This window comes from Adiantum capillus-veneris, chromosome 2 (genome assembly GCF_014529385.1).
Source record: "Adiantum capillus-veneris isolate H3 chromosome 2, ASM1452938v2, whole genome shotgun sequence".
Taxonomy (NCBI): domain Eukaryota; kingdom Viridiplantae; phylum Streptophyta; class Polypodiopsida; order Polypodiales; family Pteridaceae; genus Adiantum; species Adiantum capillus-veneris.
Window position 1 is genome coordinate 48,753,645 of NC_140932.1, and position 144,179 is coordinate 48,897,823.

The 144,179-nt window shown below is 45.1% G+C and overlaps 1 protein-coding gene and 3 pseudogenes across 1 annotated transcript; 2 read left to right on the forward strand and 2 right to left on the reverse strand.

Moving 5' to 3' along the window:
* Positions 1-2,115: 2,115 nt before the first annotated feature.
* LOC147462735 (telomere repeat-binding factor 1-like) lies at positions 2,116-85,750 on the reverse strand. Its single transcript, XM_086527218.1, has 6 exons — positions 85,539-85,750; positions 15,918-16,132; positions 14,916-15,000; positions 14,747-14,830; positions 2,399-2,801; positions 2,116-2,306 (listed from the first exon to the last, which is right to left on the reverse strand). The coding sequence occupies exons 1-6, from the start codon at positions 85,686-85,688 to the stop codon at positions 2,260-2,262; spliced, it is 984 nt and encodes a 327-aa protein (XP_086383344.1). The 5' UTR covers positions 85,689-85,750; the 3' UTR covers positions 2,116-2,259.
* Positions 20,834-23,553, reverse strand: LOC147462736 (uncharacterized; annotated as a pseudogene).
* Positions 85,751-96,854: 11,104 nt separating the features above from the next.
* LOC147462737 (uncharacterized) lies at positions 96,855-100,025 on the forward strand (annotated as a pseudogene).
* A 10,538-nt stretch (positions 100,026-110,563) lies between these two features.
* LOC147462738 (uncharacterized) lies at positions 110,564-128,244 on the forward strand (annotated as a pseudogene).
* Positions 128,245-144,179: the final 15,935 nt, after the last annotated feature.

The window sequence follows — 144,179 nt, forward strand, 5'->3', positions numbered from 1 at the left end:
AGTAGATCCATGAGAGGGGGAGGGGAAGGGAATTCACTTGTACTAGACCTCTACATGATATATGCTTGGTTAAATCAAGCAGACAAGAGCCTCACATTAGACTTTAATGGAAATACTTGATCCATACAACATTAGACAAGAGCCTCACATTAGAATTGAATGGAAATACTTGATCCATACCACATTGCATCTTGGAATGATTCAAGTGGCTATACAACATGTAAATAGAAGCACATGGGGACTATAAAAACTACTCAAAGATTCCTTTGAACATTATCGACTAAAACCACCTACAATTGCATCACCTTACAATAGAGTTAGCTTCAATCATAAATATCAAAGATGATACAAAAATCTTATCTCATTTGGCATGTAAATTAGCATCTTAAATCTCTCTTTTATAGGCAAGTGAGTCCTCATTTCATCTCGTGCACACTGTTGACTCTCCATATCCTTGAACAACTTTTCATCGTTCGTCCCTTCCACACTTGACTTTCCCCATCCTTAAGTCCACTCATTTCCCATATGAGATCTCACTCTCAAAGTCTTTTCCTACTAAAGTCTCTAACCTTACGTTATTCACTTTCAAAGCAATACTCAACTACAATGAATCGAGGGCACCTCTTTGGAGTTAGTTTCCAACATAGATATAAAAATCATATCTCATTCAATATAAATTGTAGTCACATGACAATATGAAGCATGTTATGTCCACTTGTATTGTACATGCTAAGGGCCAACTCCCATTTACATCTGCTATATTGAAAAGCACATGAATTTTTTTGCAAGCATTCATTAGGGAAGACCGAACTCTACAACAATCATTATAATTTCTCTGGGCAAATCCTATTGCGTAATTTTACTGTGTAATTTTAAATGCTCCAATGAGCTTGAGGCTTTCATTTTGTGGCTTGCAAGAATTGGACGTGGACACTAGGCAGCCCATTGCCGATATGCCCAGACGTGGGCCTCATAATTGGTATCATGAATATACGTTGTACCTTGCAAAAGATCACCGGATGGTTTATCCCCTTTTTGGTTGACGAGCCGTGATGCAAAGGACCTTCCAACCTGTTTGAGCCTTCTATCTATTTGATTTGACATACATTTTGAGCCTTCAAAAATCTTGGATGGAACCTTTTCATGATGGTCATGATTATGTTCATTCTAGTCTTTGTCATGACCTACTTCACCTCCTTCAACAGGAAGACAACACCTGCCGATAGAAAATAACAACTGGGAACAACTTTAGAAATTTAAACACTTCACTTTTGGGGCGGGGGGGGGGGGGGGGGGGGGGGGAGGGGAGCCTTCACTTGAGACGAGAGGAGTGGCAGAGTTCCACTTCTGGATGCACCGGCCCTAACTAGGGGCCCCTTGTGGTTTTCATCTTCAAAACAACACATGCTAGGAGGAGTCACTCACAATTTCTCTGTGTAACTAACTTTCCTAGGGCACATATTTAAAGGCACTTGACTACCTGTTTTATAAAATATTAAAAGCCTGCAAGTCAACCACTTTTAAATTGTCACCCAAAAGCCCTTCACCATCCAGATGCAACATTCAGCATATCCGTGACGCTGCCAAGGCAGCCGCCCGAAATTTTTGCCACAAATTGCACCCGCATATTCCAAGTGCATAACTCAGATTTGGGTCAGCTGTTCGGGTTCGGCTCTAATATCCTCTAGTTCTGGTATCATCATGCCACATCACCACCTTGTGGCACCTCCATCCCCTTCCACTCATCTTCAAGCTTTACACCGAAGAGATGGTGCTCCAAGATCTAGTGGCCTACTTTTCAATCTCCCCCCCTGCCCCCACCAAGTCCCCCCTTGCAACACCCTCTTGCACCTTTTGGCAGGACTGAATCCATGATCTTCTTGTTTCCAAACGAAAGAACTAACTCAAAATGGAGGGGAGGCAGACATATTTTTGATATAGAACAGTTTTTAAAATACCATTTTGAGGAACTCATCTTTTGTATGATTTGCAACCTGCAATTTGTCGAATTTTAGCTTCAAATGTTCATCCTAACTAAGTAGTTACATATGGGAATAAAGTATCTATATTTGACAGAAAATAAAAACCACTTTCTGCCAAAAGGGGGGGATCCCATTCTCCTCTGTGCTTTAGGCAGTAATTCCCCATAATTTTGGCCTTGTAATGGACAATTCACCTCCGATATGCACAAGTTAGTGAAGACGTGACCCTTCCAATGAGAACCCATGCCCATTAAAAGAAAATTTGTGTTGGGAAACACTACACTGCAATGGCCACATCCTCCACACGAAGAGGTGCTCGACAAACTGACAACCGAAAAGAAAAAAAAGCAATCACCCATTAGATCAGAGAGACATAGTTTAGAGACTCCATCTTGCAAAACGTGCACTCAAAATACCTTTTTTGGGATTCCTTGCAGCTAAGGCTGCTAACTCCACAGCAAGTTCAGCTGCTTCTGCTTCAACTTCGGCAGCTTCCGCCTCTTTGGCCGCCTTTTCAGCAGCTACAGCTGCTGCTTCAGCTTCTGCTACAGCTACAGCAGCTGCCCGAGCGGCCTCTTGAGCTGTCTTGATCTTCAACTTCGCAATATCCATATCAAACCTCGGTGGTCCACCCCTGAACTTCCTTTTTGACAAGTCTGAAGAGCTGGCATCTTGAGAGAGCCGCATTGTCGCTGAATCATAGTCATGACCCCTACCCACCCCCTGGTAGAGTTCCCTTCTATCATCGCGAACTAGCCCTGCCATCCCTTCGTTGCGGAAGAGAGGATCAATCGTATTGATCTTGTAGTTTTGCTTTACCTGCCAAGAGAAAAAAATGTGAACTCACTGTCAGCATTCTACTTTTACTCGAGAGGATGAAGATTAATGCCATTCATGGCAAGCAAAAAAACACGGAGCATAGGAATTCTAAAAGACACATGATTATCCCAACATAATGGCTGTTCAGAGAAAGAAAACATCACTGCCCCAAATACCCCTTTAACAAGACTCAGAATTTGGCCAACTTCAAGATTGACACACAGCCTTCTAACCCTTAAGAGCAGGAGGCAAAAATATAACCAGCCCACCGGAGCTCGTCACCTAACACACACACACCCCATCTCGCAGCATAACAAGAAATAAATACAAAACAGAAAAATGGATGTCCTGGTGCAATCCTGAAGTAAAGCACTGAGCTTGAAATATAGTCAGTGCTTGAAAGAGAGTTGAATGCTCTTTCACTAGAAAGGCAAACAAGGCTACTGGGTGAAAGAGTAGCATAAGCAACAGGACTATACTCAGAGACCATGATTAACCACATGCAGTGTTTATACTCCCACCTTTTAAATAGAAGCCTGGCTGTCTCTTGGTTATACGACCTACAAAAGCCATGACTAACCACACGCAGCGTTTTTAGACCACTTTTACAATAAAAGCATGGCTGCTTGAAGAAGGAAGGATTGCTGTTCAAGAGAATTTCACAAGACTTATGCAGATTACAGATGCAAACTGGAATACAACATATACACAATTAGCTGATAAACTTAACAAACAGATTACAGAATTTCGTGACCATACACAGTTGCAATGCTATAAGCTGCCGTGCTATCACAAAATGCCGCACTCAAAAATAAGAGTTCCGGGTATTATAGGGTCATTCAAAAATTTAAATTGGTCCTTTTAAACTTGGCCTTTGGCCGCTATCCGTGCAGTTATCCATCTCTCCACTACTCCTTCCTTTTCTTCTATAAAGAAACAAACAACTCTCAATATAGTCTGAACTCCTCAGATCAGAGGTTAGCCGTCTAACTCCATCAGTGTACCATTGACTAAATCCTTCAGATGCTTTCTCCAGACAAAGCCTCCAAGAAATCACTGAGCCACCATGTCAGCTGCATAAACAATTGCATTTCCACAACTGAAGCATCACCATGTCTACCGCACATGTACAGAGATATAACTGCTGACACCATGGACGGCATCAGATCGTTTAGTACCAGAATATCTGAATGAAACTGGACCTCCAATAGTCTGGAACCTTATTCATACTATGAAGCATTTTTTATGATCTTGAATAGCCAACTGGGAAAACACTGTAGATAATATCCAAATGTACTTCCCGATATGAATTTCTTCTGAATTCACTATGCCAGAACCACAAACAGAATAATTCAGATGACTAAACAAATGCAGAAGAACGAAAGCATCCTGTTCATTAGGATCACAATCCAGAAATGGATGTTCATCAAAAAACAAATGCAGAAGAACGAAAGCATCCTGTTCACCAGGATCACAATCCAGAAATGGATAGTCATCAAAAAACAAATGCAGAATAACGAAAGCATCCTGTTCACCAGGATCACAATCCAGAAATGGATAGTCATCAAAATCCACAGATAAAGCAACTCAATGACTAGGTATAACCTCCAGATATACCATCAAAGCATGAAAACTGAGTTGAACCTTGTTAGGTTTCTCATTCAAATGATCATCATCATAACCCTGAGTAATCCATTCAGACAATACACTACAGAGCTAAAGAACACCGCATCCAGACTCCTTGGTCACAAACCATAACCAAGTGAAAGGGTTGTTCTGTTTGTAGCCAACTGGCTCACCATTCTGATACTCAGTAAAGAGGTATTTGAAGGAATGAAGAGAGGGGAGCAGATAGAGGAGACAATCAAAGAGAGAGAGAGAGAGAGAGAGAGAGAGAGAGAGAGAGAGAGAGTATTTTAACGTCATAGGAAACTATCCACAAGAGACCTTATAAAGATCTATCCGACGGGGAGAGTTGAACTCAAGACTTGTTATTCAAGAGGGAAATGGCATAACCAATCTACCACACTTGGGTGATAGAAATGTTATACCATTTTCCTCTTTTTATTAGCACAAACACACACCCACACACAAAACAATGAGGATTGGCATGCAAAATCTAATAAATGAGCAATCTCATCTAAAATATGCCACATCAGCTAAGCAGCTAATAAATAGGAAAATGGGCTAAAAATGTGTAAGCGTGCCAATCTAGCCATACAACAACGACAAGCAACCTAGGATGCCATATCTCCAACACCTCCTCTTCAGCGCCAGAAGGATGGTCCAACTCCACATCGCTATCGAGTGATGACATATCTCCAATACCTCCTCTTCAGTGCCAGAAGGATGGTCCAACTCCGCATCGCTGAAGATGATAATCCAATCCAGGTCAAGGTAGAGGCTTGGTGAGAAGATCTGATTGTCAATGATGGGATAATACTCAAAGCTGATATGACCAACCTCGATGTGATCCCGAGCAAAGGGTAATAATGAACATCAATATGCCTAGTCAATCCACAAAAAATCGGATTATGTGCTAAATCAATAGCACTCTGAGAATATGAATAAATAATGGTAGGAGATGCAGGTGCTATGGCGAGATGGTCCAAAAACCGATGGGTTTGGTCCACTTGTAGATCCTAAATATTCAAGTGATAGATCCTCTACCCTCATGCCAATGAGAGTGGGACATAGCCTCCTCTACAAAAAGTGTGGCTCAACAACTTGTGACATCAAAGCATAACCCACTTGTAGATCCTAAATATTCAAGTGATAGATCCTCCAAAGTATATTGAGGGGTACTGAGGTGCTGAGGTACTGAGGTACTGCGAGGTTCTATGCCGACGATGATGTCGACGACAAGGTGCTGATGGGTCTATGTCGACGATGATGATGATGTCGACAACAAGGTACTGATGGGTCTTTGTTGGCGACAGTGATGTCGACGACAAGGTACTAATGGGTCTTTGTCGACGACGATGATGTCGACGACGGCGACAATGACGACGTCGAGGCTTAGGGCTGAATCTGCTGAAAACTGAAAACGCTAGGGATGCTGATGGGATCTGGATGAGGCGGCGAAGCTAATGGGCTGATCTGTCACCAGTGACGACAGACGATGGCTGAATGCCGGAACCTGCTAGCGATGTCGACGGCTAAGGGACTGCAACTTATGACAAGGCTAGGGCTGAAATCTGCCGGGTCTTCAAAGCTGAAACACGGCTGTTCTGGCTGAAAAATGCTGACCATTAAGGGCTGAAAACGCTGATGGACTGCCTGAGGAAACGCTTGTGGACTGCCTGAGGAAACGCTGGCTGATCTGGGATGGAAACGCCAGGGAGATGAGGCTGAAACGCTGGTTGCCTTTTGCTGACTCTTCTGCTAATCCTAGCGCCCAATGGGCTGCCTATATAGGTGCTGGAATCTGGGACGAGCAGTCATCAAAGAGGCCCCACGACAAATTAAATCCTAGGCTGAAAATCACTTAAAATATCAAGTGCCATGTTAAGAGGTGTTTCACATGCAGCACATGCCTAAGTGCTAAAATGTTGTCCAGTGCAAGAGAGGTATACAACTATGACCGGCCTGGACATGCACGTCCTGCTAGAGGCTCACAAAGGTGCCAGGCTCAATCCTAAGCTAATGACTCATGCTAGACTAAAGCAGAACATGTCCACGTAGCACGTGACATGAAGATGCGATGAAGACAAGAATTGGCTCATGATCTGGTGGGCACCTCGACTCCGATCTTGAACACCTGCAATGCCAAACACATGAACAAGGCACACACGTGGAGAAGAGAGATCACTGAGGTAGAAAGAGACAGGACACCTGAGAATGAGAGAGAGAGAGAGAGAGAGAGAGAGAGAGAGAGAGGTGGGAAAGGCTCTCCAAGCTAATAACAATCTGCTCGTACAAGTGACCAAGGGTGGTCAGGCATAGAACTGACATGCCCAATGGATAGACCTGAGGCACACAACTACGATTGCTACTGACACTGCCAACTGGTCCTGCACATGAGGTCACTGACACGGCCACAACATGGGCTAGGCTCCCCAACACTGATCCATCTTCTGGCAAAGGAAGAACTGGAGAGAGAGAGAGAGAGAGAGAGAGAGAGAGAGAGAGAGAGAGAGAGAGAGAGAGAGAGAGAGAGAGAGAGAGAGAGAGAAATGAAATGAAATGTTATATTAACGTCTTCAAAAGGCCAAAATGACCTATGAGACCAATCACTTACAAAATAGTGAATCTAATACCATGTCTGGGTACAAAAGAACTAGAAAAGAACTAGAAGTGGAACAAAATACTACTACTACTACTGCAATCTAAAACTACGTGGGTGTAGCAGCTGATACAATAGGTACCCGGTAAACTGGATGTAACAGTGTGTGAAACAAAGATGGAAGAAATGGTGAGGATCCATCCTCATCTGCACTCTGGATGTCGAGAGAGTATGGCTTGAATCTTCTGTTGTAGTCTCCGTCGATGCTGTGTAGCTCCTCTCCTCAGTCGCGGTCGTCTGTATCTCTGTAGCTCCAATGCTCGGTCGATGAGAGTGCCAGTAGTGGTCGAATGAGTGTGGGACGAGCTCTGCAGTGGTGGCTGCTCCTCTGGCTGTCCCATATCTAGTGAAAAGAAATCTGTAATGTGTCTCTGGGACTGCCTCTCTCTAGCTCTCCCCAGTAAACTGTCTCTATACCTGTGTAACTCAAGTAGATATAGTCCAAGACATCTCTGATCCTCATAACTCATGACCCTAGATAGAGGACCAAAACCCTCTCTGAATAAGCAGTGGAAACGCCCCCGTATCTCATAGAACACTGTGCAATGACATATGTAGTGCAACTCTGTCTCTGGCTCTCTCTGGCATAATCGGCATATCCTGCTGTCTGCTGGTATCCCTCTGAATCTACCAGTCTCAATCTCGAGCTGATGTGAGGATGTGCGTATCTGACCAATGGCACAACGCAAACCATGAGACATATGTGTGTCCATGTAGCTGGGTCGAATCACAAACCCATCTCCTGTGAGGTGGAGAAGATGCTCTCTATAGAAAGCCATCTTCGTGCTCAACTCCTGAGGCGGCTCTATCCATGTCCTCCTGGTGTCGAGCTGGATCAGGTCCTGACGAATGAGTCTAGTGATCTCCACCCGTGTAAGAGACAGCGAGGGTGCCTGAAGAGAATACTGGAAAGGGGGCAACCTGTCCATGGTGAAGCCATGCGTCTGAAACCATGAAGTCATCTGTGCATACCAGCATGAAGTGTCCCCCTGTAGAGCTAACTGTCTCGAAGACTCAAGGGCCAGTCTAGCATATCTGTCTCTAGTAGTATCCCATAGGCTGTGCACAAAGGACACTGATCTGGTAAGCGCCTCAATCTCCATGGGGGGGGCAGCTAGCTCTGCTCGAATGATCGCGTGAGGTACGGAGGCCTTGGCTCTAATCAATCGGGAGATCATAGATACCAAGGGAGAGAGAACTGAATCTCAGCTATCCTAGGCCGGCACAAGAGGATAGTGCTATGCCTTTGACTAAGATGCCCACGCGATGGGCTGCCTTGAGAGGATCACAATAAGTGGAAGATCTGTTGCCCATGTCTGTCCTAGCAAGAGATCGCCTCCAGAAGAAGCGTGGCATCCTCTGCAAACCTCCCCGTGGCTGCCCACCAAAAACATTGGGGGCTGCCAGGAAAAAACGTTGGGGCTGTTGATGAAAAACGCTAGGCATGCTGGTGGAAAAACGCTAGGGCCTGCCTGCTGGTGGTCTCCACATGTTGCCCCCTGGGGTGCCCATGAGAGGGCGCCCCTAAACTGGGGCTGAATGCATGCATCTGATAGGCACGCGCCCCCCCCCCCCCCCCCCACCTGTATATAGCCTGCCTCAGCCTGCCCTATGTCTCCACGACCTGGTAAATAGGGAGGAAAAAGGGAGAGAGGCACCAGATGCCTAGGAAAAATAGGGGGATCTTGGGATAAAATATCCTAGGACTCCAAGAGCCTATCTGACCATGGAGGAAGCTAAAACCCAAGCTAAACATGGCTAGACACAACCCAACATGAGAGACCTACCTCACACTGGCCGAGCACAACCACAAAACAACCCTAACTCCCTAGCACCTGCCCTTGGGAGAAATTGGGACCGAATGGATGAACCAAGAGAGATGCCTGAACTCTAACAAAGAGCACGCTTTGGCGAGCGTTCGACAAAAATTTCGAGTGAGCTCGAAGAGCTTAGTCTTCTCAGATTTCTAATTCGGGCTCATTTCGGCCTCCCGTCTCCACTACAGGCAAAACTGCACAGGCTATTTCGTCTGTGCAGAATTTTTGTCATTGTTGTTTTCTGCATAACATGTCCCTTACAACCTTCTACGGTTTGTGCTATATAGCACGTGTTGTTCCCGCTTCGTTTCTCCTTTTTTCAGACAGTTTTCACATCAGGTGCATCATTTCCCATGGCTGACAATAACACAGATGTATTCAAGATGTTTGCTGCTGAGGACACATTGGATGGGAACAATTACCCTATGTGGGCTTATATGATGCAACATGTTCTTGTGTCGAAGGGCGTCTGGAATATTGTGCAAGGCATTGATGTACGTCGTGGTTCTGAGGATGTTGCGGATCTTGCTGCAAGGATTGTTGTTATTAGAGTTGTTTTGCCTACAGCCGAGCAAGCTCGTTGGGATGTAAAAGATGCGCAGGCTCATGCATTGATTGCGTTGACTGTGAAGCGCACTATTACTCCCCACATTCGTTCAGTGAAATCTGCCAAACAGGCTTGGGATATTCTGGCTGGTATTTAAGCAAGTCGTAATGAGGCTAAAATTGCAGTGCTGCGTAAAGAGCTGGAATCGAAGATTATGCATGAGGAAGATGATATGGACACTTTCCTTGATGGTGTCAAGGATATCAATGAGCAACTTATTTCTGCAAGTGAGGTCATTTCAGACAGTTCCCTAATGTAGACTGTTCTTGATGCCTTGCCAGATTCTTACCAGACTTTTGCTAGTACTTGGAGACTTATGACCCAAGGAAATCCTGAAGTTGTCAAGTTGATGCATTATGCAAAGAGTCACTTTCCAGAAAAAACAGGACTAGTCAGCGTGCAGTTGAACAGGCTTTTATTGCTGCTCAAAGAAAGGGTGGTAATAGCAATGCAGCCACTTCTTATGGTTCTTCTGCGAGTGGAAAATCACCTGTTCCTAATGCTTCTCCTGGTAGCAGTTCGTCTGGAAATTCTGGTGATAAGGGCAAAAAGAAGATGCGTTGCCATTATTGTAAAGCTAACGGTCACTTCATCAAGCAGTGTCCTAAGTTGAAGGCCAAAGAGGATAAGAAGAACGAGGGTGGTTCCATTGCAAATGCTGAATCCACTACAAATGCAGCTATTGTTGAGTCTTCTGTGAAAGGAGACTGTGATGCTGATGTTAATGCAGAATGGGCTTTTAGTAAAGAGTGTACCTATAATCCCGTTGTCCATGATGCATGCATGTCAGTTGCTGCAGATTCACATGTGTGGTATTTTGACAGTGGTGCTACAAAGCACATTACCTCACATCGTGATTTGTTCACCTCTCTTGAGTCTGTCCCTCACGGGAATTCAGTTACTTGTGCCAACAATGCCTCTTATCCGGTTCAGTGAGTTGGAAAGATTGTGCTTACTGCTGCAAATGGCAGTTCTTTCATACTTGTTGATGCACTTTATGTACCTTGGATCAAGAAGAATCTTTTATCTATATCTACACTTACTAGACTTGGTCTTGTAGTAAAATTTGTGGATGACAGATGTACAGTACATAATCTCAGTTTCGGTGATTTAATTGTTGCATCTAGCATTTTATGTCGTGGGCTATATAAGCTCACTTCGTATGACAAGTGTGGGCAGAATTTTGCAAATGCAATTGTCGATTCAAAGGCTATTTCAGATACAAAACTTTGGCATGCACGTTTTGGTCATCTGAATTTTGTCAGTTTGCTGCGTTTGCAGTAATCTGATATGGTTGCTTCTTTGCCGCCTCTTGAAGCACCTGTCAAACATGTTTGTGAAGGCTGTATTTTGGGTAAAATGCATCGTTCTAAGTTTCCAAAGGATGGTTCAATTAGGGCCACATGTAGGTTGCTACTTGTGCATAGTGATGTTTCTGGGTCCATGCAAACTCCGTGCTTGGAAAATTACCTTTACTTCGTGACTTTCATTGATGATTACTACAGGCATGCATGGGTATTTCCGCTTAAAGCTAAGTCCGAAGTTTTTATGTGCTTCAAACAATTTCTGGCTATGGCTGAAAATGTCTCAAAATGTACTATAAGCACCCTCCAATCCGATTGAGGGGGGGAGTATATGTCTCATGAATTTAATGCATTTCTGGCTAGTCGTGGGATAAAACACCAATGTACAATGCTTTATACGCCTCAGCAAAATGGTGTTGCTAAGAGGAAAAACAAGTCACTTATGGAAATGGCAAGATGTATGGTCAAAAGTAAAGCTTTGCCGCATTCGTTTTGGCTTGAGTCCATCATCTGTGCCACTTATGTGCAAGCGTATCTTAGTCTCACGGGATGTTGTGTTTGTGGAAGATTATGTTGAGCCCTTGCTGTCATGTACTAGAGACAGTAATATAAGCTCACAGGACATTTATGACACTTTGTTGCCTCTTTTCAATGGTAGAAGTTCAAATGTAAATTCCAATGAGGCAAATGCACAGCCTATGGGGGTTTCTGAAAATGTTATAGATCAACCTATTACTGATGTAGATGTACATGATGTACTTGATGAGGAAAGGGCTGAAAATGAGTAAGCTAGAGGTATGTCAAAATGCCTCGTGCATACATTGTGTGACAGTAAATTGGATGCACCTTTGTCTTGCATCTTATGCATCAGATTCTTATGCTTTGGCTGTGTCTAGCTTACATGATGTTGAGGAACCTCTGTCTTTTGATGAAGCACAAAATTCAAAAAATTGGATGGCTGCCATGCAATCAGAATATGATGCACTTATACAAAATGACACGTGGACTTTATGTGATTTGCCTTCTAGCAAAAAGGCCATTGGTACGAAGTGAATTTACAAGTTGAAACGCAAGCCGGATGGTGAGATTGATCACTATAAGGCTCGACTTGTTGCAAAGGGTTATGCACAACAAAAAGGCATAGATTATGAAGAGACTTTTGCTCCCACTTGTCGTATGACTACTATTCATTTTCTATGTGCATTGGCAACTCATTTTCGTTGGGATGTACATCAATCAGACATTGTTATTGCTTTCTTGAATGGTGACATATTTGAGGAAGTTTATGTAACGCAGCCTCGCGGTGTTTTCAAGGAAGGACAAGAGGATAAGGTGTGATAATGTAACAAAGCTTTGTATGGGTTGAAGCAATCTTCTCGTGCTTGGTGCGAGAAGGCTGACACTCATTTGGTCAAACGAGGCTTTCGTAACAATCCAACAGAAAGCACATTGTATGTAAAGCGTGAGGGTGATGTACTTCTCATTGTGGTTCTTTATGTAGATGATTTGCTGATCACTCGACCAAATGAGAGATATATTGCTGAATTTAAGGCTGATTTGAATGCTACTTTCAAGATGAAGGATTTGGGGCTGTTGCGTCATTACTTGGGTTTACAATTTAAGCAGTGTGTGAGTTACATAGAGACATTGCTATGTAAGTTTGGACTTGAGAATTGCAAACCTATTGCCACTCCCATGGAAGCAGGTTTGAAATTGAGTCTTCATGATGCTGGTGATCCTGCAGATGTCACTCTTTACCAAACTAGTGTTGGATGCCTCATTTATGTATGCAACGCAAGGCCGGATATTCAATTTGCAGACTCACAGGTCAGCAGATTTATGCATAGCCCAGGGTCTAAGCATTGGCAGGCTGTCAAGAGGATTTTCCGCTACTTGAGTGGCACTTCACATCTTGGCTTGTTTTATCCCAAGGGAGGATCATTGCCGCCAAACTAACATGCTTTTTCGGACTCAGATTGGGCTAGTTGTTTTGACACGCGAGGGTCCACAAGTGGTTTTTGTTTCATGCTTGGCAATTCATGTATATCATGGTTGAGCAAGAAGCAACCTACTGTGGCCACTTCTAGTTGAGGCTGAGTACAGGGTACTCTTCACAGCTACAGTTGAATGTGTGTGGCGCAGATGCCTTATGGCTGATTTGGGTGTTGGACACGACACTGCCAACACTATCTACACTGACAGTCAGAGCGCATTGGCAGTTGCGAGGAACCCAGTTTTTCATGCTCGCACAAAGCACATTGAGGTGCATTACCACTATGTCAGGGAGAGGCTCTCAGCAGGAGAGTTCAGCTTGGCTTATGTGCCAACATAGGACAACCTTGCAGATCTTTTCACAAAGGCATTGTCTCATGAGAAGTTCGAAGCTTTCCGCAAAGCTTTGGGCTTAGTCCCCTTTATGGACCGATCATGTCCTCAGGGCATGGCACTTCCCTTTACTCATGTGCCAGCTCTCGTTCACCGCATCACTCCAGGGGGGGATTTGTTACCATATACATGTGGTAGTGATGTGTGTGAACACACTTAGGACCGCCGGGGCATTTTTTCCATCACTAGGAGGTTTTTTCCCCCGTGCATTGTATATACACCCATCATTCTAGGGCTATCTACCTTTCCATTGTAAACTAAGTAATACACTCTCTGTTGTGTGCCTTGAGCTTCCTTCGTCTTCTCCAAGTTGTGTGAGTTTTCCTACAACCCTAATTCCAACACACTCATTTGGAATGTCAAAGAGCATGTAAGCAAAAAATAGTTGTCCGAAGCATGGTCCATGACTTGCAAGCAAGATGTTGTAGGATTTCTGCTTCAAGGAATAACTTTGTAGCTCATCTAATAAGCCACAAAAATCCCTCCATCTATTCTTTCAAAGCGAAGAAATGTGTACCAAAACCTCTGGTTGTAGTATGTACACTGGAAGTGTGTCGCTCTGTCATCTGAGATGATTCCAAGCCGTCAAGACTTTGGCCTCGTACTTTGGTGTCAACCACAATGATGAAAATAGTTGCTTGAAACCCACACAATTGCCAGGTGCCTGGCCATGCAACAAGAGTGTCAACCACCCGGTCTTTGCACCGTCCAGGCAGCCAAAAGCGCCCTATTGAGGTCTTACGCAACCTCAAGTCCTCCCTCCCACATCCACAGACTAGAGTCAATGAGACTAACCCGAGGAATTTGAGGGTCAAGTTTTTCAACCATACTAGCTACAACTAAAACACTCTGCAAAACGTATGCAACAATATCCCCCCCAAAATGTTAGGAGAGTTTCACTAGAATTGCATGTATTTCCTACCTGCAATTAAAGGCTCCAACTGCCAGCAATCCCCTTGGCATCAACACAATCTGAGTAGCAATTTGCCGAAAAGGCTCATTCACTAGCCCTCTCCGCTAATCAAGCCTAAAACCCCACCGGAAGTGTGCCGTCGAACTCAGCATCACTCTCCATGAATAACGGACTCTCTCAGATTAGCGCATTCTGAAACAAAGAACACATGCCTCTCCAAACCCTCCAAAAACTAGGGGAAGATCCAGCATTCACAGACATCATGCCTTTCTCTCAAAACAAATGCTTTCTGGAATCTGTGATTGAGAAAAAAGCAAGGATTGTCTATGGTACTCCTCCATAGTAGCACAGTTCCTTTGCTGGGGCTGGAGATGCGCATCATAGGGGGAGAAAGACAAGAGGGCAGGCTTATGGTGGGTGAGGCTGGAGATGGGCATCATATGGGGCGAAAGACAGAAGTCATCCTTATGGTTGCTGGGGATGGTGGAGAGTTAGCACATGAAGGGTGGGGCTGATCGAGGGTGGTGGCTACAGGGTGCAGCTGGGGCCACATAGAATCATGAAGTCTAACCATTGAAAAAGTCAAAGGAAATATTTGATCAAACAAAAATAAAGGATAGGATGCTTAGAGTACCTTTAGCAGATTGCCTTGACTGACCATGTCCCTCAACTTAGAGCTGAGAAGTCTTCTGAAATTTGAAGGAACTGGATGGTGAGCCTGTAGACCAGAAAAATGTGTTTAACATCTGAAGTCTGACATGAAAAACAATCAGAGAAAAGACAAAACATCGTGGAATAATAACCTCAACGTATGATGCAATAGCAGTCGTGCCACAACCATTTGGATCTTTCAGCTCATTTATAGCATTGATAACAAGCTCTGTATACCTGAAGGGTCCAAGCAGCAAAATTAATATTTTCCAATCAAAACATAAATAGATATGAATTGTCGTTGCACAATATATAACTGGAAAAGATCTATCATGTCAGAATTGTTAAAAGGACCAACAAGTTCACCCTTTACACAAACTGAAGGAGCATACAAGGAGCTGTCATGTTTATTCAACTATGACCTACTTTAGTCACACACCACATTCTCAACTCTGATAGTCGGACAGTGACAGGTCTCAACATGCTCCTGATTCAAACCCAAGAAGACCATTATCAAGTCCCCAAGTAATTTATCTTCCCCCTCTACAGAAGATAAAGGTGCATACAACTGCTGGCATTTTCTAAAAAATATGGCTTTAGTGTATCTTTGTCAATTCTGGAACACCTCGCAGTGTGTTCCTGTATCAAACCCAACAAGCTGTGCCTTAAAACCCCCGGGTAGGCTCATCTTACCTCTATTCAACATACTGACATGCGCCAATCCCTCAAAGGCACTCAGGGGCCTAGCTATTAGTCTGAAATCTATTCGATCAAAACAAAACCACAACATTAAGTTAGAGACTTCACTGCAAGTTCCTATAGGAGCTCAGCAGTATCATTAGCAATAAGGTCTGTGTGAAAAGCCTCCAGACTGGCAACCCATTGTCATTTAGAACACCATTGTTTTGAGACATATTGTCTAGCATCTGCAAACTCTCTATTCCATAGCCAAGGTAGTTTCAGTATTGTTCTCAGTATGACACGGCATGTCACACTTGAATTTTACTTGCTAAGACACAAACTTTCCATTGAAAAGAGGCTTTTGATTTGACAGTAAAGCCTTTCTGAAACAAAGAACATGGAATAGGACTTTACATCAAGTGCATATGAATTGTGCAAAATGTGGCAAGTAATCACAAAAAATTCGCCCTTACCTATGATCCAACAGCTTTCTATCTTTAGAACTATCTGAAGAGACCAATGTATCAGCATTGCCATGAGTATCCTCTGCTGAAACATCTCCCGAAAGAACACCCATGGGAACAGGGGACATGCACTCCTCTGATCCCTTCAGCTTTGAATGTGACTTCGGAAGCTTCTCTCGTGATCCATGACCACTTAAACCTACATTCATGTTTCGCCATTTGTCCTGTACAAAGGAAGACGAACAGCCATCAGTCCAGACTCCTCGTTGAAAACTCTTCGAAGAAGCAACATACAGAAAATTATACAAATGGCATTAGAAATGGTATTTAAAGTTTGACCCTCATCGCAGCTACTTAATAGAGTCTTCCAGTCAGACTTTATGGCAATACCTTTTAGAGGTGGACCTGCTAACCCTTGTTCGCAAAACAATCATTTGTGCCAATAATCTGTAGCATTAGTTTGAATTATGCAGCATGCTCTAACATGATTGGAAAAAACTCTTGTGGTACGAGTCTGCTTGCTCGCTTTCTTACTCCACAAGTGTGTGCAGTCGTGTGTGTGTGTGTGTGTGTGTGTGTGTTCTTTTTTTTTTTGGGGTGTGGTGGAAGGAGGAGGCTTTTGGTATGATGATGTACGCATTTCCGCGTTTTTGCTGGCAGATTTCAGCAGTTTTGGCATGAGCTTTTGGAGAGCAGATGCTTTTGGGTGCAAATGCTTTTTGAACTTATACTTTTGGGCTCTGCTTTTGGGCATCCCATGTAAGGACCCTTGGGGCCTCATTCTCAAAGAGCATCTGGACGCAAAGTCTCGGAGAAGAGGACCCTCGGGACTTGTGCTTTGCGAAGCATAATGATAAAGAAACACCGAAAGGGGCACCCGTCTCTGGGGGCAGTGTCTTGGCGTGGAATTCCGTGTTGACTCTCCTCTTCTCTCTTTCTATTCAAGTTCAGTTATTTGCAGATTTTGTTCGTGTGTTGCTATTGATTTCTCGCTTGGAGTGTCCAAGCCTGTAACAATGGTATCAGAGCTCAAAACGATTCTTCTTCTACGGAGGATCGAATCCTTTCTGCAGCACACATGGGTTCTCGCGGAGAATCTGACAGAGACGACACCGGGGAGATGAAGAAAAGCTGAAGCCCAACGTGGGAACAGAAGAAACCAATGGAGATTTTACCAAATGTTTGGCAAGGAATCTTGACAGAACGGAGTACAAACGTCAACTGCAGGGTGACACGTGTATGAAAAGATTGATCAAGTACTCCAAAGATCCGAACTATGTGAATCACCTGAAGGATTACCCGCTTGATGAGATTCACTCGAGATGGCGTGAAGCCATTGATAAAATTTGAGCAAGACAGCAATAAAATAGAAAGCAAAGCCAAGTGCAGAAAAGCGAAAACTGTACTCGTAGAAAGAGTTTGACAAAGCTCTTGAAAAGAAGAGGAAATCAGCAAATTCCCCTTGTTATTTGGACCGGAAGTCGACTTTCGAGTGATAAGATCCAAGAAGTGTGTTTGTTTCGAGGATGACCCAAATTTTTCTTCGTCTTCAAATAGTTCCAACAGTTCTTCGTTCTCTAGTTCTAGAGAGGATGTCAAAAGCACAAGAAGCGAAGAAACAGCAAGAAAAGCAGATTTTTTTAAAAATCTAGAAGGCACAGGGAGCCATCTAGCAGTTCAGAGGAGGAGACTTCATTCTCTACCGACAATTCAGACAGTGAACAAAAGGATAAGAAGACCAACAAGTTCAAGGATGGGAGTCAAATAATCAGGTTTGACACGACCCATCAAGCCCCTGAATTTATACAGCAATTTGACGTCGCCTTCTCAGGAGGTAGTTTCTAAGAACGCTTCAAGGTGCGAAGGGCGACATCTTACTTGAAAGGAAATGCACAAACATGGTGGTCTACTCTGTTGTTGTGTAGAGAAGCACCTAAGAAGTGGGTGAAATTCAAGAGAGTTTTCACTTCTACCTGGATAATGGAAGAACATGAAAAAGATGTCATCACGGCTTGGTATCATTTGACAATGACTACGAAAGACACTTTGGATGACTACTGCCAAAGGTTTTGGGATACCTATTTGCCAATGTCCAGGATCACTTTGAAGGACCAGATTGAGTGGTTTTGCTGTGATTTGCCAAAAGAGATTCAACAGTATTGTCTGCAAGAGAAATTTGACTCCATTCAGAGACTTATGGGACATGCCAAGCAAGGTTTTGGTATGCATGCCGGCTCATTGACCTATCCTACGAACAAGCCAGTGTCCACCTCAGCGGGGCAAGAGTCTTCCAGGGAAAAGAAAGAACCAAGGGAACCAGATGATAGTTTATTAGAGAATTCCAAAGAAGTAAGAGAATCAGCTGATAGTGCATCCGAGGGTTCCGAAGAAGCAAGGAAATCTTTTCTGATGGTTCATCAGAGAATTTTGATGATTCAAATTGAGGTGCTAGTGGACAGGGAGGCAATGAGGCTACCAACAGGTCCCAAGGCACAAGAAAAGAACGGAAAAGTAAGTCCACTGGATAATTTGGTCAAGGGCACTTTTTGGCTCTCGATGCAAAGAGGATGGGGAAGGAGAACATCGCAAATTCTCTTCACTTTGAGTTGTACCTTGAAGCTTTTGGATTATTAGCAGTGTCTATGCCAAAAGTTACAGATGAATCAACAGGTTGAATCTAGTGCTGTGCGGACTGCACAATAAGGAGCCACTCCACTCTTTTGTCACAAATTGCCTAGATTGAATAAAGTCATTAATTTCTCCTTGAGATTTTAGGGATATTGACAGGCTGACAGTATTTTGGAATGACTTTATGAACATATGTACATTAAATTGGAAATTTCCTAGAGTTGAACATGTGCTCTTTCATGTGTGCATCATGCCGTACAAGGGATATAAAAGGAACGAGAGAGATAGAGAGAGAGAGAGAGAGAGAGAGAGAGAGAGAGGGGGGGGGGGGGGATACTACCCTCTCCCGGTCTAAGCATCACCTAGAATCCCCCTCTCAATCTTCAGTACCATCTACGAAAAGCCCTTGTGGATAGAAATGAAGAAAGGTAAAAGTAGAGTTAAAAAGATTCATTTGTCAAAGTGGAAGCAAAAAAGGTGAATCCGATGATAAATGGGGCAGCAACTCCCAGTATGGACAGCCGCTTGGACTCGTATAACTCGACATGGATCTCGCTCCAAATCAATTCCAAACCAATGAAAGCATGTATGCTGCTGGAGTCCTCGTCTCTCAAACTCTACTTCTTCCTCCTCCTCAGCATCCATGGCCTTGCCCTCCAGCAGGTTTGGATCCCCTACCTCTTGCATCGTCTCGATGGAGTCTCCTGAAGCCACTCCACCACCACCCAGACCAATGGTACCCCCCTCAGCACCAACATCGTTACAAACCCACATAGCAGCGTGATCTTGAGATTGTTGAGTGTCTTATAAATTTGCTTGCTCTTGGAAGGTCCATGGCTATGGTTCCATCCATTCTCAGAGCCCCCAACGCAGAGTGAAAAGTGGCCGCCCCCTTCTTGCTCATCCTAAATCATGACAGAGGAGTAAAAGATCTGGCAATGTGCATGTGTGTGCACGCTCTTCCGTGAGTTTTTAGATCTTTAGTTCGAAGCTTTATTTTTAGATCTTTTTTAGATTTTTTATTCTCTTTCCAATGAAATGTTGCCAAGTGGCCACTCTCAGCGTGCTTCATTGTCTAAAACGGGTCTTAGACAATCAAGGTAAAAAGTAGTTTGTTTTTGTTTTGTTTTGTTTTGTTTTCGGAGTCGGGTAGGGCACGCCCGGCCGCTCCCCTCATACACCTAAAAAGTATACAAGAAGAACGACCAGGATTATGCACCCAGAAACCGAAGGCAGACGCTTTTGTCACTAGTTTCCTTTGGACTACGAGAGGCCAGAATTATCTACTCTCTTAGGGCCATGACTAATCCCTTGAAAGACCCATTTCGCCAACTTGATTTGGGCGTGACGGCGACCAAGTACCTCTGTTCAGAGGCCCAGGTACTGCAGGACTTGCTTCGGTCTTCCCTTTGGAGTTGCCTCCTTCAGGTAACTTATCGCTCACCTCACCTAAACTGCCTTTGAAACCCGACGGTTTTCCCCAGGAAATGCCATACCCGCTTGGAAGGGCGTCGGCTCACAGGTGGCGTCCGCTGAGGTCGGTGGTGTCTCCCTTTTGCACCTCCCAACCCCTTTTAGGTGAAGTTGACCCTCCCGGGGGGGGAATGGCACTTGGGCGCTCTTGTAGCTCATCTGGCTTCGCTTGGGGAGAATTACGTCATTTCCCCCGGAAGGGACCGGATTCAAAATAACAGCATAGGAAGGGGAGCATTATCTCCCCATCCGCCTATACAGAGCACCCAAGTACCGGGGTATAACTTCACCGAGGAACTTCGCCACAGGCACGTACCCTGCGGTTCCGTCCCTCGAGTGCGGATCACGGCGTACCCAGAAGGGCATCCGCTTCCCGCGAGCCTCCCCACCAAGGAGGATAACGGTCCTTTCTTCAGGGTCCAACGAAGGGTCGATTATATTGAAGGTGGAGTTGAATCGGTCCAGCCATCTCCCCCTAGATTCATCAACCGCCGAAAAGTTCATCAGCAAATGCGAAAGCGAACGACCCTCTAACTGGGAGCACAGCGTGCAAATGCTGTGTCCGCGCATGTAACTATCCGCCAGCTTGAGCCCACCTACTCTCATGAGAGCCAGCATTCTCTCCTCCTTCCTATTCACTATAGTGCTCCTATTGAGCTGCAGCAGGTATCCACATGTTTGTTCAAAGCCGGTCTCCTTATAGGGCTCCAACGCCAGGGACGAATGCCTCTAGTCCCACTTGTCCCATGCGTGGTAGCGAACTGAGCTAAAGTCAGCCGCTGGGATATACTTATTCATCCAATTATGGGTTCTTGTCGTCCACGTCCACTTCTTGAACGATTGGTACGATTGGTTCTTAGGCTTCTTGTTTACCAAGGAGCCTATCCAAGTAGATGAAACCAAGCGGTACTTGTCAAAAGCCCTTGCTCGTTGTCCCCCACAAAAGGCAGGTACGGTGGTATGTTAAACTCGTGATGGAGAGTTGCCGTCCCTACAGAGGTTGACCTTGCTCCCTTTCCCAGTAACATTCGCATCTCGGTGGTGACGAGGCGTTGCAGAGAGTGAAGGACACACTGATCGTGGGCCCCCATAATTTCCACACCATAACAAATCACTGGATATACGCACGCCTTAAAAGCAGTCAATCGAGACCAGATAGGGATGGCTCGGTTTGCCAATAGGTGCTGACATGAGAATAGGCTCTTCCTCCCCTTGTCCGCTCGCTCCTTGACGATGCGTTCAATGGAAAAGGTCGAGTCTACGTCGATGCCAAGGTACTTGTACGTTTCACCTACTTCAACCATCTCACCACCCAGAACAAAGATCCTCATAGAGAGATCCTGCAGGTCTCCGTGGAACACCGTGACCATGCATTTATCGATTCCAAAGGTCATGCCCCAAGTCTTTGCCCATTCACTTACCTTGTCAAGGCTCGTTTGTAGGCTTTCAGGAGAGTCAGCAAGTAGAACCAGGTCGTCAGCAAAAAGGAGTCCTTTTTAATTCTCTTGAGGAGGTTAGGTACTTCCAGGCCCCATGTTTCCCCATCTGCGTCTAAAATATCGTTAATGTATATATTGAATAGACAGGGCGATCCCGGGCATCCTTGGCGGACTCCCCGCTGCACCGGAATCGAATCCGACAGTTGTTCCATGTGTCGTACTTTAACAGAGGTGGACCTGTAGAGCGCTTGAAAAAATCTAAGTGCTCGACCTTGCAGGCCAGCCGCAGCGAGCTTTAGGAACAACGCCTCGTGCGGTACTATGTCGTACGCCTTCTTGAAATCAATGTAGGCTACATAGGTTGGTTTCCCATCCTTATGACGGAGTTTCACGATCTCCTTCAGACATGCAACTTGCCCTATGCATTCCTCATTAGTATGGAATCTTGCTTGGCCGGGATTGAAGAAGTTTCTCTTTTCAAGTATCTTAGTGATCCGCCTAATCACGACTGTAGTGAGGACTTTTATGGCAACGGAGATTAACGCAATCCCGCAATAGTTATCACTGTTGGTCAAATCGCCCTTCTTGGGGATTGACACAATCACTACGTCGCTAGCATCGGCCGGGATGTCTCCGGTGTCGTAAATGCCCTCAATCATGTGCAAGTATGCCTTGCCCATCTCCAATCGTGGCTTACATGGATCCGACCTAAACCCCTTATCTTGCAGCTTAAAGAATTCGGGTGGTAAACCATCGCCACCCGCTGCCTTGTGCCTCTTCAACAGCCGACAGGCCTCCCGTACTTCATACCAGTTCAACGGGTCACATACCTCAAGTATACCAAGCCAGATGCGCACGTGTTTGTCATACCATGCAAGCGGATCCTTGCTGGTACCGTCCGTATCGGCAAATACCTTGGAGTAGTGACCCTCCCATACTTGTAATTGCCTCTCTGGTTTCATTACTAGCTCCCCATTTGCGTTCAAAGGTTGATTGGCAATAGTTCCTTGCCCCTTCCCAACTATTTTCTTGAGGTGGGTAAAGAATTTCTTCATTTGACCCTCCCTCAGGAGCTCATTCCCTTTTTCCATGAAGCGCTCGAAGGATCTTTGGTTACTGTCACGGACAGCGGCCTTCGCACAAAGTGCTATTGCCTTGTACTCCCTAACCGCTTGCCGGCCAGCCCTAGTGTTCACAGATTTGTTCCTCACCTTATTCCAAGCTTTCCGGCGCGCATTAATGAGTCTCCGAGACCGAGGTTCGAGTCGACAACCTGACCTTGGCCTCGACGGGGGCTTCGTGGTAAGAGCTCCTGCCTCCTTGGCAATTGATGTAGCAACGGAAACAAACTTGTCATAGCATTGTTGGGTCGCATGTCCGTCCTCATGCTCGAGGTGCAGCAGAGTATTCCATCGATTGTCATCAAGGAACAACCTACAATTCACATCCATCTTACATGCATCCAATTTGGGTAGGGACGGAAAAGTAGCTTTGGCTGCTACTCCCGAATCCACAGAATGTAGGTGGCACACTAGTGGCCAATGGTCTTACAAGTCTATCCCCCTCTGTACTATATTGTTGAGAAGTTGTCTCGCGGCGGACTCGTTCACGATGAAGTGATTGTTGTCCGACTTTCCCTTCCCCCACCTGGAATGGTACGTGAGGTTCAAGCCTCGAACCTTTTAGCTCTCGAATCCTCTTCCGCATCTCAGTAGCCACTTCTTCAGAGCCCCCGTCTTCATGTTGAAGTCACCTCCAACAATTACCGATAGGTTTTTGTTCGAGATGGCCCCCAACATTCGGGCGAGGGTCTTCAAAGCGACTGTCCTGGCTCCGCCCAACTGGCGCTGCGGAATGTACACATTTCCATGAATCCAAGCCCCTGAACCTTTGGAAAAAAATTGTAAGAAAATCTGATTCGGGGAAGAGAAGTTGAGCTCAAAGGGCCTGAGCTCAATTGCGACTAGAGACGCCATTCCACGTTCTCTTGGTTTTGCGTTGCCTAGGGCATTAAAGACCACGTGACCGGGGAGTCTAAGAGGCCAACATCCTTGGAACATTCGGGTTTCTTGCACCCCGACGATGTTCCATTTTCCGGTTCCCATCAACGATCCAAGCTCGCTCCTTTTATGTCTAAGTCCGTTAACGTTGAAGGTGGTTACCTTAACGTGGTTGACGGGCTGCTCCTCGACGACGGAGGTGGAACTTGGTCTACGGGCCCGGTCTCGGTACAGTCTCGACAGTCTGCATCTCCATCTGCTGAAGCGTTGTTTTGCACCTAGCTTACCTACGGGCGCTTTAGCTGCGCTAAGAGAGTGGGTATAGAGATCAAAGCGTACACTCTTACATTGCATGCTGGTAACTTTTCTAACTTTTTTTTTTTTCCGAGAAAAAGATCCTTCTATTAGTTAATGAAAACTGCCCATAGGGCTACATCCACCTCTGCAGGAGAGGGCTACAACAAGCATGATGGGGAGACTCTCCCAATGAAAAAACAGCATATATACAATGGGGCTAAATCAAGAGATGGGAGGAGGGAAAAGCCACACAGGTGGACAATAGTGCCATCTGAGCACCCCCTGGACCATGGTGTAAAAAGGCCCAGGGCGCCAGAGTCGAAGGAAAGCCTCTCGGTGCTCCCGCATGCAGTTGGAGCTGCCCTGTAGTCCCTCAAGCTGTCCTCTGAGAGTATGGATCAGCTCTAGCCAAAAGTCACGAACAGTCTCTGTTGGTGGCACAGGGCGAGCCTCAAAGATCCGGAAACAGCGGGCCCGCCAGATGAACCAGAGAGTTAAGCCGCTGATGAGCTCCCAACACTCCTCCCTCTCACTGCTCCACTCCTGTGGAGTAAGATCTGTAACAGGCTGGAGTGTAGGTCGCCCCCCCTGTATCACTATCATCCTGCTGGTGGAAGATAGCTCAAACTGAAGTGCCGGGCCCGTGAGGGTGGACCAAGCTGCTGCCCCCCAAGTGTACTGTCGAGCCGTGGAGAGGGCAGGCATCAGCCGAAGAACTCGTAACCACACCTGCTGGGCCGAGGGACAGTCCCAAAGACAGTGACGCTGACTCTCCACCAACTGGTCACAGGCTGTACATGCGGCCGAGAGACCACTATGCACAAGCCAGCTCCCAACTGCTGTGGCTCTGTGTGCAACCAACCACTGGAACAAAGTGACGCGCCTCGGCTGTCTGGAGTCCCACAGCCTCTGCCAAAAAGCTGCCAAGAACTCAACTGTGAGGCCCTCCTCCTGCCAATGACGTGCTGCAGCGGGGCGGGCCTCTCTCTGCGCTGCAAGTATATGACGTCCTAGCCGAACAGTGTACTGAAAGAAAGGGACTCCTGGGCGGTCTGCAGAAGAGAAGGGGTCCCTCCATAGCCACTCACCAGGATCCCACTGCACTCGTGCCAATGGACAACACTCCCAAGCCCATAGCCTCCAATGCCCTGTCTCAAGAGCTGCTGGGTCAGGGTCTATGACGCAAGACCTCCCACAGATGCCCACAATTCGGATCCTCTAGAAGCAGCACTCTGCTACCTGCGGGGCCTCTACTGCAAGTCGCTGTAATCATTCCCCACCCTGAAGCTCGAAGAACAGGGCTGGGACAATCTCTGAACAGGCCCTGACTGAGATGAGAACCTCCGGTCGTGTGAAGGCTCCCATCCATCGGGGTGCTACTGGCTCGAGAGGTGTGAGCCACTCAGCGGGAACTGACTCTGAGATGTCCTGACACATGCTCTGAACCCCTCTCATGCCCTGTAGCTGGACAGCCTGTACCTCCTCTGACAGAGCTGTGAACTCTAGCCAGTCACCTAGAGAGCGCGCTGGACCTGCTGCCATGGGACCCCAAGAAACATGAGGCCTACTCCCAACCAAGTGGCCTCTCTGGGTGCTAACCATGGGGTTCCAGACGAGGGGCTGCCGTAGGCGCTCCTCCGTGCATGTCGGTTGTCTCTTCTCTAGGCCACGCCGTAAGAGCTCCCAAGAACGAAGCAAACTCACAACGAATCGGTCCTCCAGTCTCCTGCTCAAACCAACTCGGCGCAACTCTGTGAAGATCCATCTGGTCGAAAGTTGCCAAGGTCCTCCTGACTGAGGCACCTTGGCACGAAGCCTCTGCAGCAAGAACTCCTTCCAAGGCTCCTCGCCTGGAAGAAGTCCTCTGACGACGAACTTCCCAAGAAGGGCTCTGCTGTGCTGTGCTGGATCAATGATCCCAAGCCCTCCCTAAGAGCAAGGGAGTGTGATGACCGACCAAGCCACCTTGGCTCGGGCAATCTGAGTGTCGCGTCCTGACCAAAGGAAGTTCCTGATCAGCCTCTCTACTTGGCTGATACAAGAACTCGAGAAGATCCAGCAAGAAGTGATGTACCACATAGTTGCCAACAACACCTGGTTGGCAACTACTACTCTACCAGCCAGCGAAAGTCGTGCTGAGCTCCAATGTAACAGCTTTCTCCTGATGGACAGGAGAAGCGGAGCAATCTGCTGCTCGGGGGACAAATCCAAACTAACCTGACAACCCAAGTATCAAACTGCAGTCCCTGGAGGAATCCACCTGAAACCCTCTCCTGGCATCCACTCTGGCACAGGAGCACTGCCAACCGAGAAAGCCACTGTCTTTCTCTAGTTGATCAATGCGCCCGATGCACAGCAGAAGGTCTCCAGAGCCTGCCCACACCTGTGTAGATTGGCCTCCTGGCCCTCTAAGTACAAGGCTGAATCGTCGGCAAACTCAGCATCCAGAAGCTCATCTCCCCGTATAGGGAGTGCTAAGCCCCTCAAACCAACCTGCTGTGACACCAAAAATCTGCTCATCGCCTCCGCATAGAACAGAAAGAGAAAGGGGGCAAGAGGACAACCCTGTCTGACCGATCGTGTGAGCATGAAGCGCTCACCTCTACCTCCTGCCAAAAGCACCTGACTGTGAGCCTATCTGTACAAAGCTGACACCCCTCTGATCCAAGCATCTGAAAAGCCCATCCTGCGAAGCGTGCCCTCTAGAAAGTCCCAGTCAACTCTGCCGTATGCCTTCTCAAAATCGAGAAGAAGAATCACAAGGTCCTCCCCACGGAGACGTGCCAGGGCAGAAGCCTCCCAGAAAGTGAAGATGTTGTCAAGGATACTACGTTCCTTGACAAAACCTGTCTGAGTCCCATGAATAAGGCTCTCCAAAAGTGGCTGAATCCTCAAACTCAGAGCCTTGGCAAGAATTTTGTAGGCTGAGTTGAGGATGGTGATAGGGCGCCACTGTCGAATCTCATCCAAGGAGCCACCCTCCTTTGGAATGAGGTAAATCAGGCCCTCACTCATGCTATCCGGCATCACTCCTGTGTGCAGAATGTACTGAAAGGCACTACAAAGATCTGGGCCAAGCAAGTCCCAGTACTCCAAGAAGAAGCTGGGAGTCAGCCCATCCTCACCGGGACAGCTACCACGAGGAAGGGCCCTAAGAGCCGTGTGCAGCTCCTCAAGCTGAAGAGGTATCTCTAGCCTCTGGCGCATCTCCTCAGTCACAAGACAAGGCATCTGCGCCCAAACCTGCTCCCTGCATGCATCCTCTCTCTCTGACTGAGGCTCAACCGACAGTAGCTCACGGTAAAAGTCAATAGCAACTGCACGCATATCCTCAGGCTCACAAACAACTGACCCATTGGGTCTCCTCAGCTGTTTGACCTTGGCATGCGAGTGCCGAGGTCCCACTGTCTCAAAAAAAGCACCTGTCACTCTGTCACCTACCTGAGTCCACTGAGATGCCTGTCGGTGAAGGGCAAACTCATGGTGCCTCTCCTCTGTGCAAGCAAGCTCCTGTCGAGCCTGCTGTAGCTGCTCCTCCAACCATGGACTGTCTGGATGCTGCTCCTGCATCCTCTGTAGTGAAGCAATGCCTCGTCTGAGACGCTGCTTCTCCTCTCTCGCTGCAGCCCGTCGAGCCAAAGACTCCTGGAGAAAGAAGTGGCTAAGCTGAGCTAGGCCTGAGGCCACTCTGTCTGCTGGTAGAGCCTGGCTGTCCATGCCCTCTGTCCAAAGAGCCTCGACCCTCTCTCTGAGTGCTGAGTCCAACAAGACCCGCTCTGGGATGCGAAGCATCGTGCTCCCACTCCTCTGCGTGTCTGCCACTGTGAGGATCACTGGTGCATGGTCCGAGAAGGATGTCCCTGCCAGGATGCCCACTGATCCCCCCATGTCACTGAAGTGGTCACTAGTGTAGAAGCAATCTATCCGCGATAGATTCACTCCTCCCACTCTGCGGTCCGATCTAGAGAAGGCAAGACTCTCTGAAGGCCTTACAAAGCCTGAATGCTGCCATGTATCCGAGACCCTCAAAATCATACACAACCTCTCCCAAGCTGCTAACTCGACTCCATGCACAGTAGCATGGCTGCCTCCGATCCTGTCAGAGGGATTCTCCAACATGTTGAAGTCCCCTCCTACACACCAATGGTCAACCTGTGGCAGAGACTCAACAATCTGTGACCAAAACTCTGCACGAGCACTCGCCACATTGGGCGCATAAATGTTCAGGAAGCCCACAAGGTCACCTTGAACCCGCAGAGTGATCCACTGAGCCCTGCCTGGCACAATAATCCCTCTGCCTACAATGGCCTGCTGTAGTGAGTCCGCAATAGTCATACATACCCCACCCTGGATGCCTCCAGGTCCAAAAGCAGCTGACCAAAAGGTATCATAACGTCCACGCAAAATCTGACCACATCGCCGAATGCGGCTCTCAGACAAATGGTGCTCCTGAAGCATAAGGAGATCAATCTCTCCTCCCACAAGGCAACGCTGCAGCTCCTGACGCAATCGGCCCCGCTGTCGCTGAAACTGGGGCCCACCTAATCCCTGCACATTCCACGAGACGATCCTCATGGGGAGCGAGAGAGAACAGATGCTGCCGCAACAGCAAGACGGGCTATCTTCGAGGCAGGCTTGGATGGGGAGTAATCCGCATCCAAGCGTCCTCTAGATAGGCGAGCCTGTAGTGAGTGTCTGGCCCAAGCCCAAGCAGAGCGAGCCATGCGTAAAGCAACCTCCTCTGTCCAGGAGTCCTCATGTATGTATACATAGCAAGGCAAACACTGCGTATCAGCAAAAAAGTATACCACAATGTGCCTACATCCTGCTGAGTCTAGGGGTGTCACTGCAAACTTGGCCAGTGGCCACAAAGTCTGCAGCAAATCTGTAGCTCCAAGTTCTCCCATGTGGTGAGAGAACTCGAGAACCTGTGTATGCAACCATCCCTCCACTGAGTCGAGGGACCACTCCGTCTCGGTCCTACCACAAAGGGGAAAGGAGAAACCAACTGCCGAGTCCAAGGCCTTTGTCCCCCTAGCGGCGAGGAACAGAGCGTGGACCCTGAAGCAGGCTGCCTCGTGGTCTGCTGCGGAATCGCCGAGAAAGCGAGTGAATCCGTAATGGAAGAAATCCCAGCGGCGTCGGAGGTCAATGCTCGTCAGACCACGAGGGATAGCTGCAAGGGAAGATGTCTGAATCTGCAGAGGGGGCCGCAAGAAGGGCTGACCCTCTCTCGCTAGGTGACTCGTGGCAAAAGCACTGCCAAGAGATCTCCTAGCCGCCGGCGAGGGACCAGTCTCCTGGGTCGACTGAGGTACTGGAGCAGGAGGAGGGGGAGCAGGAGCAAGGGGGGGCGGAGGAGAAGAGAAGCGGGGTGGGGCGACAGAGACAGAGGGGCGAGGTGGGGAGTGGGCGGGAGCAGAGGGCGGAGGAGGGGATGAGGAGGAAGAGGGGAGATCTGGAGGTGGGAAGGCTAGCGAGGGTGAAGCGGAGGTGGAGGCTGGCGTAGGGGACTCCTCCTGCTCAAGAGGACCAAAGCGGTTCCCCGTGGGAACCCACTGCTGCTGAGTAGGCACCTGAGGGCCACTTTGCGTGCCAGGCTGTCGCTGTGGCCCCTGGCGTCGACGGCCACGGGCCTGTTGCCACCCCTCCTCCGCTGGAGCCCCAGGCTCGGAGGGTGGCTCAAAATCTGTGCGCTGTGTCGCTGGCTGAGGCTGCGGCTCAGCCTTGGCAGGCTGGGGCTGAGGCTGAGGTGCAAGTCGTGGCCTCCTCCGTGGACAGGCCTTCGCTAGGTGGCCCATCTGTCTGCAAATGAAGCACTGGTTCGGGAGACCCGAGTACTCCACACTCTGTCGAAACCAACCCCCACTCACCCGAGGCAAGAGGATGACCTTCGGGAGCGTGTGGGTGTCTCTGACCAAAACTCTAACTGAAGGGATGCCAGCCGCCTTGGCAGCTACTGATGCTGTCGTACGAGGTGTCTCCAGAACAGTCCCGATGGCGGAGCCAATCCTGGAGAGAAGTGGAAGGTACTCCCTCCGTAAACCCGGAAAGCAGACTGAGATGGAGATGTCAGCCTCCTCTACTAGCACATCCGAAGTCGGGTCAAAACCATGTCGCCACTGTCGAAAGTGGGCACGTGATGCTCGGATAGCCAGTGGACTCATAGCTATGACCTTGGAGGCCATCTCAGAAGTCTAGAACTCGATCTGGTAGTACCCCCGTCCGAGGATCTGAACATCCAAAATCTTGCCCACCTCTGCGAGAAGGCGGGCCTGGAGAAGGTCTCGCAGCTCTCCTCTGCTAGGACGGGTGCCGAGAACCTTGCAGATGACAGAAGTCGCCTGCAAGCGCTCTACCTCTACGGCAAGGCTCGCTTGCTCTGTCGGCGAAAGAGCAAGTCGAATGGTGGGCTCAGCGGGGTCGGGCGAGGGGGCTTCAGGCGAGTCCCTCTGTGGCGGAGCTGAAGCCTCCATCTGTGTCTACTGCTGAGTCGAAGAGGCGGACGGAGAAGAACAATCTGCAACCGAGGACGCTGAACGCTTGTTCGAAGAACAAATGTTGCAGAGCCAGGCGCAAAGAAACCTTCGGGGATAATGCGGACAAAAGGGGGGGGGGGGGCGGCGGGCGAGCTAGGGGGCAGCTAGGAGGGGAGGGCAGCGGGCAGCAGGTGGCGGGCAAGGCTGGGAGGGGGAGACAGCGCAAGGCGGGAGGGGGTGGGGGATGCAGCGCGAGGGCGAGGGGGGGGGCAACGCGAGGGGGGCTGATGGCAGCGTGAGGGCGAGAGAGAGAAGGGGGGTGAGGGGAGGCGATGGCGCAAGAGGGGAGGGAGCGTGCAGCAGCAGCGAGCCCTTTTCGGTTTTCTGTTCATCCAACCAAGCCTTCTTGTCACCTAGATTTGCCTGATCAACTTTTCTAACTTTGATCACACTAGCTCCCACTCTCGCAATCTCCAACTGCCTCCAAAAGCTGCGGACCCTATGATTGTCTGCTCCCCAAACACATGCTAAACCGAATTCACCAAAGGCTACTCCACGTTTCAACAATACCAGTGTCAGACGTGTCATGCACACTCTTTCCATCCGTCTGATGTCACTAGCTCAGGCCTCGCGGGGTGGTCCATCCACCCCAAGCGTGGGGGTCCAATCCCCCTACTCGAGACAACCTCAACGGAGGCTAAGGTAAATTCCGCCACCCCATGCAGTGATTCGATCCCCCTACTTGAGGTGCTTCGCAAGGTAAAGTCCCCCACCCCGCGGGGTGGTCTATCCACCCCAGGCGCAGAGGGTCCAATCCCTCTGCTCGAGGTGCTTCGCAAGGTAGCAGCTAACTCACCAGATTGTTCCCAGGGTTCGTGCCTCCTGGGTACCCTACCTGATTGCCTCTGAGGTTCGTTCCTCCCAGTAGGCATTATCCATGCTTGCCGCTGGAGTTCGTTCCTCCCAGTAGAGGTGTGCAGTGTGCTCATAGCACTCACTGAACACGAGTTCGTCATCACTTTGAGAGTATAGATAGCTTTGAGAATAGTTGAGAAATCTAGAGAATTTGAGAGAATGAGCGCTAGAAGGCAAGAGCGTTTATATATATGGTTGTACTTTTCATGGGGGGTTCCCTAAATACTCTCTCCCGCGGGGGGCTGGGAGAGAGACCGCTTGCTTCCCATCCCCTCGTGGTGCAAGGGTGGGCGCCAATTATTTCCCCTCATCCCCTTGTATGGCCAGCAAAGGGGAGGTTTACACAACATACCCCACTTCCGCACTTCGAAAAGTGGAGTTTGGATCTCACCATGGAGTGAGTCCTTTTACTTTTTATGGTTTACGACACACCCCCCTTTCGCACTCGATTGGGGGGTACTACTCGAGACTCATCCCTGCGCAGCTCGAGGGGATCCGCCACTCCTTTCTCCCCCCCCCCCCCCCCCGTGGCCCTAAGGGGGAGCGCCTCTAACCCAGGTCTGGGGGGAGAGAGGCTTTTACACCTCTCCCAAGCACCCCGTGGGGTGGGCCCGAGATGTCCAAAACCCTCCCCTACAGGGCTCTTCGCCAACTTCAGGAAGGTGAGCTGCCCCACCCTCCTGAAGTCCTCAAGAGACTTACCTTTAGCCCAGACACAAGGCGTAATGCGTTCAATACCCATAGGACAAACATCGGGTGTAGTGCGTTCAAAAGCCACGAGGGATGAGTTACCTCATCCGCTTGGAAGCTAGATCTTCAAGGGTTGGGAATCACCCCATCCGATGGAAGATCCCAAAGAGACTTACCTTTAGCCCAGATACAAGGCGTAATGCGTTCAATACCCTTAGGACAACCTTTGGGTGTAGTGCATTCAAAAACCACAAGGGACGAGTTACCTCATCCTATTTGAGACATAGATCCAGACATTTAGATGTCCAAGATGCGTTGATGACGGATACGATCAGGAGAAGGCCAGAATTCCAGCATCAGCTACTTTGATAAACCCTGGAGTTTTTGCATTTAGTAATTTATTAAGAGAAAATTGGAGCTCTTGCTCAGTAAAATTTTGTTCTGGTCTATTTGCATTAGACTCCTCACTACATGGATTGATCGTGGCCAGCAGAGTATGAAAAGCATTCTACCTGTGTGAAGACATCACTTATGCCCCAGAATACCAGCATAGTACTAATGCATATAGGCAGAAATTTCCGCATGCGTGGATAATATGGTCCCTTCCTCAATATACAATTCTCCCAGAGATTCACGAGAAAGTTTAAATTTAAGCTTCTTAAAGAATCCTTTAGATACATCATTATTGTCTTTAAGAGCATGTTGCCTACATAAAAGCCTTGCTTTCTTTGCCTCTTTCAGTCCCACATTTTTAATTACATCCCTGAATTTTTTGAGTCCTGAACTGTTGAAGTTATGGCATCTCAAGTGAACTGCCCTATGTGATCCCATTTTTTTTTATTTTTTTTTTCGAGAAAAAGATTCTTCTATTTATTAGTTAATAAAACTGCCCATAGGGCTACAACCACCTCTACAAGAGAGGGCTACAACAATCAGAAGGAAAGACTCTCCCAATGAAAAAACAACATATGTACAATGAGGTCTAAATCAGGAGATGGGAGGAGGGTAAAGCCACACAGGTGGACGGTAGTGCCATCTGAGCTCACCCCGGACCATGGTGAAGAAAGGCCCAAGGTGCCAGAGTCGAAGGAACGCCTCTCTACGCTCCTGCATGCGGTCGGAGCTGCCTTGAAGTCTCTCAAATTTTCCCTTGAGACTATGGATCAACTCCAGCCAAAAATCTCGAACAGTCTCCACTGGTGGCAGAATGCGAGCCTCGAAGATGCAAAAGCAGCAGGCTCGCCAAATGAACCAGAGTGTCAGGCCACAGACGAGCTCCCAACACACCTCCCGCTCACTGCACCACTCCTATGCGGTAAGCTCCGTAGCAGGCTAGAGTGTAGGTCGGCCCCCATGTATCACTATCATCCTACTGGTGGAGGATAGCTCAAACTGTAGTACAGGGCCCGTGAGAGTGGACCAAGCGGCTGCCCCCCAAGTGTACTGTCATGCTGTGGAGAGAGTTGGCATCAGCCGAAGGACCCAAAGCCAAACCTATTGTGCCATGGGGCAATCCCACAGACAGTGACGCTGACTCTCCAAAGGATGGTCACAAGTTGCGCATGCTGCGGGAAGGCCACTATGTACTAGCACGCTCCCCACTGCGGTAGCTCTATGTGCAACTAACCACTGAAACAAAGTGACTCCCCGCGGCTATCTGGCGTCCCACAACCTCGCCCAAAAGGCTGACAAGAACTGAGTTGTGAGGCCCTCCTCCTGCCAATGAGGTGTGGTTGCAGGACGAGCCTCTCTCCGTGCTACCAGTATGTGACGTCCCAGCAGTGTACTGAAAGGAAGAGACCCCTTGTGTTAGATTTACACCACCATTGCTTCGCCATTTTGTACGGGTAGTGATTGTCCCGGGTTGGCCACCCATCGCACATCATGTAGATTGCATGGGCGGACACTTTTAGCACGTGTCCGATCGGTCATTTCTAAGCCTGGCTGGGTGCAAACATTTTTGGGTTTTTTATGTTTTTTGCACCAGTTACACATGTTTGCCCTACCTCAACCTAAGATTCTATAAATAGAATGCTTAGGGTCTTGTAGTCATACAGATTGTGTATTGAAAGCATCATTTGCAGAGCACTTGTGTTCTCTCTCTCTCTCTCTTTTTTTTTTTTTTTTTTTTGGAAAAATCAAGGCTGTATATTATTGAGTACAATATAATCCCCAGCGGATGCCAAAATAGCCTATCACGTGGGGTGTACAATCTGAATGTAAGGGTGAGAGCCACTATAGTGACAACTCGACTAGAACAATCTCATGGTGGTCTGTGTGATGAGTGGAGGAGAAACTACTGAGGGGGGGCATAATGCCATGTAATCTGGCCACCTGTAAGTGTGAAGAAGAGTGGTGATTGGGCCCAACGCCGAAGGAAGGCAAATCGACGAGCCTCAGCTGCTCTAGATGTACGTGAGGAAGAATCCCACTGCCAAATGAGGGTGTGAATGATGTCCAGCCAAATGGCTGTGAGGGTATCCTGAAGGAGCTGTGGTGCTGCACTGAGAATGTGAAGACAACGAGCTCTCCAAATATTCCATAGTGTAATGCTAGTGATGACTGAAAAAACTTCATCACGGGTCTGAGGATCTCCCTGCCAAGCGATCTGTGGTAACATAGCCAAAGTCCCTCGCCGATAACCAGTCGAGGTAAGCATAAGAGCTGGATCTGTGTCTAAGCCCTCGTAGAAAAGATGCGGCCCGGGCATCGTCATCAACCATGAGACAAATCCCCAATTGAGAAATCCATGCTGAACACTAGCTCTGCTAAGTAAAAAGCAAACTGCTAGCCACACTATATGGGAAGAGGAGCATGACCAAAGACAGTGTGCAAGGGACTCAGGTAGTCGCAGAGGACATCGAGTACATAACGGATCATGACCCATAGTAGCTAGCCAAGTCCCAACTGGAAGTCCTGCATGTGCAATCATCCACATGAAAAAAGAAATACGACGAGCCGCATGTAAATCCCAGATGGCCGACCAAAACTGCTGTAGATAGGCATGGGAGAGACCTGAATGTAACCAGAAACGCATACGAGTGGGTTGCTCTGGGTGCTGTCTCATCAATGCTAATCTTCCAATTCTAACAGTGTACCCAAAGAATGATACAGGTGGACCGGTGGGGTTAGAGTGAGGCCAATGCCACTCTCTTGGGTCCCAATGAAGCTGAGATAGTGCACGACCCTCCCACACCCAAAGCCTCCAAAGGGCGGCATCAGCGGAAGTGAAACGGGGGTTAACACAACGACGCTTCCCGCGGGAGCCAATTACTCGTATGGCCTCCCATCGAGCGTCGGGGTAGACAAGGTGCGGCGAGGTGGAAGCATATGTCAATCTAGCATGAATCCCCTGAGAGTAGTCTGTATCAACTGTGAACAGCATGGTGTCTAAACGAACTAATAAGAGAGTGCTCTCAGCAAAGAGACCTTCCCAGCCACTATGTGGAGGCATCTGAACCGTGCCTTGCATGACTGCGTCCCACTGTGACGGAACGGCAGAGTCAATCTCAAGCAATCTGTCTGTCACCCCGCGACCAATGTCATAATGTTCTGCCACAAAATCTGCATCCAGCATACGTCTCATGAAACAACCGCATAGAGGCAGCAGGGCCAGTGTCCCAAGCAGCCCAATCAATGTGAGTCCTCTCTCCAAGCTGACGGGGTGGATTAACCGAAGAATCAAGAACTGCATCATTCCAAATGAGAGGTTGGCGCTCAATCTCCTCAAGACATGAGGGAGGTGAGCGTATGATAGCCCTTCGCATGGAGACCCAAATCTGAAGGAGTGATCGGATGAAGGGTGAGAGAGTGCTGGTGAACAAGGGTGCATCCGTAAAGAGAAAATGATACCCTGTATGCCGAGTATGACCATCTCTAGTGCTGAGGCGTGGAGTTGTTGTGCAAAGAGCGGCCTGAAGAAGCATCTTCCAAGGTTCTTGGCCGGGAAAAAGACCCCGAACAATAAGCTTGGTAAGAAGGACGCGGCTCTGTAATTTTGGATCAATAATGCCAAGGCCTCCCTCTGACCTAGGACGAGTAATAGTGGACCAGCGAACTCGAGCACGAGTATCAGTAGTCCCATCTGTGCCACTCCATAAAAAGTTCCGCACTAATCTGCGGAGCTGGGCTATCACTCCAGAATGTAGCATCCAACAAGAGGCCGTATACTATACTGTAGCCAGAATGACCTGGTTGGCGACCAAAGCACGGCCAGCCAACGACAGATGACGAGAAGACCAATGACATAGCTTCCTGCGAATAGACTGTAGTACGGGTGCAAACTGCTGCTGCGAGGAAACGTCAAATCCAACCTGAAAGCCCAGATATCTGCATGTCTCGCCCGACTGCAGCCATGTGAAACCATCAGCTACTCCCCAAGTAGGTATGTCATCACTGCCAACCAGTAACCCATAGGATTTATGCCAGTTAATGCGTGCACCACTGGCAATGCAGAAAACCTCCAGGGCCTTTCGCATGGCATCAAGAGCTGCTAGCAAATAGCGCAACATCAGATGGTAGAATTCTAGGCCACATAATGTCAAAAAATGGCATTTCAACTGATCAAGAAAAGGTGAAGACAATTGCTGCACTACCAAGACCAACAAAGATAAAATAAGTGCAAGCATTTCTGGGGTATTGAGGATACTACCGGCGATTCATATATATGTGTGTTCTAATAGCCAAGCCATTGTACGCCCTCATAACTAAGTTTCAATGGATGGAGGAATGTGAGTAGGCTTTCCAAAAATTGAAGCAACATTTGATTTCAGCTCCAATTTTGCAAACCCCTGATTGGAGTTCAGCAAACTCCTGATCGATAAGGTCCGGAGCTGAAGGTACTGGCATGGTCAAGCCACGAAATGCATGACTCTGAGCACGAAGAAAATCAGACATAGTCTCTCCGACAAATAGATACAGATATGCTGCTAAATGACATCCCTGACGGACAGATCGAGAAAGCTCAAAACTGCGACTGACATGACCACCAATAGTAATAGCACTGCTGGCAGTCCTGAAGAGAGCGGAAATGCCTGTGATCCATCTCGAAGGGAAACCCATCCGGGCTAATGATCCTTCGAGAAAGTCCCACTCAACATGATCATATGCTTTCTCGAAGTCAAGGATGAAAAAAGCGAGAGGTTCAGAAGATGTTCTGGCCCACTCTACTACCTCATAAAAAGTGAAGATATTATCCAGTATGCATCGACCCATGACAAAGCCTGTCTGATAAGTATGAATAATATCTGGTAAGAACGGTCGCAAGCGATGGCTGATCAGTAACGCTAGTATCTTATAGACCGAAGGGAGTAGGGTAATAGGTCTCCACTGGCGAAGCTGAGTGGTGTCACCCCCTTTCGGAATAAGAGATATGAGACCTGAGCAAAGATCCGGATGCATATATCCTGATGCAAAGATGTCCTGACAACCGCAAAGCAATGGTATATGCAATACATCCCAATAAGTCAAAAAGAAACCTCTAGTCAGGCCATCCTCTCCTGGGCAGGAGGATGGATCGAGACTCAATAGCAGCATGAAGCTCTGCAAGTGTGAAGGGTGCCATCAAGATCTCGGCCATAGTGTCTGTACAACGGCGTCGGGTGTGATGCCAAATCTGCTCACGGGCAAGTAAAACCTCAGTAGTGCATACATCAGCAGTGTACAATGCCTCAAAATAATCTGCAGACATATCAAGAATAACATCAAGATGCATATGAAGTGTCCACTGAGCATCGCACAAAGTCCGAAGGGTGGTGCCAGGAGGGCGCTCTTTATGCGCAGCGAAGAAGGCTTTATTCATTCGATCAGCTTTAGCTATCCAATGAGATACTGAAGCATGATGAGTGAACTCAGACCTAGCCTCCTGTACGCGGCGAATTTCCTCTGTGAGCTCTGTCTGTCTAGCAGCGAGATAAGCATCCTGAGGCCACTCTTCAAGCAAGCGCTGTGTGGAACCAAGAGGAATGTGAAGATCAGACTCGCGTACTCTCAACTGACGATGAATAATAGCAGTCTGATCACGGCAGTAAATACTAGACTGAGTAATGCAATGAGCAAGGAACTCTCCAGGGGGACCACAATAAGAAGCACCCGTGGACCATAAGTCACGAATCTGTTGCTGCAAAACTTCAGTGGTGAGAACACTGTCAGGGATGCGGCAGCCTCGTCTCTGTGCAGAGGATCTAGTGAAGGAGATAAACAAGGAGATGGGTAAATGATCTGAGAGGCTGGTCCCTCTCCAAATAGTAGTAAATCCACCTAGAGCTGTTGCCCAAGGGCCAATGTAAAAACGATCAAGTCTCTCTAATAATCTCCCCTGCTGTCGCTGAAACCCCCACGAGTAATGAAGTGTAGCAGGGTGGTGACCAAAAGAGGGAATATGCCAGGCGTCAACACCTTGAATAGCTAGAAGAAATCGATCCCAAGCTGGCTGCTCATCGGGGGAAATGGATGAAAGAACTGGAGGTGTGATGGATCGCCAATCAGAATCGCTCTCGACGTTGTTGAAGTCGCCTCCAACAACCCAAGAGTCTACAGCAGGTAGAGCAGCAGCCAAGGAGGACCAAAAAGTAGCCCTCTCCTGAGGAGTAGTGGGTGCATAGACTGACATAAAACCAATGATAGAGTCTCGAATCCGAATAGAAACATAAACTGCTCTGTCAGCGACAAGGGTGCCATGCTGTTGAACTAAGGCCAAGTAACGTGGCCCCACTGAAATGCATACACCGCAACTCTGTCCATGAATGCCCAGAGCAGGCTCCCAAAAAGCGTGAGCGCCCGAGGGCATGAGATTACCAAAAGGAGTGGCAATCTTATGCTCCTGAACTAGTAATATATCCACAATGCCTACTACATGAGCGTGTAAATCTCTACGAAGTAAAAGCTTACGCGAACCTCTTACCCGAGAAGTTTGTAAACCATTAGCATTCCAAGAAACTACATGTAAATCCATAGTCTGCATGAAAGTATTGGTAAAGCATCTGACTAACTGCGCATCTTCTTGGAGGCAGCTGGGCCATCCAAGGGGTGAGCTTCGGGCGGTAGGAAAGCAACCCGCAAGCCCACTCTTCATGGCGGCTTTGCCGGTCTCGAGTGCTACACATGGCGCTCCATCACCACTTGCCTGTCGCGTGGACTGTACTGGCGACCTGTTGACACGCATTGACTCCAAAATACAACACTTAGCACAGCATGCCTTGGTTGGCCGGATGATTGGACAGTCTCCACCTCGCTCTTCTATACGTGATTGGTGTCAAACTGCATTGGGCACTACTCAAGGACGGGTTTCGGAGCTTACATTCCTTGGCAGGGGCATATTCATGGTACGTCTTTCAATCCCGCCATTACCTCAGCTCTCCTGGCTCGCTCTCCGATACTCTCTGATCGCCGGATGATATACTTGACGAGGTGGTATCCCGAGTTTATTACTGAGGAGTTTGACAGTCAACACCTTATTCCCATATTCCCTCTGACGCTCTCCTTCCCGGATATGCCTCTCCATTTTATTGATGAGCATCTCTTTCAGATGATTGCTGCTCATTTTGGCACAGTAGTTCCAGGATCCTGCATCTTCTCATCTGGTCCACCTCGCATTCAGGTCCTGGTGTTTGGGGATACTTCATTACCAGATACAATTACTGTGGCAGTGCGCGATCGAGACTACTCTTGCCGAATGGTAGTCACTGGCCGCCCAAGACAGTGCTTACGTTGTCACGAGATGGGACACTTGGCACGAGATTGCCCCACCCTGCCACGCCATCAACGACAACAACAGCCGGCTCGTGGCACTCATGCTTAGCCACGTGGTCAGCGTCAACAACCGGTTCCTCCTTCTACTACTCGAGCACCCCAGCAGCCTACAGGTGCTCCTCGAGCTTCGACACTCCATGTTCCTCCCCCCCCGCTTCAGCTCCTACTGAGACTGCTTGGCAGACAGTGGGTCGTAACCATTCCTTCCGTCCTCGTCAGTAATCTACAACGCATGCAGCCCCCAATGTTACCTCTCCTGCTCCCTCTCAAGTTTCCACCACCCCCTTACCCCCTGCTTCTCCTCGCCATTCTTCTTCTTCAGCACAGGATCACTTACCCCTGCTACCAGCCCCTCCTTCACTTGCCGTTCCCCCGCCCGCTCCTTCCCCTCTTCCCGAGGTCCCTATTCCCATGCAGATGGATCATTCCCCGCTCTTACCTCTCCCTTTTCCTCCTCTCCCTCTCGCCCTTACTCCTCCCCCTCCACCTTCTGGTCATCCACCTCCATCAGCCGCTCATACCTACTTCCCACGCAGTTTTCTCAGCTCCTGTCCTCTTTCCTGGGGCACTCATCGGGCTGAAATGTGCGGTGACTCAGAAGGACCATTGCGGGTGCAACTCTACCTTATGCATCACAAGCCAAGTTGTGTTCCCTCTTTAATAGGCAGTCGCTCCCAGCCCACCCATTCCTTTTTCCTTCCATTCCACGCAGCTCAGGAATGGTCTGAGGATTAGGTTCTACATTTTGTGCATGCCCAATCTATGGCTCAGCTTCATTTATGGTTGTCTACTTCCGCTCCGGATGTATTGTCTCCACATTTCCCTTCCTGTATTGGAGCTATGGAATGGAGTGATGTTTATGCTTGCTATTCCTCTCTCTCTCTCTCTCTCTCTCTCTCTCTCTCTCTCTCTCTCTCTCTCTCTCTCTCTCTCTCTCTCTCTCTCGTAACCCTAGCGCAGACCAACATCTTCTCCCTCAGCCCCCCCTGGGCGAAGTGCTACCCTGGGGGAGGCGTTAAGCTTTAGCCTAGCCCCTCAACAGCCAACAAAGATCTGTGCCAAGCTCTACGCCAACCCTGGGACGGCCTCAACCCTGTGAGAGAGACTCCAGCATTCCGCACCCTTGCAGGGCCGAGCACATTTGCAGCATTGCGCACCCTCGCAGGGCCGAGCTTCCACTCTACACTGCTGCTTTTCGACAGGGGAAGTGTTTGCAGGTCATGATACACTCAATAAAAAACCTTTTCAAAGGTTGTTGAAGCCTTGAGCATTACAGAGGCCTTTTTCGGCACTGGTTTTTGGCCTCGGCCATGCGAAGTAGAGCAGGTCGTGGTGCCCTCCAGAAGATACTCGACACAGTTAAATCTGCACGGAACAAATCTGCAAGTCACGACACAGTTAAAGCCTTCTCAAAGTTTTGAAGTTCATAACTTTTTCAAAGGTTGAAGCCTTGAGCATTCTCAAAGGCTTTTCCCTCTGGAATTCGCGAGTCAGTGGTTGGTTCCCTTTATCCCCTCAAGCACAGGGATGGCTACTCCAAAGACACCCACCAAAGCAAGACCGAGCTTTGCAACACTGCTGGCAGCCCCTAGCAAACTTGATCGCATCACGCAGTTGCAAGCAACTCTTGATAGAGTCTTGGAGGAAAACTTTGAACTCAAATCTCGCCTGAGCAAATTAGAAGAACAATTCAAGTCTATGGCTGACCTCACCACCGACAAGGTAAAGGAGGTTGAGGCAAAGGTTAGCCAAGTTCACTCAACAACCAATCCCCAAGTAAAGACGTGTGTAACAAAGGAAATTTCCGAACAAAAATCTCAAGAAGATAATGCCCTCAAGGTACGCATCGGTGGGCTCCCTTTGCAGTGGTGCACTGTTGAGGACACCCTTGAAGAGGCAATCATCAAACTTAATAACATTATTGAGCCAGTCAACATCAAGTCAGAGGATGTCACTTGGATCAATGATACACATCGTCATGTGCGTCCCGAGCATTGTGTCCTAACCTTCAAGACCAAAGAGGAGCGGGTGAAGTTTCTACATCAATCCCGCCTTCTCAAAGAAACCAAGCTTTCGATTGCAGAAGAGTCGACCATGAATCAACTCAAGAGTAAAGCGAGCGAGCTTAAGAAGGTGCATGAAGCGCGTAAGCAAGGCAAATGGGCAGTCTATCGAGGTGACAAAGCGATCATTCAGGAATTCCGAAATCCCAAACCAGCTCTCCCCCCAACCGACCCTTAGGTTTTTGTTTGTTTTCTCCTTTTTCCTACCCTACCCTCTTGATGGACCCTTAGTCCTTAACTGATATGTATCAGCCCACACTGAGAATGAATCGTTGTAATGTTGTGTTTTTGGTCCCATAGGTCATATATGACCTCAGTGGACGATAATCTCTCTCTCTCTCTCTCTCTCTCTCTCTCTCTCTCTCTCTCTCTCTCTCTCTCTCTCTCTCTCTCTCTCTCTCTCTCTCCAGCATTTTCGGTGGGCGTGGCTCACACTCTTTCCGCTGCTCACTCTCACATGGTATCAATCGCCAACAGAAGAGAATCTGCATCGATCTCTCCTCCTGAGGCTAGTGCTAGCACTTCTTCTGGTTTCCGACGCGGCAAAACACAAAAACACTGACCAGCGTTTTTCAGCCCTAGCGTTTTTTGCAAGAAGAGCAGCGTTTTTGCATCTATAGCCTTGATCCGCATCCTTCTCCCTAGCGCTTCCCTCATGCAGCACAATCGCACCAAAACCGGCACCAACATCTGCTGGCGTTTTTGCAAACCCTAGCTGTAACAGACTTGGACACTCCAAGTCAAGAATCAATCACGACAGCACCAAATAACCACTTCAAAACAGTTCACAGTTCACAATAGATTTGCACTGGCCCGGCGGAGTTCCGTGCCTAGAGATATTGGCCCCAAAGACTGGCGCCCTTGTCCGTATTTCTTTATGTATTAATCAATGTTCACAATACAAGAGAGCGGTTAGGGTTTCACTCTCAGACTCTGCGTCCAGATGCTCTGCAAAGTGTGAGCCCTCACCACCTTTTTAAATTACAAGGGATGCCCAAAAGCAGAGCCCCAAAAGCTTCAAATCAAAAGCAACTCTTTTTTCTCTCACAAGCTCTTTCTAGAGCTTTTAATAAAATAAAGCAAAAATTTTCTCTCTCCAACTCAATTTGCGTAGGAAAAACTGCCACAAAAGCTAGAGATTTCCGCAAATTACGGGATTGCCGTACTGCCACATCAGCATGCCAGCGCGTTTCACGGAAATTCAGCTGCTGCTTTTTAAGGTTAGGGTTAGGGTTAGGTCAGGGCAGATTTTAGGGTTAGGGTTTCTGGCAAAAATTAGGGTTTGCAGATTTTAGGGTTAGGGTTTCCAGCAGCAGTCAAGCTTTCCTCTCGGGCAGACACGTCATCACTTTGTGACATACCCCCCTCTTGAAAGCATTGTAATCACCCTCAATTACGCCTGCAAAACAGACAGAGGCCATAAACCGTCTTAGTAGACACTAACTGTTAGTACCTACATACTAGGAACACACATCTAGCACATGTACCAATCGACAGTCACATCACACGACATCACATGACATTCAACATTCATTCGGATCTTAGACCGTGATTTATCGGCAATGTAACTAGCAATTGCATCTAGATCCAATCGGGACCTCATCAATGTCCAATTGACTAACCCCTATTGCAACCATGTCTATTCGAGATCAATCAAACCAAAATCTTGCAGTCATTTCGTCTATCAGTTCCTGCACTTAAAAGAAGTCAAGAACAAATCAGTATCATAATCAGGAATTCCATTTCATAAAGTCATACAGCAGAATACTGTCAGCTTTCAGTATCTCTGAAGCTCAAAGAGACATCAGTGACTCTACTATCTAAATCAAGGCATCTGTTGACAAAGGAGCGGAGTGACTCCCCTCTTGTGCATCCCACTACACCATATCTCCGGCCAAGCTGAATTCTGGGTTCCATTTGGGGTAGACTATGCTAAACCAAAAGCATTGAGGTAAAGTTTCACAATCTGAGGAGTATCTGCCAGGTCCTCCTCCTTTGGAAAAAGCCTCTCCTTTCCCTTTTTCTTTCTCAGGCATGCCTTCTCAAAACGTAAGAGCACCCAATCATTCTCCTTCAATTTCAAGTCACGACAATGGCCTTTTTCTGTCGTTCTTGAGATTTCTGCAAAGTCTCGCAAACCTTGGCAAAAGCCGTATCTAAGTCTCGCGTATATTCATCCACTTCAAAGATCTTATCTTTCATGCTTAGGAAGGATGGAACCTTCGCAGCACCTTCAACAATCTCAAATGGCGCCTTCCCTGTCGAAGAGTGTATCGTGTTATTGTAGGCAAATTCCACCAAAGGTAAGTACTTTTCACATTGCGTCTTCTGATCAGAGATATAAGACTTTAATAAATCTAAAACCATTGAATTTGCAATCTCAGATTGCCCATCAGTCTGCCGGTGGAACGATGACGAGAACTACAACCGTGTGCCAATGTTCTCCCAAATTGCCTTCCAAAACAAACTCGTAAATTTGGGGTCCTTGTCGAAGACAATCGTCTCAGGCATGCCATGTAATCTGAAGATCTGGGTCGCAAACAGTCTCGCTACGTGATCCGGCTTGACTGTTTTCTTCACTGGAATGAAATGAGCCTGTTTGCTAAATCTGTCAATAACAGTCCAGATACCATCCTGACCACTCTGTGTTCTCGGGAGATCAAAAATGAAATCCATAGCAATACTTTCCCAGGGGCAGGTGGGTATGGGTAAAGGCTGTAACAATCCCTGTGCTTTATGCCTGTCAAGCTCGACCTTCTGGCATACTAAGCAACTGCACACAAACTCTTCCACATCCTTTTTGAGTCTCGGCCAAAAGAAGTATCTCTCTACCCCTTTCATGGTGGTAGCAATGCCGCGGTGACCCGTGAAAGGTGGATAGTGGCATTCATTTTCCCTCAACGGCTGTGTAATGCACAACATGGTTTTTCTCATCAAGTAGCCATCCCGAATGGAATATCCCATTACTGTCTCCCCATCCCGTATCCATGTGAAAACGTCTGCAAAATCTGTATCTGTACATCATAGGAGCTTCGACCATATCCTCGAAGCTCCTATGATGTATCGCGGAAATAGCGAGAACCAACGGCTTCCGAGACAAAGCATCTGCCACCACATTCTTTTGTCCCTGCACATGGACAATCTGGAAGTGAAACTGTGACAAGATGTTCGCCCACCGCATCTGCTTTTCCGAAAGCTGCTTCTGTGACAAGAAGTAGCCCAAACTTTGATGGCCTGTAAAGACAGTAAAATCCGCTCCGAGTAGGTAATGCCGCCACTGAGTAAGAGCATGGATAACCGCCAAAAGCTCTTTCTCATAAATCTGTGTTGTCATCTCCGGCCTTGAGAACAATCGGCTCTCGTAAGCAATGACATGGCCTTCTTGCATTAAGACCGCACCCAGACGACGACCACAAGCATCACAATATACTTCAAATGACTTGTGCAAGTCCGGCAAAGTCAAAATTGGTCCCATAGTCAATTTCTCTTTCAATGTCTGAAAGGCAGTCACCACTGTGGGTCCCCACGAGAAAGGGACTCCTTTCTATGTCAAGATATGCAAAGGGGAAGCAACCTCTGCAAACTTTTGAATGAACCGCCTGTAGTACAAACGCAGTCCCAAGAAGCTTCTAACTTCATGGACATTCTTCAAATCGGGCCAATCGCGGATAGTCTCTATCTTGGCCGGATCCATTTGCACTCCTGCTGCTGAGACAATGTGTCCCAAAAAGTGTATCTCCGGTTGCATTAATCACTAACTTGTGATCTCGTAATGCCTGAAAGACTTGAGGCAGATGATCTCTGTGTTATCCCTCATTCTTGGAGAAAACAATGATATCGTCAAAGAAAGTGCCAACAAATAGCATATAGTCTCTAAAAATCCTGTCCATCATCCGGTTAAATGTTGTAGGAGCATTGGTTAAGCCAAAAGGCATCACCAAAAACTCAAATAACCCAAAAGTCGTCCGAAAAGCTGTCTTGTAGACGTCTCCCGGTGCGATTCTGATCTGATGATATCCACTCTTCAGATCAATCCTGCTAAAGCACGAGGATCCCTATAATTTGTCGAGTATTTCATCGATCCTAGGAATCGGAAATCTGTTCTTGATGGTGATTTTGTTGAGAGCTCTATAATCGATGCACATTCTCCAAGATCCGTCTTTCTTCAAAACCAACAACACTGGAGAGCAATACGGTGAAGTACTAGGCTGGACAAGACTCTTTTCCAAGAGGTTTTTCACTTGGTTCATAATCTCTTCATTCTGTGCTCGGCTCACACGGTAAGGTGGCCGGTTCGGTGGTGTGCTTCCAGGTATCAGATCAATGGTATGATCCTCAGGACGAGCAGTTGGAAACTCGCCTGGTAGGCCCTCTGAGAAGCAATCGGCGTGAGAGTGGAGATAATCTTGGAGTTCTTTATCAAGTTTAGACATATTTGTCCTATCCTTATCGCTCAATTCTTCATAAAGATCGAGTAAACAAACAGACTGGATTTCATTAATTTAGAAATGGCCGAAGCCGATACAATAGGGACAGACTCGCCCTTCAATTTAATATCAAGTACAATGGTTATGGCCTTCTCTGTAGTCAATGTCCTCGCCCGCTAATCGACCACGGCATTGTTCTTGTGGTACCAGGGAATCCCTAAGAGAACATCACAACCTTCCAAAGGCATTATGAAAAAGTCCTCATGTCCCAAATACCCCTCACAATGCAACCGAAGTTTGCCAATGACAGGTGTAATGGCTACATCCCTGCCGGGTGCCGCTAGAACTGCCTCCGCAAGTGGTCCCATCCGATTGGGAGTGATCTCGAGCCGTGCCACCAATTCCGAGGAAATGAAGTTGGCCTTGGCTCCTCCATTAAAGAAGATCACGGCCTCGTGGCCTTTCACTTTGCCCCAAGCTCGGGAAAGTTCTGTACTCTCGTCCATGGTGTTGGGATCGGTACCCACACAATCTGGAACCAGTCCTGTTTTCATCTTGCCTTTTCTTCCACGTTCCTTAGCTGCTCTCGAACTCTCAGGCTTGTCGTCGTTCTTATCATTCTGTTCTTTCTGTGCCTTTTTAGAGCACTTCGCGGAGATATGTCCATGTTCCCCACATCCAAAGCACTTCCCCTCCCTAATGAAGCGAGCTCGCTCCTGAGGAGTAAGCTTGGGTCGTGCATCCTTCTTCTCTGGGTTGCTCTTTCTCTTTCTACTTTCATTCCCAGAAGTTTGTTCGGCTCATTGTGTCATGACCTCATCGATGGGGTAGGTCAGACTGCCAAAGTGAATGGCAAAGCCCCGCTTCGCACGACTCATCAACTCCTGAATAGAAGCTAACTTCTGTTCCAAGCAGTGATCTCGGATCTCTGTAGGTAGACCCAAGGTGAACCGCTCAATCTGTTCTCTGAACGAGATCTTCTTGAATGAAGAGGCCGTAGAAAAGAGCTCCAGAAAAGCATCCACTGTATCTCTCTTGGTCATCCGAAGATGGTTCCAAGCAACTCGTATATCGCGTTCATACTCTTGCGTCAACCAAGAAGAAATAAAAAGCTTCTTAAATTTCAGTCATTTAACTGGCGCAGTCTTGTTTAGAAGAAGTGTGGACCACCAAGTTCGAGCATTCCCCTTAAAATAAGAGGCAGCTCTCTGAATCTTGGAGTGCTCTGAGTAGCGTCCTCCCGCGAAAGTGATGTCAAACTGTTCTATAAAAGACAAAGCCTTCGAAGCATCTTTGATTCCTGAAAAAGTGTCAAATTTGACCGACTGTCCACCTTCCTTAAACTCTCGGACTTTCTTGCTTTTATCTTCCAGAAAGTCATATTGGTTGGCTTTATAAAAATTCTTCTTGTTCGCATAAAATTTGCCGTCATCAGAGTCTAAACTATCCGTAGACGAGTCCTCTGTAGAGCTGTCACTCACTGGGCGAGATTTAGACTTTTTTGCATTTTTCTTGCCCTTTCCGAAGCGTTGTTTCTTTGCTTCGTTTTTTACCTTTTCGGTCTTCTACGCTCGAATCTGAAGAGCTAGAAGAACTGTCAGAAGAAGAAGAAGAAGAACTGGGTACTTCTTCAAATCGAACACGCTTCTTCTGTTTCTTTGCTTTGTCAAATGTCGACTGACGACCCAAATATCCCGGGAAGTCAGTGCCTTTCTTCTGCTTTTTGCCGTGCTTTTTGGATTTCTTTCGCGCGTCAAAAAGCTGAGCAATCCGTGCATCAACCAGCTCTTCTAATTCCTTCTCTGAATATTGCTTGTGATCAGAAGGTTTCTTGAGAGCGGGTTTCAAGGGTGGTGGTGTGGTTTTCTGCCACTGCGCATGCACTTCCTGAAAAGAAGTCTCGCTCATATATTTTGCCAATTTCGGGTCCTTCGCAAAACTGAGCATCATCTTTGTTGCATCACCGATCAATTGACGACGCTTCATCTCTCGTTGCTCCGCTCGAGTAGGCCGAGGCGGGCCATACTCTCTGCCGGTATCTTCGTTGTGATCCCTACCCGTATCTCCAGATGCAAAGGGAGTCGAATGATCCTTGCGTGAAGCCATAGGTGCCGCGGAAAAAAAATCGGGGATCAGATTTCCCATAGAAGAGAAATCGGCCGTGCTTTGATACCACTGTAACAGACTTGGACACTCCAAGTCAAGAATCAATCAAGACAGTACCAAATAACCACTTCAAAACAGTTCACAGTTCACAATAGATTGGCATTGGCCCAGCGGAGTTCCGTACCTAGAGATATTCGCCCCAAAGACTGGCACCCCTTTCGGTATTTCTTTATGTATTAATCAATGTTCACAGTACAAGAGAGCGGTTAGGGTTTCACTCTCAAACTCTGCGTCCAGATGCTCTGCAGAGTGTTAGCCCTCACCACCTTTTTAAATTACAAGGGATGCCCAAAAGCAGAGCCCCAAAAGCTTCAAATCAAAAGCAACTCTTTTTTCTCTCACAAGCTCTTTCTAGAACTTTTGATAAAATAAAGCAAAAACTTTCTCTCTCTCCAACTCAATTTGCGTAGGAAAAACTGCCACAAAAGCTGGAGATTTCCGCAAATTACGGGACTGCCGTACTGCCACGTCAGCATGCCAACGCGTTTCACGGAAATTCAGCTGCTGCTTTTTAGGGTTAGGGTTAGGGTTAGGTCAGGGCAGATTTTAGGGTTAGGGTTTGTGGCAGAAATTAAGGTTTGCAGGTTTTAGGGTTAGGGTTTCCAATAGCAGTCAAGCTTTCCTCTCACGTGGACACGTCATCACTTTGTGACACTAGCGTTTTTGGGCAGATCTGCGTTTTGCAGATCTTGCTGCGTTTTTTCGTGTTTTGCTAGCGTTTTTGGTGATTTGCAGCATTTTGTGAAAAACGCCGATCTTGTGCACCTACGGGAGCGGCCAAGGAACACCCAGGAGTCTTCTACACTGCCTGGAACTTGCAGATCTACACCTTGGACAGGTATCTACACCCAATCGGCACCATTTTCGGTACTTATTACTTGCTGTTTTTTCTCTGTTTTCAGCCCCTCGCTGATTGAGAAAAGTGCGAGAACCCTCTACTCTGACACTCTGCGACGCTCCCGCACCGACCGGTGGCGTACAGCCATGCTGAAATCTCTATGACAGCAGCGTTTTCAGCACCCTTAGCAGCGTATTTTGGGCGGACAACACGCTGAATTTTTACCTCTTGTGCGGTTGAACCCTCCCTTGCTCGTTAGGACACCATCCGGTGGTTGTCCGTGTGGTTATCTTGGACTGCTACTACAGCCTTGGGACCGGTACCTTCATCGACGACTTGCGATCTTATCGATCTAGCTTTGGGACTTCTCTCTGAGCACGCGACATGTCAAACTCCGAAGCAAAAGGGACAACAACAACAGTCCCAGCAGGGGGCCACTACGTCTTCTGCGACTACGGCCACTTCCACTTTTGCGACTACGTCAGCATCTGCCAACGCTACATCCAACAATTATGCCCTCACTCAGTTTGCTAAGGAGAAGAAGTTGGATTTACACAACTATTCTGTGTGGAGGACACAAGTCCGCACAATTATTGCCTACCATCGCTACCATCGACTATGGGAATGGTTGAATGATTTCACCCATTCGGCTACTCAGCCTTCCCTTCCCACCACCACTTAGGCCCAGATCGACGAGTGGGTGGATGGGAACATACGAGTCTACACCTTTCTTATGATGAGCCTCTTGGACCGCATCACGAAGGAAGTTTCCAAAAACGAGCATGCACATCTATTGTGGAGACGGATTCTTGACCAGTTTTAGGAGACCTTGTTTGCCAAACAGATCACACTTGAACGGGAGTTGTAGAACCTCCAGTTCAAGGATTTCAACTCACTTGATGGGTTGACCCGCCACATGCGGGAACTCTGCGACGACCTTGTCTCTGCAAGAGGCGACATCACCTTGGCACGCATGGCTGGCCTCTACTATTCAAGCTTCCCTGTCACAAGACGGGCACCACACAACTCACTTGATGGGTTGACCCGCCGCATGCGGGAACTCTGGGACGACCTTGTCTCTGCCGGAGGCGACATCACCTCGGCACGCATGGCTAGCCTCTTACTATTCAAGCTTCCCTGTCACAAGACGGGCACCACGTGCCAATAGAAAAAAACATACTGAACAGACCTTTAGCACTTCAATAACAATTGAACTGACAGAGAGAGAGAGGAGAGAGAGAGACGACACGCGACGCGGAGTGGCGGAATTCCACCCCAGAGAGTATTGGCTCCAAACCTTGGCGCCCCTTTCGGTATTTCTTCATATTGCACCAACACTGTACAAGCCGGTACTCCAGACTCTGCACCTTCTCCAGGAAGCATGCCAGAGAATGAGCCCTTAGCACATATTTAAAGGCCCTAGGCCCCGAAAGCAGTTTACATGAAAAGCCTTCAAAACTCAAAAGCTTCTGGTCCAAAAGCAATGCCAAAAAACTGCCAGTGCGATTTGCAGAATTTCGTACAACTGCCACGTCATCAGTCAGCGAAAACGCGGAGCGTCCGTACAACTGCCACGTCATCAGTTTTGCATGTGTGTGTGTGTGTGTGTGTGTGTGTGTGTCCTGCTTTATTTTAATCCCTTTATGTCACTTGGGCCCCATCGGAAGGGGTCCCCATGAGTTGGTAGGACTTCTTCTTCTGCTACTTGTTCTTCTTAGGGTTTAGGCCCCTCGGCCAGCATTTGTAGGTTGGCTCCATTCTTCAGGGCTTTGACACGTCAACAATTTGTGACATCCCCCCTTCTTGAAAGAAAGTAATCGTTTGCGACTACAGCATATCTGCAAAACAACTCAGATTAGCTCAAAAATTTCCAAGGGTCATTCCGAGGGACATTCCGAGTGACAATCACTTTGCTCTTTTTGTTAAGAGGTTAGCTTCTCCTTTCGACTCTTTTGATCAAGGAGTTGGCTTCTCCTTTCGGCTCTTTTGCTCAAGGAGTTGGCTTCTCCTTTCGTCCAAATTGGAGCTCTTGATATTCCAACATAGTAAAATTAGCCATCGCACCCAGACCGCATTGATCTTCCACGGGTGTCTTGATGCACTAAATTTACATACCCAAGCAATTTCATCCAATTAGGAATATTCAGTGGTTGGCACATCACAATGCAACACAAATGTTCACATATGCATGTCACAAGACATAAAACATAAAGCCGCCGATGAACACTCCTCCCGCATGTCACGTGACACATCCAACCCTATGTGTCCGTGGACAAGCTACAGCATGATCAGGGTTCAGTCAGTCTAGATTTAGAGGTGATCTGGCACTTATTGTGAGACTATTCGTAGACCGTGCATGCCCAGTCACTTAGTGTAGATGCATATCCTCCGGTTGCACACAGCATGATCATAAGCATTCCCATCAAAATCCTTGAAGGGAATTTTCCAGTGCATTAAGCCTATTTTCCCTATTTTTGATATTTTTCACTTATTATTTCTAAGTGACTTTTGTTGGAAAGTAGGTAGGGCAATTTTCCTAAGTTTGTATATAACCAAACTACAGCTAGCACTATTTGGCAGAAGAGGCAACAGGAGTCAAGCTCATCAAGCAACTTCTCAATAAGACCCCTTGGTGGATTTCCTCCAAGCAAGAAGCAAGAACCTCCCCTAGCGTTTTCACATTCAGCATCTCCGCGAGGACTTTACCTTGCCCTAGCGTTTTCAACAGCTGCACCATCGCCAACAAGCCCCAGCCCCTTGGCGTTTTTGCATCAGATCTTCACCGCAAGATCCTCTTATGCCTGGCGTTTTTCCCCATGCCTAGCGTTTTTGAAGAGCACCAACAGCTAGCGTTTTTGGTCTGTAGCAGATATGCAGCCCTAGCGCTTTGAAGAGATCCAGAGTTTACAGATTTTCAGTAGTAGAAAGAGTAGCAGATTCAGTCTGGATAGACCATCAGATTCAGCCTTTCAGAACCTCAGTTTTCAGCCCTAAACCTATAGATTTTCAGCATCAAAGACCCACAGAAACCAGCCCCCAAAACAGCGTTTTTGGACTAGTCGCAGATTTCAGCCCATAGCGTTTTTGGACAGCAGATCAAAGATTGCAGATTTCAGCCCTTAGGGCGACTTCGTCATCCCCGTCGACATCGTTGACATAGCCTAGACTTGCATCAGTCACATGCATTCCCATTGTACCAGTTTGTGCAATCATAAGTAGACCACTCTCGCCGACGAGAGTGGGGCCTTCGGAGGAGGATTTTACGTCTCGGGTGTCGTATTCTCTTCTCTCTATCTCTCACTTGCACGCACAGTGTCCATTCACTTTGTTTGTGATCATAGCATTCTCTCATTAAGAACGGAAGGCTCTACCTTCCATAAGAACAAAAGGAACCTTGAGCACAGTTCGGAGCACTCATCTTGAGCAAAGCGCAAACATTCATTCCGTTGCACCTAACATTGGTATCAGAGCTTTGGCAGTGTTCTGTATCACTCAAGGAAAGAACCACAAGAATCACAAGAATTTTTTTTGCTTGTTGCGGTCACACGAACCCAAGTTCGCTTGGGCGTGTCGATTCCTAATTGTGGTTTTGAAGAGTGACAAGAATCCCAGGAAAGAAGGGCTTGTCTAGCCTCCCCTTGTGTCTCTTTTCACTCATTGAGAGCGGACCATGCACTTAGCAGCCGGCCAATCGACGTGAGGTGGGAAAAAGCAACCTTGGTGTGAGCGCAAGGCCGCCAAGGGGTGCGCCCACGGAAAGGAGTAGAACTCGGGTGAAGAGAAGATCCTTCTCAAACATGGTTTGCAAGCGAAAGAAAACCTCAAGAACCTCAAGACCCTCAAGAACCGCAAGAACCCAAGAACCTCAAGAACATCAAGACCATCATGCTTGTGAGAAATCATCATGCTTGTGAGTAATCGCATCTTGATCATGCTTGTGAGAAATCACCCTCCCCCTTCGCCATCTACGCCACGAGATGTACCAAACCCTATGGAGGCAATGGTCAAGCAGATGATGGACATGATAGCCAAACAAGAAGAGACTCGCATGAACATGATGGCCCAACAACAAGAAGCGAATCGAATTGCGTTGGCACAACAAGAAGCAAATCGCATTGCTTTAGAACGCAAGCGCGATGAACGAAACGAAAGAAAAGCAGAAAGAAAGGCAAGGCGTGAAGCTCAAAGAGTGGCCTTGGAGATCGAGCGTGAGGCTCAAAGAGAACTACGCACTCAAGAATTGATTCGGCAAGTACTTGCTTCGAAGTCCGAACCAACCAAAGATCGTGGGAGTTCCTCAAGTGGCGCAAGCCATGATGCGGATTCCAACCATCCAATCATAGAGAAGTTGACTTTCAGTAAGTATGATGGTAAGATGGATGCTACAGTTATTCATTCTTGGTTGCATCAATTTAATGCTTATTTTGCGACAACTAAGAAGACAGGGAATAGCAAAGTTTTGACGGCAGCCATGTAACTTGCCGGTGATGCCATTAATTGGTACCACGCATGGCAAGAGGCACAGCTAGCCGCGCACCTAGAGGAAGCCGAGGAATTCACGCCCCTTTCCTGCAATTGGGCTGATTTCCAAGACAAGCTCAAGGCGCGGTTTATGCCACCTCAGTACCTCGCACGATTGAAGGACGATTGGCGTGCTCTCAAGCAAAATGGTATGCCGGTTATGTCTCTTTCTAATCGTGTTTTGCAGCTAGGTACCCAATTATGCAAGTCGGATGATGAATGCAAAGAGGCATTCCTTTTTGGATTAGACGACTGTATCAAGTTTGATGTAGAAGTCTTCGACCCAATCGATCTCAACAAGGCGGTAGCGATTGCTCTCGCACAAGAGATGAAGCACAACAAGGGAAAGCCTAAGGAGAACAAGACTTCCACAAGTACCTTGCAGACTTCTCAGATACCTCAGAACGGCAAGAATGGTAAGAATGGTAACTCTTCTAACCAATCTTCCAACAGTCTCTCAGAAAAGAATTCTTCCAATGAATCTAAGGATAAGGCGAACACAATTGCTAAACCTAAGCTTACTCCAGATGAAAAGGTAGCACAAGGAATTGTAGGAGGTTACATCACGTCGAAAGAGCAAAGCACTTATTCTAAGGAAGGTCGTTGTTTTCCTTGTCACATTAAGGGTCACATAAAAAGGACATGTCCTAAGCTTGAATCGAATGAATCTAAAGAATCCACAGACCCCCACTTCCTCTGTCAATGCAATTAATGATAACACGAGTGTGCCCTAAGTTTCTCTTGACCCTCCCATTTATGATTCTCTCATTAAATGTTATGGTCAGGTGTCGGGGCAGCGGTTTGTCATATTGTTTGACCCAGATAGTATGCATGATGTGATCAGTCCCTCTCTTGTTGAGAGAGCCCGCCTAGAAGTTAGTCAAAAATCTCCTCTCGAGGTTTCTGGCTTTGTTCCCGGTATGGACTCTCTCATCACGCAGGAGTGTCTTGGTGTGTTGTTTGCAATTCAACAAGCTGCCTTCACTAGAAGATTTGTTGTCTCTCCTCTCTCAAGATGTGATATGATTTTGGGAATTCGATGGTTTCATGATCTTAACCCTCTCATTGATTGGGAGGCTAACACTCTCACTCTCCATGCCAAAAGTGATTCTCCCATTGTTATTCGTGGAGAGGACATTGTTCATTCTCCATTTCTCATTGCTAATATGCAGGAAAAGATTGAACGGATTCAGGAGAAGGAGACTCTCTCAGTCTCTCCTTCTCCAAAGCATGACACACAAGATTTGCATGATTATGAGAAGCATGATGAGTTGATTGAGAATGATGAGCATGATGACTTGGATGCCAATGATTTGCATGATCAAGATGTGATTTCTCACAAGCATGATGATTTGCATCATCAAGATGTGATTTCTCACAAGCATGATTGTCTTGAGGTTCTTGAGGTTCTTGGGTTCTTGAGGGTCTTGAGGCTCTTGAGGGTCTTGAGGTTTTCTTTCGCTTGCAAACCGTGTTTGAGAAGGATATTCTCTTCACCCGAGTTCTACTCCTTTCCACGGGCACACCCCTTGGCGGCCTTGCGGGAGACTGGACAAGCCCTTCTTTCTTGGAATTCCTGTCACTCTTCAAAAACACGATTAGGAATCGACACGCCCAAGCGAACTTGGGTTCGTGCGACCGCAACAAGCAAAAAAAATTCTTGTGATTCTTGTGGTTCTTTCCTTGAGTGATACAGAACACTGCCAAAACTCTGATACCAATGTTAGGTGCAGCGGAATGAATGTTTGCGCTTTGCTTAAGATGAGTGCTCTGAACTGTGCTCAAGGTTCCTTTTGTTCTTATGGAAGGTAGAGCCTTCCGTTCTTAATGAGAGAATGCTATGATCACAAACAAAGTGAATGGACACTGTGCGTGCAAGTGAGAGATAGAGAGAGAAGAGAATACGACACCCGAGACGACGTAAAACCCTCCTCCGAAGGCCCCACTCTCGTCGGCGGCGAGAGTGGTCTACTTATGATTGCACAAACTGGTACAATGGGAATGTATGTGACTGATGCAAGTCTAGGCTATGTCGACGATGACGACGGGGATGACGAAGTCGACCTAAGGGCTGAAATCTGCAATCTTTGATCTGCTGTCCAAAAACGCTATGGGCTGAAATCTGTGACTAGTCCAAAAACGCTGTTTTGGGGGCTGTTTTCTGTGGGTCTTCGACGCTGAAAATCTGCAGGTTTAGGGCTGAAAACTGAGGTTCTTAAAGGCTGAATCTGATGGTCTATCCGGGCTGAATCTGCTACTCTTTCTACTGCTGAAAATCTGCAAACTCTCGGATCTCTTCCAAACGGTAGGGCTGCATATCTGCTACAAACCAAAAACGCTAGCTGGTGGTGCTCTTTAAAAACGCTAGGCATGGGGAAAAACGCCAGGCATGAGAGGATCTTGCGGTGAAGATCTGATGCAAAAACGCCAAGGGGCTGGGGCTTGTTGGCGATGGTGCAGCTGTTGAAAACGCTAGGGCAAGGTAAAGTCCTCGCGGAGATGCTGAATGTGAAAACGCTAGGGGACGTTCTTGCTTCTTGCTTGGAGGAAATCCACCAAGGGGTCTTGTTGAGAAGTTGCCTGATGAGCTTGGCTCCTGTTGCCTCTTCTGCCAAATAGTGCTAACTCTAGTTTGCTTATATACAAACTTAGCAAAATTGCCCCACCTACTTTCCAACAAAAGTCACTTAAAAATAATAAGTGAAAAATGCCAAAAATAGGGAAAATAGGCTTAATGCACTCGAAAATTCCCTTGAAGGATTCTGATGGGAATGCTTATGATCATGCTGTATGCAACCAGAGGATATGCATCTACACTAAGTGACTGGGCATGCACGGTCTACAAATAGACTCACAAAAGTGCCAGATCACTTCTAAATCTAGACTGACTAGACTGACTGAACCCTGATCATGTTGTAGCTTGTCCACGGACACATAGGGTGGGATGTGTCACGTGACACCGCATAACCTAACAAGGTCTGGGCCGGGAGATATTCAACGACTCCCTCATCACTCCTCCCACATAACCTAAAAAGGTTCGGACCGGGAGATATAGAGGCCTTTTACAACCAAACGCCCCCCAGACCGCAACCTGTGTCGTTTGGAGGTGCTAAGAGTAACCACTGCTCAGACTTCTTAATACTCCTCCCGCATAACCATCCAGGTCCGGGCCAGGAGTCAAAAACAACACTTTTCAATCATCATTTCTCACTACTCCACTCGGGAATAAAATCACCAATCATTGAAACCAGTATCAAAACCAGAGTCAAACAATTCAAATTGGCACCAAAACAAGTTCAAAACAGATACCATCCATTTCAAACAAATTTTCAAATAATACTTTCTAGCTATAACGAAAAACAAGTAGAGAGAGTTCATTCGAGGTTTTGTTCGAACAACCGAACTTTGAGGACGACTTGCTTGTCATTCTGCATCACGGTGATGGTTCGGTTCCGAACCTAGAGAGTCGCATCATTCTTATCGTGCCAAGGCATGCCCAAGAGAACGTCGCAATTGCCCAACTTCATGATGTGGAAATCGGCTTTTCCATGATAATCTTGAATAGTCACTGGAAGAGCACCAATGAGTGGTACTACTTCTTGAGTTTGCCCCGTGGCTAGCTCAGCTTCAATTTCTCCACCCTCTTCATCATAATCAAAGTGCATCTGCCTTACGAATTCTAGATGGATGAAGTTCTCTATAGCTCCGAGGTCAAAGAAAATAAGGGCTTTGAAGCCGTTGACTTTGCCATATGCTCGACACAATTCATTTGTACTCTCAAGGCGTATGCCATAAATATCAGGAACTAGTCCAATAGCCGGTCTAGCTCTCTTAGCAGTAGGTGGCGTTGGGTTCTGTCGACCGTTGATGCGGGCCCAGCTCCTCTGGTCTATCAGCGCGTTTGGGACAATTAGAATGATTATGCCCTCTTTGAAAGCATCCAAAGCATCGGCCTTCTTGTAGTAAGGTGTCTCGTTGTTGAGGCGTCAAACGAGGCCTTTGCAGTTGATTTTCACGAGACTCTCGAGAATTTGTTCGTTGTTACCAAGAGTTGTGGTTAGTGGCCGGAGATTCTTTTGTGGTAAACTCTAGCTTTCCCTTCATCAGTTTGTAGCCGACCACGGCATGGTCCATAAGTTCTTGCATGGTGGAGACCTGCTTGGATAGACAATATTCCTGCAATGGTGATGGTAGTCCAATGGTGTATCGCTCGCATTGGGCCTCCAAGGGAACAGATCTAAGAAGGACACCGAAAGGTACACGTCGAGAAACCTTTGGTTATATTCGTCCATGGTTTCGATGGCAAGCATTTTCAAGTTGCCCGACTGCCGAAATCCGGACTTCAAACATAGACGTCATGTAACTACGTGCAAAACCTGTCTTGAAAGCTTGCCAAGTCCTTGGAGCATGCGGTTGTGTCGCGATTGAACTCCACCATTGCATAGCAGACAGGCAAGTTAGTAATGGTGCAGAGTTTGTGAACTTTGCACTCATGTCTCAGATTCAAGCTTCACCAATTGAGCCTTCCTCGGGGGAGGAAGCACTCCAGCATGATTGCTGGAAGAGTGTCATGCAGACGGAGATGGACGCTATCGAGCGGAATAAAACTTGGACTTTGGTTCCCAGGCCCAACAAGCGGAAGGTGATTTCTACGAAATGGATTTTCAAGACAGATGTCACGTGACACATCTAACCCCTATGTGCACATGGACAAGCTACTTCATGGCAAGGGTTGGGTTCAGTTCAGTCAATCTAGATTAGGAAGTGATCTGGCACTTTTGTGAGTCTGTTCGCACACCGTGCATGTCCAGACACTTAGAGTAGATGCATATCCTCTGGTTGCACACAGCATAATCATCAGATTACAGTTAGAACCCATCAGGAGCATTTTTACAGTGCATAGACCTATTTTCCCTATTTTTGACATTTTTCACTTATTATTTTTAAGTGACTTTTGTTGGGAACTGGGTAGGGCAATTTGACTAAGTGAATATATAAGCAAACCTAGCGCTAGCATTCCACAACAGAAGAGGCAGCAGGAGCACTTGCTCAATAGGCACCTTCTTAGCAAGACCCCCAACAGATGAACCCTAGCGTTTTGCAACAAACAAGACCTAGCGTTTTTGCATGACAAACCAAGCCTAGCCTTTTTCAGCATTGCAGAGCTTCCAGCGTTTTGCAATGCAGATCAGCCCCGGCGACAGCAGTACAGCAAATCAGCCCTAGCATTAGCAGATTCTCCCCGCAAGACACCAAATCAGCCTAGCGTTTTTGGAGCAGCATAACAGCCAGTGTTTTGCAGTTCCGTCACGACAAGACAACAAGAAGACCAGCGTCTTCAGTTTTCAGCATAGACAATCCGCAGAACAAGTCCCGAACCTCGCAAATCTCACCTTCCCGCAGCAGATCCTCGCTACACGGTCAGATCCCGCGTAGTTTGCACATTCAGCCCGACAAAACCCAGATTTCAGCATCTGCGTTTTCAGCGCGTCGTCATTGCACCGTCCCATCGACATCGTCACCGACATAGAGTCAGAATTCAGCAGATAAAACTTTTCAGATTTCAGCCCGCCTCGTCGTCCTCCTCATCGTCGTCGACATCGTCAGAAAGTCCAAGCATTGTAGAGATTTGTGCAATCAATAGTAGACCACTCTCGCCATAGAGTGAGGCCTTCGGAGGACGGTTTTGACAACATTCTGGTGTCGTATTCTTCTCTCTCTATCTCTCAGTCTCATGCACTTTCATTCACGGAGTTCACTTTGTTTGTGTCCATTGCACTCTCTCACTAAAGGAACGGAAGGCTCTCCCTTCCGAAAGTAAAAGGAACCCTTGAGCACAATTCGGAGCACTCATCTTGAGCAAAATTCAACATTCACTTCCGCTGCACCTAACAACAAAGTACAAGGCCAATGGTTCCCTCAACAAACATGAGGCAAGACTTGTTGCTCGGGTTTCACACAGCGACCAGGCGTGGACTTTGACGAGGCTCCCACCGACTGCAAGAGGCTGGACAACAGTGGCACCTCACACTTGACCAATTTCTCGTGAAGCTGGAGTTACGGCGTACCTCATCAGATTCCAATTGTTATGTTGTCTCTAATGGCTCTTTGGTTGCGATCGTGATTGTCTATGTCACAGGCTCTTGGACCAACTGGATCAAGTTGATCATGAAAGCCATGGAGATGCATTTCGAGATGACTGATCTCACATCCCAACCCTATGTGTCCGTGGACAAGCTACACCACAACAGGGTTCAGTCAAGTCAAGTCAAGTTTAGAATAGCAATGATCTGGCACTTTTGTGAGTCTATTCGTAGACCGTGCATGCCCAATCACTTAGCATAGATGCATATCCTCCGGTTGCACACAGCATGATCATCGGAATTCCCATCAGAATCCATTAGCATCAGTTAGGGGAATTTTCCAGTACATTTAGCCTATTTTCCTATTTATTGGGATTTTCACTTATTATTTTTAAGTGACTTTCCAACAAAAGTAGGTAGGGCAATTTTGCTAAGCTAATATATAAGCAAACCAAAGTTCACACTTTCTGGCAGAAGAGGCAGCAGGAGCACCTTGCTCAACAGGCAACTTCTCAGCAGAACCCATCAGGAGGACCTAGCGTTTCCTCATCAAGACCAAGCTAGCGTTTTCTGCAGTAGACAACCCTTGGCGTTTTTGCAACAGATCATCTAGCGTTTGCAGAACTCCTAGATCAGCCTGGCGTTTTTGCAGACAACAAAACAAGCCTAGCGTTTTTGCAACTTGCAGCCCAGTCTTGCGTTTTGCAGATTTCCGGCGACAGATTCAGCCTTAGCTACCGCGTTTTCAGTTTTCAGCCCTTAGTACCCACAGATCAAGTCCTGAACCTCGAAGATCTCCCTTCCCGCAGCAGTTCCTCGCCGCACGATCAATTTCCGCAAGGTTTACAGTTTCAGCCCGGAAAACGCAGATTTCAGCATCTGCGTTTTCAGCGCGTCGTCGTCGCATCGTCGTCATCGACATCGTCACCGACATAGAGTCAGAATTCAGCAGATAGAAGATTTGCAGATTTCAGCCCATAGCGTTTTTGGACAGCAGTAGAAAGATCTCAGATTTCAGCCATAAGGTCGTCGTCGTCATCACCGTCGTCGTCATCACCATCGTCGTCATCGGCATAGTCCCATTGTATCAGTCCATTGCGTTTGCATTGTCCTCTTTCGTGCAATCAAGTAGACCACTCTCGCTGACGAGAGTGGGGCCTTGGGAGGAGGGTTTTACAAACCTCTCGGTGTCGTATCTCTTCTCTCTCCTTCTCTCAGTCTCATTCACTTGCACGCACAATCCACTCACTTTGTTCATGATCACAGCACTCTACAAGACGGAAAGCTCTCTTTCCCTAAAGAACTAAAAGGAACCTTGAGCAATAAAGATCACTAATCTTGAGAAAATACAACATTCATTCCGCTGCACCTGACATTCTTGGATTCCAAATTTTTCAGACACCAGACGGCATCTTCTTTTCTCAGAGGAAGTATGCGAATGCTATCCTGGAGAGATTCCAGATGACAGGCTGCAGACCGATTGGCACTCCTCTTGAGCCCGAAGAGAACGTATCACTTCACAATCCTTCCCCACGGACTGACTTGGAGCAATACAGGGATGTTGTTGGCTGCCTCGTATGGTTGACTTATTCCAGACCAGACATCTGTTACACAGTTTCTATCCTCAGTTCCTTCAACACCCGACCTCGTCAGCGACATTGGCAATGTGCCCAACGTACTTTGCGGTACATCAGTGGCACCTTGGACCATGGTGTGTTCTATGGTCGCTCCAAGGGTTGCACCTTACTTGGTTGGTGCGATTCAGATTGGACAAGAAATCCAGATACTCGGCGCTCTACTACAGGAGTAGTTTTCACACTCGGCTTGGGACCCATTTCATGGAGCAATAAGCGGCAACCCACCGTTGCGCTATCTTCTACAGAGGCGGAGTACAGAGCAGCTTGCTATGCTGCTTGTGAGGCCATATGGCTACGGAGATTACTGGGAGAGTTGTGTTTTCCCCAGACTGCTACAACTCGTCTTTTGTACGACAATCAGAGTAGCATTGCTATTGCCAAGAACCCCATCTTTCACGCTCGGACAAAGCACATTGAGGTGTAGTACCACTATGTTCGGGAGCAGGTTTTGGCTGGAGATCTTCACTTAGAGTATGTTCCTACAGCGGACAATGCAGCAGACATCTTCACGAAGGCTGTACCTCAGCAGACATTGGCTTCTCACCTTCCACTCCTCTGTGTTGTCTCAGCTTTCGGTCCTGATAGGGGACGTTAGATTTAGATTTACACCACCGTTGCTTCGCCATTTTGTACGGGTAGTGATTGTCCCAGGTTGGCCACCCATCGCACATCATGTAGATTGCATGGGCGGACACTTTTAACACGTGTTCGACCTGTCATTTTCTGAGCATGGCTGGGTGCACACAATTTTAGCCATTTTTGGGCTTTTTATGTTTATTGCACCTATGACACATTTTTGCCCTACCTCAACCTAAGATTCTATAAATAGAATGCTTAGGGTTTTGTAGTCATACAGATTGTGTATTGAGAGCATCATTTGCAGAGCACTTGTGTTTTCTCTCTCTCTCTCTCTCTCTCTCTCTCTCTCTCTCTCTCTCTCTCTCTCTCTCTCTCTCTCTCTCTCTCTCTCTCTCTCTCTCTCTCTCTCTCTCTCTCCATCCAACGGGGCGCGTGGCTCACACTCTTTCCGCTGCTCACTCTCACACATGGATGGTCAGCTGAAGAGAAAGGGTCCCTCCAAAACCACTCTCCAGGATCCCACTGAACTCGTGCCAGTGGACAGCTCTCCCAAGCCAACAGCCTCTAATGGCCTGTCTCAAGAGTTGTTGGGTCAGAATCTATGACACAAGTCCTCCCGCAGATGCCCACAACTCGGATTCTCTGAAAACAACACTTTGCAACCTGTGAGGCCTCTATTGAGGCTCTATGTAATCGACCCTCGCCCTGTAACTCGAAAAACATGGATGGTACAGCCTCTGAGCAAGCCCAAACTACGATGAGGACCTCCAACCGCGTGAAGGCCCTCATCCATCTGGGCGCTACTGACTCGAGAGGTGTAAGCCACTCAGCTCATATTGCCTCTGTGATGTCCTGACACATGCTCTGCACCCCTCATGCCCTGTAGCTAGATGCTCTGAAGCTCCTCTGACAAACCTGAGAACTGCAGCCAGTCACCTAGAGTGTGTGCTGGACCCTCTGCCATGGGACCCCAAGAAACATGAGGCCTACTACCAACCAAGTGGCCTCTCTAAGTGCTGACCATGGGATTCCAAACAAGGGGTTGTCTCAGGCGCTCCTCCGTGTAAGTGGCTTGGTGCTGCTCCAGCACTCTCCGCAGCTGCTCCCAGGAGCGAAGCAGGCTCACACCAAAACGATCCTCCAGTCTCCTGCTCAGACCAACACTGCGCATCTCTGTGAAAATCCATCTGATGGAAGGTCTCCAGTGGCCTCCTGCAAGAGGCACTCTAGCTCTAAGCCGCTAAAGCAAAAACTCCTTCCAAGGCTCCTTCCCTGGAAGCAGTCCTCTGACAACAAACGTCCCAAGAAGGGCTCTGCTCTACTGTGTTGGGTCTATGATCCCCAACCCCCCCTGAGAACAAGGTAGAGTGATGACCTGCAGGCTGCCAAGCCTAGCCCGGGCTACCTGAGTGGCGCGCCTTGACCAAAGGAAGTTCCTTGTAATGGAATTTGCCTATTCAATTTGAGAATAGCGGAATTTAATGAGAGTACTTTCAAGAAATGATTTTGTGAGCATAGCGGGTATACATAATTGAAGATAGCAACATAATCATAGCAATTAGTTAACTTGGCATAGACAATACTTTTGCAAGAGAGAGAGTTTAGAGAACATGACAACAATTGAGGACCGGATTTATGTGGAGCCGGTCCCCCCTCCAATAGGCATTTGTATTATGATTTCTCCCATAAAGAGAGACTTGTTACAATACAGTCTTTGTGTTCCTTGTGACCTAGGTGATGCCATGAAGATGGAAGGCTTCATGCACCACAAACATAACATAAACTTGAAGAAAGCTTTAACTATCCCAAGCCTCAGTCCCAAGACCTCAAACACCTTCGAAGGTGGAGAGAGCTAGCAGGGAATGAGGGTAGGGAAGAGGAAGAAGAAACATTTCGTAGGAGAAAGAATTAGTTCCTCACTTATCATACTCTTGTTGCTAGCATACATAATAGCATAGTAATGAAGAAGAAGGAGATGGCAAGCTTAAGCATTGAAGCATGGCTCTTGGTTGGATTTGCACTCCATAGCCAAGAGTGTTGGTGTAGGCTCTCAACCTCTACTTGCTTGGAGAGGGAGCTCTTGCACTTTGCATATCACACAATGAGAGTGCTTGTGAGTGTGTGTGGGTGAGTATACCCCCTAGGCACCCCCCTAGCTTGCTTGGGTCGACCCCCCCTTGTAGCTCATGCCTGAAGCTCATTGGACCCCTCCAGGCCTAGCCAATCACAAGCAGGAGCCATTACAAGCAACATGGGTAGCCTTGGGACAAGTGTCCCCCTTTCCCCTTTGAGAGAGAGGACTTGATAAATGCTAAAACAATTAGATAATTCATGTAATTTATCATTGGACCCCTTTGAAGCCTAGCCAATAGGCTTCAAGCAACAAATGAAGGTAACATGGGTAGGGGCCTGACATGTGTCCTTGCTGCCTCTTCAAGATGGGCTTCCCTTGTGTGTGTGAGTGGGTGTTCTCTCTCTAGGCCCTAGGAAAAGGGCTCGCCCCCCCTCTTGTAGGAATGCTTTTGACTTTTAGGTGATCAAGCACCTTACTCACCAAGCATGACAAAGCACTTGAACTAGGGGGGGTTCCCACAAGCATCTCAGGCAAGCTTCTCAAGGCACCTCAAGTACTTTAATCATGCAGCAAGTCAAGCACCTCAAGCATGGAGCCAGTCAAGCACCTCAAGCATCTTAATCAAGCACCTCAAGCATGAAAAACACCTCAAGCATGACAAGCACCTCAAGCAGGACAAGCACCTCGAGCTTGGGCCGGGTTCCCACCTCAAGCTCAGCCCTAGCTTACTTAAGGTCAAAAGGACTTTTACACACATTTATTGGAGGTCTTCAATGAAGCTAACCCTAAGGTCTTATGCTCCATTGGTTAGCCTTGCTCTTTGATAGACCATCTCCCTTTTGGGCCCCTTTACATTGGCCCCGTGTTGAGATAGATCTAAAAGCACATACCTATATCTTAACACTTGTTCCCGTTTATTCTCCCACATTAAGTGATCAATTTAATATGAGAAAATCATTTGGGTTAGTTAGATATTAGATTTTATGACATTCCTGATCATCCTCTCTACATGGTTGATACAGGAGCTCGAAAAGATCCAACAAGATGTAATGTACCACATAGTAGCCAACAACACCTGGTTGGCCACTACAACTCTGTCTGCCAAAGAAAGTAGTGTCGAGCTCCGATGTAACAGCTTCCACCTGATGGATAGGAGGAGGGGAGCAATCTGCTACTCAACAGACAAGTTCAAGGCAACCTGACAGCCCAAGTATCGACCTGCAGTCCCTGGGGGATCCATCTAAAACCCTCACATGGTAGCCAATCAAGCGTAGCAACACTGCCAACCGAGAAAGCCACTGTCTTCCTCCAGTTGATCAGTGCGCCTGATGCACAACAAACGTATCAAGAGCCTGCTCACACCTGTGCAGGTTGGCCTCTTGGCCCTCCAAGTACAAAGCTGAGTCGTTTGCAAACTCAACATCCAATAGATAATGCCCAGAATAGGGAGCGCTAAGCCACGTAGACCTACCTACTGTGAAACCAAAAATCTGCTCATCGCCTCAGCATAGAACAGAAAGAGGAAGGGGGCAAGAAGGCAGCCTTGTCTGACCGAACATGTGAGCATGAAAAGGTCTCCTCTAGCCAAAAGCACTAGACTGTGTGCACGTCTGTAGAGAGCTGACACACCTATAATCCAAGCATCTGAGAAGCCCATCCTACGTAGAGTGCCTTCCAAAAAGTCCCAATCAACTCTATCGTAGGCCTTCTCAAAATCGAGAAGAAGTATCACCAGATCCTCACCACGGAGGCGCACGAGGGCAGATGCCTCCCAAAAAGTGAAGATGTTGTCAAGGATACTGCGCTCCTTGACAAAACCTGTCTGGGTCCCATGTATAATGCTCTCTAGAAGTGGTTGAATCCTCAAACTCAAAGCCTTGGCAAGAATTTTGTAGGCTGAGCTGAGGATAGTGATCGGCCGCCACTACCGAATCTCATCCAAGGAGCCACCCTACTTGGGAATGAGGTAGATCAAGGCCTCACTCATGCTGTCAGGCATCTATCCTAGGTGTAAGATGTACTGAAAGTCTCACTACCATAAGAAAAAACTGGGAGTCAAACCATCCTCACCGAGACAGCTACCACGGGGAAGTGCTATGAGGGCCGCGTGGAGCTCCTCTAGTTGAAGAGGCAGCTCAAGCCTCTGGCGCATCTCCTCAGTCACAAGACAAGGCATCTGTTCCCAAACCTGCTCTGCATGCATCCTGACGCTCCTCTATGCTGGCAAGCTCCTTGCGAGCCTGCTGCAACTGCTCCTCCGACCAAGAACTGTCTGGGTGCTACTCCTGCCTCCTCTGCAAGGAAGCAACGCTCCGTCGGAGACGCTGCTCCTCTCTCGGTGTAGCCAGGCAGGCCGTAGACTCTTGAAAAAAGAACCGACTAAGCTGAGCAAGAGCTCAGAGTCTAGCAAGATCCTCTCAGGGATGCGTAGAATCGTGCTCCGCCTCCTCTGTCTATTTGTCACAGTGAGGATCATTGGTGCATGGCGAAAAAGATGTCCCAACCAGAATGCAAACCGTCCCACCCAAGTCACAGATGTGGTCACTAGCGTAGAAGCGATCTATCCGAGATAGATTCACTCCTCCCACTCTGCGGTCCGAACGGGAGAAGGCCAGGCCTGGGGGCCCCACATAGCCAAAGTGGTGCCAACCATCTGAAACCCTCAAAGTCATACATAGCCTCTCCCAAGCTACCAACTCAGCTCCGTGCACAGTAGCATGGCTACCTCCAATCCTGTCAAAGGGGTCCTCCAGCATGTTGAAGTCACCCCCGATGCACCATTGCTCTGCATGCGACAGAGACTCTACAATGTGCAACCAAAACTCTGCACGTGCATTTGCCACAATGGGCGCATAGATGTTCAGGAAGCCCAAGAGGCAACCCTGAACCTGCATAGTAATCCACTGAGCCTTGCCAGGCACAATAATACCTCTGTCCACAATGGCCTGCTACCAAAATTCCGCAATAGTCATACATACCCCTCCCTGGATACCACCAGGTCCAAATGCAGCTAACCAAAATGGCTCATATTGACCTGGCCACATCGTCTAATGCGGCTCACACAGATGATGCTCCTGTAGCATAAGAAGATCAATCTCTCCACCCACAAGGCATTGTTGAAGCTCCTGACATAATCAACCCCTCTGGCGCTGAAACTGGGGCCCACCTAATCCCTGCACGTTCCATGAGACAATCCTCATGGAGAGCGAGAGAGAATTGATGCTGTAGCAGCAACTAACCGTGCTATCTTCGAGGTTGGCCCGAGCGTCCCCGAGATAGGCGTGACTGCAAAGAGTGTCTAGCCCAAGCCCAAGAAGAACGAGCCGTGCGCAGGGCAACCTCCTCTGTCCAAGAGTCCTAGTATGTGTACATAGCATGGCGGCCTTTTGCGTTCAACAAAGAAGTGTACCACAATGTGCCTACATCCTGCCGAGTCTGGAGGTGTCACTGAGAACTTGGCCAATGGCCACAGAGTCTGTATGTGGTGAGAGAACTCGCGGGCCTGTGCCTGCAGCCACTCCAACACTTAGTCCAAAGTCCACTCAGGCTGGTCCCTGCCACATAGGGGAAAAGAGAAGCCAACCACTGAGTCCAGGGCCTTTATCTCTCTCGCTGCAAGGAACAGTACATGAACTCTGAAGCAAGCTGCCTCAAAGTCTGGTGAAGGGTTGTCAAAAAAACGTGTGAAGTCGTAGGCAAAGAAGTCCCACCGATGGCGAATGTCAAAGCTCGTCAATCCAAGAGGAACTGCTGCAAAGGGACACGTCTACACCAGAAGAAGGTTTGCAAGAAAGGTTGTCCCTCTCTCTCGCCAAGCAACTCGTGACAAAAGCATTGTCAAGAGATCTCCTAGCAGCCGAGGAAGAGCCTGCCCCCTAGGTCAGCTGCACGGTAGCAGCGGGAGGAGATGCGGAAGCAGGGGGGCTAGCGGGAGGAGGAGTGGGGGGGGAGGGGAGCGGGGAGCGGCAGAGGGAGAGGGAGAGGGCGAGGTGGGGAGGAGGAAGGAGGCAGGGGGGGTGGGACGGAGGGGAACTCGGGGGGGGAGGGGCTATCGAAGGTGAGGCTAAGGTGGTGGGTGGAGCTGGGACCTCGTCCTGCTGAAGAGGGTCAAAACGGTTCCCTGTGGGAACCCACTGCTGCTGGCCTGAAGCTTGGCAGGACCACTCTGAGTGCCATGCTGACGTGGTGGCCCCTGTCGACGCCGACCACGAACCTGCTGCCAGCCCTCCTCCGCTTGAGCCCCACTCTGAGTGCAAGGTTGACATGGTGGCTCTATCTGAGTACCTTGTGACTCTGTCTACTGCTGTTGGCCAGCCCTTGGAGGCTGGGGCTAAGCCTGAGGTGAAGGTCGGGGCCTCCTCTGAGGACACTGGACAGGCCTTCGCAAGATGGCCCATCTGATCACAAATAAAACACGAATTCGGGAGGCCCCTAATACTCCACGCTCTGACGGAACCAACCACCACTCACTCGAGGTAGTAGGGTGACCTTTGGGAGAGTGTGGGTGTCCCGAACCAGAACACATACTGTGGGAATGCCAGCAGCCTTGGCAGCTACAAAGGCTACCATGTGAGGTGTCTCCAGGACAATCCCAATCTCTAAGCCTATCTTGGAAAGGAGCGGAAGGTACTCCCTCCTTAGGCCGGGGAAGCAGACTGAGATGGGCAGGTCTACCTCCTCGACAAGAACGTCGGTAGCTCGACCAACACCATACGCCACGTCGACAGTCTGCCTGAACTGCTCGGATGGCCAGGGGGCTCATCACAATGACCTTCAACGCCATCTCGGGAGTCTCAAACTCTATTTGGTAGTAGCCACGCCCGAGAAGCTGAACATCGAGGATCTTGCCCACCTCTGCTAAGAGGCGGTCCTAGAGGAGATCAAGCACCTCCTCTGCTAGGTCGGGTGTCGATGATCTTGCAGATGACGGAAGTCGCTTGGAGGCGCTCCACCTCTGCGGCTAGACTCGCTCTATGTCCGTGAGAGGGCAAGTTGGACGGTGGGCTCTGCAGGGTCGAGTGAGGGGGCTTCTAGAGAGTCTCTCTGGGGCGGAGCATGAGCCTCCATCTGTGTCTACTGCTGCGAGTGCGGCCGATGACAAGAACCATACGACTTTCGAGGAACTCCGACAATGGAGGACAAGCCCTCGGGGGGGGCGTATCCAACATGACAACTGTTGTTGGGGTGTCCATGGTAGCTTCTCCATCGACTTGGTCTCACCATTTATGTCCACTATGAGCTGCAAAGAGGGTGTTGAAGTTATGGCATCTCAAGTGATCTGCGCAATGTCATCCCATTATTTATTTGCTTTTAGGTATTTATTTTACTTGTTTGTCAAAGCCTCGATAGGCCAATTTACTTAGGTGGATATGTATGCAACCCATTGCCCCCATTGTACAAGTATCAGTCATTCATTGCCAAAGTTGGTTGGTTCAGGAGACTCTCTCTCTCTCTCTCCCTCTTGAATAACAAGTCTTGAGTTCAACTCTCATCGGATAAATCTTTGAGGTCTCTTGGGATAGTTTCCCATGACATTAAAAACTTTCTTCTTCTTCTCCTTCTCCTTCTTTCCTCCTCTCTCTCTCTCTCTCTCTCTCTCTCTCTCTCTCTCTCTCTCTCTCTCTCTCTCTCTCTCTCTCTCTCTCTCTCTCTCTCTCACACACACAATAAAGTGGGGCTTTGACCCTTTGCATTACATAAAATCAATCATAGGTCTACAAAAACTATGGGAAAGATTTGGTAGTTGCCCGTGTTCGAGGACGTTTGCTCACAATTGCAGACTTGATCGTCATCCGATTCACCTTATCCGCTACACTTTTGACACCCCACCATCCATTGGTAGGCAGAGACTTACCATTGGACCTTGGTACAATAGGTACACAGTACACTGCCCGAGGAGAAGTATTCTCTTGGCCTTACAAAGGTCTTAACTGCATCTCGAGCCGCCTGGAGCTCCAGCTTGGTAGGCATTACAATTGCTCTCTACTCTCTTGATCATTTGGATTCTTACCTTCAGAATTGTATATACTCAACCTTGGTAACCTTACAACATAAAAATCCCTCGACTTGGCTTGGTTCATGTTTGTTGTGAGCCTCTAAACGACGCAAACCACTTGTATGTTGGAAACCTCTGAACGACGCAGACCGGGTGTCTGGGGAGCATTTAGATGTATGCTGGAAACCTAAGAACGATGCAAACCGGGTGTCTTGGGAGCATTTAGTTGTATATTGGGAACCTCCAAGCGACGCAAGTTGCGGTCCTGGGAGGAGCTTATGGTTGTATCAGTCCTCTAAGCTCATGGCCCGGACCTTTTTAGGTTATTCACAGGGGAGTGAGGAGGTCCCTAAAGTCTCTCGAATTGACCTCTGAAAGTATGAATTAGCTCCAACCAAAAGTCACGAACAATTTCCGCTGGTGGGACAAGGCGAGCCTTCAAGATGCGGAAGCAACGGGCCCGCCAAATGAACCAGAGTGTCACGCCACAGACAAGCTCCCAACACACGGAGGAGCTTGTTCCCATGGTGTAGGATCAAAAGGACCTATTACAAAGGTCTGGATTTAGAGGATGCTCAGAGCCCTTGGCTTCGTCTAGGCAAGGAAGGCAGAAGTAAAAGGCACAGAAAGATTATACTTCTAGTACTTGTGAGAGATCCAAGAAGGAGGTGATAAAAGTGTGGAAAATAGGGGCATATTTGAAGGAATGGCCCAAAGAAGTCAAATTCACTGATAACATGCCCACACAGCATGGGGTACATGCAGAGGAGCTCTATCCTACATGGCTAACACAAGCTTCCGGAGCCCGACGGACACTACTAGTGGCGTCGGGATCCCTTATTATTGCCATTGGTGGACTGGATTCACATTGTCTATCCTAGTGCCCTGTGGTTCTCTGTAGAGAGGTGGTGTGCTTGATGCAACGGTGGACTAGACTTGCAAAATCCTACTTCACTCTTGGATGCCCCAGATCCTTGGTCTCGTTTACCCAAGATCTCAGAGGGGGTATTATTGAGGTCATCTCATGGGTTTCCCCGTCTAGATCTTGTGAATTTTCCAGTTTTTGTCTACTCGGCCACTTGAAGGCCTTTTTGTTGGGCATCCTATTTTTTGCCGATTTCCTATATTTTATGGATTGTGGGGTTTTAGGCTAGATCGGGCATTTTTGCATGTGTAATAGGCTTGGACACTCCAAGCGAGAAATCAATAGCAACACACGAAACTTTAATAGATAGAGAGAGAGAGAGAGAGAGAGAGACGGGCCGGCGGAGTTCCGTGCTCAAAGGTATTGGCCCCAAAGTCAGGCACTCCTTTCGGTATTTCTTTATTATTAATCAATGCAAAGTACAACCCTTGAGGGACCTTTGCTCTCAGACTTTGCATCCAGATGCTCTGCAGAGTGAGGCCCCAAGGGATCCTATAAACAGTACAAGGGATGCCCAAAGCAGAGCCCCAAAAGCAATCATATGAAAAGATTCATGTAAGGTGCAACGGATGTGAATGTTGATCTTGCTCAAGATGAGTGCTCCGAATTGTGCTCAAGGGTTCCTTTTACTTACGGAAGGAAGAGCCTTCCATTCCTTTAGTGAGAGAGTGCAATGATCACAAACATAGTGAATGCTACTGTGAATGAAGGTGCTGAGACTGAGAGAGAGAGAGAGAGAGAGAGAGAGAGAGATAGATAGATAGATTTTATTATCGTCCTCGGAGGTCAAATATGACCTATGGGACCAAAGTTACATGTGATGTAGTATGTGTATGGCTGATGAGTGACTCTCGATGCTCCAAAATTGTAGTGATGAGAGTCGCAATGGAGAGCCCACACTTTGGCTGGGAGAGGAAAGTGTGTAGGTCTAAGTTATGGCTGAAAATGTGAGAGAAGCAAGTTCGGATGTGATCAAAAGCTGAGCACTCTAGTAGAGTGTGGTACTCAGACTCTCGAACTTGCAGTGAGCATAATGTGCACAATCGATTTGACTCTTCTCCATTGCCCCAACGCCCTATCTCGCATCGAAGGAAATGGGAGCTAAGCCGAATTGCTGCGATATTGCGTATCGCGGACAAGGGAATAGGCTCAAGCATGTAAGTGTGAGTACGGTTTCCTCTCTCAGTGAAGAACATGGTTTTGTAGTTGGGGGCAATATAGGTGGTGTAATGTATGAAGCGTGACCCACCGGATTTCTCCCAAGCCGTAATACATTGGCGTTGTAGAAAAGCTTCATTCACTTGAGAGTCAATTGAAGCATCATGTAGCAAGTGTAATGCATCCCATCTCCCAAACCACTTCTTTATGTCTTGCATCCATCCCGTGCTCAAGATCTTGCTTTTATGCGTCTTTTGAACTTTTTTGCTTGCTTCCCATGCAATTGTAGGAAGTCGATGTGAGGGGTTTTGACGCATCTTCATCATGTACTCCACAACCCTTTCCATGCCCATAACCTCAATTGGAAGAGATCCCGACTCAAGAAGTAGGAGCATATATGGTGTTTGTGTCTTAACTTGGAGAAAGTTTGTAAGAAAACGCTTTTGGACATTCTCAAACTCTTTCCAAGTAGACTTTGAGATACTCCCGCCCCACACTTCAACTCCATAAAGAAGAACCGATGTCACCAATGCGTCAAAAAGATACTTCTTGAGAACCCAATACTTGATGTTTCCCGAATTACACATGTTCTCAAATGCATAATATGCTCTCTTTCCCGCTTCCAAACGACGCATAGCACATTCATGCCACTTGTGATTGGATGGAACCTCAAGGCCAAGGTACTTAAAGCTCTCAACAACTTCAAGTGTCTCGTTGTTGTACACAATGCATGGCTTCTCCTTATGGTTGGTTTTCACAAGCATAACCTTTGTTTTGGATTCATTTACAATCAGCCCACTATGCAAGCAAAAGTTCTCAAGGACAACCATAAGCTTTTGTGCATCTTCTAAAGTGTGTGCTAGAAGCACTACATCATCCGCATACAACAAAAGCATGATTACCGCATTGCAAATAGTGACCTCTTCAATGCCTTCTTCTTGCATAAAGTCAAGTACCATTTGTTCCAATTGATTGATGCATAGACCAAAGAGAGTTGGTGACAATGGACATCCTTGTTTAACCCCAATAGTGCTTACAAAAATTTCTGAAATTTCTCTTCCCATGCGCAATTGACAAATCACCTTTTCATAGATTCGAGAAACCGCAAGCATAAACTCACTTGGCACTTGGAGTTCTTCCATCCTTCTCCACAAATTGTTACGTGGAATCATATCAAAGACTTTTTTAAAGTCCACAAAACAACAATACAATCGCTTGCCTTTCAACCGACTTTCCTCCATGAGAACACGAAGAGTGACAAGATGATCAATGGTGCTATGGCATCGACGAAAACCCGCTTGTCCCTTTGCACGCTTGTCATTCTCTTCAGCCCAATCACTCAATTTCATCTCCATTATGCACCCAAACAACTTTGCCATAAGAGACCCAATCATTATAGTCCGGTAGTTGCTTACATTCTTTACATCCCCTCCTTTATGCAAAGGCTTAACCCAATTAGTACTCCAATCATAAGGCATACCATGTTGAAGTGCAAGGTTGAGCATATCACACATCCACTCATGGGTAAAATCTCCCGTCCATTTGATCATCTCTGGCTTGATACCTTGAAGATCTCCCGCTTTGCGAGTGGCCAACTTTTCAAGCCCACCGTATACATCCTCAATAGTAAAAAAAGACGGCATACATGGGAGTGAACCATAAAATGGCATTTTTTCAGTATTTGCTTGCTCATATAATTGCCTACAATGTGTGTACATATCCACTAGACTCACGTTACCAAAATTCTCAACCCGCTTGTCTCTCAAGTTTCTCCAAAATCTTCCACATGCATGTGCCTTTTCTTGGACTTGAAATTCTGTTGCTTTACTTCCCATCTTCTTCTCTTCTTTTGAATCAATGCCTTGTATGTATGCAAATGACTTTGATAGTTGTCTTTGTCCATAGTTGCATCAAGCTTTATCAAGGACTTTCGAGCATCTTGACATTCTTTATCAAACCACCTTTTGCGTGATCTATCTTTGTTGATACCATGGAGATGCTTTATGGCAAAGCATTCTTCCGCACAAGAACAAATAGCTTTCTTGAAAGCTTCCCATTTAGGTTTACAATGGTGCATCACATTGAAGCTTTGTCATCCATAATTTTTGCTCAACCATTTCAATGTACATTGGTGCCCGTTTGAAATCCATACATAGTGATAACTTCTCTTTCCTTTGGCTGAGATTATCATGCTTAGTTGCTTCTTCACATGAAAGGTCAACACATAAGGTACGATGGTCGGATTCATCCATTGACCAAACATAAAACTCTTTATGCGATACATGATGGCTTTAGAGAGTAGCATATAGTCAATCACACTATCCCCATTATGTCTCCTACATGTAAATCCATTGGTTCCACTCCACAAAGATACACCATTGGCAATGAGCATACCCGTGCTATTACACATGTGTAAAAGTAACTTTCCATAGTGATCCGGCTCTTTCTCATCCATTGAAGTACGATCATACAAGTGAACTTCCTCCAACTCCCTTGAAATGTATGGCATATCAAATTGTTGAGTATCCTGTTGCAATGTTTTTGTGCGAGCATTCATATCCCCAAATACAATAACATCACCTTCACCTTTGAAATAAGCAATGTCCTCTTCCAAATCAGAAAATGGTTGATCTCTATCCATGCAAGCATAAAAGGGAGAATCATGATGAGAAATGTAGCAATCGGCTACAAAAATGGGTGCTCTTTTTGGTGTCATAATTTTCAGCCATACATAACGTTTGTACTTGTCATCTTTCACAATTGATACAAAATCTTCCAATCCTTTCTTAACCATACATGCCAACCCTCCTTGTCCTCTTCGTTGCTTGAGATTCTTTGACCACATCAATGAATGTACATTGTAATCCTCCAAGCCGTTAATCCTTTGTGTATCATGCTCCCAAGTTTCAACAAGAAGTACAACATCGGCTTTGCGTGTTAGTTCATCAATGCCAACCCCCGCATTCCATGGATATCCATTACAATTCCAAAAGCATATTTTCAATTGTAACTCGGTCTCATAGGTCACGTATCCCTATTTGCTTGAGAGACTTTCCTCCTCCTTGGGCACATTTTCTTCATGAGAGATCTCCTTGTTTTTATTATTCTTTTCCTCATATGCCTTGCGACGCATATTTTGTTGCTTAATAGTGCGATCTTCACATACAAAACATTTTGTATCCCTCAAATAGATCCAACTATTATCAAGGATAATCTTTCGCTTGGTCTCATCCGGCATGGTGCATACAATTGACCGTTCTCCAGAGCGAGGAGCTCCTTGCTTCCCTACTCTATGTGCTCCATAGACCATAACTCCGGACATGCCAAAGTGAGTTTTGAAGAAATCTTCAATAACAATGGCAAGAGAAGGAGATGTCTCTAACTTCTCTTCGGGAATTCCACAAATAACAATGTTCTTGGAACGTCGCTCCCGTTCCTTTAACTCCTCCACATCCACATTCTCAAAATTCTTTGTTTGAACCATAGCTTGCATGAGTGAGGAATTAGAAACCACATTGCTACCACATACATCAGTCCAAGACTTGTTTGTGCATACATTTTTCATGTCGTATACATCCCGGCTCATAGTGTCAAATTTCTTCTATTTCAATACATGGTCATGCTCTACTTTGCTCATCCGCTCCTTCAAAGCATTTAAGTCCACAAGAGAGCGTTTACATTCCTTGACTTCCTCTTCAAGTTGCATCAAACATGTTGTTTGCATCTCAAGTGTCCTCTTGAGATTCTCATTCTCAACCACAAGTACCCTTAGTGTGCCATTCTCCATTGCAAGTGCTCGTAAGTCTTCGCCTTGTTTGTTTACGGTCTCTTGCAATGATACCAAGTACGCCATGATCATGGTTTCCAATGTCGTTGGTTGGGTGGTTGTGTTGCTATCTCCACACTTAGGAGATTTTGGATCATTTTCCACAATGGTTGTGGACCTTGTTGAAGAAGAAGAACCCTTGCGAGTGCCGGAAGACATTGTATGTAAAATAGGAGATGAGAATCAATTTTGTTGAACCTGTTCACTTCATAAATGCTGCTACAGAAACGCCTTCCATAACTCTGAAAATTTCTGTCTTTACATCAATGCGTAGAGGACTTCGTGCTCTTCGATTGAGGCTATAGATCACCCAAATCGGAGTTCGGAATACGACACCAGACGGTTCTCAAACCCTCCTTCAAGGGCCCCCCTCTCTATGGCGAGACATCTATGCTATAGATTACAAAGATCTGGTACAATGGTCTAGATGCAATGGACTTGCAGACGATGTCGACGACAATGATGACGGCGATGAGGACGGGTTAAAATCTAAAAACGCTAGGGCTGAAAAGCTGAAATCTGCTAACTGCTTTCTGCTGAATACTGACACTCTGTCGGCGAGGACGGTGATGATGACGACTCGACGACGATGCGCTGAAACTGCAGATGCTGAAAACTGAAAACAACGGCTGAATAAGAAACGCTGGGTGACTCGACGGTACGGCGAGGATCTGCTGCGGGTAGGTGAGATGTGTGAGGCTAGGGGCTGGATTTGCTATCTCTAAGTGCTGAAAACTGAACACGATGATGTGCTGGGGCTGATCTGCAAACTCTAGGCTGAATCTGCAAACTGAAAAACGCCAGGTTGGTTCTGCTACTGATGAAAAACGCTATTCTGTATCTGCTGCTAAAAACGCTAGGGGAGGAAATCCCAAAAACGTTGTCAGTTTCTTTTGGCTGAAAACGCTAGGCCTCCTGCCGGTCTTGCTGAGAAGGTGCACTGCAAGTTGCGGGAACTTCTTCTGCCTCTTCTGCCAGAAAGTACTAGCGCTAGGTTTCTTATACAGTGACTTGGCAAATTTTCCCTACTCACTTTTCCAACAGTCACTTATTAAATAATAAGTGAAAAATGAGTAAATAGGAAAAATGGGTTCTATGCACTGTAAAATGCTTATGATGGGTACTGAATGTCATGCTGATGATCATGCTGTGTGCAACCAGAGGATATGCAACTACTCTAAGTGCCGGGACATACACGGCCTGCGCACAAGCTCACAAAGGTGCCAGAATACTTCCTAAGCTGACCTGAACCCTAGACCTGAGATAGCTTGTCCACATGCACATAAGATTAGATGTGCACGTGACATCAAAGTGAGGTACTGGTACCGAGCTGCATGGCTTCCTTGTAGTCCGCCAACAACTCTGGGTAATCTCTGAAAAACTCTTTGCCGGCCCACTTAGATGCATGGGTCGTGCGATACTTGAGCTTCATGAAGGTCTGCAATGCTTGCTTCTTTGGGCCACGCCGAAAGCGACACAAAGTGATTTAAATAATAAGTGAAAAATGAGTAGATACGGAAAATGGATTCTATGCACTGTAAAATGCTTATGATGGGTACTGAATGTCATGCTGATGATCATGTTGTGTGCAACCAGAGGATATGCAACTACTCTAAGTGCCTCGACATACACGGCCTACACACAGGCTCACAAAGGTGCCAAAACACTTCCTAAGCTGACTTGAACCCTAGACATGAGATAGCTTGTCCACATGCACATAGGGTTAGATGTGCACGTGACAATTCAAGTCCCAAAAGCATTTGGTTCCAAAAGCTACGAGCATGAATCACGGAAATCCGTACAGCCTGCCACGTGGCACAACCAACGCAAAACACGGAATTTCCCTACAGCTTGCCACGTCAACCAGTCAGCGCAAATTTCAGGCATGCCACGTCACCAGCTCCATGCGATACTTCTTTTCTTTATTTAAGTGTCCCCTGAGCCCCATCGAACTAGACCCCATAAGTTGGGAACAGCTTATACTTTGTCAATTTCCATTTCCAAGATGCCAAGTCATCATTTTGTGACATGTCACATACCCCCTCCGTAAAAGAATTGTAATCACCCTCGATTACGCCTGCAAGATCAAACATAAGCCATAAACCAATTCTGTAGACATTGACTCTAAGTACTAACGCACTAGATGACACAAATTCAGCACTTGCACAAAGACGACAGTCACTAAACATCCACATCACATTCAAATCAAATCACATAAAGTCCATCAAGATCTCGGACCATGATCTCTCGGTAACATGTTTAGCAATCGCATCTAGATCCACACCAGACCTCACTGATGTCAGATTGCCTAATTCTTATTGCTATCATGTCCATCTCATATGGGATCTCAAGACCGAAATGCTGCGGTCATTTCGTATTTCAAACATGCACTCACACGCGACTCACATGAGAGAGCACACATAAATCAGAATCATTTTGAGAATTCCCATGTCGGAGTACTTCTTTCATAAATTCATCCAGCAGAATACTGTCAGACCATCACTATCCTTGAAATCCAAAGGAAAATCGGTGACTTTATTCCATCTGGGTAACCTGTGACAAAGGAGCGGACTGACTCCCCTCTTGTGCAATCCCATCTGCAACGGATTCAACCTTGCTGATTCGTGGGATCTCTCGGAATAGTTGAAGCTAAACCGAAAACCTCAAGGTAGAGTTCCAGTATCTGAGGAGTATCTGCTAGGTCCTCCTCCTCCATTCACTCCGCATCCAGTGCCGGATAGTTCTTGAATTTGACTAAGAACCGCCGTATCACTTTACCTTTCACTTTTCTTTCCTTGTGAGGCAATATCTGTTCGGGAACGAGTATTTCCTCGCTCTCTTCTACTTCAGGTTCATGCTCAGGCTCTCGTGTTCCCTTGTCACCACACCTTTCGCTGCACTTTTGACATTATTCTCTCTCAGCTTCCATGGCTATGTAAACTGTCACATGCGCACTTCACTTGCGCCACGTGGACACGCTTCTACCATGGTTTAGGACTGAGCCTGGCACTTTGTGAGCCTCTAGCAGGACGTGCATGTCCAGGCCGGTCGCACTTGCATACCCTCTCTTGCACAGAACAATTATCCCATCATGAGCATTTTCCAGAGCATAGAACCCTTGTTTCCAAAGTACACATTTTTCGCTTATTTATCAATAAGTGACTTTTGTTGGAAACATGGGTAGGGCAAATTGCTAAAGAACTATAAATGAAACCATTGGGCACTCAATAGAAGCAGAAGAAGTAGGGACACAGAAAGGGCAAGCACCGCAGCAGACCGGCAGGCACCCTCAGGCTCCCCAACGTTTACTCAGCAGTTCAGCCCAACGTTTTCAGCATCAGCAAATCAGCTATTTCAACAACAGCAAATCAGCGTTTTCAGCCATCAGCCACCGGCGTTTTCAGTTTTCAGCCCTTAGCTTCGCAGATCCTCCCCATTCCGTTGCAAATCCTCGCCACATCGGCCAAGCAGAACCCAGATCAGCCTAGCATTTTCAGTTCCAGCCTAGCATTTTCAGTTCCAGCCAGATCAGCCTAGCGTTTTGCATTTTCATCCAAGACAGCCTTGCGTTTTTGCATTCAGCATTAGTACGACTTGGCCGTTGCAAATCCAAGCCGCAGTGCTGCAGCAGTAGCAAATCCCCAACAGGGAGTCTAGCGGTTTCAGTTTTTCAGCCTTCACGCCGTCGTCATCGACACCATCGTCATCGCATTCCCTATCTTGACGACGACACCTTCGTCATCGTCATCACAAATCCATATGTCACGTGACACATCCAACCCTATGTGTCCGTGGACAAGCTACAGCATGACGGATTCAATCAGTCCAGTCAGTCTAGATTAGGAAGTGATCTGACACTTTTGTGAGTCTGTTCGCAGACCGTGCATGTCCAGACACTTGAGTAGATGCATATCCTCCGGTTGCACATAGCATGATCATCAGCATTCCCATCAGAATCCATCACGGGAATTTTCCAGTGCATTAAACCTATTTTCCCTATTTTTGACATTTTTCACTTACTTATTAAGTGACTTTTGTTGGGAACTAGGTAGGGCAATTTTGCTAAGATAATATATAAGCAAACCAAAGTTAGCACTTTCTGGCAGAAGAGGCAGTAGGAGCATTGCTCAACAGGCAACTTCTCAGCAAGATCAACCCCCAGCAAGACCTACCGTTTTTTCCTCACAGCAAATACACTAGCGTTTTTGCATCAGTAGACCAGCCCTCGCGTTTTTGTTCAGCAAATCAGCCCGGCGTCATCATGACACAGCAGATCCCCTAGCGTTAGCAGTTTCCATAGCAGGAAGACAGTTTTCAGCCTAGCATTTTTGGAGCAACATAGACGCTCAGCGTTTTTGCAGTTCCGACGCGACAAGACCATCAGGAACACCAACGTTTTCAGTTTTCAGCATTAAGATACCACAGTAGAACCCCCGAACCGCGCAGATCTCACCTTCCCGCAGCAGATCCTCGCCGCACGGTGGGATCCATCGAAGTTTACAGTTTCAACCCGAAAAACGCAAATTTCAGCATCTGCGTTTTCAGCGCGTCGTCGTCGCATCGTCGCCATCGACATCGTCATTGACATAGAGTTAGAATTCAACAGATAAAGGTTTGCAGATTTCAACCCTTAGCATTTTCAGATTTCAACCCGTCTCGTCGTCGTCGACATCATCGGCAAGTCCAAGCATTGTAGAGATTTGTGCAATCATAAGTAGACCGCTCTTGCCATAGAGAGTGGGGCCTTCGAAGGAGGGTTTGACAACATTCTGGTGTCGTATTCTTCTCTCTCTATCTCTCAGTCTCATGTACCTTCATTCACAGTGTTCACCACTTTGTTTGTATCCATTGCACTCTTTCCCTAAAGGAACGGAAGGCTCTCCCTTCCATAAGTAAAAGGACAGTTCGGAGCACTCATCTTGAGCAAAGTTCAACATTCATTCCGCTGCACCTTACATTGGTATCAGAGCTTTGGCAGTGTTCTGTATCACTCAAGGAAAGGACCACAAGAACCACAAGATTTTTTTTTGCTTGTTGAGGTTGCACGTAACCCAAGACTTCTTGAGCATGTCGATTCCTGATCGTGTTTTTGAAGAGTGACAGGAACCCCAAGAAAGAAGGGCTTGTCCAGCCTCCCCTTGTGCCTCTTTTCACTCATTGAGAGCGGACCGTGCACTTAGCAGCCGGCCAATCGACGTGAGGTGGGAAAAAGCAACATTGGTGTGAGCGCAAGGCCGCCAAGGGGTGCGCCCGTGGAATAGAGCAGAACTCGGGTGAAGAGAAGATCCTTCTCTAACACAGATTGCAAGCGGAAGAAGAACCTCAAGACCCTCAAGAACCTCAAGAAGTCAAGACCCCCAAGAACCCTGGAGCCCAAGACCCACAAGAATACAAGTTCCTCGTGAACTTAAGAACCCAAGACCACAAGAACCCACGACTTCAGTGGATGGTCATCACTCGAAGCGGAATGGATACTTCGCTTGGAGGTGATGAGCATGAGAGAGGCGACGAATAATTTTCCCCACCAAGAGGCTTTTCCGATCCTTCCCCTTCCCCATCTATGACAAGGATTGCCCTAACTCCTATGGAAGCTTTCGACAAGATGATGATGGACTGGAAGTCAGACCGCAAAGCAAGACAACCAATTTGATCGCGAGAACAAAGCAAGAAAAGAAAAGTGCATGCGCAGTTTGAACAGAATCAGGAGAAGGAGACTCTCTCAGTCTCTTCTTCTCCAAAGCATAATACACAAGATTTACATGATGAATTGCATGATAATGACAAGCATGATGATTTGGATGATAATGATAAGCATGATGATTTGCATGATTATCACGATGTGATTTCTCACAAGCATGATGATTTGTGTGATCAAGACGTGATTGTTCACAAGGATGATGTGTTAGTTGATACTTGTTCTAGTGAAGCTAACTCCATTGCAGATTTGATCAATCACGAAGAACCGCTCTTGGCTTTCGAGTCGAGGTCCACAACACCCCCACAGGAAGTTTCGATCCCTCCGGAAGAACCGATCTTGGCTCTCGAGCCTAGGTCCAAAGAACCTTTACGGGAAGTACTATGTGTTCGAATGATTAGTCAGCACGCATTGTTAGAGTGTTTCATTCGTGGTCGTTTCCTGTATTTTAGTCAACGTCTTTATGTGATCCCTTTTCCTAGGCATGACATATTGTACATTGAGCACGTTTCACTCATGAATGAACACGGATGTATGCGGATTGTTCATGAAAAGCTGAAAAGTATTAATTCACGAAAGTCACATTCCATGTCTCTTCCTTGGCACGACACACTTGTAGAAAGAGCACAAGAAAGTATGAGCACCAAGCATGGGCATTTCCGTTGTGAATTGCCACAGTTGATTGATTTAGATCAGCAAGACAAGATCCGATCTCATTGTTTGCATGTGTGTGGTGAACGGTTTGGCACTCCGTCTATTTGTTCATCTCCATTGCATGCTCAGTCTTTCCGGAAGATTAGATTTTTTCAAGTCACTTTAAATGAAATAGGTATGTTAATGTTTTTGTGTTGGAGGTGGTTTCAAGAATTTTCAGCCATGGAGATTCTTGAAGAAGGACGAAGCATGACTCTAGACGACGTTGAAGCATTGAAGGAGCCACAAATGACTTTGTGTCGCTTTCTGCGCAGCCCAAAGAAGCAAGCTTTGCAGACCTTTATGAAGCTCAAGTATCGCACGACCGACACATCAAAGTGGGCCGGCAAAGAGTCCTTTCCACGATTCCGGATGTTATTGGCGATCTCCCTCGATGCCATACAGTTCGGTACCAGTACCTCACTTTGAAAAGGAGGGGATGTCACGTGACACATCTAACCCTATGTGTCCGTGGACAAGCTACAGCATGACAAGGGTTCAGTCAGCGTTTTCAGTTTTCAGCATTCAGATACCGCAGTAGAACCCCCAAACCTCACAGATCTCACCTTCCCGCAGCAGATCCTCACCGCACGGTGGGATCCATCGAAGTTTACAGTTTCAGCCCGGAAAACACAGAGTTCAACATCTGCGTTTTTAGCGCGTCGTCGTCGCATCTTCGCCATCGACATCGTCATCGACATAGAGTCAGAATTCAGCAGATAAAGATTTGCAGATTTCAGCCCTTAGCATTTTCAGATTTCAGCCCGTCTCGTCGTCGTCCTCATCATCGTCGACATCGTCGGCAAGTCCAAGCATTGTAGAGATTTGTGCAATCATAAGTAGACCGCTCTCGCCATAGAGAGTGGTGCCTTCAGAGGAGGGTTTGACAACATTCTGGTGTCGTATTCTTCTCTCTCTATCTGTCAGCCTCATGTACCTTCATTCACAGTGTTCACCACTTTGTTTGTATCCATTGCACTCTTTCCCTAAAGGAACGGAAGGCTCTCCCTTCCGTAAGTAAAAGGAACCCTTGAGCACACTTCGGAGCACTCATCTTGAGCAAAGTTCAACATTCATTCCGCTGCACCTTACAAGGGCAGCAGGTTCCCCCTCTCTCTCTCAAGCAAGACTCCCCGTTCTTGGTGGAGATTTCCCCCAGCAAGACCCGGGACCTACACCACGCGTTTTCAGCATTCAGCCTCATCGCCATAAGCTTCAGCCTGCTAGCGTTTTCAGCCACACTGTGCAGCGTTTCCAGCTTTCAACACATAGCGTTTCAGCCTGCATATTCAGCCTATAGTCAGCGTTTTAAGACCAGTAACATCAGCGTTTTTGGAAGTCTAAAAAGGCCAGCAAATCAGCGTTTTCAAGGTAGCAGGAAAGCAATGAATTACAGCAATAAAGCAGTGATTTCATGCTACAGCAGGCTGCGTTTTTGCATCAGCAGATTTCAACCTCCTTGGCATTTTTGGACAGCAGTACACAGGTTGTCAAAACACTCGGTTTTCAGCCATAGACTCGGTCCGTCGTCAACTGTCGACATCGACATAGCCATTAGACTTGCATCAGTTAGCATCCATCCACTTTTGTATCAAATGTGCAATCAATAGTAGACCACTCTCGCCAACGAGAGTGGGACCTTCAGAGGAGGGTTTTCAACGAACTGGTGTCGTATTCTCTTCTCTCTTTATCTCTCAGTCTCATGCACCTTCACGATCGGTGTCCATTCATTTTGTTCGTGTTCACTGCACTCTCTCACTAAAGGAACGAAAGGCTCTCCCTTCCGTAAGTAAAAGGAACCCTTGAGCACAGTTCGGAGCACTCATCTTGAGCAAAGTTCAACATTCATTCCGCTGCACCTTACACCATATCTTGACGACGCCTCCTTCATCGCCATCGTCGCAAATCCCGAACTTCACAACGATAACCATCGTCGTCATCGTCATTGTCTCCATCGTCGTCGTCAACACAATCGTCATCAAGTACCACCGCATCAGTGCCCCTTAGCATCAGCATCTCAGCATCCAGTCATTGTAGTAGCATTGTGCAAGAATAAAGTACTTGCTCTGGCAACAGAGCAAGGGGGCCCTTGAGGGTTGGGACCCGACATCCCTGTGTCATCTCTTTTCTCTCTCTCGTCTCTCTCTTTCTTTCAGTTCAGTTCAGTTCTTTCAAGTGAAGTAAAGTGTCCCTTGTATTTGTGTGCGGAGTACTAGATCCGAGCAAATCCTTATTCTCTTCCGCTGCACCTAAGAGAAACCCATCAAGGTTGAGGAGATCGAAGCATGACGTCATAGACATCTTGGTGTGGCCACCCCTCTTCTCAAAGAATGACTGGCACAGACGCCTTAGTCTAGCCATCCCTCTTCTCAGAGGACAACAACAGTGGAGACTGCTTAGTCTCGCTTAAAGACACTCTACCTACTAATAGGATACCATCCAATGGTGGTCTGTGTGGTCTATCAGTGATTGTTGCAACACATGGTAAAGAATGTAAGGTGCAAATTTCTCAATCTGACCTTCCTGAAGTTCTTGTTGATCAGGTGCTTGCCATGATGGGTTGTGACTGCTTCCTCTTGTCTTTAGACAGTGACCACAAAACTTCTTAGGCAAGGTTTGACATTTGCAAGCCTACCAGCACTCCTTTACAACTATTGAGTTACGTCAGGAGATTGTTTCTACACACAATTCAGGACATCTTTCTGCAAAGAGTACGCACACTTAGCAACGACAGAGTCTAGCAGTTCTCTACACTGCTCGCGGCGCTATCTTTTTGGAGATTTCTTGACGGCTAGAGTTCTCCAGACTACTACGCTTGCGCATTTTGTGAATATCGCAACTGACATCTTCATATTCGGCCTCACATCTTCCGCTTTTGTCAGTTTGTTCATCATCAGGTGCCGAGAGGCCACCACTCTGCTACTTCATCTAAGGTCAGGGCATGCTATTGTGCTCCCAGGCTGGCCAACCACATGTATTGGCATTGCCAGGTTGCATTAGGTCCGGGCCGTTCCACTTTGGCCTGCTTCTGCACACACATGGTAACTGAGAGTGATCACGACTTCCAACACACAAACCCCAAGCTGTGAGAGTGGGCAGTTTTTATGTTGTGTGAGACACATGCATGCAACTTCATGAGTGCAGTGATCATTTAAAAGTGTCTTGTGTGTGTGTGCGCGCAAACATGCACGCGCGTGCGTTTTTTCTTTACAAGGTCTACCAAACACGCACACCACAGCCAATATTCAAAGAAAACCACTGTGGAGGTGAAGATGCTTACCTTGAGGTCTACATTGGAGCGATGATTCAACACTGTCTGAAACTCGGGATCCTTCTGAATAGTTCGCCATTTGCCTGCGCCATGCTTGTCTACTCCTGCCCTTAACGCTGCTTCCTCTTCCGGCGTCCATTTCTGCTTTGGATTTCCCATTTAGCCCACGTACCATGCGAACTTAATTTGTACCAACGACCTGGATGATATAGCTTTTGGAACTGAAGATGCCGTTTTTAATTTCCTGGTTGTGTATGACGTTGATCGGATCCTAATTTTCAACGTACAATTAACTTATTGATCCCACAAAAATAATATAGATTTTTGCGTGAATCGCTACATTAATCTTAAATATCTAGGCCAATAAAATAGTTTTTTTTTAGAGCAATGCAATGCTGTTTATGTTAACTTCTCCCTACCCAATGTCATCATGGTGCTACATTCTTTTTTTGCTCGTACACATTGTAAGGTGGAATGATTTTCCATGTTTTTATGCAAAGTTATAGCAACTTACATGCAATGACCTGTTGGTTGTCATAATGCCTTCTTAAATTATCTTTCAAAGATACTATCAATCTTGTCTGCAATTTGAACGTTGTAGTACTTCATCAAAAAACTGACCCATGTTAAGATGCCATGCATTATATGAAAAAATCCGTATGTCTTGCCATACAACCAGCCCGCAGATATATTAGAAACCTACAAATCTAAGTGTTGAAAAAAACCCTCAAACGTGAGCATATAGAGTTTCCAAGTGTTTAGAAAAAAATGTGTTTCAGGCATACGCGTGTGTGCTGTAAAGAAAAGCATGTGTTGTATGTGTTCACGATTCCCCATAAAAGTCATGGTTAAAACCATTATAAGCTTGTGGGGAGGAGTGGTGTTTGAAAAGCAACATGAGGTTTAGTGTGGTTTCAACCAAGTAATATTGCAACATCTTGATAGATGTCAAGTTTGTCTTGAAAAAGATACCGATAAATTGTTGTTAGTTTTAGTGTAAATGCCAAAAAATGCTTCAAATTTTAACCTAAAAGCAGAGAAAGTTTAAGTGCGTCCCTCTTCCTTTTTTTAAACCTCGTTTGATATTTGTGTGTGTCATGCTCCAAAACGCTTCTTTTGTTTTTTTGGGTGTGTGTGTGTGTGTGTGTGTGGGGGGGGGGGGGGGGGGGGGGATGATTTAAAAAGAGGGAAGGTCTAAGGCTTTTTTAAGGGGTAGGAAATGGTGTATTAGTGATCATTACCATGAATCTATGCGACCAAGGCTGGCATTGCAGGAGACAGCATGGGAGCATAGATTTCAAGAATGGTCATTGGCGGACCATTACCAACCACCAAGTTTCATGGGGCAGGGGGCCAAGATTCCATTCTCCATGCTGAGTTGTCAGTTCCAAGGGATTTCACGGCTTCATGTATTCTGAGTGATGAGTTTGTAGGGGATGTAGCTAGGGTGGATGCAGCCTGAGAATAGCCATGGTCTTGAGGGCGTGCATTAGATGAGAACGAGAGAGGAGAAAGAGTCGACACAGCAGGAGAGCCAAAAAAAGATACGCTATGATTAAAGCCTTTACATATATAACTTTCCATGCTTGCCATGCAACGGCCATGCAGACTGGAACTACCTGCTATAGGCTATGGCCACGGGCTTGACATACCTAGGGGATGTAGCTAGGGTGGATGCATCGTGAGAATAGCCATGGTCTTGAGGGCGTGCAGTAGATGAGAACGAGAGAGGAGAAAGAGTTGACACAGCAGGAGAACCAAAAAAAGATACGCTATGATTAATTGATTAAAGCCTTTACATATATAACTTTCCATGCTTGCCATGCAATGGCCATGCAGACTAGAATTGTTTGCTATAGGCTGTGCCCAAGGGCTTGACATACCTAACAATGCCCCCCTCAAGCCTAAACTAGACATACCCTCTCATGACACCTCGAGCTTTTGGTATACTCGTCAACCGTGAGTTTTAGGTTCTCTCACAACCAAGGATTTCTGGTGTATCCATAACCTAGTGCTATGTCAGTAACCCCCCCTTGAACAGATAGGGTGTAGGTCAAAAATTAGCTACCAAATTCGAGTTTTTGGTTCACTACCAAACCTTGGGTTTAAGATGTACCCAATAACCTCATGAGAAGCGGTAAAAACAGGCTGAGAACTGACAAAAAATTGGGAGGTCTTACCACTTATCTGTGTGGCAGTGTCTATAACCCGTACAAATTTTTTTTGGACATGGCTGAAACTGACATTTGATAAGCTAAAAACAAGGCTTTTGACAGAAAGTATATGATTATGTTGACAAACATGAGAAATCTAGAACAGTCATTATGCAAAGACTCTCTAACTGATGATGTAAATTGACCACCTCTATCAAACTTGTCGATCTTTAATGCCATGCGTGAATCTTCAACTTCAATTTTTTTCATGGTGAAGTGCTTGCATACAAATCGTCAAAGATCTACCAAACTTCCACTTGTTGTCTTGAGTGCTTAGCGCCACCACCGTTGCTAAGTACCACTATCTAGCATCCAAGTTGCTTTGCAATAGGCGTTTCGGAATGCTATTGCAATTTTCATTCTCATAGCCCACCGTTTCCTAGATCCTTGCTTCACCTTTGTGGTGGATTGAGATGCTTGCAAAGTTGCCAAGCTTTATTGCACTGCATCTGTGACCTTTGCTTCATCGATTGCGGTTGTGACTGCGTCTTAAAACGCCACCTCAAAGAGCGTTTTGATATGCACGGGTGACTTACTGCAGTTTGTGACCTTAATTGCCTAGGCAGTGTTCTAATATGCTTGCCAAAATTTTCAGCAAGCTGCACCGAATTGGGCATCGTTTTGAAAAGTGTTCACCCACCTAGGCTTTGCCTTCACAAGTTGCTCTGCATTATTGCAGCATTCTGAAGTACAGTGCAGAACTGCTACTTAGCTTGCTATTTAGAGCACCACAACCACATATGTTTTAGAACGCGTTGAGCAGCATCACGGCCCAATAGCACTTTCAACAGCGTTTTAGAATGCCTGCTACCTTACAAGTGATGCAACCAACACCCTCTTAAGGTGCCGACCTGGCTGCTCCCGACAAACGCGATAGTGTATTGATATGCCTCGCATGGGCTCTGATACCACATATAGGGGATGTAGCTAGAGTGGATGCAGCTTGAGAATAGCCATGGTCTTGAGGGCGTGCAGCAAATGAGAACGAGAGAGGAGAAACAGTCGACACAGCAGGAGAGCCAAAAAAGATACGCTATGATTAATTGATCAAAGCCTTTACATATATAACTTTCCATGCTTGCCACGAAGACTGGAACTGCCTGCTATAGGCTGTGCCCACGGGCTTGACATACCTAACATAGTTGGCAGTAACATAAGCTCTTGATTTGCTAGGCAATGATTGGTGTGCAGGATGATGGTGTCCCCTAACATTCCATATGCTAAGATGGTGGATGCCCACTGAATTCTACACCAAAAACACTAGTAAATGCATGGCTATGATGTGATTCCCTCCTCCCCCAACCTTGAGCCCATATGCACTACTTTTGATCAACATAAAAGGCCACATATAAAGTGTCTACTTTTTATTTTCAAGCATTTGTGTGATGAGGACTCTAAAATTAGGGGTACCTTGCTTGCTTTTTGGGTCTATCATGCATGAAATCCATGCCACATTTGAGTAAGGTGGCTACTTTGCTCCTGTGTATCACAAGGGCTTGCATACTTCCACATCCATCATCAAAGAGAAAAGAATAATGAAACTTAGCTCGTGAGCATTCAAGGTTGAGCCATAGCATAGATGGTGGTCCCAATCCTTCTCCAAGGTAATCGCATCCCCAAGAGCTTACACCTCACTTTAATACCACTACAACAATGGAGCACGTGCACTTGCAAAATAACAAGAAAAGCACAAACCAATAGATAGTAGAAAGTAAGTGGCCTTGCACACCTTTGCAATAAGAGTGCCACCATGCATGCGATAGAGAAATTGAAAAGGAGGGAGAGAGGAGAATAATGACACAAGCACTAGTAGATACAATCTCCCCCCATGCAGAAGTGAGTTTCTTCCTTCTTTATTTATTGATGATAGGTCCGACTCAAAATACATACATTCCAATGTGGGTAAAACTAAGATCTGTCCATAACTCTATTCACAAAATGATCATAATTACTTTGAAAATAAGGGAATAATAATTGTTCCATGGCATTTGCATAGATATTTGAAGCCATCGCCAACACATCTTGCACCTAGCCACTCAATTATATCCTAAACAACAACACCATACCATGTGATCATAAGAGTCACATAAATCCTCTCTGCATTATTAATAAATTTGATTCTAAATAACAATATACAATTGTTCAAATATTCATTTCAAATACAATTGAACCCACAATAATGGAGGTTTTTATGCACTTACAAAAGTGACTTTCACAACAAAATTGGGATTCCTTTTTGTCATTTCAAAGGTGCTAACTTTGAGGCAACGAGAGAACACAAAAGGTTGGAGCTCCATATGTGCTTTCCCTCCTCTAGGCTTCTCATACTTGAGAGGTGTGACTCTTCAATCAACGGAGTTCATTATTCTACTCTCTACTCTCTCTATTTTCTCATGTCTTGAACGTAGGCTTGACCTATTGAATAACTTGTCGAAGTGTGCATTGAAATGGTTAATCACTATATTTGTTGCTTATGCTGCCCTTAGGTATGCAATGTGTGTGCATGCCTTAGTTGAAATCTTTTTTTTCTTCAAACTCACAATTGTGAGTGGATGTATCAAATTTTCCATAAAGAAATGTGCAAAGTAACCTCAAGCTTGTGTCGAGCTTGGTCATGACGACGAGAATTGCCCGATTCCACTCATCCAAGTTCTTCCTTTTTCCAATGGCAATAATCACTTCCTTGATTTTTTGGTAATCTCTGTGAAGCTAGCTATTGAGACTTGAGAGGTCATTTACGAATACTCGGGGGGTTTTGGCCTTCCAAACTTGCTAAAAGTAGCAAAATCTAACAATTTGTGTACATATTAGAAGTGCTTGGCTTTACATCACCTTCCCTCCTAAGAAGAAATCGTTCTTAAAAAACCCTACATTCTAGGTCCTTTGAATTCATTTGCATATCTTGCCTGCCATGCTTCTAATCGTCGGGCATTCCTTGAATAAGTGAGAGGGGTCATCACTTGTTGTTTTGCACCCCGAGCACCTATTTGAGCCACTACCTCTAGCTAGAATCTTAACGCCTGTTGGAAAATCTCCCCATAGCACCTTCCACAAGAAGATCTTTATCGACAGTGGCCATTATATATTCTAGATTTTATTTGGTACTGCCACCCATCTTGATTCTAGCCATTGCTTACCCCACTGCTTGTTGAGGGGGGAGAACCAATCAGTCTTGATCATTAGAGTGTGGTAGATACCCTTGGTTTTCAATTTATAAAAATGTACGCTCTTGGGCCACTGCTAGGCTTTTCACTCAAAATTAGACTCACAGATAGGCATCAAGCGATTGTCCAACCCTTCTACAACTATGTTAATTAGCATCCTTTTAGTGCCATTGAGGTGAAACAGGGTAGCTAGTTGGTCTGTTTCTTTCCAGCTCTTGTTGTTGTTGTCCTAAAAACGGGCCAATTGTCAGAGTCCTTTGTTATTTACCTTTCTGGCAATTTCTCTCCAAACTGGGTTCAATAGTTCTCTTCCTAATTTAGAGAGCCAAGGGGACTAGTGTGTTATGGAGTTTTGAAAATATCTTGTTATCTCGCCCCACTTCAATGCCTCCATTGCTTTGGTACAAGTATGTACCAGCTCGCACGTTGTGCCACCTAATCTTAGGCTAGAGTAGTGAGGGGCTAACAGTTTGTTGTGTACCTCTATCTCTTTCCACTTGCCACCTTGAGAGAAGCGCTTCGCCTTGTCAATCACATCCTTTGTTATAATGGGCCATGCCTTGTCTTGCTTTGCAATTAAGACCACAAATTTGGCACATTGGGCATCTACATGACTAGCATGGTTAAGTATCCCGATTCCACCTTGCTCCATTGGCCTAGCGACAACTCCCATTTGGCCCATTACCAGGGCATCGACTCTTTGGTGTTATTTTTCCACAAGAATCTTTTGACCGGTTTCAAGAATTCTTTCCAGTTGCATTTGGCTATCTTGAGGAGCGGGTCAATGAAGGCTATGTACGGGAGCATAAACGAATTAATCACTTTTTCTCTGCTTGGGAAGGGAAGTAACACACACTCCCACCTTTGCATCTTGAACCTTACCCTATCTAAGACCCACTGGGATCTTTGCTTGTGCATTATGTCAACCCCTAGTGGGGGACTCCCAGCTGTCGAAAAATCTTTCCTTTTGACACAATCTCTCCGGTCCATAAAGATGGGTGTCGAATGAGTTGTTTTTAGAAAGTGAGATTAGTCTTTATTTCTCAATATTCCACTTTGACCTCGAGGCTAGGGCAAGCGTTTGCACAATCTCTAGAGCCTTCCTGAAGAGAAGAGAAGGGAGTCATCCGCAAAGAACTTCACCAAGAGTTGGCCATTGTCAGGCAAGGTCAAACCTCGGATTTCCCCTCTCACAACACATGCTTTGAGCATGGTAACTAGAGGATGAGAAGTGATGGCGAACAATAATGGGCCTAGAAGGCTCCCTGCTTGATTGACCATATTACTTTGAATGTGCCCACAATTCTATTATTAAACAAGAGCTCAAATTGGCTGCTAGCACCAAGGGTGTGTACCAACTGACATAGCAACAACCCAAAGCCCAACGATTTCATGACATCTTCTATGAAAGACCATGTGATCCGGTCATAGGCTTTGCTTAGGTCAAGTTGGAGAAGGATACACTCTTGCTTGGTAAAGGTTGCATATTCGATGCCAACTCCATAATGTTATCATAAATTAACCTTCCTTTGATCACCCTAATCATGGTCAACGCTCATGTAAAGGTTTGCCCACATATGCAACCACATTTCTCTTTGAATACATCATGGTATATTGTACAAGGAGAGCTCCACAAAAAGGATAGAGTCATTGATGAAAGCCCATCTCCAACAAAACTTGCAACTTACAGAAAATATATTCAATGTGCTAAGCAGTCAAAATTCCCTCGTGACAAGTAGGAATTCAACTCCTAATCTGGAATGTAAGCCATTGGAAATCGTAGGTTGGGACTTCATGGATCCTTTTCCCTTGTGTCTTTGAGGCCATCTCTACATCTTGGCTCCAATAAATTATCTATGTTGTTGGTGCAAGAACATTACTCTTCCCAAAAACCATTAGCACATGCATTTGACCAAGCTCTCCTACACAAAGTAATATTCAAATGTGGGTGCCCTTCACAAGTCTTGTGGGAATAGGGAACCCAATTCAAGGTGTTGGTTCCATAGGTATTTACGCAAGTGTTACGAGTGTAGCAAGTCTTCACTTCATATTATCACCCATTCTCTATCTCATAACAATTTAACCTTTTGTTAAAAACTTGGCTTTTGTTGCAAAATAATTGGTATGAATGATGATGCGAGAAATTTTTGTGTGACATATCCCAAAATAGAGTTATACTTTGTGTCCAAGCATTCCATGCTAATAACCATTGGAAAGAGGCCTATTAGACCCAAATTGTCTAAAAGATATTTTGAATAGTGAGTGAATTATATCAACCCAATCATGTGTTGGGATACGCCTTAGCTTACACTCATAGTGAACACACTCCCTAAAAGCCAAGCATGCACCATTTAAGTGCATAGTCACATTTTTCCTATGAAACCTATAAAGCCTCACACATGCTACTCATTCCTTACACACATGATACACACTTGATAACCACATGCCACTTGTGATAGCTCGCATGACCCTTGCTATTTCCACTTGTGGTGCATATCCATTCAATAATTAATTGCACTTCTCCACATTGAGCCTATAAATGGTCAATATCCAAATCTTGTAAATCTCTCTCCAATTCCAATCAATCAAGCAAAATTTGTTTTTCATTCTATATTGTGTATTGAGCTCACTCTCTAATCTACTCCTAATCATCTATTGGCCATTGGGAAACTATGAATGCATCATTGGTCTATCCACCATAGCTTTACATGTGATATCATAGCTAATGCACAATTAGCATTTCCAAATTGCATCAGTTTAGATCCCTATGCTAGATTTAACTCTCTCTCTCTCTCTCTCTCTCTCTCTCTCTCTCTCTCTCTCTCTCTCTCTCTCTCTCTCTCAGCATGAAATCGATCCATAATCAGCAGGAGTAGGATAATTAAGCTCAATCCTAATAATCTCTCTCCTTGGATCTGGGTACATCTACATTGCAACTTCCCTAACCAAGTGATTTGAGCGAATTGGTATCAAGCTGTAGGTTCTGTGTGTTTCTTTTTTTTTTCCTTTTTGCTTGATTGTATGCTTTGTTTCTTGCTCTTTTGCTTTTCTCAAGCTGAATTATGTCACTTGAGAGCACTAATTGAGTTGACATGCATGTGTGTCCGCAGACGCTTTCACAAGCTTTTAAGCTCACCAATTTATGTTGTATTTGACTTAAGGATTGAGAAAAGACATCTTGTTTAAGTTTTATGCTTACTTTGTTTGCTTATTTTTTACTTAATTGCTTTTGATTAAATGTATGTAGTGTGTGTGTGCGCGTGGAGCTAAAAGCCAAAGAAAGATATAAGCAGTCATTGAAAATGTTGTCACAAAAAATACTAGTCACTTGTGCTATATTGAAAACCAAAGAGCAAGTGTAGTTTGAATTTAGAATGTCCATTAAAAATATTATTCATGCCTTCCCTTTTGGAGTGTGGCCTAGTTTTTCAGTTGCTAAAGACCACGTGGGGTACTCGACTGTGTGTGTGTGTGTGTGTGTGTGTGTGTGTGTGTGTGTAGCTGTTTAACTTAAATGCATAAGCACAAAAGAACCATACAGTACAAAAACAGCTGGCTTTAGACAAGTGACCAGGGTAGCACAAAAACAACTCGGTCTTAGAATTATTTTGTACATTATAATAAGAATGAGGTCCCATTCTAGTGAAAAAGTAAAAAGGAACATTTGTATTGTCTGCTTCAAAAAGTGGGATTAGTTTGGTATATAAAGGATGGACAACAACAAAGCCAAAGAGATTCCAAGAAAGGATAGAGTCTTCACCTGCATCCATTTAAACAAGACAACAACAATGTTAGCCTTGAATGCGATTTACAGGTGTCACTAGACTATATCAGTTGTTATCCATGTCCAACATACAACCTTTTTAACTTAAAACTATCATCCATAATAATCACGAATTACAATTCTGTCAAGTAAAAGATGTGTTTTTGTTCTTTTTAAACTCATTTTAACGCTTATAGTAAAAAAGGTCATCACTCCTTTAAGACACAAGCAATGAAATTTTGGTAATAATTATAGATATTGTTATTATATAACCTAATTTTTTGAGGTCCTTATATATCATTTTGATCGGAAGGCCATCACCCCTTTTGATGCAAGTGTTTTATTCCCAATTTTAGCCCCAAGTTTATTTTGTACCTTTCCATCAGCCATACAATAAAGAAATGCACTTTCACTATGCAGAAAAATTAGTCCGGGAACCCATCTAGACTAGGTAAGTGCGTGGTATCACCATTACCTTCTACATTCCTCTCTTTTCTGAAAACAAACCTAGTAAAACCACATAGCACCATCCTTAGTATTAGACAAGGCTCCACAAATTATTGTGTTATACAACAGCAAACTATCTATTATTAGGCTTAGGCAGTCAACACAAGTAAGTATGGCAAGCCAAAAGAAGTCGATAAGACCATAGAGTGAAAGGAGTACCAATTGAATGCTTGGAAAAATGTCTATCTCTATTTCGGGAACAATCACACAAAATTTATCACATCAACATTCACATCATTTTTTTTCATCAAACTTCGAGTTTTTAACAAAAGGTTGAATTGTAAAAAGATAGAGGAGAGAGCTTGAGCTCTTGCAAGCACATATGCACACAACCAAAAGAGGATGGACGTTGAAAGCTACTTCTTTTTCTTCACTCTCAAAATGACAAGAAGGTAAACAAATATTTGTCTAGGAGGAGGTGCGACAAGACTACTTGGAAGTCAAGAAGATGGATGCCTAGCAATGAACTCAACACTAAGTTACAAATTAGAGTGAGTGAGAGCCAAGTCCCTCTGCACTCTAGTACAATTAATGGAATTTAAAAAATCACAATAAATAATAGTCACGCCTCCTCCTTATAAGTTTAGTGTGATGTTAGCGGCGAGTTGCACTTGGGGCTAGCAGGAACAGTGGGGAGAATCAAATACCAATTTGGGTAGAGTCCGTGTCTGGCTGCAAAAAAATCGAATCCTGCTCCTAGCTCTACTAGCACACTAAAATTCAAGGGTATTAAGCTAATGATACGGAAGGCCAACATCCCCCTCATCTTGCAGGCTTCCTTAGCACGTTCCAAAATTTTGAAGATTTTTCTTGGAAAGTCCCGTTGTTCTCTTTTTTCAGTGTGAGACAGTGCGACCGTCATATAAATTTTCCTGGCACTACCCCCATTGACCCAACTCTTACATGTAGGGAATAATTTCCTAAAAGATAGTAGTATTGTGAATATTGAACATATTCTTGTGTTGAGTGAAGAAAAAAGTGTTGATGAAAAAAATTTATCCTTTCACCTTTTCCTATCTTGTAGGTCAAACTGCATGTTCAATTTCTCCTTGAATAGTTCAAACCCAAGTTTAAAGTTCCCTAGACATGTATTGTATGGAGAGCAAGTGCATTTGTGAGACCACATGTTCTTGACGACGTTTATGTATATTCTACAATATGGATAAACAAGGGGAGAGTTTTATCTATACTAAGGATAATGGGGGAGGGAATTCCGGTTCCCTCCCACTGCCACGTGTCAGAAGCTCCTTCAAGCGGCGGGTGTGGCCTGCAGCTCCGGGAGCAAAGTGATGCAAAGAGAGAGAGAGAGAGAGAGAGAGAGAGAGAGAGAGAGAGAGAGAGAAAAAGAGAGAGAGGCTGGCGAAGCCTGTCGACCTTACTAGTGTTATATGGGAGGCCACCTGCCCTTGACTAGAAAGTTCTCTGTTTTACACTAGGGGTGGCAGCATCGTGCATCGAGATTTTTGCCTGGGCTTTACAAGGGGTTGGTTATCTCATTCATTACTGGAGGCACTGTAGTAGCCAAGGAAAATACAAAATAATGGCAGCTAGTTTCCAGGAAGGAGATTCATCGACCCTCTCCATGCATATATATATATATATATATCGGGCAATCCAGCATCGTCTCTCTGCACTGCCTGCTCTCCTTCCTTAGCATGCCTCCATCGTAGCTTTGGCAATGGCCGTCACCGGTAGCAATGCTTTCTTGGAGCTTCCCGACCCTTCCAGGTACTACACTGCGGGCCCTATCTCTTAACTCTACACATTTTTACGCTTTGCAAGCCTTGGATCACGGTGAAGTCTACTACATGAGCTTGCATACATTCATGGTTCTTCATACAATGGCTCTCTCTCACACACTTTAGAAACGGAATCTTACAACTAAATCAATTCATTTTTTAGAGGCCATTAGATACCCCTTAATAAATAATAACAACTATAGGTGGCTACAATACATCCGTGTTCGTAAGATTTTTATACAACTAAATCTATGCGTTTTGGACAAATTCTCACAATAATTCCCACATTCTGACTTACCTCAACATCACGAGCTTCTGTGAGGGAGGCACTACATACGACCCGGTGGGGGGGGGTGGGGGGTCCCTTGCCCCCAATCGTACCTAGCTAGGTATGCGGTGCCTCTCGAGCAGAAGCTCATGATGTTATGCATTGTATGAAAAACACTGAAAAAGGCTCCGTTGTCTTACATGAGAAAATTTCTAGATCTTCTTGTGATGTTCATTTACTTGTTACAGGTTATTGCTCTAGGCTTCGAGAATCTTGTATCTCATGAGAGACGCCAAGATGTCATACCCTTCCATTCCAACCTTGCACCATCCTTTGGAAAGCTTAAAAATTCCGGAGCTATCAAAGAAATGGATGAGCAACTCAAAGTCATCATTGCTGGAACCACCAGGACTATGTCAAAGCTTGTCCAAGAAGCAAAGAGAGAGAGAGAGAGAGAGAGAGGCTAAGGCATGATCTACCAAATGAAAGACCTTGAACTTTCTTAATGAGTTGTCACACTTTAAAACAAAAAGTCCTAGTAGAGACACACACACACAAATCTTTGTGATATTTATCTAGGATCGTAATCGGTCCATTGAATGGAGTAAAGTTGTTGCAACAATGACTCAGAACCCTCTCCTTGAACCATTTGAGGATAGATATGAACTATTTCAAGTTTGATGGGAGCCCATACCATGCGATTGTGAGAGGTGCATGACTACTCTTTCATATTTTGTCCTTTCTTTATGTTACAAGTTTTTGTTTGGGATCCAATATTTTCTTGATGTAGGTGGAGACTTGGTTTGTTAATCTCATCCGAGATGAGGATGTGCTCAATGATACAAACATCGACATACACCCATTAGCACAAATTGTTGCAGAATCGGGAGCTCGAGTTATGGACCTAGGCACTTTATTTTACAAGAAGTCATTCGTGGAGTCTGAGGTGTGTGAAACATTTGTACTGCTCAACATATTGTGTGCTTGTTTCCATGGCAAGCCCTTGATTTGGAAATGTAGACAATGCCATAGAGCACATAATCTGACCGTGATCACATTGACAAAGCATGAGACCTTACATGGGAGGATCGTGTATACGTGTGTGTGTGTGTGTGTGTGTGTGTGTGTACACATACACACACTTTTAATAAAAGCAATGACATTATATGGAGAAGACCGTGATCACATTGATTACAAAGCATGAAACCTTGTGTGGGAGGATTCTGTGTGTGTGTGTGTACACACACACACACACATATATATTATAACTATAAATAAATAAATAAATAAATAAATATATATATATATAGAGAGAGAGAGAGAGGAAGAAGAAGAAAAAGAAGAGAATTTTAACGTTGTAGGAAACTATCCCAAGAGACCTCAAAAATTTGTATGGAGAGAGAGAGAGAGAGAGAGAGAGAGAGAGAGAGGCAAGGGAAAAATATTTACAATCCAAGACACCTCAAAGATTTGTATGAAGAGTTTTGAATGCAAGATCTCTTATTCAAGAGGAAAATGCTATAACTAAGTCCTTCCCCTCTCACATATACACACACATGAGAGCAGAACCTTGAAACGCTCTAGGAAGAATCCCAAGATATCTCAATGCTCTATCTGGATAGAGAGAGAGAGAGAGAGAGAGAGAGAGAGAGAGAGAGAGAGAGAGAGAGAGAGAGAGAGAGAGAAGAATAGGCACACAACATAGTGTCATGCATTTGAGCTCAATGGCTTCTCTATTTACTAAATCCATTTACAACCACACTTAAACGGAAAGGTACTTAGATGCATCACAATGCAGGATGTAATCCAAATATGAAAACATTATGAGCCTATAAGAACTAAGTAGTGTATATGTATAGCAAGAAATAAGTAGTGTATATGTATTCTCTGTAGAGTAGCACACGGTGAGGGTGGGAAGTAGATATGGCGTCTCCCTTGCCGGAGCCGTCGAAGATGGCCCCCCCCCCCCCCCCCCCCCCCCCCCCCCCCCCCTACTGCACACATAGTACTAATCTGCACTCTCTAAGCCAACATTTGACGAAGGTAGGATGATATTTTTCTACGTTTTTTTGTAGATGATGTTTTGTTGCTGTTTAGGAGGAGATTATATGCACGTTGGTGGTAGAAACGGGTGTGTGTGTGTGTGTGTGGGGGGGGGGGGGGGGGGGGGGGGGGGGGGGTTATAATGGAGGGCGTAGATTGGGCGGGAGCACATAGGAACGAGGGGGATAGGGACAAAATAGGGACCTCTTTGAAGAGATGTGCTCTCTCGAGCATCATGAGCCAGGGAAACGATATTGTTTGCCAGAAGCAAGTCAGGTCTCTGTCTCGCAGGCAAGACCGGCTAGGTAGGGCGGAAAAGGCCAGAGGGGATAGGTGATCTGTGCAATGCTTACATGGGAGGGCGTTTATATAGAGCACTTTTGCTTGCAAAGGTGGAGAATCTAAAAATATTCCCATTAATAAAGCAAGGATAGAGTAAATACATACCATTGAGCTTGTTAACCATAGTGGAAATAATATGCAATAGTCCATATATAGATTGAAAAACTAGTCAAGGCTAATAATAGTGTACTTTCTTGATAGCCTTGTGACTTAAACCCAAAAGAATGCTAATGATCAATAACTTAATTTTCAAAGTGCAAAAAATTGTCTTATTTTTTGTTGATGGTGTTGTAGAGTGTGGTTATTTCATTTTGTTAGGCGTCCATCGTTTGGGGCTTTAATGGTCATGATATTGGAAGATTCTTATAAACAAATGTACGTTTGAATTTGTAGGTTTTGGACATTGGAGTACTACGCTATATATCCAGATATTGACAATCCTTACTTCAAAGTGTAAGCATGGTTGCGTTTCAACTTGTAAACCCACTTCGTACCAATGGCCTTTTTGCCAGGAGGCAAATCACATAAAGTCCATGTGTCATTTTCTATAAGTGCATCATATTCTGATTGCATGGCAACCATCCAATTTTTTGAATTCTGTGCTTCATCAAAAGACAGAGGTTCCTCAACATCATGTAAGCTAGACACAGCCAAAGCATAACAATATGATGCATAAGATGCATGGCGAGATCCTGAACGAGTATGACTAGACAAAGGTGCATCCAATTTACTGTCACGCAATGTATGCACAAGCCATTTTGGCATACCTCTAACCTGCTCATTTTCAGCCCTTTTCTCATCAAGTACATCATCTACATCTGCATCAGTAATAACAGGCTGATCTGTAACATTTTCAAAAACCCCCATAGGCTGTACATTTGCCTCATTGGAATTTACATTCGTATTTCCACCACTGAAAAGAGGCAACAAAGTGTCATAAATGTCTTGTGACCTTACGTTAATGTCTCTAGTACATGGCAGCAAGGGCTGAACAGAATCTTCCACAAACACTACATCTTGTGAAACCAGAATATGCTTTGTTTGTGGATGATACAACCTATAACCTTTGCTTTCAGCACTATAATCAACAAAAATACATTTGATAGCCTTAGCATCCAGTTTTTTGTGCTGTGTTTGTGGCACCAAAGCATATGCCAAACAACCAAAAACACGCATGTGCTCAATAGAAGGCTTTCTATCATGCCATGCTTCATATGGAGTAATAGACTGCAAAGCTTTTGTAGGACACCTATTTAGTACATAAGTGGCACACATGATGGCCTCAAGCCAAAAAGAATGCGGTAAAGCTTGACTTTTTTCCATTTCTGTATAAGTGACCTGTTTTTCCTCTCAGCAACACCATTTTGCTGAGGTGTATAAGGCACTGTACATTGGTGTTTTATCCCACGACTAGCCAGAAATGCATTAAATTCATGAGACATATACTCCCCCCCTTGATCAGAACGGAGGGTGCCCATAATACATTTCGAGACATTTTCAGCCATAGCCAAAAATTGTTTGAAGCACATAGAAACTTCGAACTTCGCTTTAAGCAGAAATACTCATGCATGCCTGGAGTAATCGTCAATGAAAGTCACAAAGTAAAGGTAATTGCCCAAGGACGGAGTTTGCATGGGTCCACAAACATCACTATGCACAAGCTGCAACCTGCATGTGGCCCTAACTGAACCATCCTTTGGAAACTTAGAACACTGCATTTTACCCAAAATACAGCCTTCACAAACATGTTTGACAGGTGCTTCAAGAGGCGGCAAAGAAGCAACCATATTAGATTTTTGCAAACACAGCAAACTGGCAAAATTCAGATGACCAAAACGTGCATGCCAAAGTTTTGCATATGAAATAGCCCTTGAATCTAACTGCATTTGCAAATTTTTGTCCACACTTGTCATACAAAGTGAGCTTATACAGCCCACGGTATAAAAGCCCAGATGCAACAATTTCATCACCAAAAGTGAGATCATGAACTGTACATCTGTCATCCACAAATTTGACTACAAGTCCAAGTCTAGCAAGTGCAGATACATACAAAAGATTCTTCTTGATCCTAGGTACATAAAGTGCATCAACAAGTGTGAAAGAACTGCCATCTGTAGCAATAAGCACAATCTTTCCAACTCCCTGAACCGGATAAGAGGCATTATTGGCACAAGTGACTGAATTGCCATGAGGGACAGACTCGAAAGAGGTGAACAATTCACGATGTGAGGTAATGTGCTTTGTAGCACCACTGTCAAAATACCACACATGTGAATCTGCAGCAACTGACATGCATGCATCATGGACAATAGGATTATAGGTACACTCTTCACTAAAAGCCCATTCTGCATTAACATCAGCATCACAGTCTCCTTTCACAGAAGACTCAACAATAGCTGCATTTGTAGTGGATTCAGCATTTGCAATGGAACCACCCTCGTTCTTCTTATCCTCTCTGGCCTTCAACTTAGGACACTGCTTGATCAAGTGATCATTAGCTTTACAATAATGGCAACGCATCTTCTTTTTGCCCTTATCACCAGAATTTCCATACGAACTACTACCAGGAGAAACATTAGGAACAGGTGATTTTCCACTTGCAGAAGAACCATAAGAAGTGGCTGCATTGCTGATACTACCCTTTCTTTGAGCAGCAATAAAATCCTGTTCAACTACACGCTGTCTAATTCTATTTTTCCTAGAAGTGACTCTTGCAACAGCAATGTGCATAATGTATCAAACTTGACAACTTCATGATCTCCTTGGGTCATAAGTCTCCAACTACTAGCAAAAGTCTGGTAAGAATCTGGTAAGGCATCAAGAACAGTCTGCACAAGGGAACTGTCTGAAACGACTTCACCTGCAGAAATAAGTTGCTCATTGATATCCTTGACACCAACAAGGAAAGTGTCCATATCATCTTCCTCATGCATAATCTTCGACTCCAGCTCTTTATGCAGCAAAGCAATTTTAGCCTCATTGTGACTTGCATAAAGACCAACCAAAATATCCCAAGCGTGTTTTGCAGATTTTGCTGAACAAATGTGAGGAACAATGGTGCGCTTCATAGACAACGCAATCAATGCATGAGCTTGCACATCCTTTACATCCCAACGAGATTGTTCTGTCGTAGGCAAAACAACTCTAATAGCAGCAAGCCTTGCCACATCCTCAACATCGCATGCAAGACGTACATCAATGCCCTGCACAATATTCCAGATGTCCTTTGACACAAGAACATGTTGCATCATGTAAGCCCACATAGGGTAATTGTCTCCATCCAATCTGTCGTCAGTAGCAAACATCTTGAACACATCTGTGTTGTTGTCAGCCATGGTAAATACTTCACCTGATGTGAAAACTACCCAAAAAGAGGAGAAATGAAGTGGGAACAACATGTGCTATATAGCACAAACCGTAGAAGACTGTAAGACACCTTTTATACAGAAAATGGCACTGACAAAAATTCTGCACAAAATGACAAAATAGCCCGTGCAATACTGCCTGTAGTGGAAACGAACGACCTGTGAACACTCATCGAAGCTCATTGATGCGGAGAAAATGAGCAGGCGTGTGCTGGAGTAGCTGGTGACTAAGCTTGGGAGGACGCAACCTGCTCTGATACCAATTGTTGGAATTAGGGTTGCAAAGAAACGCACACAGCTTGGAGAAGGCGAAGGAAGCTCAAGGCACACAATTGAGAGTGTATTACTTAGTGTGCAATGAAAAGATAGATAGCCCTAGAGTGATGGGCATATATACAATGTACGGGGGAAAAACATCCTAAAGAGGGAAAAAATGCCCCGGCGCTCCTAGTGTGTTCACACACATCACTACCACATGTATATGGTAACATTATAGGCTCAATGTGGAGAAGTGCAATCAATGATTGAATGGATATGCACCACAAGTGGAAATAGCAAGGGTCATGCAAGCTACTACAAGTAGCATGTGGCTATCAAGTGTGTAGCATGTGTATAGGGAATGAGTAGCATGTATGAGGCTTTATATGTTCCATAGAAAAAATGTGACTATGCACTTAAATGGTGTATGCTTGGCTTTTAGGGAGTGTTCTCACTTTGAGAGAAACTAAGGCTTACCCGAACCCACATGATTGGGCCGGGTGATATAATTTCACTCACTATTCAAATTATCTTTTAGACAGTTCGGTCTAATAGGCACTCCTTCCAATGGTTATTAGCATTGAATGCTTGGAACAAAGTATAACTCTATTTTGGGATTTGTCACACAAAAAATTCTCGCATCATCATTCATACCAATTATTTTGCAGCAAAAACCATTTTTTTAACAAAAGGTTAAATTGTTATGAGATAGAGAAGGGGTGATAATATGAAGTGAAGACTTGCTACACTCGTAACACCTAAGTAAATACCTATGGAACTAACACCTTGAATCGGGTTCCCTGTTCCCACATGACTTGTAAAGGGCACCCACATTTGAATATTACTTTGTGTAGGAGAGTTTGATCAAGTGCGTGCGCTAATGGTTTCTTTGGGAAGAGTAATGATCTTGCACCAACTACTTAGATAATTGATTGGAGCAAGGATGTAGAGGTGGCTTACATTCCAGAATAGGAGTTAAATTCCTACTCGTCATGAGGTTTGACTACTTGACACATTGAATATATTTTTTGTAAGTTGCAAGTTTTGTTGGAGATGGGCTTTCATCTTTGACTCTATCATTTTTCTTGACCTGTCCTTGTACAATATACCATGATGTATTCAAAGAGAAATGCGGTTACATATGTGCGCAAGCCTTCACATGAGGGTTGATCATGATTGGGATGATCGTATTTCCCCTATTTCGGGATCAATCACACAAAATTTATCACATCAACATTCACATCATTTTTGTTTTCTTGCATCAAATGCCTAGTTTATAACAAAAGGTTGAATTGTAAAAAGATAGAGGAGAGAGCTTGAGCTCTTAGAAGCACATATGTACACAACCAAAAGAGGACTCAATGGAGATGGACGTTGAAAGCTACTTCTTTTTCTTCACTCTCAAAATGATGAGAAGGTAAGAAAATATAATTAACAAATCCATAGCAGCACAATGGATTAACGTAGTCCTTGCTCCACAAATAGATAGGCCCTTATATTGCTCTCAAACGCCACAAAGGAAACACATATAAGCTTCAATGAAACACCTATAAGCCATACCATGCAATACTCTTGATGAACCTCGATGACCTCTCTATACATTGTGCAAGAAGAAATATCTCACGATTTGAGTGCTGACGAGTTGGGCAAGATTTCCTGAATTCTTGCCTCCAAGGAGTAGGTTAGTCTTGAAGAAACTAATTTTCCATGTTCTTTGGACCCACTTGCATATTTTCCCTGCAAGGCCTTTAATAGTTGGGTAGTCCATGAATAGGTGGGCCAGATCTTCTGTCGCCATCCTGCACCCTAAGCATCGATTTGACCCAATCCCTCTCTCTTGAATCTTCACCCCCGTCGGTAGAGCACCCCAAATTACCTTCCATAGAAAGACCTTCATGTGCTACGGAACCTTTGGCTTCCATATGCACTCCAATACTTGCTCCCACCTTTCCTCTGACCATTGCTTTTTCCATAGCTTGTTTAGGGCACTAGACCAATTCTTCTTATGCATCGTTGTCTGACAAATGCTTTTAGGATGGGGTTTCCATAAGAGACTGCTTCCGGTCCATTTCCAGGCATTCCAGTCAAACCCCGAATCACAGATCAGCATCACTAAATTGTCAAGCTCCTTCATCACTTTGTGGACGAGCAAGACCTCCAAGCTATTGAGTTGGTGTTGGGTAACCAGAAGGTCAATGGTTTTCCATCTCTTGTTTCCACTGTCCCAGAAGTGCCCAAGTCGCTTCAGACCCTTGTTATTCAATTTCCTTGCTGTCTCAATCCAATAGGGAGTTTGTGGCAGATCTACAACTTTGGACAGCCAAGGGAACCAATACAACATGGAGTTCTTGAAGTATCTGACTTCTTCCCCCCACTTTAAGACTCCTGCTGCTCTCTTGCATTTTCTTACCAATTCTCCTGAGCTGCCTCCTAGTCTTAAGGTAGACCACTCCGGAGCTAGCAATTTGTCATGAACCTCCACCCCTCTCCACTTTCCACCATCCGAGCCTAGATTATTTGTTTCTATCATATCTTTGACCATGACAGCCCAAACTTGATCCTGTTTAGCCAAGGAAACAACAAACTTGGCGCAACAAGCTTTTGCATGGGCCACAGGGTTGAGAATTCCAAGGCCTCCTTGATTCACCGTTCGAGCAACTGACTCCCACAGAGCCCATTGCCATGGCCTGGAGGGTTTCGTGTTGTTTTTCCATAAAAACCTTTTTACTGGTTTTAAGAACTCTTTCCAGTGACACTTAGCTATCTTGAGAAGCGGGCTAGTGAAGGCAATGTAAGGAATCATAAAAGCGTTCATCACTTTTATCCGACTTGGGAATGGGAGAAGAGCATACTCCCACCTACTCATTTTTGTTTTTATTTTCTCCAGCACCCAATCAAATCTTTGCTTGTGGGTCACGTCCACCCCCAAGGGGGCTCCCAAATGTCTGAATATATTTCCTTTTGTAACAATCTCCCTCGACCAGACAGAGGGGTCAAATGAGTCATTTTTCGATATGGAGATCAACCTTGACTTCTCTATATTACACCGGGACCCCGAAGCTTTTGAGAATATTTGAACAATGTCCAGAGCTTTTCTGATGACCTGGGGGCACGCCTTCAAGAAGAGGAGAGAATTGTCTGCAAAAAGTTTTGCTAGGAGTTGGCTATTTTCTGGCAAAGTGAGGCCTTGCAACTCCCCTCGTTCCGCACTAGCTTCGAGCATCGTGATTAAAGGATGTGATCCTATGGCGAAGAGTAGGGGGGGCAGAGGGTATCCTTGCTTAATAGACCTTTTGACTTCAAAAGAGCCCACAATTCTATCGTTGAATAGAAGCTCTGACTGGCTTCCAGCCTCCAGTACGCGTACCAACCGACATAGGCGAGGCCCAAATCCCATAGCTTCCATGAAGGCTTCTATATGTGCCCATGTTATTCTATCATAAGCCTTGTCCAGGTCTAGCTGCAGCAGCAGAATGCACTCTTGCTTTGTGACAGTTGCGTATTCGATGCCCACCATTGCTGCCAAGATGTTATCGTAAATGGACCTTCCTTTAATGAAGCCATGTTGATGGGGAGAGATGACCTTGGTTAGAAAGGGGGACTAATCTGAGGGGTACTGCTTTAGCTATAATTTTGTAGGCCACCGAAATCATCGTTATAGGGCGCCAATGTTTCAGTTGAGAACAACATATCTGTTTTGGGATGGGTTTGATAAGCCCTCTCTTTACACTTACCTCCAACGACCCTTCGACCATGGCTTAATTGGCCAATCTTGTGATTGGGGCCTTGAGATCATCCCAAAATTCTTTAAATAATTCCATCGTCATCCCATCCCAACCAGGGGACCTTTCCTTGCCAAGGGCTTGCAATGCTAGTGAACATTTGTCTTCGGATAATGCCCGTTCCAAGCAATTAGCTTCTGAGTGGGGAATTTCCTTCTTGACACTCTCCAGTAAGGTCCTTTTGGCGTCTTCCACTTCTCGGGACTGGATCTCTGGCCGTCCAATGATTTGACTAAGATAGCTCAACATCAAACCAGCCATCTCATCTTGGTTATGAACTGCTGTCCCTTTCTCATCATAGAGTGAGCGGACATGATCCCGACTCTTCTTGATTTTTAAAGCCCTAAAAAAAATGAGTTTGATTGGAGGCTTCAGGTTGAAGGACAGTCTCCCTCGAGAGAAGCCTTGTCTTTCTGATGTCTTCTAATTTCTCATTAGCAAGGTTAGATTTGGCTTCGAGCCATCGTTTGTGCTCCTCCTTAATAGCATGCCCGTTGGTTTTTATGGAGGTAAGCACCTGGTCCTCCGCTGTAAGATGCAAGAGGTGAATGTCCCTATCTTTCTTGAACCGGGGGCCTGAGGTTTTGATTGCTTTCTGGATGCTGCGAGCAAAGAGGTCCTACGCATTGTGTTTATTGGGGTCGACATCTTTTTTTAACTTACCCAGTGATTTTTTGGTTAGATTCCTGAAGAGAGGGTCTTTAAATAGGTGTGCCCCTGTTACTAGCAGTTTTTTCCCACCTCTTGGGGTCTCCTCCTCCCCTTTATTCTTCTTAAAATGTATGTGCAGAGGAATGTGATCCGAAAGACTTTTTGTTGGGACTACCTTCATCTCCATCAACGCCGGTATCCAGTCACCTTGGTGTGAGCAATAGCATCTGTCCAGCCTTGAGGCAGTGCAGGCATATTGGAGGCTTGTGTAGGTGAAACCAGGCGTGTTGTTCCATGGGCCAACTTCCCATAAGTTGATCATCGCCCACTTTTCGCACAAACTTTGCCATTTGGACCTTTCCGAGCCAGCCAACATATTGGAGGATCCTGTTCTATCCCTGCTCTTTTCTACCATATTGAAGTCGCCAACCAACATCCACTCACCTTCAATAGGAGTATCTCTAAGATGCATCCACAGTTTAGCTCTTTCTTTTGCATTGCAAGGGTCATACACATTCACAATTGTGAAGGGATGCACTTCCCATCTGATTCTAATCCCCAAGATTCTGCCGGATGGATGGTTATGAACCACCTTCGGCTCCAATTCTCTATCCGCAATGCTGAGGACGCCACTGAAACCGTTACTTTCTTCTCCACAGAATACTAGTTTCTTTCCTAGCACCTGTTTTCTCTTGCTATGGGCATCTAGGTGGTGTTCTTGGATGGCCCATCAGTTAATTGTCTTCTCCTTTTTTACTTCCTCCCAGAAAAGGGTACTCTTCTTACGGGTTTTCAACCCCTGCTAGGTATAAATAAGGGAGTGCCCAATTGGCTCGCAAGCATCCTGAGATTTTCCCAAAGCCAACTAGGCAGACCCACAAGCTCAACCCAGATCGGATGGAACTCTTGTAAAGATTCAGCTGAGTCGAACACTGGCTCCCAAGGCACCACACAAACCGTAGTCCTATTAAAGACTAGGGGCCCTTTGTCAAGGATATTTTCCACGTCGGTGGCCTCTTTGAATCTCACTGAATAGAATCCTTTAGCTAGGTAAAAAGTACTTTCAACTGCTCCTCCATGGCCAAGAATTTGAAGGCCTTGAAGCCATTGAATCATCTCAAACCTGTTCGGTATTCTTCCACTGAAACCAAATACAAGTGTTAGCTCAGCTTGCCTAGCTAACTATTTTTTGATAATTGCTGGTGGTATCGCTACAGTAATAGCCTCGACAACCTCCACCTGCTGGGGCAAAGACTTTTTTAAAGCGGAAAAGACACGATCTGGCAACCCGTCTTTCACTAGCCCACTGCAATCTGCTTGGGTACTAGTTCTTTTGTTGTTGTTAGGGCCGGATTCGATCATTTTGTCAACTTCCTTAAGCTCTTGTATTCTGCAGTTTTTTGAAATCTCCTTCATCGACAACCCTTCTGCTGAGCCTTTTCCACAATCCTTATAGTTAGGCCCCTTGAGTATGCTAGCAAACGAGATGCCTGGCCTACGAACTGCAGATGCAGTTGACGCCTTATTTACATTCGTACAGATGGGACCCTGAGGAGCCCCGTCTTTGACTGTTTTAACCTCGAATTTGAATCCTTGAGCTGAGCCCATTTTCTCTCTTGGTTCTTTAGAGGGCACTTTTCCAATCGATACAAATTTGTCCACTTTCATGGTTGAAGCCTTCGGCGAATTGGGGCTCGACATTTCCGCATCATGTAACGGTTTCAAAACCGAGCCGTCGCTTTCATCCATCGGCACTGCTACCGCCATTTCGGATAATTTACCCGCTCCTAACATCTTTGAAAATTGTACAATATTTTCGCCTATGACTAACATGTCGGGTTCCATTATCGAGTGGCACCCAAAGCAAAAGAGCCAAAAAAACCCCTTCCAAAACGGGGATCTTAAAAAAGGATACTCCCAAAGGTAGTGGTGAAAGTAGAGGCTCAAGATGCAATTCTTAAAGTTATGGAAGCAATGACACAAGCGAATAAATTATTTACGCTAAGGAGTGCTCCGAATATTGTCAAGGCTCAAAATACACTTCCTAAAGCAAATAATCGTGATGGCTGAAAACCCCCAAGCGATTATTTGCGCTAGCGCCCCAAGCTCACTACCTGCAATCAGGGAGCACCAATTTTGCTAGAACACAGCAGCACTCCTAGCTTCAGAAGCCACCTCGCATTCAGCAGTTGCTCGAGCTACACCATCGCGATTTTACTGTACATTTCACAACTTCACAGCCGGTCAATTCCCCTAATACTTAAAGAGAGTAGAGTTTCGAGCAAAATAGTGCTATAGAGAAGGAGGAGGCGAGGATTTGGGTATGGAGAGCAAGTGCATTTGTGAGACCACATGTTCTTGACGACGTTTATTTGTATTCTATACAGTACGGATAAAGCAAGGGAGAGTATTATGTTATATGGGAGGCCACCTGCCCTTGACTAGAAAAGCGTGAGCTGGTTCTTTGTTTTACACTAGGGGAGGCAGCATCGTGCATCGTACAAGGAGTTGGTTATGTCATTCATTACTGGTGGCGCTGTAGCAGTGCTAGAAAAAAACTTTTTTCCAAAAACTTGGCAAACCTACATATGTGAAACAACAAAGGTAAATCGACAAAATTTGAAGGTTTTTACACCAAATTACACTAATTTCTTCAAAATTTTGTAGGTTTTTCCACTTTCAAATATAATATTTAGAGGTAAATTTCAAAATTTGTAGGTGGTATTACACTAAACCTAAGTTTTTTTCGAGCACTGCGCTGTAGTAGCTTGACTCGAAGCCAAGGAAAATACAAAATAATGGCAGCTCGTTTCCAGGAAGGAGACTCATCGACCCTCTCCATGCATGTATATATATATATATATATATATATATATATATATCGGGCAATCCAACAGCGTCTCTCTGCACTGCCTGCTCTCCTTCCTTAGCATAGCGCCATGGCCTCCATCGCAGCTTTGGCAATGGCCGCCACCGGTAGCAACACTTTCTTGGAGCTTCTCGACCCCTCCAAGGTACTACACTGCTTTTATGCTACACACGTTTTTACGCTTTACAAGCCTTGCATCATGCGATCCATGGTGAGCGGTGACTACGGTCTACTACATGCTCTTGCATGCATTCATGGTTCTTTATACAATGCATGCCCCACAATGACCATTGGTGGATAATGTAAGTACATGCTCATGATCAGATCCCCATCCCTCTGCTACTAATCCATGATCATAAGATTTTTATACAACTAAATCTATGCACAAAAAGTTTTGGACACATTCTCACAATAATGCCCACATTCTGACTTACCTCGACATCATGAGCTTCTGTGAGGGAGGTACAACATACCTAGCTAAGTACGATTGGGGGCAGGGGACCGCTGGCTCTGTGGAGGGGCCGATGGTCCCCTGTCCCCAATCGTACCTAGCTAGGTATGCGGTTCCACCGGACGGCGGTCCCTTGCCCCCAATCATACCTAGGTAGGTATACGGTGCCTTTCGAGCAGAAGCTCATGATGTTATGCATCGTATAAAAAACATTGAAAAAGGCTCCGTTTTCCTACATAAAAAAAGTTCTAGATCTTCTTCTGATGTTCGTTTACTTGTAACAGGTTATTGCTCTAGGCTTCGAGAATCTTGTATCTCATGAGAGACGCCAAGATGTCATACCCTTCCATTCCAACCTTGCACCATCCTTTGGAAAGCTTAAAAATTCCGGAGCTATCAAAGAAATGGATGAGCAACTCAAAGTCATCATTGCTGGAATCACCAGGACTATGTCAAAGCTTGTACAAGAAGCAAAGGTAGAGAGAGAGAGAGAGAGAGAGAGAGAGAGAGAGAGAGAGAGGCTAAGGCATGATCTACCATATGTTAGACCTTGAACTGTATTAATGAGTTGTCACACTTTAAAACAAAAAGTTCTAGTAGACACACACACACACACACACACACACACAGTGTCACAAATCTTTGTGATATTTTATCTAGGATCGTAATCGGTCCATTGAATGGAGTGAAGTTGTTGCAACAATGACTCAAAACCCTCTCCTTGAACCATTTGAGGCTCTCATTGAGAGAAATGATAAGCTTATAAAGACAGATATGAACTATTTCAAGTTCGATGGGAGCCCAGACCATGCGATTGTGAGAGAGGTGCATGACTATTCTTCATATTTCGTCCTTTCTTTATGTTACAAGTTTTTGTTTGGGATCCAACATTTTTTTGATGTAGGTGGAGGCATGGTTTGTTAATCTCATCCGAGATGAGGATGTGCTCAATGATACAAAAATCGACATACACACATTAGCACAAATTGTTGCAGAATCCGGTGCTTGAGTTATGGACCTAGGCACTTTATTTTACAAGAATTCATTCGTGGAGTCTGAGGTGCGTGAAACATTTGTATTGCTCAGCATATTGTGTGCTAGTTTCCATGGCAAGCCCTTGATTTGGAAATGTAGACAATGCCATAGAGCACACAATCTTTTAATGAAAGCAATGCCATTATATGGAGAAGGCCATGATCACATTGATTACAAAGCATGCAACCTTGCATGGGAGGATTGTGTGTGCGCGTGCGCAAACACACACACACACACACAACAAAAAATAAAATAAAATAATATATATATATATATATAGAGAGAGAGAGAGAGAGAGAGAGAGAGAGAGAGAGAGAGGCAAGGGAAAAATATTTATAATCCAAGACACCTTGAAGATTTGTATGAAGAGTTTTGAATGCAAGATCTCTTATTCAAGAGGAAAATGAGATAAACTAAGTCCTTCCCCTCTCACATATACACACGCATGAGAGCAAAACCTTGAAACGTCTTTGGAAGAATCGCAAGATATCTTAATGCTCTATCTGAAAAGAGAGAGAGAGAGAGAGAGAGAGAGAGAGAGAGAGAGAGAGAGAGAGAGAGAGAGAGAGAGAGAGAGCACATTCACCTCTAGATAGAAGAGAATAGGCACACAACATAGTGTCATTGTGCGCTCCTTGCCGCACTGTCGAAGCAAGGGCCTTGCCTAACACTGTGTGCGAGCCATAGACGGCTCCAAGCACACAACTAGCTTAACTAGTAAGCTCAAAAGAGGGCAATGGTGTGTCACTCACCGCTCTATGCTCCTGCCGTGGAGGATTCCTCGCCGCGAAGAAGAAGGAGACGTTGCTACGTCGTGCTCAACCGCTTCACCGCCATCGTGCCGTTGCAATGTTCGATCGCACTCTCTCTCTCTCTCTCTCTCTCTCTCTCACACACACACACACACACACACACACACACATACACACACACACAAGGAGGTGAAGAAGAAGAAGATGGAGATGGAGATGGAGCAAGAGCACTCTTCTATTGCACAAATGAGAGAATGAGTGAATTTTAGGTTTAGTTGGCTTTTATATGAGCTCACCCCATTCACACTTGGGCGCCCATGCTTAGCCAACTAATTCGTTGAATGTCCCAGTTAGAGTGCGCCTCTCATCGGCGATCACTCTTACCCTTTTCCTATTGGTCCGACAAGCCCGGTACCTGACTCTACCAAATACATAATACACGTCCGTCATAGGTGATGGGGTGTCTGTGAGCCGTGAGGATTAACATGCCCCCCTTCCTGATGTAGATTCCGTCCTCGGAAGCTATTGAGTTGAAGCTCGTTCATCGAGGTGGAAGAGCATTTGAGATGAATGTCCTTATCCTTCTTCAGTCACTGCAAAATCAAACAACATTGGCACAGTAATTGCATTCGCATAAGTGATTAAAAAGCATATGCAGTTTTAGATAGACAAATTGATTGGTAAAAGAATTTCAAACAATTTGTTAGCAATGAACATGAAATTGCAATGTAATCAAATGCATAAACAGATGTAAAGGTAAAAAATTAAACAAGTCTGGGGTCGCTAATTTGACGGTCGAAAGGCATTAGAGATCGAATATTAATACCATGGGTAAGCTTCTTAATTTTCTGTGGTCAATTAAGTTGTTTAATCGCGAGAGCCAAGTATTCATGTTCGAGGGCTGACTAGAGGCTATATCTAGAAGACCTTGTAGTTAAGCTACCACAAAAGGAATTTCTCATGAAATCATCGCTTGACTGATTACTTTTTCTTTGACCCCCCAAATTCTTTTCACAGTGATTCAATTTTGGTGTGTGTGCTTATTTTGTATGCCTTGGGTTTTTTGCTTTTCAAGAAAAAGCGCCCATATTGGGAACCTCTAGGGCTCTAGTACCATAGGCGATACATGTGAGTGAAGTACCAAATCAAGCTGAGATTTCTCTTCCAGCTTAAGATTTTACAGTGTGGCACTTTGATTTTTTTGTTTGTTCATTTTCAGCATTTTAATTTTGTAACTTTGGGGGGTCATATAACACTGATACACCTCCCCAGGCTCATCACACTACTTAACTCCCTTTATAATACTTAAGCTAAAGGTCAATAGGGTCTAGCCCACTAGAAAGCCCTAGTACATTTCACACAATGCTGCCTAAATCGGATTAAGAACCTAAGTAACCATTGATTATTAGGAAGGCATTCCCCATGGTATTAAGAGAAGATTTCTAACACCTAACTTGGTCAAACTAGCTTAGTCGGACTGCTTGATTTTTAAACCTAGACAAGTGATTATGACAAAAAATTACATTGAATTAAATGTTTGATACTAAGAAATGCGGTGAATATTAGGCTACCAATCACAATTAAAGCTGACAATCATAGATGCAAAAAAGATAAGGGGCAATGCTAATGGACAAGAAACACCTGTTTGTGTTGATGGTCGCGCTTGATTTGAAGAGTGAGTCGAGATAAAGATTCCATGAAGGTCCAAATCCTATCAATAGCAACACGCTCTTGTACACACTAGGAAACAAAAGGAATACCTCCAGGAGGCACATTAGTGGGAAAAGGTACCAACACTTATTGAACACAACAAAAAACATAAGGAACCCTAACCTAATTATTTGCACTCCCCCTAGAGAGTCAAGGGAATAGGATATTGTAGAGGTTGGGGGGAAACCCTAACGCTAAACCCCTATCCTCGTCGTCGAGATAAACAAAGTCATCATCCATGAGACCATATGTGCCATCCGTGTAGTCCTGTAAATTTTCTTCTTCATCATAGGTGCCCATGTTTACTAAGAAGGTCACTAGACACCTATAGTCATCTTGGTCAAAAGGGTAGGCTTGTGCAATGGGAGAAACACTCTCTACTAAGTATGGATCAGACGTGGTCAAGAGACGTACCAACCATTTTAACTCCTCAAAATTCCTCTCACATGCTAGCGTACCTATCAAATCCCATTCACATGCAAGCACTGGAAAGACCATGTGAAATATTTGTGAAAAGTAACGAGGGTACCTCTCACCCAAGGCAGGAGTGGATGACTCTAGCATACTAGCCATATCTGTACACGCAAATAGATGATGGTTAGAGTGAAAATATTACAAGGGTCGTGTTCTTGTGCATAATTTGGTTTTATGATTTTGTGTTATGGCTCTTGCTCTTTTACTTTTTTATCTTGTTTTTGTGAGTATAAGGCTTTATATATACATTCCCTAAGATTGGAGATTAAGTGGTCAGGGAGAAAGGTTGAGAGGGAAGCAAGTGAATGATGGATGTCCACAAACACTCCCCCCTTCCTTGGGTAGATCATACCGTTTGAAATGATGTTGTCACCCTTTGAAACCAATTGTTCCAGTTGGTAATAGGTGAGGATTTTTGCCAGCAGTTTTCTATTACCCTAGGTGCCTCGTCAAGTTGCAAGGGTGGTAAGGTACTCTCCCAGGATCGAACTTGAAGTGGTTCATCAGGTGATTCTTGAACACTGGGAGGTGTGGATTCTTTTGTAGCTTCATGGAGGTCCACTACTATAGATGGAGGCTGTGTAGAAGCTTTTACCACTATGGATGAATTACATGAGGAGCTAGAAGCTTCAGGGAACTCCCCCCTTCCTGAGCTAGGTGGAATAAATTGGTTTTGCATTGGAGCCCAAACTAGCTCTGGACTAGGTGTGTAGCATTCTGTGATCTTTCCCTTCCCACGATCTGCCATTGGTAGTGTTACACTGTTTGACTCATATGGGTTTGTTGTCGATAGGGAATGACACATTTTACGTTTAGGTACCCAAATTTGCTCATTTCCATCATAGTAGCCTTGGGCTTCTAATAGTTGTTTTGGAATCCATCGTGATTTGGTCTTGACTCTCCTAGGGCGCGTTCTTGGTTTTCCGGGGAAATTTTTTCTTGGAATGGATGGGAGGGTTGAGGTAGTTGGAAGTAAGGCCTTGGGGACCCATTGATATGTACTCTTAGGTCGTGCAAGTTGAGTACTTGCAATATTACTGCTTGCTGCAACTACAAGTGTTGAAGTGCTAGGTTCATGGGTAGCTGGCAAAGACGAGTTAACCACCTTGGCTTGTGAATGTTGGCTATCCTTCAACTTTGCTAGAGTTTGCAACGTAGGTGAATTTGCTTGAATGATAGGGGTAAGAATCGGTGGTCGCGTCATGACACTACCAGTATCCCAATCAATAGTGCATTTGGTAACCAACATCCACGTGCGTTCGAGGTTTACGTTGCATTCCATAGCTCCCGTGGGCATGACTAGAAACCTCTGCACTATGCTTCCATTGTCATAGACAATAGGGGTCTGAAGAACTCCAAGAATAGCAGTTTTCTTTTTATTAATGCCCTTGACTTGCATCATACTCGGGGATAGGGTAGGTTTCCCTAATTGACACCAAACTCCATAGGATAACAAATTGTGTTTAGCTCCCGTATCTAATAAGGCATTGTATCGTACTTTCCCATAGGGGCTATTTAGCTCAGTTGGGTATTGTAGGGGTGGCTCAGATTCTAATGAGTCGTCATCTGTGTCCTCGAAAAATGCTTGCGTGATTCCCAGATTAGCCTCTCGTTGGCGTCTAAGACGTTGTTGTCGTTCTCGAGCCTCAACTCTTGCTTGGATTTTTTAAAGCTCTGCTTGTTCCTTGGCAGCCTTCTTTTGATGGATGGCTTGCAACTCTTCCTGTCTTAGAGGATCATAATATCTTTTGAATTTACTCCCATTAAGGAATCGAATGGTTTCAACTCCATCTAGAGTCTCCACACGAATGGTACCTTGCGGGGTAATTTCACACACTCGATATGGTCCCTTACCAGCGTATTTCAATTTCTTCTTTTCATTACGTACCCCGTACATAAGAACTTTATCACCAACCTTGATGTCTTTATCCTTTAAATGGCTATCAAACCACTTCTTTCTCCTATCCTTCTCCACTAGAGCATTTCGCACAGCTAATTTCCTTTCTTCATCTAGCCTTTCCAGGATATATAATCGCTCCACTAAGGGGTTACCATCCCAACCTTCTTGAGAAGCTACTCGAAGACTAGGAATGACAAACTCCCATGGCATAACTGCTTCTTGGCCATACACCATATTAAACGGTGTGCAATTAATAGCAACTTTATACGCAGTACGATAAGCTCATAAAGCTGATGTAAGCTTTAGGTCCCAATCAGTGCGATGAGCCTCCACTGTCTTTGTCAAAATGGAGATGAGAGTTTTGTTGGTACTCTCAGCTTGGCCATTTGCTTGGGGATAATAGGGTGTAGACTTGTGGTGAGATATCATGAAGTTTGATGTGAGTTCTTTTATTGCTTCATTTATAAAATGAGTTCCATTGTCACTCACAAGGTCAAAGGGGCATCCAAAACGTGTGATAATGTTCTCAAAGAGGAACTTAGCTGTTGTCTTTGCATCCGCCTTTCGTGTTGCTTTTGCTTCAGCCCATTTGGTTACATAGTCGGTAGCCACAATGATATATCGTGATTGCGTGTTACGTGCAGCCGGACTAATCGGTCCTACAAAGTCTAAGCCCCACTTTTCAAATGGTTGGGTTACCTTGATGGGATGTAGAGGCATCCTATCCCTTCTTTGTGGCTTGTTGAAGCGTTGGCATTCATGACATCCCTTTGCAAAAAGTGATGCATCCTTAAACAAAGTGGGCCACCAATAGCCTGACTGTAAGATCTTTCGGGCAGTCAACTTTCCTGAAAAGTGACCACCAGCTACGCCCATGTGTGCCTCTTGTAGAATATATAAATACTCATCCTCGCGGGCACAGCGTCTAAGAACATCATCTTTTCCTCTCTTATAGAGAGTTCCAGCCAGTAAGCAATAGGGTTCGCATTCCTTGATTAATTTTCGAGCTATATCTTTTCGCAGTTCTTTGGGTGGAAAACCATTAACTAAGAAGTTAACAATCTTTTCACTCCATTCAGGCATTGTCTCAACAATGAACAAAGGAGTATCAGGCAATTCATCATCAACCCCCGTAGGAGCTTCGCCATTAGGGATACGAGATAAATGATCCGCCATGACATGTTTCCTCCCAGGCCTCACAACAACGGTGAAGTCAAACTCAAGAAGAATTAATAACCATCGTGTAATTCGACCTGTGGAACACGGCTTGTTTACCAAATATAGCAATGCTTGATGATCAACATAAAACACAAACTTGGTAGCAAGAAGGTAATAGCGAAATTTCTTTACTGCGTAAATCATAGCTAGACCTTCGCGCTCTTTAGTAGTGTAGTTTATCTTGGCATCATTTAATTGGCGACTTGCAAAGCTAATAGGGTAGTCCAATTTATGTTCTCCTGGTTGAGTTAGAACACACCCAATAGCAAAATTTGATGCATCAATATGCACATGAAAAGGTACATTCCAATCGGGTGTTCACAGGATTGGAGCACTTGTTAGGGCCTTCTTTAATAACTCATAAGATTGATGACATTCTTCCGTCCAGTGAAACTCGATAAGAAGCTTGTACAATGGACGCGCTATCTCGGCAAAGTTAAAAATAAACCTTCAATAATAACCAATATGGCCCATAAATCTTTGAACTCCTTTATAGTTCGTAGGTGGTGGCAAATCGGCAATGGCTTTAATCTTACTCTCATCTGTGGATATCCCATTCTTGAACACTATATGCCCTAGAATGACTCCATGCTTAACCCAAAATTGGCATTTGAAAGGGTTCAATGAGATGCGATAAAATCTGCACCTTTCAAATATTTTTCGTAGATATAACAAATGCTTCTCCCAAGAAGAATAAACACAAAGGTCGTTTAGGAAAGCTTCACAAAACTCCCTTAGAAATTCTTTAAACGCAGTGTTTATTAATCATTGGAATGTAGCAGGGGAATTCGTTAAGCGAAAAGCCATAACACGAAATGCAAACACTCCAAACTCTGTGATAAAAGCAGTTTTAGCTTGGTCCTCTAATGCAATTGTGATTTGATTGTAACCAGAGTACCCATCTAAAAAGCTATAAGCTTCCTTGCCCGCAACTCTTTCAAGCACATGTTCTGAATATGGTAAGGGATAATGATCTCTCCTAGTGGCTACATTAACTTTCTTGAGGTCCACGCACACTCTTAGTTTCCCATTCTTTTTTGGCACAATGACTATTGGAGAAACCCATTCTGAGTGCTCAATAGGGTATATGAATCCACATTGGATAAGTTTTTCAATCTCCTCTTGTACAATTTTGGAGTACTTAGGATTCATTGGATAGGGTCGTTGCTGGATGGGTTTAGCAGTGTTGATCATGGGAATTGTATGTTGCACCACAGAAGGTGGAACGCCCTTCATGTCATGATATGTCCAAGCAAAGATATCCTTGTATTCCTTGAGGAGCTCCTTAAGTACAGCCTCTTCAGTTTCGGTAAGGTCTTGAGCAATAAAGTCTGGTTTAGACTCCTCACCTGGTTCTGCTAATTCTATCTCTTTAACTACCACTGGACCATCATAGACTCCACTGCTTCCATTGGTAGGTATTCGTTGGGCTTTGGAATACACAACCTTTCGCTCCCTCGTGGTATAAGATTTAAAATGTTCAGGAGCCGTATGTAAGTCAGCAGGCTCTTGTCCTGACGGAGACCTTTCTTTTAGTTCTGCCTCCTTTTGTTGTTGTGCCAACTCTCGGTTTTGACGTCTTCTTATAGTTCGACTCAATTTCGGCTCTGTAACCTCCAATTGAGCGAGGTCAATGGGTCGCGGGCTGCACCACATGACACTCTGGAGATGTTCACCCCAATTGTCTACTAGCTTTCGATGAGCATCACATGCCCCTAAATAGCTAAGCCATTCTGCAGTAGATCTTTCCTTGTTTATCCTAGCTCTCACATTTGCTCGATATCGTCGTCTCTTATATGACCTTTCTTTCTTGTTAAGGTTTTGATTTTGGTAAATGTTTGAACTCGACTCGCCTGATAGGTCTTCGCATGTATCTTCTTCACTCTCATATGAATTACCATAGATGGTCGTACTAGGCCTTGAGTGCTCAGTTTCTATACTTGGTTCACTCGATGTTTCCTCAGGTTCTGAATCCATTTCTTTCTGAGATTCCATTTCTGATGTGTATTGGCTTGAAGCCTTTGAGGAATCATCGGTTTCACTCTCAGGTAGGTGTGCCTCTTCTTATCATCGGATGTTACATGCGCTACACTTAACATGTTTACTGGTGCAATGTGTGGTATCTCTTCCCCATCTGGTGTTACCCAGGTTGTTCCTCTAGCTCCCCATGTATCTATAGTTGTCGCTAGGTGTACCCAATCGACATTGTCTGACTCAGCCATTCCGGGTAGGATATCCATATAAGGAGAGTTCTCCCCAATATCCGTGTCTTCGTTACACGTGTAACAATACTGTAATGGAGCTGAGTGAATTGTTGTGTCTGATCGATTATCAATGATGAATTTATTTCCTAGAGGATGCGTTCGACCACTTAAAAGATCAACTTGAATGACAGAGTCTTGGAACTGTAAGTAGACGTGGTTTTTGGACCAGTCATGCACCATTTTTGCTTCCCTCATGAATGGACGCCCTAAGATCATCTCAAATGACATAGGATGCTTGAAAAAATCCATAACAATGAAAGTCTGCCTTACCTTGTGTCCCAAGACCTTGATTCTAAGATCCTTTAGCATTCCGATAGGCGTAACAATAGATCCATTAGCCATTTTTACCACTACGCTTGTGGCTTCAAGGTGAGGTCGCCCCATAGACTCCCAACAACTCTTTGTCACCATGCTAACTCCCGCACCACCGTCAAGGACTCCCTTTACAGTTAATCCTTTAGTAGTGATTGGTAGAGTAGCATTAGATTCATCACCTTCAAAGTATTGCCCCAACTTGTTAACGGGTACTTCAATTACAGATTCATGTCCCGCTAGGTCAGATGGTGGTGCTAAATGTTCCTCATCATTCATTACCGAGTCAGGTTTGTTCATATGTGCAAACTGTGGTAATCCGGCCTGTAATTCTCCATTGAGGAAGGCTCGAAGAGCTGAGACTAGCTCGGGGTCTTTATATAGTTTGGACATGATGGTGGTTCTAACTTCTGAAGACATGAAATCCATCAATTTGGCAACATTTAATGGCATCTTGTGGGACGTAGGACCCTGACAAGAGAATGGTGAAGATGGAATCTCCACTTCCTCAAGGGCGTCGGGCATTCCCTCATTGAACATTCTCTCTAGTAGGAAAGGTATGTGTCCACTTTCAGATGTCCTACCCTCACTCTCTTCCCGAATGATACTGGGTATAGCTAACGGCCTGTAGTTCTTGTGAGGTTGAACTTGTGTGGGAAACACTGTGTCCGACATCTGGATATGTTTGGGTTCAGGTTCTAATGTTCGTTGAGTTTCTTCCACCAAACCCCTCAGTTGTTGGACTTGTTCAATTTCCACTGTTGGGTTTGGATAGGTTCCAATCTTTCTCTTGCAATCCTCATTTTTTGCCTCTCGTGGCTTATCTTGGGGGTTCGCAACTGGGTGGTTTAACTTTGAATACTCTTTTGGTGTTCGTCGTAAGTCCCTCTCATGATCCTCCTCACTGCCTTTTTCCTTTGTAGTAACAGTTTTGGTCTCCGTGGTCTCTATCGAATCTGAGTCATCCTCAGGGTCATTCATATACACGGGATCCTCTCCTGTCCCTATGTTAGTCTTTGAACTAGGTTTTGAGCTAGAAGCATTAAGGGATTTCTTTCTTTGTGTTTTCTTCTTTCTCGCTCGGCCAATGGATGCTGCATCTCTCTCTTCAAGGATGTAATTTTGCTTTTGGAGCATCGACCGTGTGAGTGCATTCATTGGTGCTATGTTTATAGTTGGTGGTGTCCCATCAACAATCTCTATTATGTTCAATGGTGTGATTTTCGGTGCGTTTGGATTGTTAGGACACTGGGCGATCAAATGATCTATGCCACAACGATTACAAGTGAGTATTGGCATTGCCAATGCATTCCCTTGACTTGTTTCCATTAGTGCAGCATTCTTTTGCATTCTAATGGGGCACTCAGCTACTCGATGTGGTCCACCACATTCGTAGCACTGAAGAGGTGGTCTCCTGGCAAAACTATTAATGTTTTGGCCTCTTGCTGCTAGCGCAATAGCTTGATATACCGGTTTGATTTGCCCCCAATGGTCTTCCATATAGTACATGGGACACTCCTCAAGCATGTCGACTCCATAGGTGATACTAGAGTTTATGTCCTCTTCGCAATCTACATAAGTACTAGATGACTCGCAACCTATTTGGTTCATAGGTGTAACTCTTGGATGAGGGGGTTGCGGTCCTAGCACTGGAGGTGGCAACGGCGTGGTTTAAACCACATTTTGGGTTCTAGGGACCATGTGCTGTAATGGCAACTGTTGCTCCATGGGTGGGGTAGGCATCAATGCAGGAACTCGAGGTGAGTCTGCCCAAGCTATAGGCGGTCTATTTTCCATGATGTGTTGAAGCATTAGGCAATCCTTCGCTTGATGGCCATACCTACCACACGCGTTACAAGTCCCGTTAAACTTTACTCTGAAAGTAGGGCATTCACTCGTAGTATGTGGGCCCAAGCAAATTGAGCACCATTGTTGCTCCCTTCTTGGATACATATGAGTGTTTTCTGGAGCACGATTACCCCTAAGGCTTTCTTGGATGGCCTTGGTGAGATCTGCCAAAGTCATCTCAGATATCGTTTGCTCTTTCACGATTGGCTTTATCTTCATTGGCTCATGCCCTGATGCTTGCGAGCTACTTGACTTCGGCTCGGCAGACACTCTTTCTCCTGCAATCATTAAATTATCCTCCAATTGGATTGCATTCATGGTGATTGCTTCCCAAGTAGTGATACCTCTAATGACTAGGCCATTATAGATACTTTCATGTCGTAGTCCCCTAATGAATCTATCGAGCAATTGGTTGTTGTTGAATCGCTCGTTTGGATTGCATCGAGAATTCAAATTCTTTAGGCGACTAATGAAGTCTCTCACGGATTCACCTTCTTCTCGTTGGGCTTTCTGGAGCTGAGAGGCTACACCCCAAAGTACTCCCTCTCGTATGTATTCTTTTAAGAACAGTCTCCTAAGAGTAGAGTAGATCGTTTTCTCTTCTACTCTTAAGGTTCTATACCAATCTCCAGCCTTTCCGCTTAGGGTCAAACTCAAAGCCTTTACACTTATGTAGCTCATTGTGCTCTTCCAAGGAATCGCACACATGTTCAAAGACTTCCATATGCTTTCTAGCATCTCCGTCTCCACTGAATTTCTGTGTGAGCTTAGCTACTTGAACTGCCTTGCTCCTAGGCTCTCTATCAGGTGCACTACGCATGTTTTCCGCAATAGAGCGACCGATAGTTTGAGAAAATGCTGCCAAATCTCCTATTTGAGCAGGTATAATGGGTGTATATGCTCCTGGAACCACATGTGAGATGGGAGTTGGCCTTGGCCTTGGCATACGCGCGGCTCTTGGGTCCCATATTTCGTATGGTGGTGTACCAGACGGTGGTCCAAAGTTTACAGGCGTGGCCCTAGGCATAGGGGGTGCCTGATATGGCATGTTATTATTAAATGGCATGGCTCCACTTGTATAAGAGCTTGGATAATGCCATTGTGGATTGTAAGCTCTTGGAATAATCGGAGGTGTAGGAGCTACATGAGGCTGCGGTACGATAGGTGCACATGATTGATACATACATGTAGGTATAGTTGGGGGCATTGTGCTACTAGGCATCGGCGCAGTATTAACAAATGAACTCCATGGTGTACGTCTTGTCATGCTCACCACTGGGATATGCATGGTAGCCGTAGTGTCATTAAGAGAAAGATGAGCTAGATCTGGGAAGGTAAAGCTGCCACTTGTGGGCTCAGATTGTACTGAGGCCCCTGGCGAAACAACATATGGAGGATCAATGGGGTTCACTGAGGGAGTCTCCATTTGTGACAGGGTTGGTTGGTTGGACTTTCCCGTATCCAAGAATCTCATTAGTCTTGTTGAAGGCATGTTGATCCCTGTGTTCTGTCTTTCTAACTCGACAATCCTATGGAGGACATCACAGACTTTCTGTTGTTGCTCATCTATGCTAGTAGCACCCGATGTGGATTGTAAAACATCTAACCAACCCACATGATAGGTGTGTCCTGTGTACTGATCAGTTAAAGCTTCTGCTTGTAGGTCATACTCCCAATTTTCGTTTAGGAATATCCCATCTAGGCCTGGCGTGCTGGAGGTTTCCCTTGAAGTGGAAGCATTATTGCTCCCCATAGCTTGCCCCTCCGTGACTGCTACCTTGGGAGCACTCGGTTGCTCGACTGGCATGATTGTTGTCATAGGAGCCTTTGCTTTCAGGGCTCGACTTTGTTCTAGCCTTCGTAGGTTCTCAATTTCCCTCTCCCTTGTTGCTTGCATATAGCGTTCGATCTCTTGTACTTTGGTAAGACTCCTACCATCGGGTAGTAAAACCTCAGAGGGAGATAGTCCTAAAGGATTAGGAGGTGTAGTGGATGGAACATTCACATGCACACTCTCAAGAAGCATAGGGTCTATTTTAGGTATGAATGACGAATTTACTTCCCCACTCCCTTCATTTATTTCATTAACCGCATGTTCGGAGCGAGTAGCTCTACTAAGGGTCTCTTTTAAGCGGCTAAACACGCTGGACCTGGGCCGTGGGCCCATGGCATGCATGTCTTGACTTGAACTATCAGGGTTTGGTGTAGGATACCCCTCCATGACTTCGTAGTAAGAGGAAGAATCACTAGACGCGATATGAGGATCTTGGGTCGCGCTACCTTGAGTCCCGGCCGAAGGTCCAGAACCTAGGGTGGAGGAATAATGGGTGCCCGCGTAAATGGAGGCACTACCAATATGCTTGTGCTCTAACACTCGTCCAGAGCGTAGGTTCATATGACTTGGATCCCTTAGAAGTGTCAGTGAGGGCCCGTGAAGGTTGCTCACCTAGTAATTTTGGGTGTTTTGCAACCCAAGTCTTTTCTTATTTATTTATTTATTGATTTTTTGGTCCTTTTTTTCTGACCCAGCTATAGAATAGAACGTATGATAGCTCAAAACGAGCATCTCGGTCAGAGGGACGTGCCGTGCTTTACAGCCCTCTGTTTGGTCACTTTATGCCCTTGGAATCCCTAAAACCGTCAATTTCTAGTAGGGAACTAGGCCCAAATTAGAAAGTCTAAGGGTGCAAGTGGGAAGAGAAGGGAGGAGAGTGGAGGACTTGCCCCACATGCTCTCATTCCCTCTTGAGGGGGTAGGGTATATATATAAGAGTGAGTCTAGTATATATCATAAGAGCGAGGCCTGAGTACTGAGCTTGGGCTTGGGCTTGGGCTTGGGCTTGGGCTTGGGGAAATGATCTTGATCCCGATCAAAATTTTAGTGTAGCCCCCCAGTCACTCACGCTTAAATATTTTCGGTTTTTTTTTAAAATTTTTAAATTTTTTTAAAAAAATAGGCGATGACCGCGCGCGGTTTAGGTGACCCTTTCTTGGCCACACACACTGTCACCTACCTAACCTCCCAGTCAACAGCTCACAGACAGCTCACTACCTTATCTACTTACTAACAGTGCTGCTAACCACTGACTAATCTGTTAACTGCTTACTGACAGTGAGCTAACTGTCCACCTACTTCCTCTCTCACTACCTTACTGTGCAAAGACTGTGTGTAGCCAAACCTTGACAGAAAACTGTGTGTAGATTGTGTGCAAACAGAAATTGCTAACCGCTTTCCTACTTATTCATTCACTGTAAACAAGCTAACGACTACTAATTGTGCAAAGACTGTGTGCAAACAGAAAACACAACATTATGCAGAAATCACAGAACTTGCAGACAACACAGAAATTAACAACTTACAGAAAAACAATTCATTCCTCTTCCTCTTCCTCTTCTTTCCTACTACAAACAACTCATAGGAGAAGCACAAAGTGCCTCTTGGGCTTAGTGCAGGGTGATTCCCCGGCAACGGCGCCAAAAATGTGCGCTCCTTGCCGCACTGTCGAAGCAAGGGCCTTGCCTAACACTGTGTGCGAGCCATAGACGGCTCCAAGCACACAACTAGCTTAACTAGTAAGCTCAAAAGAGGGCAATGGTTTGTCACTCACCGCTCTATGCTCCTGCCGTGGAGGATTCCTCGCCGCGAAGAAGAAGGAGACGTCGCTACGTCGCGCTCAACCGCTTCACCGCCGTCGTGCCGCCGCAATGCTCGATCACACTCTCTTTCTCTCTCTCTCTCTCTCACACATACACACACACACAAGGAGGTGAAGAAGAAGAAGATGGAGATGGAAATGGAGCAAGAGCACTCTTCTATTGCACAAATGAGAGAATGAGTGAATTTTAGGTTTAGTTGGCTTTTATATGAGCTCACCCCATTCACACTTGGGCGCCCATGCTTAGCCAACTAATCCCTTGAATGTCCCAGTTAGAGTGCGCCTCTCATCGGCGATCACTCTTACCCTCTTCCTATTGGTCCGACAAGCTCGGTACCTGACTCTACCAAATACATAATACACGTCCGTTGTAGGTGATGGGGTGTCCGTGAGCCGTGAGGGTTAACAGTCATGCATTTGAGCTCAATGGCTTCTCTATTTATCAAATCCATTTACAACCACACTTAAACGGAAGGATACTTAGCCTGCATGACAATGCAAGATGTAATCCAAAGAAATAAGTAGTGTATATGTATTCTCGGTAGAGTAGTACACGGTGAGGTGGGAAGTAGATAGGGCGTTGCCCTGGCGAGAGCCGTCGGAGATGGAAAATGACGATGGTTCAATAGATCTCTCTCTCTCTCTCTCTCTCTCTCTCTCTCTCTCTCTCCTGCACACATAGTACTAATCAGCTGCACTCTCTAAGCCAGTATTCGGTGAAGGTGGGATAGGGATAGAATAGAGAGACCCGGCTAGGTAGGGCGGATAAGGCCAGAGGGGGTGGGTGATCTGTGTGACGCTTTCATGGGAGGGCGCTTATATAGAGCACTTTTGCATAGTTTTCTCTCAAGCGCACAGTTCAGCACAGTTCTCTCTCTCTCTCTCTCTCTCTCTCTCTCTCTCTCTCTCTCTCTCTCTCTCTCTCTCTCTCTCTCTCCGGCATGATGTAACGATTATAGAAGATGTATGCAAAGCAAACAAATTGCCTCCATCAATTACCTCTGCTCCGCAATGCTTGTTGCTCTCTCTCTCTCTCTCTCTCTCTCTCTCCCCCCCGATCTCCAGCATGATGTAACGATTATAGAAGATGTATGCAAAGCAAACAAATTACCTCCGTCAATTACCTCTGCTCCGCAATGCTTGCTGCTGATATTCGGCTCTCTTTACCGCACAATTCTCTCTCTTTCTCTCTCTCTTTATTGTACAGTTCTGTTCGCTGCTGTCCGGCTCTGCAATTGCGCTCTTTGTGAAGTACCCAACCCACGAGCACCAACAGAGGCAGACCTTGTCTGGTCTGTGCGAGGGTGGTGAGGCTCCTCGATTTTCGATCTCTGTGCGAGCTCCCCGATTTTTTATCTCTGTTTTTTGAGCACCGTTGCTTTATTCTCTCTCTCTCTCTCTCTCTCTTTGCCTCTCTCTCTACATCCTCATTTAGCAACCCAATCACATCTGGCCACATGGCATAGCTAACCTTCCTCCTTTCACTATATCGATCTTAGATAATCAAAGTAAAAAAGATTCCCATCAATAAAGCAAGGATAGAGCAAATACGTACCATTGAGGTGTTAAACATAGTGGAAATAGTTTGCAGTAGTCCATATATAGATTGACTAGTCAAGGCTAGCGTACTTTCTTGAAAGCCTTGTGACTTAATTCCAAAATAATGCTAATAATCAATCACTTAATTTTCAAAGTGCAAAAAATTGTCTTTTGTTTTTAATTTTTGTTGATGGTAATGTAGAGTGTGGTTATTTCATTTTGTTAGGCGTCCATGGTTTGGGGATATAATGGTCATGACATTGGAAGATTCTTCTTAACAAATGTATGTTTGAAATTGTAGGTTTTGAACATTGGATTACTACGCTATCTAGATATTGACAATCCTTACTTCAAAGTGTATCGTATCAAGTTGACAGCATGGTCCGATTGTGAGCGTGTACTATTTGTTCAAAACGATTCAAATGGGATCACTAGGGTCTTCACTTGACGCAAGTACAAGCCTCGTGCAAGTGTCATTGAGTCCATGTCTTCACAAGTAAAAAAGAAAGCTGTAGAGGAAGCTGAAGCCTTGTTTGCATAAAGCGTTCATTCCCCAACCAACATGAAAAGTTTTCCATGGTTCAATATGCCATAGTCTGTTAGCTACATAAAGCCTTGTTTACGTGTACATCTAAAGCTTCATTTTATTGCCCGATCCAACATCTTTTCTAGTAACATCGATACTTTTGTAAAAGAAATCAAAACCCCTCTCTCTCTCTCTCTCTCTCTCTCTCTCTTTTGTATGTGTGCACAGGTTTTCACTAAATGAAAAACAACCATATCATGTGCTTTCAAGGAATATTATGAAAATCCCTTGTTTATGAAATTTTCAACATATGCATACAATTTTCCTATTCATTTTTTCTAAAAGTTTCACAAGTGATAACTCTCTTTAAATAATTATGTGGCTTTTTTTGAAAATTAAGATATCTTTCTATTGAACTCACCGTACATATATTCTTGGTAATGACTCCTAATGTAGGTATGGATTTTTCTTTCCTCTTCCTCTTACTGATTTTAATTTTAATTTTGCTACCCTTTTCAAATCTTTTTTTCTTTTTGCAAAACTCACAATTGTGAGTGTTCGTTGTATTAAAATATCATAAAGAAAATTACAAAACAGCCTCAAGCTCATGCCGAGCCTTGAGGAATAGAAGGTTACATCATAACTTAGTCAAAATACCCACCCAAACCTTTATATGGCACAATTCGACCGGATGGTGAGAGTCGCCCTAAGTCAATCATTTGAGTTACACCTTTTACTTACCGCACATATTATCTCCTTGCTTTCTTGTACAATCTCAGAGAAGCTAGCCACAGAGAGGTCGTTATGGAATACGTGGCAATTATTGGCCTTCCAAATATTTCTGAAGAAATAGTCTCTAACAAATTGAGTACAGATAAGTAGTGCAGAACTTTGAAATTGTTTCCCACCAAGGCACAAATCCTTCTTGAAAAACCCTATCTTCCACGTTCTTTGTATCCATTTGCACACTTTTCCTGCTAGGACTCTATTAGCTCGACATTCTATGAACAGGTGGGCGAGATCTTCACTAGCCAATTTGCACCCTGAACATGGACTCGATAGTGCGTGCTTGTTTCTTGATGCCTATTGGCAAGGCTCCCCAAAGTACCTTCCATAAAAATATCTTCATAAAACTAGGCCACTATGGATTCCAAATGTTCTTCGTGACCTCAACCCATCTAGCCTCCATCCATTGCTTCTTCCACTGCTTGTTCAATGGGGCAAACCAATCAACGTCGTGTATTATCACTTGGTAAATGCCCTCGGTATGAGGTTCAAAGAAATGGCTACTCAAAGCCATTTCCAAGCTTTCCACTCAAAATTAGAATATTGTCCAAGCCTTCTACTATCCTTTCCAAATCATTTTAAGGAGCCTAATAATTTTGTTACATACTAAAAATCACCCCCCAGTGAGTGGATAGCCATTTCCTTCTTTCTTTCTCGCTTTTTGTCTCATTCAGGACATCAATGCTCTTTGAGAAACAAAAAATCTTATTCTTTCACTACAAGAGGTCACCCAGAGATGGATGCTCATACTTGAGTGTTCATAACAATGATTTTAAATGGATTTAAATTTTCCACAATGTCGGGGTATTTTGTGTTCGCAAGGTGATCCAAGTCAACATGGGCTACTCACTGTGGAAAAAAAGAGTGAGACAGATAAACGACAGACAAGATTATGACGCAAAAGACACTTTGAAATCTTAATCTCTTACAACTTAACAACTTCGGAATCACAAAAACTAAATGCAATATGCACCATGTTGCTCTTAAATCCATCGAGATCGTGAGCAAAAGCATGAACGCCAAAGATTTTGATAAAGCGGAGCTTGGGTGAAGGCACATTTCCTTTGTCTTGGTCCTTGCTCTTCTTCTTTAATTTATCTATTTTTGTTCGCTGCTCTTGCCCTCGTCGACCACGTCAGGAGCACAAGCTTCGCCTTCACTTGTTTTTGTTCAATCTCTAACATCTCCACACATACTCACTGCTTCTCCAATATGCTCTTTTCTTAAAAAACACCTCTTGTTGCTACTTTATTTTTGCTAATCCTTTCTTTTATCCTCGATGTTTGACAATTCTCCAAGAAAACCGCCAGCACCATTCTTTTCTATGCCACTATTTCTCTTAAGTTGCTCGCCTTTGTCAACTAAATTGCCAATGCTCACTTTTCCTCTTTCTTATGTTATTGTTTGCACAACTCTGCTCCTTGCACACAATCTGCTTTTAAGACCTTCCTTTTATGGTACTATGGGAACAACCTCTTTTTCCATATATATAATCCGCTTCCTTCTTTGTTTGCTACTGAGGCCACCCCTCCACTTGCTACAAATACCGCTCGGTCCACTTTCCAACTAGTTGCACACTTTTTGTTTGCTTGCTGCCAGAGATTTTGTATTTATGTAATCATGTGTTTTTTCCCGTGATCACAATGTTAATTAACAAAATTCTCAATTTACAACTCTTCATATTCATAGAAAATGACCATGTGACCTAAAGGCTACCGGATGGTTCGGTCATTTTAGCTCATCGAGCAATAGCCATGGCCTCTGAGGCCCTCCAAGATATAGCCTTGTCCCTCCGAGAAGCAACAAGGGCCCTTAAGAAACATTAACACCTCGACAAAAGTGATATGTCGTTATAAAAAGAAAGTAAAATAGCGTGAAATTGGTGGAATGATGAGGAGCGCTCCATTCTAACAATAGAACTAATCTCCAATCACTTGCACCACCTAAAACCTCCACGAGGATGCTTCCTACCCAAACCTATTTCTAGGTGGATAGACACCCAAGGGAAGTAACTAAACGTTGTTGGGCAAAAGGAAAAGTGGGACACCTCTATAGCTTTATAGCCCAAGAGCATTCAAACTTCAACCTCAGCACCAAAAACTATACCAATAACACTCTTAGTAAACCGCAACCAAAAGGCCTATGCTCCCCTGGGAATTTTCAAGCATACGCCCATCCAAAGGACCATAGCACATAGGAGCAAACCCTCAAAGCATGGATTAACAACACACTTTGACCAATACATATAAAGACAAAGGTCTTCCATTTCACAATTGAACATCACAAATCCATAATTTCAACATCAACTCCACATTTCTAGATACATTCCCTCCCAATTTGTCTGTACACAATTTACCACTACGCTGCCATGGCCATAACCCTGCAAAGAGAACTAGTCATAACTTGAAGAGCACAAATCCAATTAGGGCGCTTTAAAGATTGGAAGAAATCTTGATAAATGATTGGCGAGAAAATTAAAGATGATCAAAATTGATTCTACACTCTACTATGTGCAAAATTGACGCGAACAAAGAGCTGTCCCGATACGGCTACACATAGAGAAGGCAAGGAGATGACAAAAAAATTGCATCAAAAAGCATGAATAAGCCAGAACGACCCAAAACCTTCAAATTTTTAAAGTTTGGATGAATGTTTTTAAGTTTGTATATGAGTTTTAGTTATATACAAGTCTCACTTCAAAAAACTCACATGCTCTTATAGTAACCCAACAGTTGGCGCTATCCGAGTGACTTACCTTGCATGTACATGTGCTTGCTAAAGCAAGCCAAAAAACCCACAAAAAGAAAGCCCACACAACCTTTTGACATCGAGAGTCATGTCCATATGTACAAATTTATAAAAACGGAGTGTCAAAAATGCACCCAGCATAGAATATGTAACTAAATTTAAAACGGTTTTTTTCATATATTTTTTGATGTTGTAAAGCTCATTCATAGATGAGATAAGGGTGAAGAGAGATCAATAGAATGAGGAAAATAGTCCGTTTCCACGGTATATAAATGACTATATTTTGATCGAAATACTTATTTCGATCAAAATTTCAAGAAATTATATGATAGGATGTTTTTGCTGATGTGGCACCGTATAATACGGTCGAATAAAAATAGGCGTCGTATAATATGCATGTTTAAAACATATTACATACACCGTATAACGTACAATGCAACTTAGCTAGTTAGCATGCCTAGTAATCTACCTAGCATACAGAGTATGCTCGTTAACACAATATGTTATGCTAGTTAACATACCTAGTATGCTGCTAAGCATATTGCGTATTTTGTTTAACATAGAGTTTATGCTAGTTAGCATTCCTAGTATTGTGGCTATGCTATTTAGCATAATGAGTATGCTAGTTAGCATGCCTAGTAATATATCTAGCATACAGAGTATGCTACTAGTTAACACTTTATGCTAGTTAACATACAGAGTATGCTAGTTAACACTTTATGCTAGTTAACATACCTAGTATGCTCACTAGCATTCTGATTATGTTGCTTAACACAAGCTCTATGCTAGTTAGCATTCCTAGTATGTTGGGTGTGTTATTTAGCATAATGAGTATGCTAGTTAGCATGCCTAGTAATCTTACAAAGTATGCTCGTTAACACAATATGTATGCTAATCAACACCCTTTATGCTAGTTAACATTTGAATGTCATTTTTAGCCTTTTGAATTTTTTGATGAGAGGACTTTTAATTTTCTATAAGTACTTAATTTTGTAGTACTTTTAGGATTTTTTAAATGCATTTTTAAAGTACTTTTAGATATTTGTGATTAAAAAATTAACCCATTAAGTGAAAGTACCGATTGCACTTTTTTTCATAAAAAATTGTAGCACTCATTGCACTTTATTCTCTTTGAATTTTTGGTCATTTCTCTTTTTTTATTGAAATATGTAAATTTTTAAATTAAATGTTTATTTTTTAGGGCACATATGACTAAATATAAATGTGTTGAATTAAACATCCTCTCTTTTTTGCGCGTGTGCAAGACGTCGACTAGGATGATCGTGGCCCCTTGAACGGCCCTGAACGCAATCGATGGCTCAAGCACAAACTCCCTTGTCCTTGCGCCAACTGCAAAAGGGCAATCCTTCGCTTGAGGCACATTGCATTGGAGCACGTGGAGAACGAAGGGCGTTGGAATCCTAAAAAAAGTGCTCAGAGAGATGAGAGCGCCACTCACCCCTTGCTTGAGGAGATTCCCCATTGCTTGAGGAGATGCCCCATTGGTCTGTGTTTGGTGGTGGTGCGCCGGCGCGCAAGGCCGAACGATAGAGACAAGAGCTATTGGAGGAATTGGGTGCATCGCATGGTGATCCTCCCCCTAGCTCTACTTTGACAGCTCCTCTGGTGTCTCAGCCGCACTTTGAGGTAGAGGATGAGCACATGTTCGACATGTGTGATGAGTTACTGGCTCATGAATGGGACATGTGCGAGGAGGATTGCCAGCCATGCACTCAATGGGCACCAAAAATGGAGGGCAGATTGTTGGCGTGTGCCCGAACACCTCTTTACAATGGTGCACAGTACTCGATGCTCTGGGCAGCGTTGGAAGTCCTCAACTTGCAAGCAAAATGCGGTTTGAGCAATGCAAGTGTCGATGCACTCCTTGGATAAGGTTTAAAGATGCCTTTTTTTACATTTCTCTTGCTTTATGGTTCCTCCTTGTTGCAATTGTATTAATTCGTCTGTTTGTTGTAGTTTGATGGAAAAAATGTTACAAAAAGATCACCACATGCCTCCAGATTGTCGACAAGCTAGATCGTATGTCACTGCACTTGGAATGGAGTATGAGCGCATCCATGCGTGCATCAACAATTGCATGCTATACTGCAATGAGCACACACATGCCAATCTCATGTCTTGTGTGCTGGGAAGCACACTACAAGACCGGAGTGAACGGGGTGCACCTACTCTGCAAGGTAGTGATACCCTTTTTATTAATCCCTCGTATTCAACACATGTTTAAAAGCAGGTATAACGTGGAGCTTCTTGTGTGGCACGCCAATCACTGCTCAAATGATGGAATGATGCTTGTCCCTGTTGATTCACCCGCATGAGGCACATCAAAACTCAATGGCCAGAGTTTGGATTGGGGCCTTGACACTTGAGGCTTGGGTTAGCAAGTGATGGTGTCAACCCCTTTGGCACTAAGTTTACTTCATGGAGCGCTTGGCCTGTGGTGATTGTCAACTACAATATTCCACCATGGGAGAAAACCAAGAAGGGCAATATCCTTCCTTCCTTCCTTGTGCAAGGGAAGTACAAAGTGTCAAATATTGACATCTACCTCGAGCCCCTCATTGAGGAGTTGGAGGAGTTATGGAGAGGCATTCATGTTGTAGATGTCTCACTTTCAAAGGGACGGAGAGCATCCATTGTGAGGAGAATCCTTATGTGGACTATTCACGACTATCCTGGGCTTGGAGAGATTTTTGGTATCTCCCGTCTCCTTCTCTCTCTATTCTCTCTCCCTTTAGTTTTCTCTCTCTCTAACGATATGATATGTATGCAGGGTTTTCCATATAAGGTCACAATACATATCCTACTTGCGGGTCATCATTGGTATAGAGAGGCCCGATTTCTTGCGCAAGGTAATCTATGCAAATAACCATCGTTTCTTTACCCAAGGTCATAGCAAGCACAAGGCTCCAACAAATGGGAAGACGCCTCTAAAGCTCACAATGGCAAATTGGGCAACCATTTGGAAAGAGCACTACAACAACAATCCGTCTCCATGTCCTCCACCAAAAGGTATGTCAAGGTATTCCATATTTTTAAGGCTTCCATATTGGAAGGACTTAAAAATACAACACCTCTTGAATCCCATGCACATATTCAAGAATGTAGCCCAAACCCTGTGGGACCACATTATTGGCAAGAAGGACTCATTGGGTACGAGGGAGGATTTGAGGGTCTTGAAATGTCTCCCCACCTCTGCTACTCCATGCCGTGCCCCCAATGGGAAGATTATGCCTCCAAAAGCACCATGGATGCTAGCCGAAGAAGAATTAGACAAAGTGAAGGGTACGATTGCCTCTATTCGCACACCGACATGATACATGAGGTTGCTAAAGGGAGCTTTCACAAAAGCAAAGAAGGGTGGAAGCGTTTAGTTGTATGGGTTGAAGTCCCATGATTGGCACAAGATGCTTCAGGTAATGTCCCTCTCCCTATTCTATCCATAGTTTGTGTGTATGACTTTCTCTCACTTTTCCTTTCCCTAATTTACATTGTAGTTTATTCTGCAGGTGAGTATGTGTATATGTCAAAGACAAGAAAGTCAAGGATGTCATTTTCAAACTTGGAGAGCTAGTAAGGTACACCACAAAAATCCACTCAACTATACTTTTTTTATGTATACAATAATCTCAACTAGCACTTATTGTATCCTTGTGTGTTTTCTTGTAGATTTGTGAGATCCAAGGAAATTGAAATAGATGTTATCCCTGCTGCTCAATCACTTGCAACAGAAACTATGTATGCCATTGAGGATGCATTTCCTCGATTGGTCCTTCTTAGTCAAATCCACCTCTGGTTCACGTTGTGGAGGAGACCACTATATGTGGAGTAGTGCACACACTATGGATGTTCTTCTTAGAGAGGTTTTTAAAGACTCTCAAAGATTTTGTGCGGCTATGGTCTCAACTAGAGGCATGTATGGCTGAAGGGTGGATTGTGCAAGAGGCATTTGTTTACATCTCACTGATCTCAGAGTATTTGGCACAAGTTGATCCTTCAATGCCTCGCATGTGGTCAGACGAAGAAGATGCAAGGATGACTTCACACTTGCCAAGTGGAAAGGGATAACTATTTAACATGGATATGAATCTATCCCGAGTGGTCAATAACTTTTGTATTCTCAGTGCAAAGGTTATGACCAAGTGGGTGGGCTTGTAAACAATGGCAAAGGCAAGGCGTTTGCAAGGGAGAGAAGCATGGAAACAAGTACATGGAGGAAGGAGGGCACCCATAGTGCCTAGACACCTTGCATGTTTCCCAGATCTCATGAGAGAACGACTAAAGCAAAAGCGCACGGAGAAGACATCACCAAAAAAGAATGGGAGTATGCATGAGGCTGTGGACCACATGTAGAGTACTCATATACCTAAACCATATTGTAAAGTTTTTTGTGGATTTTATCTTTGTAATTGATAAGATATATTTTCCTATTTTGATCTTTGTAGTGCCTTTCCTTTAACTCTATGTGGTCAAAGGGTCGTCACTTTCGTACGTGCCACATTGATGAGCGTAGAACCACCATGGATTGTGGCATCATGGGCAACTTTGACATAGATAGTGATGAAGTCAGGTACTGTGGAACTATTGAAAGGATACTAAAGGTTAATTTTAGAACCTTTCATACCTTCATCTTCGAGTGCAAGTGGTTTGAAAATGTGTCTAGACGACATGAGAATGGCCTCTACATGGTGAACTCTAGTGTGCATCACACAGGGAGGTATGACAATTTTATTTTTCCATGCAATCATGAGCAGGTGAGTGACTACCTTTTTTATTCTTATTTGCTTGTAACATTAATTATACCAATGTTACACACTTTGAGCTTCTCTTCTATAGGTCATCTATATCCCAGCAATCCACCAACCAAAACTTTGGTTCGTAATTCCCGTAACACCTTGGGAGAGAACCATTTTTTTCACTAATAAAGTGGAGACCATATTCGACCCTCTTCCACCTCCTACTTTGGATGAGGGGGAGATAGGGGAGAGGGAGGTCGATGAATCAAGTCCGGCAGCCGCAAGTCTTAGTGACCCGAGGATAAATGTCATGATGATGAAGATGATGAGATAAAAGATGACAAATTCGAAGATGATGAAGCCAACGCATCTACAAATGACAATTCTGTTTCTCTCTATATTGATTTAGGAGCCATGCGCTTAGAATTGAATGATGCTTCTTGTAGGGATCTTTTGGAAGATGATTTATAAACATTTTGCATACTTTAAGTTATAAATTTTTTTGGTCGTGTAATCCATTCATCTCTCTCTCTCCCTCCTCTTCCTCTCTTTAAACCGTGGTAATAATAGCAAAAATATTCACGGTAATAATTGAAATACAAACCTCCCCCCACCCTCGTCTCTCTTCCCTCTCCATTTGATTTTGGACCTTCTCTCTATAAAACACATTAAAAAATCACGGTAAACAATTAGAGATTTTTATAGTGTAGGCAGAGAATAGAGGGAGGAGAGCCGCCACTAGATGAGCGCTATATGAAGGGAATGAGAGCTAGAGGGCTGAGGCCCACAGATACACGGCAAAGTGAAAGGCGACTGGTGATCTTAAAAGGCGGAGAGGGACGAGCTGCATATAGTGGGAGCATTGGAGAGAAGGAGAAGAGGTGGTCACCGGGGTGAGTGGATTCGGAGCTACAAAGGGTGTAGTGAGCATGAAGGAGAGCTGAGGGGCCAACTGCATACAAAGGGAGCGATGCCATGGGGAGGTCCGCAGGCTTCAAAGGTGGAGCATCGAACATTGTAGAGCATTTTTTTGTTCTACAAAAAGTATGAGAGATGCCTTGCTGTGCTACAAGGTATGCAGGTAGGAGCCGCAAAGCATGGGGTTTGGGAGGTAGAAGGCCTTTCATTTGAGGACTTGAGAAGTCTCCATGAGGGGAGAAAAGCGAAAAGCAATGGTGCATGAGGGGGACAAGTAGCATTGAAGGGTGCTGTTGGATGCAGTTGGAGGGGGACATGCAACAAGCTATGCGTGCTACCTTTTGGTTTGGTAAGCATGATCACCGAGAGAGTGTTGTGACACGAGTTGCAAGGAGAACAACAAAAGAAGGGAGTAGGTGAGGCGAGGAGTGCTACTGGCAAGTTGGGGAGAGGCTACATGAGAAAGAGGAAGAGGAAGCCAAGGGCAATTGGTGCAGACAAGCAACATAGATTGTCAAAGTGGCAAATGCAAGTGGTCAAGCAATTAGATGCTGGCCACAACTAGGATGTTAAGAAGCTAAAGGAGGGTGTCTTTTCTTGTAAAACTCCATCTTTGTACATCCTTTCCCTGAAGGGGTTTTTGACATGATAGCTGCTCGCTCTAATCTCAGTTTGTTTCAAGTCTCTCTCTCTCTCTCTCTCTCTCTCTCTCTCTCTCTCTCTCTCTCGTTATCTCTCGCTCCCCTGTCTAATTGTGTCGGGTGTATGTGTGTTTCTGGGTTGTGTCGAGTGTACAAATGCTCTCTATGTGGATGCGGGGTATGCTATGAGGATATAAACTTATAAGAAAACTTGTGTATACTAGTGATTCCAAAGTGTTTGAGGGTGTCGGGGTTGTAGATCTATGGTTAAAGGTGCTCTCAAGGGTTAAAAGGTTGAAGTCATGATTACATATTCTATGGTTGGGTGTGTGCAGTCTTGGTTGGTCAGGTACATGCATGGACAACAATTGGTTTGCAGATTGGGTGTCTATGTGTTGTGTGTTAACTAGGGGATAGGGGTGTTGTGGAAACCTTGGGCTATAGAGAAGCAACTAGGTTGTGTGTTGAGTCTGTTCTCGTTTCTCCCTTTTGACCGGTGTAAGCGTTAGTACCAGTGGTGGTAAATATTTGCGGTCATATTGACATTCATATTGGCACTCATATTGACAATTATATCGATGAAATGACTCAGGCACTTATATCGATGATCATATCGATGTTGTTGACCTAATGCTCCGTGTCCACCAAGAGAGCAAAAAATAATAATAAGCCTTTTTGGCAAAAGGATCTTGTTTTTAATGTGGTGCTTTACGCTTTTTTGGTTGTTTTGCACATAGCAGAGCTTTGATCAATATGTATGCTATATGCCGGTTGGCTTCTTGGTGGTCATTGAAGAAACATATTGTGTTATTAGCAATGCTTTGCCAAAATTTATGTCAAACGCGCTTACGGTTCTTGAGGAGCTTTTTACTCGAAATGATACCTCATGGAGTACAAGTACATTTTTTGAAGAATTTGTGCTTAGATGCAATGCTTAGATGAGGTATAGGATAGGTGTGGAGCTCTTATGAAAGGCTAGATATTTCTTGATGGACACTCTCTTCAAAGGGTCATCACTTAGAACGCATTGCTTGCAGTATATGCCAATATGACAATAGCAAAGAGGCTTGGGATGCTTTTTGATGCCCTAAGTTATGCTTATCAATTCTTTGGTTAATATAAATGAAGTTCTTTGTTATGCCTTGGTCATTAAGTATGCCATCGAATCCAAATGAAAGGTCTTTCTCCACTGTTTTTGCCTATGCTGGCAATTGGAGTACCTTTAATGGCCGCTAAGCAAGTCGCCTATTGTGAATGCGCAGTTAAATTATGAAGTTAAAAATAAAACTAATCCATTTTGAGAGGAAAAAAAGAGCTTATAAATCAACACGCAGCAGTAGAGAAAACAGGACACTGGCAAATCTGGCAGAGCCCCAACAAGCAACAACTGAAAAGGGAAGTTGACGATTGAGCAGAGAAGGAAGATGAAGCAAGATAAAAGGCAACCAAAGGAGGAGGTAGTCATTGTGCAGGGGATGAAAAAGGTGAGCATAAGAAGGGCAGCACGAGTTCTGGTTGGCTAGAGGGGCTCGCGGCATCTGCAAAGTGAGGACGGATGAGCAACAAGCAAGGATTTCATTCACTTCTTCACATGAAGTGTGAAGTGGCAATAAATCATGTTATTAACACCCCATGGGAGTGTTAATAACATCAAATTCACATTGACCTACTGAAATCGAGAGTTTTTATTTGCCCGCTGGCATGTTTGTTTTGCCCAACATGCCCCATTAGTACGGGATCGACATTTCCTCCAGATTTTCAAAGAAAAGCAAGTTTGGTGGAATCTATATAAAAAATGTCCGATCCTCTCAGACATCCCTTTTGGCATACTCTCTACAGTCCTCACTAAAGCTAAAACTTGAGGTTTATCCTTGAGCTTTATCATGTAAATATTTTGTGTTATTTTTTCCTCTATAAAACATCCACGAATGGTTACTTAGCCTAGAGTTCTATCTACCTGGAAGCATGTTTTGGGTAGAAATCATTCTCGTGGAGAGTTTAGGTGGTGCAGTGCTCATATCTATTTTTGACATGAAGCACTCCTCATCACTACACAAGCGTACTTACGTTGTTGGCTGTATTTTTGACACCCCATTTTTTATAAATCTGTACATATGGACATGACTCCCAATGTCAAAAGGATATGTAGGATTTTTTTGGGTGAAATTTTTAGCTTTCTTTAGAAATCACATATACATGCAGGGTAAGTCGGTAGGGTAGCGCCAACTATCGGGTTATCGTAAGTGCTAGCAAGTGAGTTTTTTGAAGTGAGACTTGTATATAACTAAAACTCATGTACAAACTTAAAAACTTTTAGCCAAATTTCATAAAATTGTAGGTTTTGGGTTGTTCGAGATTCTCCATGCTTTTTGATGCAGTTTTTTGTCCTCAACTTGCCTTCTCTACGTGTAATCGTATAGGGAAAGCTCCATGCTCGCGTCAACTTTGCACATAGTAGCGTGTAGAATCAATTTTATCATCTTCACTTTTCTTGATAATTATTTATGACGCTTTCCTCCAAGCTTTAAAGTGCCCGAATTGGAGTTGTGCTCTTCAAGTTATGACTAGTTCTCGGCACGAAGGCTATGGTGATAAATTATGTGCAGAAAATTGGGAGGGTATGTTTCTATGAATTCTAGAGTTGATGTTGAAATTATGGATTTGTGATGTTCAATTGTGAAAGAGGAGGCCCTTGTCTTCATATGCATTGAACGGTGTACACTGTAAATCCATGCTTTGACAGGGTTTTGCTCATATGTGCTATGGTCCTTTGGGTGGACGTGTGCTTGTAAATTCTTAGGGGAGCATAGGCCTTTTGGTTGGGGTTTAATAAAAGTGTTTTTGGTATACTATTTGGTTCTGTGGGTAAAGTTTGAACGATTTTCAACTATAATGCTATAGAAGTGTCCCATTTTCTCTTTTGCCTAACAGTGTTTTGGTAATCATCTTGACCTTGTATATAGACGATATGTTTATCGCAGGAAAATCAATTGATGAGATCAATCAATTAAAAAAGATGCTAAGCACTCAGTTTTCCATGAAAGATTTGGGAAATTCCAATCACTTTCTTGGTATGCAAATCACGAGGGACATGCAACTTGCTGTTCTTGAATTATCTCAAGAAAAGTACATCCACAAAGTCTTGCAACATTTTAGTATGCAGGGGAGGAAGTCATTGAGTACCCCAATGCAAGCATACCCACTTTCAACCCCAATGCAAGCTTGCAGGTAGCAGGTTTGCAGCGGACTTAGCTCCTTGCCCAATTTCAAGCAAACTCCATGATTGATTCTCTGCTGCTCTTCTCTCAAGTAAATTCCCCTTTTGCTCATGGGCTCCTATTTCTGCCCGAGTTCTTGTCAAGCTCTGCAGAATTTCCTTCCTCTTTTTTGTAGAGATCCTCCAAATCTCTCAAGATTCCTCATAGACCAAGAGGAACTTGTGAGTGAAGTGCTCCTTATTCATATGTATATAATGAATAAGGGCATGTACACACATGGGCGGGCGGTCGATAATGGACGTCCAACCAGGGCAAAAGACGTAGCGCCTTTACCCCAACAAGAGAGAGAGAGAGAGAGAGAGAGAGAGAGAGAGAGAGAGAGAGATTGTAGACAAATCCCCATGAAAGAAGAGAGAGAGAGAGAGAGAGAGAGAGAGAAGCTCACTCTGCTTTTCTATCTCAAAATATCACTCCGATTTCTCCAATCGCTTCATGAGTGAATGTTTTAAAAAAGTAGGCATCTAGGGAATACTCCAATAAGCTCACTACGGAGCTTGCATGAAACCTCAACCCTGCAATGGCTAAGCATGCGCTAGGAGCTTGCCTAGGAGGAAACGAAGCAACCATCCGTAGGGATGCACACATGACAAGGGGTCCTATATATTGGGGGTGGGGCTTAGCTGTAGGAGGTTTTGGCTCAGTGAAGCTTCAATGTGAAGGCCATTTTGTGTAGCTAAGGGCTAAGGGCATGGAGGATGTGCTTTCCCTCTATCCTCACAATACCACATAAGTGCAAGATATTTGGGGGGGGGGGGGGGGGGGGGGGGGGGGGGGGGGGGGGTAGGATAAGGGAATTAAAACAAATATTGGAAGGAGAGAATTGAAATTCTTAGTATGAAACCTATTTAAATTATGTATGTTGAGTTGCGGACACTGCCCACTGTACTACGTGTGGAGCCATTTTTGGTTATTTTGGAAGTTTTTTCTAGCCATTTTTGAGTTTCGGACCGGAAGAGCCCTTTCTGAGATTGTGGCTAATCCATTTGTATGCATTAGCCTTTGGAGGGTCAATAGCACGAAGTTTTCTTTGAACTGGGGTGTGCTCGAATGTTGAGACACCTTCGGTGATACAGGTAGCTGAAGTTTCCTATTTTTGGTACCCTCGCCATAGGATATGTATGTGGACGGTTTCATATGCTTTTGATGCTGAATTGGCCGTCGCACCGCAGTGGCTTTTGTGTAGTAGATGCCCAATTAGTGCAGTTGGCACATTTATGCGTATTTTGAGTTGAGTTTTGACTCCTCATACAAAGCAGACACTACATTAGGAGAAACTTGGACTCAATTTTGGGCCTTGTAAGAAACGCCAACTCAGCATAGAGAGAGCTATTATGAAAAATGCAAAAGTTTTTTTTTGGAATTCTATTTCTCATAGTACATATGTAAAAGTTTGCTCAATCACTTAAATGCATGCTCGTACAAAATGCTTGTCGAGGGCCCAACTTAAATGTACCCAAAAATCCATGTCGTGAATCTTAATGAGTGATGTGATGTGCGATGAGAGAAAACACATAATAATTGTTTTCAAAATACAAAAATAAATACCTCGGACGCATCCAGAACGTCCAAAAACCTTAGGATAGCTCTTTAAAATGCTGAAATCTGACGTCTCTAGCTCAAGATATAGCATTTTTAAGCCTAGGGCCTCATGACGTCAGTACCAATCGAATAGAGGCCCTTGAGACCCGCCTCATGAGGTCAATACGAAGTGAATAGAGGCCCCTCACCCCTCAAGGGCCTCTATTCGCGTGATACTGACCTCATGAGGCTCTAGGCCTAAGCTATATCTTGAGCTAGAGACGTCAAATTTCAGCGTTTTAAAGAGCTATCCTAAGGTTTTTGGACGTTCTGGATGCATCCATGGACTTAAAAAAATGCTATATCTTAATCCTAGGGCCTCATGAGGTCAGAACCAAGCGAATAGAGGTCCCAGAGACCCCTCAACGGCCTCTGTTCGCCCAATTCTGACTCCTTCATAGTCTTAAATAGTACCTATCAATCACTATCAAGTACGATCTATTTGAATTTAAATTGTGAGTACTTCATAAAAAGGCGATTGATACTTGTGCGAGATGCACAAGTACAAGTACTTCACTTTATAGGATAGTAACAACGGGTCATAAAAAGGTGTTCGGTGCTTGTGCAAGATGTCATTATTAAGCACCTTACTTTTCTGATGATAGTGACAATTTCACCAAAATGGTTTTCATGAACATTTTCAAAATGATAAAAAAGATTTTTTAACGTAATGTTATTCTTCTTCCTATTGGCTAAGGAGCATTCTCTCACTAGAGCTAAAAGGCCTGAAAATGAGTCCATTTCTTTCCTAATGCCCAAATTTTTGCAGCTTCTCGCCATAGTTTGGCACGTCTCAAACCCTCTTGTCAGTGATGGCTTCTTCTTAAAAAAAAGAGGACTATTTCATTCGCAAGTTTGATGGTAGCAACTTTACCATGTGGGAAGAGCACATGAAATATGTTTTGACAAACAAAAGCCTATTAGAACCGTTGAAAGAGTGTATATACGCAAGCTCAGTGGGACCTTTTGGATGCAAGATCCATGGCTACGATACGTCTACATCTAGCCGAGTGAGTGTTATTCACTATCATAGGGAAGACAACAACCAAGGAATTTTAAGATAGATTATGTTCAGCATGGGAGAGCAAAAGTGCATCCAACAAAGTTTTTCTCATGAAAAAGCTTATGAAGCTCAACATGAAAGAAGGTAGCACAGTTTCTGGTCACTTAAATGAGTTTAACTCCTTGTTCAGTCAGTTGACATCTCAGGGATTTAAGGAGATTGATGATGAACTCAAGTCTATATTCTTGTTATGCTCTCTACCCAATTCATGGGACAAGTTTTGCACATCCATTAG

What these genes read in the sequence shown, in the direction of transcription:
- LOC147462735 (XM_086527218.1), bottom strand. Translation starts at nt 85,688, where the DNA reads ATGGGAAATCCAAAGCAGAAATGGACGCCGGAAGAGGAAGCAGCGTTA. An exon ending in AGAAAGCTGTTGGATCATAG is followed by an intron (nt 15,001 to 15,917) that starts GTAAGGGCGAAT and finishes TGGACCCTTCAG; the next exon opens with GTATACAGAGCTTGTTATCA. An exon ending in CTATTGCATCATACGTTGAG is followed by an intron (nt 14,831 to 14,915) that starts GTTATTATTCCA and finishes TCTGGTCTACAG; the next exon opens with GCTCACCATCCAGTTCCTTC.